Source organism: Arachis ipaensis, chromosome B9 (assembly GCF_059453495.1).
Source record: "Arachis ipaensis isolate K30076 ecotype BB chromosome B9, ASM5945349v1, whole genome shotgun sequence".
Lineage (NCBI taxonomy): Eukaryota > Viridiplantae > Streptophyta > Magnoliopsida > Fabales > Fabaceae > Arachis > Arachis ipaensis.
In genome coordinates this window covers 153,429,504-153,571,479 of record NC_142444.1, presented here as the reverse complement: position 1 = coordinate 153,571,479, position 141,976 = coordinate 153,429,504, and the positions used below count along the sequence as shown (strand labels likewise).

General features: G+C 35.9%; 11 protein-coding genes, 1 non-coding gene and 1 pseudogene across 19 annotated transcripts in view; 9 read left to right on the top strand and 4 right to left on the bottom strand.

Moving 5' to 3' along the window:
• The first annotated feature begins 2,381 nt into the window (after positions 1-2,381).
• LOC107617925 (2-isopropylmalate synthase 2, chloroplastic) lies at positions 2,382-10,300 on the top strand. Of its 5 annotated transcripts, none has more exons than XM_088498332.1 (14): positions 2,382-3,251; positions 3,498-3,711; positions 3,796-3,876; positions 4,050-4,139; positions 4,238-4,324; positions 4,978-5,078; positions 5,949-5,982; positions 6,066-6,140; positions 6,422-6,505; positions 8,014-8,148; positions 8,544-8,689; positions 8,924-9,047; positions 9,623-9,652; positions 10,091-10,300. In XM_088498332.1, the coding sequence occupies exons 1-13, from the start codon at positions 2,569-2,571 to the stop codon at positions 9,638-9,640; spliced, it is 1,872 nt and encodes a 623-aa protein (XP_088354458.1). In that variant the 5' UTR covers positions 2,382-2,568; the 3' UTR covers positions 9,641-9,652; positions 10,091-10,300. The 5 variants fall into 5 exon arrangements, with proteins under 5 accessions (XP_088354458.1, XP_088354457.1, XP_088354459.1 ...); XM_088498331.1 differs by having other exon boundaries at positions 10,045-10,300; XM_088498333.1 differs by having other exon boundaries at positions 10,037-10,300.
• Positions 10,301-11,282: 982 nt separating this feature from the next.
• Positions 11,283-16,029, top strand: LOC107618182 (uncharacterized). The gene is made up of 10 exons (XM_016320173.3): positions 11,283-11,967; positions 12,068-12,146; positions 12,289-12,383; positions 12,695-12,799; positions 12,912-12,991; positions 14,013-14,103; positions 14,196-14,303; positions 14,579-14,665; positions 15,201-15,269; positions 15,419-16,029. The coding sequence occupies exons 1-10, from the start codon at positions 11,719-11,721 to the stop codon at positions 15,548-15,550; spliced, it is 1,095 nt and encodes a 364-aa protein (XP_016175659.1). The 5' UTR covers positions 11,283-11,718; the 3' UTR covers positions 15,551-16,029.
• Positions 16,030-18,581: 2,552 nt separating this feature from the next.
• LOC107618141 (protein CYTOSOLIC ABA RECEPTOR KINASE 6) lies at positions 18,582-23,054 on the top strand. 2 transcript variants are annotated; one of them, XM_016320096.2, is made up of 9 exons: positions 18,582-18,829; positions 19,095-19,128; positions 19,798-19,981; positions 20,425-20,678; positions 20,782-20,908; positions 20,986-21,259; positions 22,271-22,403; positions 22,514-22,600; positions 22,696-23,054. In XM_016320096.2, the coding sequence occupies exons 3-9, from the start codon at positions 19,888-19,890 to the stop codon at positions 22,816-22,818; spliced, it is 1,092 nt and encodes a 363-aa protein (XP_016175582.1). In that variant the 5' UTR covers positions 18,582-18,829; positions 19,095-19,128; positions 19,798-19,887; the 3' UTR covers positions 22,819-23,054. The 2 variants fall into 2 exon arrangements, with proteins under 2 accessions (XP_016175582.1, XP_088354455.1); XM_088498329.1 differs by lacking the exon at positions 19,095-19,128 and having other exon boundaries at positions 18,613-18,829.
• A 6,263-nt stretch (positions 23,055-29,317) lies between these two features.
• LOC107617301 (uncharacterized) lies at positions 29,318-33,247 on the top strand. Its single transcript, XM_016319038.3, has 4 exons — positions 29,318-30,205; positions 31,565-31,790; positions 32,144-32,321; positions 32,485-33,247. Exons 1-4 carry the CDS (start codon positions 29,437-29,439, stop codon positions 33,049-33,051), a joined length of 1,740 nt encoding a protein of 579 aa, XP_016174524.1. The 5' UTR covers positions 29,318-29,436; the 3' UTR covers positions 33,052-33,247.
• Positions 33,248-33,833: 586 nt separating this feature from the next.
• LOC107617303 (phosphoribosylformylglycinamidine synthase) lies at positions 33,834-37,290 on the top strand. The gene is made up of 7 exons (XM_016319040.3): positions 33,834-34,757; positions 35,169-35,224; positions 35,537-35,646; positions 35,763-35,922; positions 36,284-36,376; positions 36,526-36,657; positions 37,004-37,290. Exons 1-7 carry the CDS (start codon positions 33,980-33,982, stop codon positions 37,049-37,051), a joined length of 1,377 nt encoding a protein of 458 aa, XP_016174526.1. The 5' UTR covers positions 33,834-33,979; the 3' UTR covers positions 37,052-37,290.
• A 1,248-nt stretch (positions 37,291-38,538) lies between these two features.
• LOC107617305 (CMP-sialic acid transporter 3) lies at positions 38,539-45,453 on the top strand. 2 transcript variants are annotated; one of them, XM_088498275.1, is made up of 16 exons: positions 38,539-38,884; positions 39,155-39,361; positions 39,765-39,881; positions 40,121-40,177; positions 40,531-40,608; positions 41,816-41,860; positions 42,024-42,083; positions 42,239-42,361; positions 42,821-42,898; positions 43,393-43,462; positions 43,829-43,936; positions 44,032-44,165; positions 44,297-44,373; positions 44,582-44,627; positions 44,714-44,776; positions 45,019-45,453. In XM_088498275.1, the coding sequence occupies exons 2-15, from the start codon at positions 39,194-39,196 to the stop codon at positions 44,762-44,764; spliced, it is 1,212 nt and encodes a 403-aa protein (XP_088354401.1). In that variant the 5' UTR covers positions 38,539-38,884; positions 39,155-39,193; the 3' UTR covers positions 44,765-44,776; positions 45,019-45,453. The 2 variants fall into 2 exon arrangements, with proteins under 2 accessions (XP_088354401.1, XP_088354402.1); XM_088498276.1 differs by having other exon boundaries at positions 38,575-38,884; positions 45,136-45,453.
• Positions 45,454-47,494: 2,041 nt separating this feature from the next.
• On the bottom strand, positions 47,495-48,953 carry LOC107617304 (uncharacterized). 2 transcript variants are annotated; one of them, XR_001614894.3, is made up of 3 exons: positions 48,468-48,953; positions 47,867-48,378; positions 47,495-47,773 (listed from the first exon to the last, which is right to left on the bottom strand). XR_001614894.3 is itself a non-coding variant. In XM_016319041.3 (2 exons), the coding sequence occupies exons 1-2, from the start codon at positions 48,868-48,870 to the stop codon at positions 48,299-48,301; spliced, it is 483 nt and encodes a 160-aa protein (XP_016174527.1). In that variant the 5' UTR covers positions 48,871-48,953; the 3' UTR covers positions 47,495-48,298. The 2 variants fall into 2 exon arrangements, 1 of the variants encoding a protein (XP_016174527.1); XM_016319041.3 differs by having other exon boundaries at positions 47,495-48,378.
• Positions 48,954-71,375: 22,422 nt separating this feature from the next.
• LOC107618953 (inositol transporter 1) lies at positions 71,376-74,023 on the bottom strand. Its single transcript, XM_016321147.3, has 4 exons — positions 73,175-74,023; positions 72,988-73,095; positions 72,706-72,894; positions 71,376-72,234 (listed from the first exon to the last, which is right to left on the bottom strand). Exons 1-4 carry the CDS (start codon positions 73,730-73,732, stop codon positions 71,602-71,604), a joined length of 1,488 nt encoding a protein of 495 aa, XP_016176633.1. The 5' UTR covers positions 73,733-74,023; the 3' UTR covers positions 71,376-71,601.
• A 1,178-nt stretch (positions 74,024-75,201) lies between these two features.
• Positions 75,202-77,606, bottom strand: LOC107616637 (inositol transporter 1-like). The gene is made up of 4 exons (XM_088497799.1): positions 77,103-77,606; positions 76,428-76,942; positions 76,170-76,355; positions 75,202-75,955 (listed from the first exon to the last, which is right to left on the bottom strand). Exons 1-4 carry the CDS (start codon positions 77,242-77,244, stop codon positions 75,320-75,322), a joined length of 1,479 nt encoding a protein of 492 aa, XP_088353925.1. The 5' UTR covers positions 77,245-77,606; the 3' UTR covers positions 75,202-75,319.
• Positions 77,607-79,381: 1,775 nt separating this feature from the next.
• Positions 79,382-81,722, top strand: LOC107616261 (inositol transporter 1-like; annotated as a pseudogene).
• A 38,299-nt stretch (positions 81,723-120,021) lies between these two features.
• On the bottom strand, positions 120,022-120,129 carry LOC148546846 (small nucleolar RNA R71). The gene has a single exon (XR_015901963.1). It is a non-coding gene; the product is annotated as a small nucleolar RNA R71 (small nucleolar RNA).
• A 10,913-nt stretch (positions 120,130-131,042) lies between these two features.
• On the top strand, positions 131,043-133,770 carry LOC107616264 (inositol transporter 1-like). Its single transcript, XM_088499940.1, has 5 exons — positions 131,043-131,329; positions 131,417-131,487; positions 132,095-132,430; positions 132,583-132,690; positions 132,937-133,770. The coding sequence occupies exons 1-5, from the start codon at positions 131,176-131,178 to the stop codon at positions 133,768-133,770; spliced, it is 1,503 nt and encodes a 500-aa protein (XP_088356066.1). The 5' UTR covers positions 131,043-131,175.
• Positions 133,771-141,226: 7,456 nt separating this feature from the next.
• The window catches only part of LOC148546845 (inositol transporter 1-like), a 2,703-nt gene continuing 1,953 nt past the window's right edge, over positions 141,227-141,976 (top strand). Inside the window, exons 1-2 of the mRNA XM_088499393.1 lie at positions 141,227-141,513; positions 141,601-141,671. Coding sequence (XP_088355519.1) covers positions 141,360-141,513; positions 141,601-141,671 — 225 coding nt within the window. The 5' untranslated portion in view covers positions 141,227-141,359. The remainder of the gene's footprint in view (positions 141,514-141,600; positions 141,672-141,976) is intronic.

Below are 141,976 nucleotides of genomic sequence, written 5' to 3'. Positions count from 1 at the left end.
TCTCTTCCTCTTATATGAAGATGCTGACTGAGCAGTAGAATAAGCTACTTGTCCACCATCATCCTTCTGAACTCCTACACCACTAGTATCCTTCTCCTTTTTCTTTGTCATAAAGGACTGAAGCCGATAAGGATCCAAGAGGGGAACCCGCCCACCTACAAGAGCAAACCAACAATTAGAAGATATTACAACATCAACACAAACAAATAACAAAGCAAAATGTTACCTATATACACTTTCAAGCCCTCACTGTCACCAGAATCATACAAACGCAAAAGCTCAGAAATCGATAAACACACCCCGTCAGCAAAACTTTCAACAAGAAAATCTAAAAGGGGAATCCTCCTCCTCACTTCGCTCAGCAACCTCAAGAATTTGACTCGGCTCAGAACACCAGTAAAGAGGAAACCTTTCGAAAAGCTCATCGTCTAAATAAAATGGATACTCAGCCTCAACCGATCGAACTTTAATAAAAAGAGACTTGAAGTTTTTAAAAGAAGATTTATACAGAAGAAAGAGAGAACGACCCAGAAAACTACTAAGTCAAACCCACAAACCCTTTCGAACTCCTTTGGCTTGAAACAGTGAAAAGAACAACGACAACGAGCAGGGGAACGAAAGAAAATCCATTAAATATTGAAAAGCGTGAAGAAACGCCCAAGAATTCGGGTGTAACTGCGAGGGCGCACAGTTAAGTTGAGTAAGAACATCACATTCGAATGAGGAAAAGGGAAACTTAACGCCAAGTTCAATCATACAGGGAGTATACATGTAGAAATACCCCCAATCACCTCTCCTCTCGCACACCCTATCGCTGCCAGAACAAGGAAGAAATTCAACGGCGACGTTGGAACCACTCTTCACAACATTCAGACCTCTCAAATCAGCCATGGACTTAACACTGGTAAACGATGAGGAACGAGTCCTCACATCATCATGAACCCAATGATATGGGTCATCTTCTTTAACCTCAACAGCTTTCGATTTCTCTTTTCCTTTTTCTCCCGCCATGAATAAACAACTACAGTAACAGTGAAGAATAAGGGCAGAAGTACTAACCTTTGGAGGACATAATGAAAGTAAAACTGTGAGAAGTTGAAACAGCAGAGTTCTGAGACAAGAGAAAAATTATTGCAAGCCCACTAACCTAGTAGATGACTTGACTAATGACCACTAAAAAACGTGAAAAACCCAACCGGCAAAGAAGTGCATTAAAAGCGACACGTTTCGTGAGAACGCAAAGAAAGAGTCTCCCAAAAGTCTTTTCAAAGTCCATCAACAAACAAAGTAGGCCCAAACGCTAAAGACCTACGTACAGTAAGAATCAACCGCAAGCCCATTAAAGCTCGTCTGCTCTTTTCCACACAAAACACCAGCCGAGCTTGGGGGCTATGATGTGTACCCCGTTATACTCGATAATAGGATCATAACTGACGAAACCGAACATAAAGCTCGGAAACAAACAAAGCAACAACGGAAACCTCTGACTGAGTCATCAACAAGTCTGCGCTACCTTCCAACCATTACCTACAATAACGGAGCCCACTACCCAAACACGATCACAACTCTGCAACAGTCAAAGATACCAGCAACGGCACCCACCAGACATATCGGAACACACAAATCTCAACTAACACCTTACTCGCCTATAAAACCAAGCCAAATAGCCCATGAACAGTCAGGTTACATTTACTCGCTCTAGTTTATTTTTCTTATTCTCTGATAATCCCTGTTCTTACTTGAGCGTCGGAGTGCTTATTGCAGGTGCTCCCGCCGCCGTGTTTCAAGGTGCCGAGGTTCTCCTACAACGCTACTCCCTAGACGACATATAAGCTCTTCCCAGGACGCAAGCAGCTAACTTTGGCGTCGTATACCTCGGTTCACCTAGAACGGAACAGGAAGCATTAGGAAAAAGTATTTTGCAATAAAATAATAATATTTAAATAACAAATCGTTTATAAGTAAAAACAATATTTTAAAAACTTACAATTATTATAAAAATATTATTTTTAAATTATAATGATTTTACTAATTTAATTTTAAATATTAAATATTAAACAATATAATCTATTACACTATATCCACTCTTATAATTATATCTCTCAAACTTAATTCTTTTTTAAAATTAATAATGAGACTCGAACCCGTAATCTTTAGATAAATATAAAAAAATTATGCCATTTGAACTATAATCCATTGACTTTTTAACTCCTTCCTTTATATATTTCAAATATAATAAATTATAAATCTAATAATTGGTTATTTTAAAAAATAATTAAAATATATATTCAAATAGATCATTAATAACATTTTTGTCGAACATTTTAGTTCTCAAAAAGATTTTATTACATTAAAGTGGATATACACTCAAATAGTTAAGTGTCTAGTCACGGCCAACAAAGCAATCGCCGCCATTTCACTCTGCTAGTCGTCAAGAAGAAGAGCATATCCACAGCGATCCACAGCGAACCACAGCCACCTTCTCCGCTCTTCAAACAAACACACAAACCCTCCCTCACTATACTCTCCACTACTCTATCTTCTACTCTCAGTTAGGGTTTCACTTCCATGGCCACCACTGTCTTCCGCTCCCCTATTGTCTCCCCCTGCACCTCCATTTCCACTTCCCAACCCCACCACCGCATCTTCCTCCATTTTCCTCAACGCTTCCGATTCAGCTTCACCTCACACACACCACAACATTCTCCCACCTTCGCTATTTCTTGCTCCGCCCAATCCGAATTTCCCGCTCCTCGCCGCCGCCCTCCGTACATTCCGAACCACATCCCGGACCCAAACTATGTTCGGATTTTCGACACCACCCTCCGCGACGGCGAGCAGTCCCCCGGTGCCTCCATGACCTCCAAGGAGAAGCTCGACATTGCGCGCCAGCTCGCGAAGCTCGGCGTAGACATCATCGAGGCTGGCTTCCCCGCCGCCTCCAACGAGGACTTCGAGGCCGTCAAGATGATCGCCAAGGAGGTCGGTAACGCCGTCGACGCCGACGGCTACGTTCCTGTCATTTGCGGCCTCTCCAGGTGCAACGAGAAGGACATCCGGACTGCCTGGGAGGCCGTGAAGTACGCCAAGAGGCCCAGGATCCACACGTTCATCGCCACCAGCGCCATTCACATGGAGTTCAAGCTCAGAAAAACCAAAGAACAGGTAGTTGACATTGCTCGCAATATGGTCAAGTTCGCTCGCAGCTTAGGATGCGAAGACGTCGAGTTCAGTCCCGAAGATGCTGGAAGGTCATATACTGTTACATTTGAATATAATGAATAGGACATGAACCTTTTGCTTGTTTCATAAGTTAGTTAATTATTCGCATTCTTAGGTTTTTCCGTGCCATAGTGTTGCCATTAATCTTACTGATAAAGTTAAGGGTAATTACGGTGTCTCGTACTTTTGGAATCGGAGAGTATAGAATAGCTATTTATTTATTTGTTGTCTTTCGTATTAGCTATATTTTTTATGTTTTGTCTATATGCTACCAGGTCGGATAGGGAGTTTCTTTATGAAATTTTAGGTGAAGTTATCAAGGCCGGGGCAACAACCCTAAACATACCTGATACTGTGGGCATAAATATGCCGAGCGAATTTGGAAAGTTGATTGCTGATATAAAAGCTAATACTCCTGGAATTGAAAACGTTATTATTTCGACCCACTGCCAAAATGATCTTGGACTCTCTACTGCAAACACCATTCAGGTATACTGATGACGTCTTTACTATTTAGAGCGAGCACACAGTAAAAATAGAATCTAGATTTTACCTGCATTCAGATGCTTTCAGGGTGCACATGCTGGTGCAAGGCAATTGGAAGTAACTATTAACGGGATCGGTGAAAGGGCTGGTAATGCCTCACTTGAAGAGGTGAGGATAATATTCTATTGTGTACTTGATGCATAACCATTATGGGAGCAGAGTCATGCATGGTTCCTTTTGATAGCCGCAGTTTTTGTCTTTCTATGGACCTGAATAATAATGTTTGGAAGAACTTATATTTTGGAGTATTTGGTAACTTGCTCTTTTTTTTTTCTTTGAAGGTTGTGATGGCCTTGAAATGTGGAGAACATGTCTTTGGTGGTCTTTATACTGGGATCAATGCAAAACACATCTATATGACAAGCAGGATGGTCATATATCTGAAACCAATCTTTTATTATTTCTTTTTCATTTTTAAGGCAATTACCAATTGATGATTTTTTTTAATAATAATATATATTTTTTATAGGTTGAAGAGTACACTGGTTTGCAGTTACAACCTCACAAAGCTCTTGTGGGAGCTAATGCCTTTGCTCATGAAAGTGGCATACACCAGGTTGGTTTGTTAATTACATATATGCATGTATATACCTACATAATTGGACTTGAACTCAAGCATTTACTTTTGTGAAGTTTACAACTTGGCACAAAATCCATGTTATTGCTGAATTTAATTTCACTTCTAACATAATAAGTATTCGCAAGTTAATGATATTGCCTGTTTGGCTGTTAGCTGAAGCATGTACCATATTGGCCAAAATTTAGAATTAGTTCTGTCAAGGGGTGAACACTTTATGAATGAGAATTTTATCGATTTCCTTCCCATAAAACAGCCAACATTCTATTCTTTCTTTTTCATTTTTTTTCTAGCCCTGGTTGCAGCACACTTCTTTTACCTGTTTTAGGAGGTAGTGTATTTTAATTTATTTTATGGAGAATTCCAAAAACATAACTAATTTTGCTATGAGAACAATAATTCCTTAAGAATGGTTGCACAAGCTAAAGTTGATATACAACCTCTTCTATTTATCACTTGGAGTGGTTTTTTCCCCCCTTCTTGGTATTTTTTTTTTCTACCCGAGCTCCTTATTTGAAATTGTACCTCTATTTATCTGTTTTGCCAGATTAACTAGAACTTTATGCCACCTCTGCGCTGCCCTTTGATTTCAGCCCTTCTCATTTCTATTATTACTTTTAAATTATTTGTAGGATGGGATGTTAAAACATAAAGGAACATATGAAATAATATCTCCTGAGGATATTGGGTTTGAAAGGGCCAATGAAGCTGGTATTGTACTTGGCAAGCTTAGGTATTTTTTTTACCTTTTCCATAACTCTTATTTCTGCATGGGTTTTCACACCGTAATATCAGCATATGTATTTTGTACGTATTTTTTTGAATTTATCTTCTCCCGAATCAAATATTCCGCCTCAGTAATTACTGTCTGGATGGCAAAATGAAATGAGTTGTGCTGATAGTTTTCTGAGCAGAATAGCAGCATCATGCTTTACTTTAATAAGGATGTTAAGCTAGCTTGATTGAGTTTATCAAATCTTAGGCACAGTGATGGTAACTTGAGCATATTTTGTTTACCATTATTCTTTTAAGTTTATCAATTTTTCTGCATCATTTATCTGAAGATTCTGAGCATGAGAATCCACTTTTCAGTTTTAGCTTTCTAGATCTTAGCAAGGTCAGTCCTATTTCTCAACATACTGGTTATTGCCTTGAGTTGTAGTTTGACTTTGACAGGGGGATATTTTGGGACCACACTCAATTATGATTCTAGCTTTATTGCTGGGAAGCTTTCTTCATGTCCACTGAATTGCCTCCATGCGTGAGGTTGATTGTAGTAATGTTAAAGTATTATATTTTCCATTTACTGTCTGCCAGTGCCAATGTAAGATTTAATTTATTAAGTAATTTAAGATCGAACATAGGATTTGATGCTCCATGCATAGGCTAGCCAACATATAAGGTATAAGATGCAACCTGGTAATTGTGTCATTTGTAAGTTGATCTTTTCAATTGTATTCGCTGACATGCCCCTTTGTTCTTTCTTTGATGTCTCACCGAGTTCTGTTTCATGTTCTTATGTTCTCTTGTTTTGTCAGCAACAAAAAACATGATTTCTTATTTTCTCTTTCTAACAAGCACTTACATACTTCAATTAATGCAGTGGACGCCATGCTTTGAGAAGGCGACTTGAAGAGGTATACCGATATTTGAGTTGAAAGTAAATGGTTATTTGAAGTTTTCTTCTGTTTTATGAATTATTATTTTTTTTTCACTTCAGCTTGGTTATGAGCTTAAAGACGAGCAAGTTGAGAGTTTATTTTGGCGATTCAAAGCAGTGGCCGAGCAAAAGAAGGTAACAAAAGCTAGTGATTTTCTTCCTCATCTTACTCTGCAAGTGCTACTGGTAATGAAATTCACTGGGTCTGCCTAGAATTGGCAGAGTCAACAAGTTGGGTCTAATTGTCTTGTGATGGTTGATTGTTCTGTCAAACAATTAATATGGTCGGTAATAAATGAAGCTTGTGTCTTTTATGTAGTCGATGTTTGATTGTTTTATAGTGAACAGCAGCTATTCTATATCTGTTGGATGAGTGCTGGTTAACATCCTTTTGCTTTTTAACCTTTCTGTATCAGAGAGTTACTGATGCTGACCTCCGAGCATTGGTATCCGATGAAGTTTTTCAGGCAGAGCCTATCTGGAAGCTTGGTGATTTGCAGGTATACTTTCAAATTTTAATGCAGCTGCTTTATGGAGATGTGTTTACCATGATCACTGATACAACGACCTCCTTTCTTCTCCCATTTCCAGGATGTAACATCTGTGTCCTCTTCCTGGATTAATTTATTTTTCTTTGTTGAAATACAATCTAAATTAAAGGGATTGACATATTAAGATGTGATGGGTATACTGGACTGATACATAGAACAGAGAGTAGAAGAAGCTGTATTTGAAAACCCAACATTTTTGTGTTTTCTTAAATGAGTTCCTTTTCTTTCGTCTTTCTGTCTACGATGAAACATCATTACCATTGTTCTGTATACCGACTGGTAGACAGCTAGAGTTTATCCTTCCTGAACCTGAACATAGCCTTTTGTGGGGTTGGCTACTTGGGTCCAAAGATGTCATTGCGTTGTGGCCATGCATAAGACAAAGTTTTATGTAGGCTGTTGCAAGAGGAACGTATGTTTTTAGAACTAAATGATGCTATTTTAATGCTGTGATTGTTTGTCATTTTTCCAAGTTGGTAAAAAAAACTTGTAAGTATGCACTGCAAATAATGGATAACATTGCCATACCCTTATTTTTTTGGGAGAAAAATAAAATAGAGCTATTTAGATTTTACTATTTTTGTTATTATTTTGATGATGGAGAGATTGAACAGGATGTAAATCATAGGATCCAAGCAGGTTGGTCAAAATGGCGGAGTGCATCTGGTTTTATATGCGACAAAAAAGTGCCTTTAAAACTTAAAAGTAAATTCTATCGCACCGCTATAAGACCGGCTATGCTTTATGGTACGGAGTGTTGAGCGGCTAAAGGAGAGCACGAACATAAGGTGAGTGTGACAGAGATGAAGATGTTGAGATGAATGAGTGGTCATACGTGATTGGATAAAATAAGGAACGGAGATATAAGGGAGAGAGTTGGAGTAGCACCCATTGTGGAAAAGATGGTTGAATCGCGTCTCATGTGGTTTGGACATGTGAGAAGAAGATCGATAGAACATCCAGTCAGGAGAGTGGATGAGATGGAAGATGAACAAGGGGTGAAAGGCAGAGGAAGACCTAAGAAGACCATCCATGAGGTGGTCAAACGAGATTTACATGTAAACGGTCTCTCTGTAGACATGATACATGACAGAGCATAATGGCGTCGTTTGATTCATGTAGCCGACCCCACTTAGTGGGACAAGGCTTTGTTGTTGTTGTTGTTATTATTTGATGAATAAAGCACTACAAATGTAGGAAATATAGAATAAAGTTTCACATACTATTTTCTGCTTTATCATCACGACACACACACATATTATTTCTTATATATATATATATTTAACAAATCTCGATATCACATTGTATCAGTCTTCCAATATACACTCTTTAAGCACTCACATTTTTGTTTGTTTCTTCCCCAGCTTCCTCAATATATCTGGCCATTTTATGTACAAATACAAATTATCTTATAATAACAGGACAAATATAAGCTAACCAATGTCTATCCGGTACAGGTGACTTGTGGCACTCTTGGTCTTTCAACAGCAACCGTAAAACTTATTGGTCTTGATGGTACAACACATGTTGCTTGTTCTGTGGGTACAGGACCTGTTGATTCAGCTTACAAGGCTGTTGATCTGATTGTGAAGGTTCAAAGTTGTATATATTTGTTGATTCTTTCATACTACCAGTCTATCAGATCCTTTTAATTTTAGAAGTTTATTGGACTATTATAAGTAATATATGCATTTTTTCTTGCTTGTGTGATCTAGTTTAAGGTACCTTATGGTAATTTGAAGATCACCTTTCATGCCAAAGAATGTTTAATAAACTTATGGTCTTTTACGTTGTCCCTGGAAAGTGGTTTTCATATTAAAAGGATAATAAATTTAATTAAAGCTCATTTCTTAAATTCCAAACTGGTCACCTGTTTTTTTTTTTTACCTTGTCCCTGGGATGTCCCTGGGATGTGGTTTTTATATTTGAAAGAAGTACTTTATAATGGAAGCGCTTACATCCTTTTTCTTTTTCTAAAATAATGCAGGAACCAGTAACACTTCTTGAGTACTCAATGAATGCAGTCACAGAAGGCATTGATGCAATTGCCACTACTAGAGTTGTAATTATAGGGGACAAGAGTCGTACATCTACTCATGCTTTAACTGGGGAAACTGTCCATCGAACATTTAGGTATTGTTATTCTTCTTTCTATGTGTAAATCAAACATTTAGACTGTATCTGGACACTGTCTTTGATACAGAAATACAGAGATCATAAATATCTGTCTCTGTCTCTCCATTTCAATCTCAAAGATAAATCTAATCTCAGCCTTATGCTTTCTCTGGTAAATCCTAAAGTTGATTGATTTAATTCATCTAATTCTTTCTAATTATCCATGGACACAATGCTTTATCTCTTTAATAGTGGTAGTGGAGCTGGAATGGATGTTGTTGTGTCCAGTGTGAAAGCCTATATTGCTGCAGTAAACAAGATGCTGGGTTTTAAGGATATAGCTGCACCTGCATCTGCATCTGCATCTGCTGAAAAGGTCTCAATTTCTGCGTAGATATGAGATTTTGGATTACTGCTTCGCCATAATTTCTTGTGATTTCTTGTTAACTTGGCAGAGAACAAGAGAAATCTAGTGCAGCAATCTATCTTTGTCAAGTATTGTAGCTGTACTTAATGACTTTATTTGCAATATCGTTAATCAATACCCAAGTAGCCTTTTAGCAAGCAGTGTAATTATACAAATATGCACTCCCCTCCCCTGAAAAAAAAGTTAGACTTCGGAATATTTTTCCCCGTTTCATTGTTTAGTTGGAAGATAAAAGTGTGCTATACTGATACTTTTATTTAAAAAGAAAAAAGAACTATTTATAATTTATCATTTAATCTCCAGGGCTTAGTCGTTAACTTGCAATTTCGCTGTCATGTTACTGGATCATTGTAACATATGATAAGAACAAAAAATAACTTAGAAGCAGATCAGCTGATATTATGAAGGTCAAAATCTTGGCAGTTGTATTTTGCTTATTAGATACAAAATGGAAAGAGATTTTTTGCTCAGCATTTGTGCATAAACTGTCGTAATGCAATTTAACTCGAGGCATTTTATTGCAGGACAATTGCCAAGTCTAGCCGAAATACATGGTAAGTGATGATTTAAGCCAGCGTGAATAGCATAACTTCACCGCTAATTAAAAATTTTCTCCTGCGTCATTCTTTATTTTCAATTTTGATGCCCGAGTTGACTGGGTGAGTCATATTTTTAAGGGCCAAGTCAAGGTAATACAAGTAGTAACTTATCTTTTGTCGTAGTGGTGGTAGTAATAAATTTATTCAATGCCAACGGCCATTCTTTATCAACATATCTTATGTCCTGTGAGAAGAATATCAGTACCTACTACCTAGTACGCAATTATACGAGCTAGTGTGGCTTCTACCAGCATAAAATCTGTATTGAAAGGAATTTATTACGGTAGTTGTTTTTGATTGGGCATGCTACTCTTTTTTACATCTAGTAATTTTCTATAGTTGGCCAGCAATTAGGATGATACCAGATTACCAGAGACGTTCAAATTTTGTCAGGGAAACCTATCTTTGTGTTATGACTGTGAACCCAAGATGGGATCACGTGTTCTCAGTATTTGTTGGCTGGATCTCTAAGTTAGTAGATGGGGCTCTGTTTGCTGGTATTGAAGGTATCTCTCTTTACTAGCATTTCTTAATGTGAATAAATATGTTGAATCATGTTAAGGATGTCTTTGTGGTTGATTTTGAATAAGGGGAATTTTCAAGTACATACTACTAAGATCACCAAAAGATTCAATATTCAACAAAATAGATTCAAAATAAAGAAATACTATATTGGCGACGAGCGATAATCAAACAAAGAGAGATATGCTCTAAAAAGATTCTAGAAATTAAATTTTGACACTTTTTTTTTTTCGAATTTAACTTAAAAATGAAGAAGAGAGAGATCTTTTCATTTCTTAGATTCGGTTATTTTATGACTTATGGCAAGTGAATTCTTTTAGCAATTCTCCATATATTTAAAAAAAATGTATAGAAAATCAATATTTAGTTAACCAACGTTAGTCATATTTAGTGTTGAAGTTTATAATTTAGAATTAAAAATTTATAATTTAAAATTTAGAATTTAAGATAAATAAAATAAAATATTTTTGTATATATTTTTTAAATTATTATTAAAATGTCTTAAAAATATGTTAAATACATCGGTCATTTCTCAACTATAAATACATTTTTACATTTTTTATTACAAAATTTTGTGCATAGTAACTAATTTCTTTGTTTTAAATAAGTGTTTTTTTTTTAAAGTTAATTCATCCTAAATAAATGTCTATATAAATATGAAAAAAAAACTTGTAGATAATATGAAAACATTTTTTCACTAATAACATGATCAAATGAAGGGGAGACAATAAACAAATGATAATTATCCATTTGGATTGATGGAGTGATTAGTTAACTGGTTCGGTTAAATAAGTATTGAATTTAAATTTTATTTTTTTTATATAGCAACCTATTAATTAATAAAAAATTATTAAATAAAAATTAGATTCGTAATAGTTTAATTTTTGACCTATTATACTGGAGATACGAGGAAAATAAAATAAACAAACGATAATAATAATAATAATATTTTTATAAAATTAATTTAAATTAAATTATTTATAATTATTGTTGAAACTGACGTGTAAACTCAGAAAAAGGAATTTTACCTTATATACATGAACTTTCCAAACATATCCATCCTTAGTCAGATGCGCTGTTCTGCACCAACTTAAGTGGGTGTGACTTTTGTGTATCCTTGACAGCTCTAGTTACCGGTAGAAAGACCGAACCGGAAAAGGCAAACAACAAAAAAAAATGACGAAGGTAACGAAGTTTTACACTTTTATTCGCCTAAATAAGTAAATAGTAAAAAGCAGTGAGCACAAATAATTAATAACAAAATAATGATAGGATATAAATAAGGAAATATGATATTAGATGAGACTAAAATTAAGATTAGTACGGGGGGCGTTGCTTGTAGTTTGTGGTTTGTTGTTTGTGTTGTTGAGTGAGTCATGAGTGTATGATATCATATCGGTAGTAGTGGGTGGGCCTCGCTCGCAGCTCGCAGAGACGCAAACACAACAAACAAAACCAACTGAAGCCAAGCCAAGTGAAAGAAGAGCAGAGAAAGTGTGATGGCAAGAGGAGCCATGGAAAACTCTTCTTCAGCTTCTGCGGACAAGATTGAAGAAGAGGTTGCCGCCGTCGTTGAAGAAGCCAAGGAGATATCCGACGCCGTTTCGGCTCACATCTCACGGAATCTTAGCGATGAGCAGCCCCTTCGCCAGCGCGTCCTCGCCCTCGACTCTAAAATCCATTCCCTTCGTTCCTCTCTCTATTCCCTTCTCTCCCACAAGCATCTCAATCCCAACCTCGCCGACAAGGTTCCTTCGCTTCTCTTCCTTTCTTTCCCCTAATTCTCAATTGCATCTGTATCTGCATGCATGCCCCTTACTTTCTGTGTTCTGTTCTTTCCTCCTGCAGCTCGATGAAGATTTGCAGCGAGCCAGGTGCATCCTCGTTGATGGTGATGCCTCTTCGCTCCTTCCTGGCCATGCTCAAGGTTGCAATCCAATTCCAATCGATTCCCGTACAATTTCGTTGCGATCATTTTTTAGTTTTCTTTAAGTGATTGAAATGGATCTGAATTTGAATTCAATCGCTGTGAGTGTGGCTATGCTAATTTATACCTGTTGGTCAATTAGGACGCTTTTTGAGGATGTTTTTGGGTCCTATCAATGTTCGTGCTTCTAGGAAGGATGTGCAGCTCAAGGTCAAAGAGGAATACAACAGTTACAGAGTATACTTCTTCTGCTCTATCTATTCTTATACCGTGTGTTAATCCCATTTTAATTGTGAAAATTCGGACTTAATCAATAGGTAACCATTAAGGGTTTCAAAATTCGGACTTAATCAGTATGCATGTCCTTGCACAGTATCATGTTGAAACGCCTGTTAGAAAAAGAAGGGAAAGATGTTGCCTTCAAATAAACATAGTTCATAGTTTATACGCAATATGAAATTGAGAAGCTTGTGAACCTTTACACACAAAAACACAAAGTAAAGAAAATTTTGTAAAACTGTATAACATTGAAATCTTTTTTTGTTCAGGATAGAACTGCATTGCTATTCCTGCTTTTTCCGGCAATGCTTCTTGTTTTAAGATCTTGGATCTGGGATGGATGCTTGCCAGCTTTCCCGGTTCAGGTTTATCAGGTATTTGTACTTAAACCCCTTATGTTGATGTCCTATACTCCTATTGGGAGACGTTTGATTACATGATGAAACATTTGTATACAGTCTATTATGTAGTTTGATCATTTTTCAGGCCTGGCTGCTATTCCTGTACACTGGCTTGGCATTACGAGAAAACATTTTGAGGGTTAATGGAAGTGATATTCGTCCATGGTACAGACATTAATCCTTTGCCATTTTTGTGACTGGAATTTTATTTTATGTTTTTGTAATGATCCTCGTCAAATAAGAAAAGAGTTTCTTCGTTATGTGCTTTTGTTGTTCTTTAATTGCATTATTTATTCATTTTTTTCCCTTTTATTCTTGAAGGGAAGGGAGAGAGTTAGGAAGGGGGATACTGCTAGGAAAGATCCTTTAGTGTAGTTTGAATCTGCGTAAGATTCTTAGGTTTATTCATATGGCAGAGGGAGGATTGCACTTAAGTAATGTCTGTCTAAACATGACATGAGTGGCAAAGTATTTGGGGTGATCAAAAGCTAGTGTTGCTTTACTTTTATTTCTTCTACTTACTTGAGTTGCATGAGATATGTACTTTGGATAAAAAGGGCAAACACCAAACAATGGCAAACTGGGTATTGCTGCAACAACTTGACCATTTTCCTCTTCCCATAACCAGTCGAACCAGTCAATATGATCTGAGATCTTGGACATGCCTCACACTCACCAAGGATATATCAAAATATTCCATAAAAGAGTCAGTCATTGAAGAATGAATAAACAGATGCAGACTTGATTCTGAGCTTGTACCATACATTGCACCATTACACATCAGGAGAAATACCCTTCTCTGATAATGTCACCTTCAAAAGGCAACTTTCAATATGTCTTTCTTGACGGGGCTTGTTTCCTAGCCTTTTGTGGGTATCAGGCTTTCTGCTCATGGGTATTAAGTGGTTTCCTTTGTAAGTTTTGCAAAGCGAGTAGTTCACTCCTAGTTTATGTTCTTTCTTTCATGTTTACTCTCCTTATGATGGACATTATCTAGCTGTATCAACAGTATTTAATTGACAACTTTGCCATGCATTAGATTGAGAACAAGAAAGGATGGGGCAAGTATTTTATTTAGTTGGCCTGGTAACATTTCATCTTTGCATAGCACATTGGGTTTGGGGGTGGGCAGATATTGGTTTGCATGGGACAAATCTTTTGCAAATAAACTTACTTTGTCATACAGGTGGATATATCATCATTATATTGCTATGCTAATGGCTCTCGTGAGTCTCACTTGGGAAATTAAAGGACAACCAGATTGTGCAAAAACACAGGTTTCTCTTCCATTGTTCTGTCTGAAGTTTTTCTTTTCCCTTGTGATATTTACCTGTTTCACTCGTTAAGTCTCGTTAATGCTTGCTTGCAGAGAGGTGTGCAACTTTTCCTGCAGTGGGCTATGATGCAGGGAGTTGCAATGCTTCTACAAAACAGATATCAGCGTCAGAGACTTTATACTCGAATTGCATTAGGAAAGGTGCCACTTTTAAATAGTCACACAATCTTTCATCCAGCCTAGTTCCTTTAGTGTTTGGCTCATTATATTTGTATTTGATGCTCAGTGAAGCCATATAAGTCTACAAACTTGTGTGCAATCATCTGATCTATAGCATTAGTTTTTTTGTGGTGAAGTGCAATCATCTGATCTATAGCATTATTTTTATGGTGAAATGACTGATATATCTCAAGGCATGTTGACTGAATAGAAATATACATATACAGTTTTGATACTTGTTTTTCTCTGAATTTTAGGCTAAGAGGATGGATGTTGTTTGGGGAGAAACAGCTGGTGTGGATGGCCAACTGTGGCTGTTGTGTCCTATACTTTTCATATTGCAGGTAAATTTTTCTTATGACTTATTTTTCAAGTTCATAGATGTGATTATGAGCTGGTTTTTTAATTCTTGTGAGATGTATATAATCTTATTGATGATTTGTCAGTTACTCCATCTAGTGGGATAAAGATTTGCTGTTGATGATAATGATGATGATGATTTTTTATTTAGCATGTTTTGGGTCAGGTGTGATAATGGATTAATTCAGAAGTACATATTGTATTAAACTGGGTAGCAAATATAACTGAAGCTGTTTTATGCTTAGGCACTCTCTTTTATGGAGGCAAATATAGGTGAAGGATAAGTGTTACCCTTTTAAATAGGCTTGCCCTTGAATTTATTTTGCTGGTTTTGTATGCAGTATGCTCCTCCTCCTCTCTCTCTCTCTCTCTCTCTCTCTCTCTCTCTCACACACACACACACACACACACACACACACTCTCTCTCTCTCTGAAATTATCTGCTGTATTCATGTTTTAGAAATCATTGGCTTGAACATACTTGAGAGTATGGCTTTTTGATATTCCTTCATTGTTTAGGGATTTGAGGCATATGTTGGACTATTGTTGCTCCAGACTGCATTTGTTGGGGTTATTTCTGAGTGGCAGGTAATACTATGCTTGTGCTTCCAATGTTATTTATTGTTCATTTTGTATATCAATTGATTGAACAGGATAGATAATATAAATAAATAAAAATACTCCAGTTACAATCTGTTGCATGGATTTGGCTGTATAACAATGTACTCTTGGATCAGGTAATATTTTGTGGTATCCTGTTGGTCTTGATGGCCATTGGGAACTTTACAAATACGGTACAGATTCTTATGACAAAATCAAGATTTAAGGCAAAGATGAGAAGAAGCAAGAGCAAGCAGGCATTGAATTAGCGCAGTTGTGAATTTCTTGTGCATTCATACGATCAGGATTTTTTGCAGTCGTTTCAGTTTTGACCACAATTCAAGCTAGTGATAGTTTTTGGCTGTGTTTTAGCATCAATCATCTAGCGTGTCCAAGCATAAAGCATAAATTTGGGTTAAAATCACAATGTCCTGCATACTTGTCACCGCGGATGTGATAACTGAATCTTTTGGTCACAATATAATCTATTTAGAGTTGGGAAAATTCAGTGATGTAATACCATGTCATAACTCATGTGAGAGTAGTCCAGGATTTTGACAGATGGCAAGTTAGGGTCCTCTTCAGTTTGTTTCCGTATTTCTCTTTTTCTTCTCTGGGGCTTTAGTTTATTTTAATTGAAATGCTTTTGTATGTTTACTGGTAGGGCTACGCAATTGCAAATTATGTGAAAAACTAATAATATTCATTGTTTTATCTAGTATAATTATACCTATATTAAAAGCAAAAATAGTTCTACATATTATCAAATATATATATGGCTTTACTATGATAGAGAATTAGAGATTAAAACATAGATAGAAACGGTTAAAACACCATGTAAGGAGGAAATAAAAGTGTTATTACATTATTGAATGGATATTCTCATCGTTTGTAATGGCTCAATCGGTCTTGCTGTGTCTAAAACTACTTATCTCTCTGAAAATTTAGTACGTTAAATAGCTAAGTTGTAAATGTTAGAAACACACCAAATTTTGTTCACAAAAAAAAAAAAAAAAAAAAAAAATACAAATTTTCGAAGTGAAGATAATTTGGAATAAAAGAAGTATAATGTTAAATTAATATGAATTTTTTTGAGAAACGAGTAACTAGGATTGTGCTGTACTAAACTCAAATAATGAAAACTATTCCAGTTGAATTTTATGCGTACTGTTTTGCCAGATAGGAAAATTAGACATCAATTTATTTTTCTACGGTAAAAATGCAGTTATCTTCATGAGAAGGTGCGCAAGTTGCAATTTTTGTTTTTTTCAGGACTTAAATTGATTAAACGTATCATCAAAGTTTAGAAGAACTTGAAATTGTGAACGATGTGGTATATATGGTTGGATGCCGCAACTTGCTTCTTACCTGAATTCTTTTACTATATGGGGGAATTGGCTTTAGTACTTCACCCATTTTCCTAGTTCCTACTCATATATATCCAAAAGGAAAGGTCAATTCCACTTCTTTCTACGTTAGCTTAAGGATACAATTCTAGCCGTTTGATTCCCGTTCCATTATATTTATATATAGTCATGGACATGTGCTACGAATTCTTTATCTATTATGCCTTAACGGTTGGCACTATCATCAAATAAAATTAGTTTACTTTTAGAAAGTACTAATAAACCCACAGGGGCCTCATATTTGGTATTATGGCCATAAAATAATATTGGATTAGAAGCAGTTTGCAAAAGAAAATTGGCCAACGCAGAAAGGAAAGGGTCCCAAAGAATGAGTAACACAGTTGGCCTTAAGATACCTTCTCCCATCATAACACCGCCTCCTCCTTCCTTTCCTATCAAGTAAAGAAATCAAAAGTACCTCATAAAATATAATTTGATAGTTTGATTGATTTTATTTTCACTTTATCTTTTATCTTTGTTGCATCTTTATTTTAGATAAATTGTAATGCTTGATTATGATATTTTTTTAAAAACATTATAGTTATTACATTATTCATGTTAATATATAATAATGTGAAAAGAATAAAGTGAGGGTGAGAACTCAGAAGATGATTTGTTTAAAGTTGTAGTATAAAATTATATATCATTTTTTAAGCAATAATGTAATATTTAAATAACATTTACAATTTGATAAATTATATAATTGCAATAAATGTGAGAAACAATAAAAGAATACTCAATAAATAACTAGTCATCATAAAGTCTAGATATGTAATTTTTTGAACTTTTAATATGTGATTTTTTTTTTTTAATTTTAAATGTGTGAATTTTATGGCTACTTTCTATTGTTCTCTTATACAGAGACACAAAATCGTATTTGACAGATAAGACATGAACATAAACAATGTGTTCAGGGATACTGAAATAGTATATTTTATGTCCATTCTACAGGAAGAATACGGAGACACTAACAAGGGACACAACTTATTTTTCATTTTTTCTTTCATTATTCTTGTTAATTTTTTATTATTATATTTTTCGTCTCAAATTTTTTAAATAAAAAAATGAGAATAAATTATATTTTTATAATTTATTTTAGTTAATCACCAAACAAAACATAAAATTTTGTGTCTCTATCTTTTATATCTTATTCTCAGTGTCTTGTCTTACAAACACAACCTTAATAAAATAGATATAATTATATGACCATGTTTATTTATTTTTCACTAATTTGATAATACTCCTTTCCTTTAAAAATATTAATATATGTTCCTAAATTATCATTCTAAATATCCTCTTGATTTTCAAATAAAAAACATTTATTAATCTTTTTACGTTCTTAAAGTAATAAAAGTACAAGAATTAGAAAGATTTTTTTTACTTAAATTTAAAGGATAATTATATATTCTAGCTAAAAATTAAACTCATGATGTCTTATTTAAAAATAATAAATAATTACAACTATTTTAACTAACTTTTTCATTTATTACTATTACACACATTCTTTAAATTCGGAGAAAAATTAATATAATAACTATTTATAAAGATAAATTCATATTAAAATAATAATTTAAAATATAAACATATATTATATTAAATAATTTAATTAAATATATTAAATTATTTAACTATTTTTAATTACTATTAAATAAAAATGTACATATAAATTATATATAAAATTAATATTTAAAAATTATTAAATAATTTAATAAATTTGAGTAAATCATTATCTAATAATTATTAACTTCACATCAATTTCACAACTGCACGTAAGTCTTGTCTTATGATTATCATTAATGCATTTTCATCCAAAATACTTACCAAAAAAATAAATAAAAATTAATAGGAATAATTAGTAATTAATTAATATTATGTTAACATGAACGTGAGAAGAGGACATTGGGTATATACGCGTTGCTTGGCTGGGTGGCTCTTCTCACTCTCTCTCTCTCTCTCATCACAACAAAACCATCTGTCTCCATCGCTTTTCATTATTATCCATCCATTCATGATTCATCCCTTCCTTTCGTTCTTTGCAACAATCGAAACCATTACACACTAAACAAGCCAACAAACCCTAGCAACAACATTATCAATCTTACTCTCACAACCATTTGCAACCATCTATTCAGTTTAGTTGAGGTGAGGTTAATTCCTTTTTCTCTTTTTCTTATTCCCTCTATTTTTGCTTTCTCCTAATTTTGGCTACCCCAATCTGTTATTCCCCTTTTTTTTTATTTTTATTTCGTTCCTTATTTGTTTTTCCCACCTTTCACTCTCTTCAATTCTTTGGGCAATTCGGGTGTTCTGCATTTTTTTAGTTCCGATTTGGGTTCTGCTCCAACCTTTCTCTGCATTCCTCTTTAATTAATTTTTAATTTTTTTTTTCTCTTTTGATGGACCGCAGAGATTTTAATCCTCACAGGCGTCCTGGTCATTTGGTAAGGATTCTTATGTTTCTTCATAATTAGTGAAATTTGCATGCGGGTTTGGATTCATAGTCCGATTTCGTGGTTCTTCAAACATAATTAATACAATCCGATGTCTCTTGTTGGAGTTCTTAGATTGCTTAATTAATTGGGTCAATGAAGGATTTTTGACCGTTGTTAAGTGGTGTGATCCATTATCATTTTAGGGGAAATTCCCTCTTAGTGTCCCAAATTCTGCAATTTATACAGTTGATGCAAATATGTGATTCATGACATTTTGGATTCAGAGATGATCTACCACTTTATGACATTTTCAAAAATTTGATGTTTATGTGGTTGAGGTGTTAGGGAAAGCGCTAGGTATGAATATGACATGATATTTCTTTTTGTCAACATGTCAAGCATCAAGTTCTTGAAGCATTGTTTCCCTCGGAATTCAAAAATACTATGTGCACACCAAATCACCCACATATTTACATGTGTTAATGTGTATTTAGAATTTGACTTTATTAATTATTATGATCCAATAAATGCCAACTACTAGATAGGGTTACTTTTGTTACACTGAACGCGACCATCCTTATAGCGGATGGATGTATGTTCAGTTTATCTGTTTGAAATGTTTCTGCATTGGTTTCTTTGAATTTGCTGGAAATTAAAGCTTCCTGTATCATTATATAGGCACATGCTTCTCCTCCTGGTTACTTTGTCCGCTTTGAGAATTCAAATTCCAAAGACGATTCATATTTGAGGAAGAAGACAGGGACAGGGATGCGTCGGTGGCTGTGTTGCACGTGTCAGGTAGAAGAGTCTTACCCATCGCATGAAAGTGAGCACCTGAAAAGCCCAAGGAATTATGGAGATGGTAAGTTTCTTAATTTTGGGTAAACAGCTTAATTAAGCTCCTTTTAAAAAAATAGCTTAAACAATAAATTACCATATTAAAAGTAGCTTATAAATAAGTTATTTTGTATTTGGGTTTTTAGTTCTAAAAGTGCTTATTTTATAGAAATGTGATAAAAAGTAGTAGTATTATGAAAGAAGTTTTTTTTTTAACTTCTCTATAAGCTCCTAAATAGTTTCTTAGAAAGCTGCAATTTGGTTTTGAAAATTGCACCAGACATTAATACTACTACTTTTCATAAGTCAAAAGCTAAAAAAAGTTACTTTTGAACCTTCCCAAACGAGCCCTTAATCCATTTTGCTATTTCTTCCAGCTACTAATTAGTATTTACTGCTTGAGAAAGATGCTAGTAACAATGAATGGAAAAGGAACACTCTTCATTTATCATTTTTCGTTTGTTTTAGGCAACCAAAAAGGTTCAAAGGCGTCAGCTCCCGTCAAATCAGAACCACATAAGGCACCACCGCCTATTGAGGTTCCGGCATTATCTTTAGAGGAGCTGAAGGAGAAGACTGAGAATTTTGGATCAAAGGCATTGATTGGTGAAGGATCATATGGAAGAGTGTATTATGCAACCTTAAATGATGGGAAAACAGTGGCTGTGAAAAAGCTTGATGTTTCATCTGAACCTGAAACAAATAATGAGTTTTTGACCCAGGCATGTTTCTGCAACCCATAATAGTTTATATGCTGCAAGCAAGTTGGTCAGTGTATGGTCATCGTCAATTTATTAGCTTCTCCTTCAATATTTTTCTATTCAGGTTTCTATGGTTTCAAGGCTGAAGAACGATAATTTTGTTGAGCTGCAAGGGTATTGTGTTGAAGGAAATCTTCGGTTACTTGCGTATGAGTATGCTACTATGGGCTCTCTTCATGACATATTGCACGGTATGCAATCTCATATTCTTGTCTTATATTTCACATCCAAGAACTTCCATTTATGAATTTTGTCTTTCAAAATACAGGTAGAAAGGGAGTTCAAGGGGCACAACCAGGGCCAACTCTTGATTGGATACAGCGAGTTAGAATTGCAGTTGACGCAGCAAGGGGATTAGAATATTTGCATGAGAAAGTTCAACCCGCTATTATACACAGAGATATCAGATCAAGCAATGTGCTCATCTTTGAAGATTTTAAGGCTAAGATAGCTGATTTTAACCTTTCAAATCAGGCCCCTGACATGGCTGCACGCCTTCATTCTACTCGAGTGTTGGGAACTTTTGGTTATCATGCTCCAGAGTAAGCTTCCAGAACATGCCAACTTTTTAATTATATGTCTACGTTTGCTTTGTAGAAAAAGAAATTTTATTAGAAGAGAAGGAAAGAGTGAAATAGACGTTGAGACATCCTACAAATAAACAATAAAATAAAGAATAAAGATACATCCTAAAGAGATAAATCAGACAAGAAGACGTGATTCCTTTTTGTAAGTCAGATAACAATAGTTCTCGAAAATTGATGAGTAGTAAGCCAAAAGGAAGTACTATCCCAAATTAAAGTCTATAATGTAGTAAAAAAGCAATTCTATTAAAATTTTAGTATTCCTTACCAACCAAAGACAAGTATGCTATCTTGTACTTTTGTTGTTTGATCCCTTCTTAGCAAGGAGTATTAACTATTTTTGTTGGTGTGTTACCTCTGCATTTTTATCTTTAGGCGTGCTCTGTGTATGTTGTATAACTATGTTTTCCTTCTCAATTTCTCCTTGATTGAATGCATGTAAAATTGTAAGTTCAGTTCTGAATGTGATCTTTCAGTGTTACTGAATGATAAAGCAGAAAGATCTAGTAAACCCCCATCCCTGAGAGACTGACTTTGAATATACTTGAAGCTAACGTGATAAGCTGAAAACACTGAACAGTTCCTCTTTTATCTAGCTTTCTCAGTTCAAGAACGTCCTTTAATTCACTCAAGTATTTTAGTTTGTATGTCTGCATACAATAATCTAGAGTGGTATGTGTCATTGTGTTGAAATTTAATAAATGTTCCAGCAACCTAACTCAACATTTGCCTGAACAAGAGGTCAATAAGTGTTATGTTTCTACTTGTTATTCTTGAATTTGTCTAGGTAATATGCTTTCTGGTCCAGTTACTGAGGTAAGTATATTCACAAACAAAATTAGCAATACATCATTTTTGGCCTGCTTAATAGTTGCCAATGCTCATTTCGATTCTTTATCCCTCGTCTTAAAATTTTTATGGTGTCTTATTGGTTCTTAGCTTTTCTGTTACCTTGCCAAACATATGCAGGTATGCAATGACTGGCCAGTTGACTCAAAAAAGTGATGTCTACAGTTTTGGCGTTGTTCTTCTAGAACTTCTTACTGGAAGAAAACCTGTTGATCATACCATGCCCCGCGGACAGCAAAGTCTTGTTACATGGGTCAGTGTCACAATTTTAAATACTCCACCTTCTTCCGGTTCCATTTATTTATTTATGTTTGTGTAAAGCTTATTTATTTATCTGTGATCTCATTTTTTTGGGGCGAATAGGCTACCCCAAGATTAAGTGAAGATAAAGTTAAACAATGTGTTGACCCAAAACTGAAAGGAGATTATCCCCCTAAAGGAGTTGCCAAGGTATCCCTCTCTCAAAATCAGAAACTAGTAAATTGTAATTGCACAATTTGTGGGTTTTAATTTGAGGATGACAATGTGTATCTTTGTCGATACAGCTTGCAGCCGTTGCGGCCCTGTGCGTGCAATATGAAGCCGAGTTTAGGCCAAATATGAGCATTGTTGTTAAAGCACTCCAACCACTTCTCAAGACTCCTGCTCCTGCTGCGCCTGAAAGTTGAACCAAACGAACACAAGTTTTTTTAACTCTTTGAAGTTTGATTCAATTATCCTCAGATTTCATCGAATGCTGCAAATATATAAATATTATTTATATATATATACACTTTTAATTTTTGTATGAGATTGGATGTGTAGGATTGGATTTGCTTGTTTCCTTTTCATTGTTAAACTCCGTGTATTTCTGGCATCGCACTTGTTGCTGCTGACTGCTATATAGAGCCATAAGCTTGGTTACGATGGGTTTGGGTTTGGGTTTGTGTAGTGTGGCTAAACTTCGTTGCGTAACCATAGACCTCTCATATTCCTTCTGAAAATGGCCTATGTAATTAAAATGTGTGACTGATTTTAATGCCTTATTTATTCGGTTATAGGATACATGCATGCCTATATACTATTGGGTTAGGAACTCTTAATAAAATGCGACGATGGGATCTTGTAAATGTGATTTCACACTATATAAGATTTAAGGGAGACTAAAATAAATTGTTACAGAAAGTCTTGTATGGTATAAGATATACACTTTACAAGATCAAAAGATTGAAATGGTTTATTTTCGGTCTCTTATTTGGAGTTTAGATGTTAATGAAAATTTGAAGGGAGAAGTCCATGTAAGCCCAATAAGCGTTCCATAAAAAAATAGGTAACTACTCCCATGAAGATGCCAAAAACATCCTCTCATGATTATCCTTGTTTAAAAAGTGTAACTTATTTGTTTAGCAACACTTTGAATAAAGGTAATACTTTTACTTCAAATAAAAATCAAGCCCTACAATCTATCATCCAATGGTCAAAATAAAATATCTTCATATGATGACAATCATAAAATTTTCATTGGAGTAGCCACCAAAAAAATATACTTTCTCAAAATTCACATAAATACTTCGCATAAATGCATCACAGTAGATTTTTATTATATTTTATAAAGGTAAATACTAACTCAATACCCGAAAGATTTTGGCGTTGACATTTTGGTACCTCATGATACTTAAAATAATTTTAAAAATTGACAAGCGTGTTCTTGTGCTCACCGGACCATAGCTCCGGTGAGGACGATGCTGAGCTGGCTACTGATTTTTGCTGACCAGATAAGTTTTATTTTAGTTGGAATTTTTGATTAAATAAATCATAAACCTAGCTGAAAAATCTTTAAAATTGAAATTGATTTTGTCCCAAATCAAATTGATTTGCCCTTAGTCCTAAATTAGCTAGCATTGTTACTAGTTATTGACTTACTGTGACTAAGTGTATCTCTCCATTGTTTCACTACGATTAAGACCGAAAGGTCACGTAGAGAGTGAGAGAGTGAGAGATGTTGCTGTGGAAGCTTGGCGCAAAGAAGAACGAAACGACGTGAGAGACGTTGAATTTGGAGCTTCAAGTGTAAGGGTTTGCAAGTAGCATCATCGCGTCTCCATTCTTCGCTTGGTACAACCCTACGAAGAGGTAGGTTTTGCTTCATTCCATGGTTTAATGTACGTTGCTTGTCTGAAAACCTTATGATCATTTTGATTGTTTTAGTAGTGGGCCATTTTTGTTGTTTGTTTTCTGCGCTTATCACTTCTTGTTTATTCATTGTATCTTCCCTCTACTATTTTTAGATAGATCATCTAGTTACATTTGTGTATCATCACATGGGTTCCTTGAAAAGGGGTGGAGACGGTAATGTGATATACGACGGAAATTTAGTAACTGAGATACATAGGGTGAATGTGGAGACATGCAATTTATTTTTTGTTGAGGACTTATTTCTAGACATGGGTTATCTTGGATATAATGAAGTGTATTGGCTAGAACCTGGTTTAGACTTAGCTAAGGGTCTAAGAGTGTTTAGGACGGATGCTAAAGTGATGAGGATATGTGAGAGTGCAATGAAGAATGACAATACTGTTCATCTTTATTTTGATCACTCTATTGATGCAACCCTGAAATTGTTAACGAAGATGTGGTGTCTGATGGCAGTAGTGAGAGTGTGTGTGAAATCAATCCACCTGTTGGTGAGACTAATGAGAGGGAGAGTGAAGTTGTGAAAGAGGGCACTATTGACGTTAATGAGTTAAATAAGGCTGTGATTGTTGTTGTGAACGAAACTGTGAATGAAGTTGTGAATGAGGCCACTGTTGAGGTTAATGAGTTGAATAAAAGTGTGAGTGGTGTTATGAATGAAGATGTGAATGAAGGGAATGGGGATAAAGACACTGAAGTAGCATCAATTTCAGAGAAGGGTGGTAAAAAGGTTAGAAGGAGGCATCCAAGACCACCACCAAATGGTTTAACCCAAGAAAGAAGAGCTGGTGAAACTACAAACTGAGGGTGATTTTAGATAAGGTGAGGGTGATTCTGGAAAAGCTGAGATAGTAAATGAAGCCACACATGATGCTAATGCTAACGATGCTAATGAAAGTGCTAATCTTGGAACTCCAATTGTGGATGACTTGATGCTAGAGGAAGTGGTTATAGAAAATGCAACAGGTAAACCTTTTAGTCCTATTTACTTAGAGCATATCTCAATAAATGTTGTATCATGACTTGCCTATCTTTACTGATTTTGTAACAGATAATGATACACAAACAAATAAGAAGACAAATACAAGAAGAAATCATCCAAGGTCTCGACCATTTGGATAGAGAATTGTATCTGAAAAGGATGATGAAGTACCAAGGATAGAACTAGGATGGATTTTGGATAGAATTTGGCTAAATTTAGCTGCTGTTGAGACAACTATTTTTATATGCTTATCTATCTTCTATATGGCTTGCTCACATCACAACAACAATAATTCAATCAAAGAACAAGAATAAAACAGCATCTATTGATTCATCTCAATTACAATGATTTCAACATTACAAAGCAAAAAAGTTTCATTATTAAACTCTTAAATTGTCCACTTTTTACCTACTTAACCAAATATAACATGCTCAAAGTCAGATTTAATCCAATCAGTATACAAATAAAAATCAGAAATAATTCAACTCTCTTCAAATGCTCCTTCATTTCATTCACCACCGATAGCACCATCATCATCCTATCAATTATCAGGCCATCCTTACATTTGACATTGATTTTGCTTTTCTGTTTTGGTTCTGATTTTCCCACCATGTTACTATTTTTCGAAAAAACTTCTCCTTCCACACATTGCTCTTGTATTTTATCTAACCATTGAAAATATCCGCACCGCATTTGCGTGTTCTAGCATGAAACAAAAAATTCAGGGATCAGAGAATGATTGAAAACTTAAATTGATTAACGAGAGACGATGAAACAAAGAGGTCTATTGGATTACTTCGTTACATATCCATCAACATTCCAAACTTACTTTTCACATAGGGCATCGTAGAAACCATCTATCAGGGTTGCTACTTGTCTTCAACTTCAATGGAACCACTGGAAGGGGACAAAAGCATATTTCGTCGTAGGTTTTGTTCACAATACCTGAACTACCATTCACGTCGAAGGCTTCCATCGATGACTGCTTTTTCCTGATTGCAGCTTTTCCACGAGCCCTACCTGTATGCATATTCCAATTTTGGAATCTGGAGTACGCGTGAACGAAAAGAGCTAATTTAGGACTTAGGGCAGCAAAATCAATTTCAATTTTAAGAATTTTTCAGCTAGGTTTATGATTTATTTAATTGAAAATTTCAACTAAAATAAAATTTATCTCGTCAGCAAAAATTGGTGGCTAGCTCAGCATCGTCCTTACCGGACACATTTGTCAAATTTTAAAATAATTTAAGTACCATTTTATCAATAACAATAGTAAAGTACCAAAATGTTAGCGTCAAAATCTTTCGGATACTGATTTAGTATTTACCTTTATTTTATATAACCTTAAATTGATAATAAATTCATTTTTAATTTCAATTAGAAATATTAAATTCTATTAGAAAATGATAAAATTGTATTTAGTTTTCTTTCTGTTATAATAATTTTACATAATTTTATATTTAAAGATAGAATAAGTTGTATTTGGTTTTTTGTTATAATTATTTTATATATAATTTTACATAATTCAAGAGCAAAACTGTCAGTTTCTATTATTATCTTTTTAATTTATTCCATCTTTTTTATCCAAGCAAACAAAAGCAATAAATGATAACAAAAATGTTATATATGTACTTAAAAAATAATCATCAAATTAGCCATTAATTATGTATTTGCATATAAATATATATTATTTAGTTTATTTTTAATGTATATTTTATATTTTAATATATATATTTTATATCGATAGTTGAAATTTTATGTATAAATAACAAAATTGAAACGATAATTCTTTTTTTTATTCCCTATTTCTTTCATTCAAATTCAATTCTCTCGTGTTTAAAAAAAATAAATCTTCTCAATTTTTTATTTCAATTGAGAGAGTAAAGTGTGATTTCTAATCTTTTAAATTTTTTTTTCAGTTTCATATTTTTTTATTTTTACTTATAAAAGTAATAATGAAATACACACTTTATCTGAGTTAAGCCCCACTTTGGTCCTTAAGATTGGCGAGTTGCACTGATTTAGTCCTCGAGATCCCAATTGCACTAAATTAGTCCCCCAGATTCAAAAAAGTGCACCACGTTAGTCCTTCTCCCAATTTCCGTCACCGGAGCACTAACGCCGTCAGTGACGTGGCCATTTCTTGCCACGCTGGACCCAGCAACGGTTAGATGACATGGCACTCAAATTTGATTAGCTCCAATTTAGTCCTTGTCCCCTTTTATAACCAAGTTTCTGCTCTAATTTCTTCCTCTTCTTCTTCTACCCACTTTTCCTAGTTCTTCGTCTTCTTCCTCGCTGTGCAGCTTTCCGGGTTTAGGATCATAAGTGCAAGTGGGAGCCACACTTCCATGCGGTCAAACAGAAGGATCTCCAGAAGAACCAATAGAGCATCGAGTGTTCCAGAGTGGTGTGGGTGTGGATGCCGCCCTGTTCTCCGGTGGTCCACAATAGAGGCTAACCCTAACAAGCCATTCTTTGGGTGTCCTAATTACAATGCCAGTGGAAAAAGGTGGTATGGTTTGTTTGTCTAAAAGCAATAAGAAGCTAGTAACAACAAAGAGACAATAAGAGCAATCAAAACAGCCAAGTGCCTTCCTGATGATGAATGGAGAAGTTGTGGTAACTGAACAATCAAAAACAGAAGTACAGATATAATCATAATCCTTGCTACGTAACTGGTCCAAATGTCGGTACTAACACCAGAACCTGCACATCAAGATCTTATTAGACCAAAACCTCCACATCAATCACTTTTCCCGTAAAGCTTAAGAGAAATACAAAATTCTAAACTGCTGCAGCTTAAATCTCAAAAACTTGCCTAGAAATTCTTTTTCCAAAACCCCACAATATCAAAGAAAATTGCAAGGTACACATCAGTAGTGAATTGTCCGTCACATATATATGCTTACGTGGCAATCAGAATATATGCAGAAAAATCTATATGAATCGAATCATACTCAAATCAGCAACAAGTTGAAAAAGGAACAAAACTTACACAAAATTCAATATTAAAAACACATGATCACTCATGCGAAGGTGCTGATGCTTCCACCATTGGAACAGAGCATAAAAAGAAACCCCCAAACATAGTTCCACAAAACAACAAAACAAAACCCCAACACAAAATCAGATTTAAAACTTGTGAACTGATAATATATAAAACATTTAATCATGATCAACAACCATCACAGCATTTCATTAAATTTGAAAAAAAAAATTCTGATCCTCACTAACCTCAGTGACGACACAGAAGATCTCTGAAGTGGCAAACGAACTCTTCCGATAGTTGCACAGCGAACGTTATGTTCCAATGGTCTCGACAAATCCTTTTGCAACCACTAATTGCTATTTTGGGTCACTCGTGGAAGAGAATTTTTTTTCTCTGCGTCACTCGTGGAGAAGGAGAAGACGAAGAGTAGAAACAAAAAGGGGTGCCTAACATTTTATTTTCCATTACATACAAACGACGTCGTTCAAAGGGATGTTTAACGCCAAATTAGAAACGACGTCGTTTCATTGGATCCAGCGTGGCAAGAAATGGCCACGTCACTGACGGCGTTAGTGCTCCGGTGACTGAAATTGGGAGAAGGACTAACGTGGTGCACTTTTTCGAATCTGAGGGGACTAATTTAGTGCAATTGGGATCTCGAGGACTAAATCAGTGCAACTCCCCAATCTCAGGGACCAAAGTGGGGCTTAACTCCACTTTATCTTCTCAAATAATAAGAGAGAGAGAAGATTCATTTTTGCAACTGTCTTTTTCTCTTCATTTCTTTCCACAAGCTAATTTAAGTTTTTGCCTTTGGGCCGAAGGGTACAAAAATAGTTTGATTTTTTTTATAACAGTGGGCTTTTACTTCCCGTCGCCGGGCCTGAACTATTGAACTGTAATATACGTAAGTGAAATGAAAAAAGAAAAATATATATAATTAATCGAATATATTATAAATTAGTAAATAATAAATAACCCCGCCCTAACCCTGCTATATAAAATGATGATTGAAGAGCATTAAGTCAAGTGCAGAATTTGAACCTCAACTCAGCTAAGCTAACTCATAACACACTCAATCACAGTCACCAACACAAACACCTCTCTCTCTCTCTCTCTCTGCACTTGGGTTCAGTTTTCATGGCCGACGCTTCAGATTGCGACGGTTTCAACCCAGCAGCCACACGCAAGAACGGAACTGAAAAGAAAGAGGAAAAGGATATGCCTCTTTCACAGCAAGAAGAAGAAGAAGAACGCTCCGTTCTCGATTCGGAGCAGGCTCTTGCTCCACCTGGATCCGAATTGGAAGCGAAGAAGCAACGCCTCTTGGAGGAGCTGGAATCCGCTTTGCTCCCCAAAACCAAGCTTAGAGATTCCATGAACTCCAACAACCTCCAAGACTTACCTCTCTCTTCGTCTTCTTCTTCTTTTGCAGTTCCCGTCGCCACATCCATAGGGTTAGGGTTAGGGATTCAGGTAATCGATGAAACCGCAGTGTTCGAAACCTTTGCCCTTCCTTCTGCTTCCTCAGCTTCTTCAGGAACGGCAAAAGGAACGAAAGCGAAAGCGAAAGCGAATGCGGATGTAGCACTTAAGAAGGACGGAAACAAGAAATCGAATTCAAGAAGAAAGGCCAAGAAGAATGCTGCAGCATTGAAGCAGCACAACAACATGAATGGGAGGAAGAATGCCACGGGGGCTGCAATTGCAAATGGAACTGGGAAGAAGAGACGGTACTCAAGGAAGGAGATGGAGGCCCTGAGGTTTGTGAATGAGGACAAACAGCGCTTCTTCTGGAACGAGATATACAGAGGCCTTCAACCTCACGTCGCCAATGAATATGATACCTTGTTTGCTGTGGCTTCTGTGCCATACTTTCCAAACAAGAAACCAACTCCACCGATTCTCAGTGAGTTTCTTCATTTCCATTCTGCCTATTTACCTATCTTATCTGTTTATGCCATTTTTCATGCATTATTTTCTTTGACTTGTCTTTATGCAATCTTGTGCTAACTGCTAACACATGTAGCAGCTGTAAAACCGTTCTGCTAAATTATCTTTTGCGCGATCACCAACTAACCTTGTTCCTTGTGAACTCCGGAATATCGCACTGACTGGCTTTTCTATGAAACTGAACATGCAGCGGAGAAGACACAAAATTCTTTTGATATTGACATTTACATTTTAATCCCTTGTTTGCTTCCCTTTTGCCCCGGAATCTTGAATATTGTTATTAGTTTCTCTAGAATATTGTTGCTCAAGCACTACTCTGTCAAATTTTTGTTCTTGTTTTGGGGCATTGAGTTTGATTATAACCTTCATTACTAAGTAATCTGTTCATCCACGGTAAAAAAATTTACTTCTCCATCTGCACTTTTCTTTCTGAAAAGTAGAAAAGAAAAAAAAAGGATCATCTTGCTGTTCTACTACCCTTGTATAAACTTAAACATGTATTAGTTTGAAAATATTATATCTTGAGTTACATAAATAATTCAATCTAGTGGGCAAAGCCTGACTGTTGTTGATTGTGTTAACAGATGTTTCTCTTTTCACAAAAATAATTTATTCCATTCTCATGGAGGTTACTATCATCATCCGATCTTTTATTCTGGTCGATTAGCACCTTTTGTGTGTTTTGGGTGGGTTTTGGGGGGTGTCTAAACTGTTCTCCTCTCTGAGAAAATAATTCTATTTGATGAAACTGAGTTTTATTCCTCTAATTTTTTTTGGTTTATCAAAGTGTCTACACTCTACCGGTTGTCAGCACATTTTGTGTCAATTTGATGTTTTCAATTTCTGTGTTGGGCAGGTTTGGGTGCTGCTAATGGAAGGTGGAGATATATGAATGTCTTTGTCCATTGAAGAATGAGCGAAAAGGAACCTGGAAAGATCTAACCCGCAACATTAGTTGACTATGATCTGATTTTGTATACTTAGGCACTGACTACAGTTGATTGCTACTTGTATAAAGTCATTGTACATGAAAAGTTTTGTGCAGTAGGCTTGTTTGTAAATTTGTAAAACTACTTCTCCTCATAAACTAATGGGGATGCTCTGTTGTTACATTCATACTTGACATTTCTATTGAAAGATATATTGTTGATTTTCCATAGTTCTGTTTCTTGTCTACATTGTGTTTGGATGGAAGGACGTGTGCTTCCTGATTGTTGCCGTGTTAACAAAGGCTAAATTATATATTTATTCTAACCCTCTGTAAGTATTAGCAGATTGATTGTTTTGGTGCTGAAATTTTTGAAATTGCTTTCAGGTTCTTGTGAGAACACTGATGCTGAAAATTGGAGTGCTGTTGACTCTTCTTGCAGTCATAGTGTTATCAGTGAGGATGGGTGCTCAAATCTAGAAGAACACAGTGAGGAGGATGATACTGACGATGATTATGCTAGCATACAGAGGCCTGCCTTTTTTGTCGACGGGGAACCTGATTTTGATTCTGGTCCACCAGAAGATGGGTGGGAATATCTTAGGCGTGTCAGGTATTATTTTATTTATCAGCAGTTGATTCTAATCCTGTGATGGGCTTATGCTATGAAATTTTATTTCTTTGTGATAATTTATTTCTGTTCTGCTATAGTTCCAAAATTTATGTACATCTGTGAGCTCTGTGGAATAATCATGGGGCAAGTTTCTTCAAAGGATGAAATTGGAGAATGGAGACTAGTAGATTACTAGGGCAATAGGTTAGGAAACTTAGGAGACTATAGCATATATATGACAATATATACTTAAGATTTTCTGCTAAGCATGAGAAATTTTAATGTGGCATTATAGCTTACCTGCAAGACACTTGACAGAATAGTAAGTTTCTTAATTTTTATTTCTTGCTTAGGTGGGAGGCAGATCAAATACCAAAAGTGAAGGTAGCCAAACTAGATAGAAGTAAACTCAACAAGGAACAAAGTGCTTACATGCCCAAGATCCCTGATATTGCCAAGTGTCCAGAGCATCTGTTGCCATCTAAACAGTGGGAGGATGTATTTCTTGCTGATTTTTCTGCTCTGAGGGCGGTATGTTCTTCCCTCTCCGTCTCTAAAGTTCTTCAATGTAAATGGACACACACAACAGATTCTGTTATTTATTTATTTTCAATTTAATATGATAGTCAATGTCCTTGCTAACAAAGCATTGGTCTGAGCTTGTGCTTTTTTTTTTCCCAATGACTTATTCCAGAGTATCTCAGCTCATGAATGTTTGAATGCCATGAATTCCAGTAATATGCAAACCGTTCAGACATCCCAGCTACTTGAGAACAATTCTGGAGAATCTGCTAGTGTAATGAACAAGGACAAGGATGTCCCACTTCAGAGTAATTTAAGTGATAGTAAGACAATTGATCCACCCCTTGAACTGACCTCTGAGGATAAGGATGCCACAATGCCTCTGGAAAATCCTGGATCAAAAACTTCTGTTGATGGAACTAGGAGTAGCTCTCTCAGTCCTCCTATGCTTTCTTCAGTCTTACGAATGGACCCTGTAGCTAGGGTTTCAATGTTGCTCAAACGGATTAGCTTGCTAGAGTCTGCAAGCACTATCTCAAGAAATGATTGCATATGGCTTTTTGCTCTCTGTGCCTCAGTTGATACTCCACTACATGCTGATACTTCCGCCGGTCTCAGGAGTCTGCTGCGGAAGTGTGCTAGCATACGTGCTGGAAAGGCTGAATTGGATGAGGAGGTTGTAATGTTGAACATCCTGGCTACAATTTCGGGGAAGTATTTTGGACAATCCGAAGGTTGAATTCTTGCTTGTTAACTTATTGGTTTTTGACATCTTTTGCTCTGCCCTTTATGGCCTAATTTGGATGTAAAATGAATGCACGAGAACTGTTGAAAATTGTAATGATGGTACTTAAGCTTGAATAATACTTGACGCGTTTGTTATTATTACTGAAAGGAAATTCCTTATATTGAGAGGTGCTAGTTGACTAAAGAAAGTGATGGCTAACATACCTACAGTTTTTCTTGAGCTTCTTACTTTATGCTCGCTTTGGAGGCCAGTGTACCTGCTAAAGGACAAATGTCTCACCTCTGCGTCCTGTTTCAAGTTTCAACTATACCATTAAGAGAAAACAGTTTTTTTTTTTTTTTCTTAGACAAACTGACAAAGCAAAAGGGGAAACGAATCTACCGGTTGCCACTTCAAAACTTTTCCAAATGGAACAATCAATTAATCATGTAGAGAATGCAAAGCTCTTGCAACACAATCCTTAAAATGTTTATTCTGGAAGAGTACGTCTTTTTTGGTCTATGACGTGGTGCTTCCCAAATCCCAAGTAAGGGGAAAGTCTTATAGTTGCCCCCAAAATAGGTAGAGGACCAAATAAAAAGCATATGATTAAACAGCTCATGATTGTCGAAATTCCATTCCATCAAGGTAACAAAATAAATACCATCAAAATTTAATACAGCAAAATAATGATAACTTATTTTAGAATATTAATGGAGGACTAATAGTAATATCTTAAGAATAGTAATATCATTAGCTAATTAGCTAATTCTATGAATAAAAAAGAAAAAAATGAGAAGAATCGGTTTAGGAGAAAGAGGGTAAAGGACTAAAACTTGCCGCAGGGTGGGTCATGTGTGCAATCTTTTTGTCTTGAGTGGCTGTGTGACTGACAGAGTAAGTGAGTGGCTCACTCCTCTGACTCTGACCACTCTCTCTGATGTTGTCCTCCGTCAACACTTGCGCGCTTCCTTCTTCCTGTTCCCAATTCTCACTCCCCCTTTCCTCACGATGCCTCTTCATCTCCGCCTCTTTCCGCCGCCAAACTCGCACTCGCCCTCGCACCCGCACCCGCAGGCGCCGCAACAAACTCTCCTCCCCTTCCGCCCCCACCTTCACCACCACCACCATCACCACCTCTACCTCCTTCATCTCTTCCGAACCTAAGCTCGAAACCGTTATCGACATCAACAAACTAACCTCCCAAGCCTCCTCCACTTTCCGCTCTCTTTTCCCTTCTACACTCCGCAAGTTCGTTTCCTCCGCCGCTGACGCCTACACCGATTTGCAAACCCTCGTCACACTCGACCATGACCGCAGGCTCGTCGTCTCCTGTCGCCCTTCCACGTTGCATTTCCTCGGCACCTCCGCGCTTTTCAGCTTCGTCGCCTTCTCTATCCTCAGGTTTCTGGTCAACTCGGTTTCTAGGTTTTTGTCTTGGCGCCGTAACGCCTCTGCCTATAGGCCTATGGTGCGGAGGGACCGAAGCCTTGGCGGAAAAGAGGTCGTCGTTGGTTGGGGGGAGAGTGCCGTTTCCAAGGGGCCGGCGAATCCGTTGTCGCCGGCGGACGGTGGTACTTTGAAGCGAGGCGCTAAGAAGAACAAGATTCGGTTAGAAAGGAAACTGCCGAAATGGTGGCCAGCTGTCATCAACGGTGCTGTTTTCGACCTCGACGAGCAGGACGAATTCAAGAGGCAGGCTTACAGAGTGGTTCGAGGTTTGATTTCTCTTTTCTTATTTTGTTTTCTTTGTTTATATATGTTTTAGATGAGATGGTCATTTGAGTTGGAGATAAAATGAAGTAAGATTTGTTAGTAGCTGAGGATTTTCTCTCTTAGTAGGTTATGTTGTTGATGAAAAATAGTAGTTCATATCATTGGGGGAAAGAGAGTGTTGGCCATTTCATAAGTAGCTTGTGTTCTTGTTAATTGAAATGCATGGTTTTCATATCATTGATGTGGCTTATTAACCATTATGGTTGTTGTCGGTGTTTACTGTTTACAGTGTCTGGTTGAGTTATGGTTCTGTTTGTGCACTCTTTTTGTAGGTAAAACTTACATATTTCATAGTTTCCATAGTGTTTTGCAATCCTTTAATTCAAGTTGCAACTCATCCACTTGATTTCCAGCAATTACTGACAGTAGAATGGCGGGAAACGACATCATGGAGGATGATATAATACAAGTCAGTTTTTATTTTTGTTTTTATTTTTTTCTTTTGTTTGTGTTTTTATTCCCTAATGGTGATTTACTTCATTGTCAAATGGTGTATGATAACATTATGTGATATTGAATTAAGTTACTTAACTAAATTTGGTTTTGCGGTTTTGTAACATGTTGAATCTGAGCATCTGTCTAACTGATAAGCTTTGAACAAGGAGAATAACATAGTAATGGTTTCTATTTATGTTATCGGTGTGAGCATGTTTATAAGGAAAGTAATTGGTTTTTCTCTTCTCATGACATTTGATTGTGTACTGCGCGTACAAATGAACAGTTACGTCAACTATGCAGAACTTCTGGCGTGCAAGTATCTTTTGAAACAACAAATATTCGGGATTCCTTGTATCGAGCATCTGTTAATTATGTTTTAAATGTTTGCAGCAGGTTGGTTTTTCTTAGGCCAACATTCTTGTGCTAGTTAGCAACTTTTAGTGATACAGTCTACTGTCTACCCATGTTCTAATTCTCATGTAGTTACTGGTTACTTTGGTATCATTCAGGGTACCAACTTACTCTACTTCAATTGATATTAATGGTGAGGATGCTCGGCAATTCCTTGCTGGATTTGCTGAAAACATAGGCCTTGAAAATATTCGTGCTGCAACAATTGTCTCTGCTGCTGTTGCTGCACGTACACGCTCTTGTCTTCTACAAGCTTGGGTATTTGTTCTCCCTGACTCTTATAATCTAGTAATAGTTTCGTTTTTAAAATTTATTACATGAGATCATGATTTTGTATTGGTGAAGGCAGTTTGTTGTGCTACTTGTAATAAGGCACAAATTCCAAAATTCCTTCCTGCAAAGATCTATGACACCATAGCATTAAATATGGCCATTGGATCCATTTGATGGTTACAGGAATGAAAGATTCATTTGCTGGTTTAAGTCTGACAATTATGTAAATTTGATTATGGGACTTAAGAATGAGAGCTTAACATTTGGTTTCAGTTTTCTGGATAGCTTACTGCAATAATTAAATCTCTGTTCAATTGATGCTTATTTTGGCACTCTTGGTTTATAGGCTCTGGAAATGCAAGGCAAGCATGTTGAATCTATGGCAGAACTGTCAAAAATATGCCATCTTCTGCAGATATTTCCTCCCGAGGAATCATCAGTATGTATCATCAATGAAAGTTGCTACTTTTCTCTTTATGTCCATTTAGGGCCTCTGAGAGAGAAGGATCAATATTTTTGTAACCCCATCTGCTATACCATGTGATTTACTAGCTGCTTTCTAGCACTTCTCATGGATATTTACTGCAGCCTGAAATGGAGATGGTTGGTCGAGGCCTAACAAAACACTTGAAGCTGGAGCAAAGAAAACACCTCATGTTTCTCTTTGGCAAAGTTTCCGGTGACAACAACCACAGGATTGCAAGAGAAGCCCTTGGTTTGGTGCGATCCCATCGTAGTATACTAATTCTTAGTGAAATTTAAAAGTTGAATCAAGTTATTGCTTATGCAACTATAAGTCAACGTTCTGAAGTAGTTTTCCTGAATTGGGTGTTAATGATGAGAATGTTTTCAATCCCAATGATTTTGTTCTTTGCATGCTTAGCCCTTTTTAATCTGTATTATAAATGTAAAATTTATGTTCTGCTTGTCTATGATAGTTAATAAGCCAGTGGGTAAAATGCGTAGTTCTAAAAGCAAAAATAATGCTACTCAACTGATTCTATGGGTCTGCACTTTTGTTGATTTTACAGTGTTCTCATCTAATCAATTTTTCTCCGCTGTGTAGATGCATTCTCAAAACTTACAGAGCGATCAAGTTGACAACATGGCGTGATAGATATACTAATGTACCTGCAGACCTGTTCAACATGAATAAATAAACAAATAAGTGCCTGCAGACTGCATCCATTCTTTTTAGTGGTACACATACATAGGTGATTGTTTAGCTAGCGTCTGCTTATTCAGTGATATTTATTTGAAGCTTTGGATAGTTAAGTATAGTGATGTATCAATATAAACGTCGTTTAATACTATTGAAAAATAAAGAGCTTATCATCGTTTTTCACTTGTCTATATATAAAATGGAACTGGTGTTGTGTGGTGCACCAATCTTCATCGAGGGGATGACCCTTTGACATCAACTGCTTTCCCTTTTCTTTTTTCCTTTTTATGTCAAGAATTGCATATTTAATTATTTACTGTTGACAGGGGGAAAATGGTACATTCCTCAAATTAATGTATCTAAGAATTCAAATTACTAAACTAGATAAGATCTAAGAACCAGCAATATTTTCTCCAATGATAGCAAACAATCTGAGGTTCTTTAACTAACTACTCTACAGTTTATCTTGTAGTTAAAAAATTGTAATAAAAGTTTAAGAGTATATAGTATATACTCAAATAGGAACTTAAAAAATTTCGCATTTCGCGTTGTGCATTTTTGTTTTTAAGAAAATTTTATTACATTAAGATTTCTAAATGTTATAAAAGTAAAATATATTTTTGAAGACCTATTTGTTTAAGTATTTAAGTATATACTCAAATTTTAAATATTAAATAGATAACTTTCAGTAATAATCAAAATAAGAATAGGTTGATTACAGAAATATTCACGAATTAAAATGAACTACAAATTTCAAAAGTACTATAAAACCACGAAGTTCTTAGATACAAAAATTTTAGAGAAGCACAATTACATAATATCACTGCCAACTATTAATGTGTATTAAATAGTAATTATGGGATCCAATAATAAATATGAAAGAAAAACTATTCAAGGGGAGAAGATCACACTTTGCTCTCTAGAGTGAAATTCAAACTTTAGAGGATCTAAATCCGTAATTATGGATTTAATAATGACCAACAATTTATGATTAATCTGGTACACGCAGACAAGAAAACACGCAGCGCAAGAGAACACTGCAAATTGAAGCGAAAGAAACATCCAACCCGAAAAATATAGGTACATTTTTTTTTTTCCATTTATAAATTTTGGTGTGTTTAATAATAAACTAATAATACAATAGATTAATAGAATATGCCAATATGGAGAGGGAACAGGGAAGTGATGATTCCACCCAACTTAACCGGTGAGAGTGACTCACCAAACTTACAAATCCCGCTTTGACTCCACTCATTTTCGCCATAACGCTCAAACCTGATTGGTCCGTCACGCTGCGCCCTGTGACTCACCACACAAATATCGTGTGTCTCTGTTTTTCATTTTCTTTTCTTTTCTTCCTCTCTTTGTGTGAATTGAAAGCAAAAACAGTTAATCTCTTTCATAATAATAATAATAATAATAATAATAATAAGAAAAATAAGCATAAAACGCCTATTCCATTTCCATTAACATTCACATCATAATTACTACTATCTCAAATATTACACACTACGCTTTTCTCTCTCTCTCTCTCTCTCTCTCTGATCTCTCTCACTCAACATATTCGTAGCATATCTTTAAACTCAGAATTCAATTTCAGTTTCCATTAGGACAGGAATAAAACGAAGCAGAAGAATAAACAGAAACGGAGTGAATTCGAAATCAGTTTATATTTTTCGAAAACTCTTAGCTCGTATCCGAATCGAGTCACTTCAAATTCGGTGCCCGCCAGCTGCCTAGATCAAACTCCTTCTCTCGTAAATGCTCGGTTTGGACTCGATCTAGGTTTGTCTTTGCTTCCTTCATTCCCAATTTTCCATGCTTCGTGTTTCTATTTGTCGGTGGTGCTATTGTTCATGTTCTATTTTCATGCTTTCGCAAGATCTCAGCTCCGCATATTCCTATTTCGTGATCCTTGCTGATCTGTGTTGTGTTTCGAAATTCGCATTTGTATGTTGCGTTTAGCTGGTTCTGGAGGTGCAAGATCTGGAGAATTTTTATTCCTTTTGTATTTTCGATTAGCCTTTTCGTTTGATCATGATTGACGGATTGCAGATCGAGTTCTTCATACACTGATATTGTGGGAGGATTTACATGAAGAACGGGATGATAGAATGCCATGTTTGCCATTCCAAATTGGTCTCCCCTTCTACCAAGACTATATCAAGGGCTTATGATCGCCACAAAAGTAGGCTATCACACAAGCAGCGCGCTCTCAATGTGTTTTTGGTTGTTGGTGACTGCATTCTAGTTGGATTACAGGTGAGTGGTCATCTTTTAATCCAAAATTTTACAGTTAGATGCTTATAGAAAAAGGTTAGTTCTAAATGATAACAAATCTTGCTAATTATGATCCATGGAAATCTCTTGGATTGATGCTATAATTGGGGCACAATTATGGTTCTACAATACTAGAAGAGTTTCTTCGTTGCGATATTATGAGTTCATAACACAGCATATTTGTATTTCTAGAAAACTAGAAGAGTTTCGTCATTGCGATGTTCCATTTATTGACTTGCAGCTGCTCTAAAGGCTTGCTCTGTGAGATTAGCTGTTCTGTGCTTTACTGTAGATTAGAGAGTTCATTTTTGTTGACTTAGTTTTTCATGCTAGACCTTTATGCTTATTGTAGTTACTGACACATACTATTCTACTCATTTGGCAGCCTATTCTTGTTTATATGTCCAAGGTGGATGGGAAATTCAATTTTAGCCCAATTAGCGTTAATTTTTTGACAGAGGTCGCAAAGGTTTTCTTTGCTGTTGTTATGCTTTTATTCCAGGTAAGATTCTCTTTTTGCTGTCTTTTCAGTTACTTATAATCAAAGCATGAATCAAGGGAGAAGCTTTTTTTTTTTTTTCCTAAAAAAAGAAATGATTATCAAGAGAAGGATATTGCAAAAGCATGGAGTGCTACTACTAACTCCTATATCAAGCTTAGTGCATTGAGATGATTTGATTCTTTATCCGACTTTATAATTCTTTTAGTATCCATCTCGCTAAGGTTTGGTTTGTTTTGCAGGCTAAGCATCAGAAGGTTGGGGAGAAGCCTCTTCTATCAATTTCTACATTTATGCAGGTACTATGGTGTTTCTTATCAATTTTACTTGAAATGAAAGATACCCTCTTTTCCTTCCAATATCACTTGATTTGATATGAGATTTCCTGGGTGTTTGTCTTTTGCAAAGTACCCTGCTTCTTGGGATTGAACTTGGTTACTTAGTTCAAGTCACATTATCATGTTTTATTTATGATAAGAGAAACAATAACTGCATTATCACTTTGGTGGATATATAGACATAGTATTTATTACTACTTTCCATCTTTGATGCCTGATTTTGCTTAGTGACCTCATCAGTTGTGAATTGTGACAAATTTCTCTGATAACCTTTTTATATTCATCCTATATGTGGTTATTTTATATTTTTGTAGGCGGCTCGTAACAATGTTCTTCTTGCTGTTCCTGCTCTTCTGTATGCTATAAACAACTATCTGAAGTTTATCATGCAGGTATGTAGAAATAGCACTTAAAAAATACATGTAAAAGGATTCAGGCCAGAATGCTAATAATTAGACTTCTTTAATATACATTTGTGATTTCAAGAATTAATTTTCTTTAGTTATTAGTACTATTAGTATTATGAGTTTTGTCCTAAGGAGTCAGATGTTGGTAATACATATGCAGCCACTGTGCTGTATAAATTTCATTGTCATATCAGGAGCTTGAATCTATCATAAAAGTGTAATCAGTTGTTCACTATGATACGTGTTCAGGAGAGCAATTTCGTCATTTTAGAGACAAGGTATAGAATGGTAATCTTGCCGTGTTCAAGGATCTAAATATTACATTATGCCATTCTGGACGTCAAGGACCAGCATAATATAATATTCAAATCCTTGAACATGGCAAGATTACCATTCTGCACCTTGTCTCTAAAATGACGAAATTCCTCCTGAACACGTATCACACTGCTTGTTACCATGTGCTAGCAGTCTTGCTATGTTGATAGTTTTATTGTGCTGGGATTGTACTAGTAGTACCATACAAACACATGACCTTGACTATCTTTAATAGTAAGAAGTTAGAACAAATAGGTTTTAGTTCTTTGAATTATGGCACACTGCACACATGGTATTTCTGACGAAAGAATTTTATTAAGATGAAGAGAATAAGTGTACAAGTATAGGAGCAAGAGATCCTATTTATAAGAACAAGATCAAACAAGGGGAAGAAACTATCAATGAAGCATAACTTTCCAATCTCACATATTTGAGAGAGAATTCCTCTAAAGTAGTAATTCTTTAATGCCAAATAGAGGTCAAATACCTAATTTTATCCCACAAAATTTGCTCACACCTTTAATGAACATCAATAATCAGATTAAATATAATACGTTAATACTCACTTTTTCTCCTTCTAATCCCTATAATTGCAACTGTTCCTGATGTATTCTGTTCTTGCATCACGTATATCTTATCTATTTTCAGGCTGTGTCAAATGGTTGTTGCATAAGTTGGTTTCTTATGTTTGCCAATTATTCCAGAGTTATGCGTAGAATCATTTTTCATTTCTTTAAAGTGGAAAAGTAAAAAGAATTGCATCAAGAACTCATCATGTAATGTACCTATGATTATCTGGTCATATTCTCACATTTTATGCATTTAAAGAAATTATTGCATCTAAGAAACTCACAGATTGATATCACATTTCATGCAGCTTTATTTCAACCCTGCTACTGTAAAGATGCTAAGCAATTTGAAGGTAGTTTCTTTATCACTGCTGTTTTCTTGACCGAGTTTTCACTTTATTTCTAAAAATTCTTTCTCTCTCTCTTTCCCCCCTTTTTTTGCTTCATCTGACATTTATTCTTGAGAAATTGGAGCTTTTCTTCTCTTGATTGTTCGCTTATTGAATGTGTGTTCAGGTTTTAGTAATAGCAGTTTTGTTAAAGGTGATTATGAAGCGCCGGTTTTCCATTATTCAGGTTCGTGCATTACCCTGCCTTGCCTACTGGCTAGGAAAGCCATTATGACCATTATTTGGCTCTTTGATTTTGAACCTAGCAAGTCGTGCTCCTTATGTAGATCCCAATCGGGTCTAGTCATTTAGCTGGGTGTTTAATGTATTCTTTTGATGCAGTGGGAAGCTCTTGCTCTATTGCTAATTGGTATCAGCGTTAATCAATTACGATCTTTACCCGAAGGAACCACAGCCATGGGTCTTCCTGTCACCATGGGTGCATATCTTTATACATTGATCTTTGTAAGTTTTGTTTGCTACTTATGCAGTCAGTTAAGTTCAAAGTTCAATGTTCTGTGTTTTGATTTATTCTGATAAGATCAGGAACTAGCAGAATCTCTAGGAATTTATTGATGAACATGGGATTGTAAATCACAATTCCTTAGGGTTCTTACATGGTTGGAACTACCAACTCAGAAAGAATTTCTCTCCAAACCTAACAGAACTGACAGAAGAATGCATAATGCCAAAAACTAACTACAATACAGCTATTATAGGTAGTTAGAAGCAAAGCTGACTAACCAACTGCCATCTAATCCAAGCTAAACTTGCTAACGATCAGCTAGTAAAACAGTAGAATAGAGCTATTTACCTTTTCTCTCGTAAAATAAACCAAACCTGTTACTAGGTGCCACTCTATCATATTCTGAATTTCTGATTCCTTTTAATTGTTGAACTTTTAACCTGGGAATTATTTTTCAGGTCACTGTTCCATCATTGGCCTCTGTTTATAATGAGTATGCTTTGAAGAGCCAATATGATACAAGCATTTATCTTCAGGTGATGTAGGGAAAATTGGAACTTCTTAATAATTGGACCTCCTTTTATTAGCCCCTGAAATGTTTCAATGAGTTTGAATTGAATTTCTGCAAGGACTGTGAATTACATTTGTATCTGCATATGCGGGTTATCTTGTATTACTGAATGCTGTTTTTTTTATATATATATGTTAGCATGTTTCATCTGAAATTACGTGTGTGACCACCTGTATTTAAAGTATAACTTGGCGGTTCCAGTTTTTGTGATTGGGCCAGGGTTGAATAAAGTTGAGATCTTGGAAAAGAAATTAATGTGACATAAATATAATATAACATAGAGAAACTAACAGAAATAATCAATTTCCAAACTGACTCAGTTTTATCTCAACTTTGGGGAATATAACAGGCAGGTGAAAAGATTTAATAGGTAGTTTGAAGAATGACTGTTTAGTGGTGCTGCAGTACTTTCAGTTCTTTTCATCATGCAGCTACTGATTATCTACTTTTGATTTACAGAACTTATTTTTGTATGGATACGGAGCTATATTCAATTTTCTTGGGATAATTGGTACTGCTATAATCAAAGGTAAGAAATAGTTTATTTTTCTGTTACCGGTGAACATTAAAGGATGGTCATATGCAATTGAAACATACTCAAAGAAAAGTATTTTATGGCATTTTTTTATTGCTTGTAATATAAATATAAGTTGAGGGTTTTTTATTTTTATTTTTTTGCCTAAACTCATTAAATTTGAGCTAGTTCATAACCCTAGTGTTCAAATCATGTATAAAAATGTTTGTTTTTTTTAATGGATGGATAGATTGTGGTTCAGTTCTTTTATAGAAAAGGGTAAAATAATTCATTAAAGCGTTTTACCAGTGGCTTATACTGTTAGTATTATCTGATTCTCAAACTATCGATTGTTTTTGTTTTTGTTTGTAAATATTCCAGGTCCTAGCAGCTTTGATATCCTACAAGGTCATTCAAAAGCCACTATGCTGTTGGTAGCAAACAATGCTGCCCAAGGGATTCTATCCTCTTTCTTCTTCAAATATGCAGGTTAATGTTTCTAAAATTACATTAAGTTGGCCTTATGTTGTGTAGATGGACACAAAACTTGTCCCTTATCTCAATAGCATTTTAATTTACCACAGATACAATTTTGAAGAAGTACTCATCAACAGTTGCAACAATCTTTACGGGCATAGCCTCTGCTGCACTCTTTGGACATACTTTAACAATGAACTTCATTATAGGCATTTCTATTGTATTCATCTCAATGCACCAGGTAAATTTATTTGGGGTGGTTCATTAAGACTATGGAAGCAGACAACACTTTTTCTTTTATAAAGAATTTTAAAAATGAATTATCCAATAACATTTTTGTTTTGTATCATTTTGTGCTCATATCCTCTTCAGTTCTTTTCACCACTTTCAAAAGTCAGAGATGAACAGAATGGTGTGCTGGAGCTGCATGACGTTCATGACAAACAAAGGTTCTTGCTAATAACTTTGCCAATTTAAGTTTTTTGGTGTGTTTTTTTTTTTTGGGGGGGGGGGGGGGGAAGGGGAGATAAGACAGAACAAAAGTAATGTTCATTCTGTATTACTACTTCTAGAAAGTTCAAATGTGGTCATTTTAAGAACTTTTTGAAAGACAATACATCCTTCTTCTTCAATAACAAATGTCTGTGTTCTTTACAGGTCAAAAGAATCCTTCATAAATATGGCAGCCGGAGCAAATGAAGAGGTGCTCATATGTCATCACCTTTTCTTTTTATAAAGTTTTATTAAACCAGTTTTATTTATTTATTTGTTTATTTTGAATATTTCCAGGCTAGTCATCGTGTAGGGCATGATGAGAGAAAGCCTCTTCTTCCAACCTAGATTGACCTACCTGTAAGTTTTTTATTTCCATTGTTATTGTGGTTAACTATTGAATGATTTTTGCTTTCTTCTAGTCAGCTTGTATATTTCATAGTATTTCTAACCTAAGCAATGTCTGTGTGTTGAGATAGCATGCCTTTAAATTTTATCTATTCAGATCTCTCTCTCTCTCTCTGTCTCAAGGTTTATAATGCTTTATACAATTTTATCTATTTGGTAATCATTCTTTTGCATATGGTTGTGCGAATTTTCAGATGTGGTGCACTCTTTATAAAGTCCTAAGCATAAGAATTAATTTTGACTTTTGCGATAGCTTTGCATGGAAGGGATTTTTCTACTTGGTTCATAAGGCCATGAATTCTTTACTACAGGAGTCTGCATGTTAGCAAGCTACAACTTTCAGCCGCTGAAAGCTGAAGATTTTGATAGAGAATAGAAAAAGGGCTCTTCGCATCTGGCATTTCAATGTGGATTTTACTTGTAATACATTTTTCTTTTTCTTTTTTCTTTTTTCTCATCTTGGATATTGTTTTCCCTTATTATTTTTGTTTCTTGCTATATTTACTTCAGCCCGTTTCATCTCTATTATGTTATTCTTTACATTTATTACATGTCTTAGGTATTTCACCTTTACGAGATAATGGGTGAATAATAGAAAATGAAATACATCCTCTTTCCTTGTAGAAAAATGATATTTATATGTATGCTTGCAGGGCCTGTTAATCCATTTTATATTATTTCTACATGGAGAAAATGATTGAACTATAGATCGACAAATCGAGCAGGCTTTGCTCTTTTTCATGTTAGGCCGGTGATCAATAATTAAGTTATTAAAAGTTTTTGGGAAAAAAATTAAGCCTCTAATGTCATTTGAAAATTTAAAAACTTACTTTTTTTTCTATATAAAAAAAAGTCATGTTACATAATTAACATAAGAAAATTAATTTATTAATTATATTTTCTTTCTTTCTTTCTTTCTTATGAAGAAGAGAGTATGAAAATGAGTCTTTAACTTGAACATTTTTAATTATTTAAACTCTAATAAAGAACTTCTTTTGTGTACTATTAACAATTAACAGAATGGTTAAAAAATTGACATTCTCAAATCATTATATTAGTGCAGCGAACTTAAACTTATTGGGAAGAAATTTTCCGTTCACGGCGGATATTAATTGGGTATTGGTGCACCATCATAGCTGGGTCATTCATCTGGAAGGTGCTTCCGGGTGCTGCCTTGGTAGTTGAATCACCTAATCTTATTAAAGTTGTTTGACTAATCTGGTTGTAGATCTCGTAATGGAGATCTTCGAGTTTGAAACCATTAATCTTTACTCTTTTTTGTTTCAAAATATTTGTCGTTTTCTATCGAGGTATTTTAAGTTTTTAATATTTCAAAATTCTAAAGCGAAATATTTTGGAACAGGTTAAATATTTCAAAATGAGGGTGTGTGCGCCGCAGTTGGCAGTTGGCAGTGGCAGGGTGGCAGCCATGAAGAAGTCATCCGAGTGTTCACACCTGAGCCGGCCTCAGCTGCTCTCCAAACGCTACAAAGGCCTCTATTGAAACCTATGCCCCTCACCACCTTCTGCCACCTCCATAAACCCTTTTTTTTTTTTGGTCAAGGCCACCTCCATAAACCTTGAACTTACATCATTAAAAGGTTCCCTGTAACATTCGGAAACCCAAATCGAGATCCACTGTTCCATCACTCGGCCTTGTCCACTTTCATAATGCTCATAAGCATCCCGCTAGGACCCTCAAGCGTACCGGTCTCAATAGTGTTCCCTCGGCAGTTCGGCATATAAAATGGCTCCAAAATTCATGTCGTAGCCACACAATATGTTATCACATTCCAACTCAGACAAAGAACGTAACTCACGCTAAACAGAACTCATGTTGTTCACAAGAGAAATGATACTAGTTGAGCTGGGCATCATTCAATTGATGTGTTTCTAAAAATCAAAGAGCATTATTCCGTCACGTAAATGTATTCTCTGGTCTTGGGGATTTGCTGTTCGGTGCTCATTTAATATTATGTTATCATTCTAATCATAAATCATTTATTGCATCTATGTAAATTTCGGTATACAGCACATAGTCCTAATGATGTATGGTAGTGTTAAATTAGCATCAAACTTCTTCAAAGAGACGGCTACCCTTGATGAGATCAGTTCACGAGACGAGAATTTAAACGTGCAAACTTAGTATGCCCCATAATATCGAGGCTGGAATGTTTCCTAGGCCTTTAGCTTTTGTAAATTGTTGTTCACATGCGTCGCAGTTTTTGTCGTATAGCAATGGATTGTGCTTATAATGGCCAAGCATATGCGGCTGCACCTACCTGTATCCCACTAATTTTCTTCTCCAATATGTGCTCGTGATTTGCTGATCAGAAGGGGACAATACTTTGCCTATACCAGTTTTTTCTGATTCGCTCGGAAAGGAGATTTTGTTAAAGTCGATTCAATATTAACAATGCTTGCTCCTAGAATAATCATTGCATTGCTACCCTAAAGATTTCGATCATTTCGATGGTATCCATTAGTTTCCATCTTTTCACGCACGGTTTTGCTTGTTAGCTCCAATTTTTTCAGTTTTAGAGAGTGATACGCAATCTGCATCAGCAACTAATGCAACTACCGCAAGTCATGTTCCTTGTAAACCAAAAGTCAAATAACCTAGAATACAGGGTTATAGACCAACGATGCAAACAAAACTGGAACCAAACATTAAACATAAATCTTTCCAAGCTCTATTAGTCAGAGGATTCAATGTTCTCCGGGATAACAATCCCAAACGGGCCCTCTAATGACATAGACAAATTTGAGGAAAAGCATTCGTATTGATTGGATAATTCATTCAAGGATGAATCACAGTTCATGACCCTATAATGACAACAGCATAGTAATAAGAACAAAAAAATGAGTTAGGCAAACATTTCTTGGGGTAGCATCTTCACATTCTTGCCCTTGACCCACTCCCTCCAAGTTTGAGCAGAATGGAATCATCTATGTCAGCACACACAAGTTAGCACAATTATCCAGAGCTGAAGGGTTATGTTTGGAAGAGGTCAAAAATGTGTGTGCAGTTAGATTAGTTACCTCTAGCAGATTTGCAGAGGTGATGAAAGTAGTAACATTCGGTGAAGCTCTCACCTCAGAGCTGCAGCTAGGGTCGGAAACAAAAAGGGTTTTATTCTAATGATAAAGTTGCTTATAAGAATGATACAAATACACTAACAATATTAGGATCCAGAAGATTAAACTGAAGCCAGGTTCAGGAATCAGATGTGGAGGGTATTCTCAAACCTGAAACCACCCTCTGCTTCTGCTTATTCCCTCTTCCCTTTTCCGTGCAGTTAGGTCCACCTATCATTGATAGAGTAGCTTGACACGTTGAATTCCCCATCTCCAGGTTTAAATAATAATATTAATTAATACTAACAACAATAACTTCCAAAATTCATCTCCAGGTTCTCCATCATTCTGCTGCCACGTCATCACTCAAATCACGTTGAGATTCGTCGGTGCGGCTTAGCTGCAGAGTTTAACCGTACATGCAACAGCTTGCGCCCAAAACTTGAGCCTCGCTTTCACGTCTTCGGGATGGTCACCTGCGTGAAATCGAGAGCATTAGAAACCCTAAATCGAGTTGAAAATGAAGGATTGGGAAAAATCAAACAGGGAATGAGGGAGTGCTAACCAGGACTGGAGATCCTCCAGTTGGCGATGGAAGAGGACAAGGAATCCGGTGAGGAATCGGCGTCGGAGGAGGAGTGATCGGTGAACTTCTGCGACATGGAATAGCAGAGTTCGAGTGCAGGCAAGGTGTTGCAGAGCTCAGGAATCTCGTCGTAGCTGAAACCGAATCCGAGATCCAAACATCCCTTAAGCTCATCGAGATCGTCGTCCGTCAAGCTCTTGGTTCTTGGAAGATCGTCGACGTAGCCTTCCAACAACACCTGACTCTTCTTCTTCTTGTTCTTGCTCTTACTCCTTCCGCCGAAGCTCTTGCTCCTTCTCACCGTCCAAGTTTCATTTTCACTTTCCCTCTCCTCCTCTTCTTCGGTTGCTGACGTGGCAGTACTCCATGATTCAGGTCTCATTCTCAAATTTGTTTCTGTTTGGAAGGATGAACGACGAAGGAGAAGGAGTATTTATTTATGTTGGGGGTCCTGCTCTCTGATCTCTGCTCTCTGATCTCTGCTCTCGTGACTCATCTCATCAATCATCATCATATGCATGCATGTATGTATGTATTATATGACATGATGATGCCATCTACCCATTCATTCATCCATCCATCCCTTATCTTTTACCAACTTAACTGACAACTGTGTGGATCTCATCATTTTCATTTCCTCTTATTATTTTCCCAACTTACAAAATAAGACTTATTTTATTATTTTTTAAAAAATATTTATAATTGAAGAATAATCATTTTGGAGTAAAAATTCCAGGTCATATTGTAATCCAAAATTAATAATTCTAAGTTAAAAAATAATTAATAAGTGAAAGTAATATTTTGAAATTTATAGTTATAAGTAAATATTATTATTAAATTGTAAATAATTTTAACAACTTGATTTCTAGTATTAAATAATAAATAATATAATAATTATTTTATGCTTAATTTTATAATTATATCACTTAAAAATAGTCTCTTTAAATATTTTAAATGCAATAAATTATTTTAAAATCATTTTTCAACTAAAATATTTGAACACAAATTAATTATTAGATAATTGATTTTTTAAAAATAATTATACAGGTAATAATTATTAAAATAATTTTACTTTTTCATCATTTTCAAATATATCCTTCCTTACTTCCATATCTACCTTCAATTATTTAATATAGTTTTCTCAAATCTCAAATATGATAATACGCTTATGCTTATAAAAACAATGCACGATCTATTCATAAGTGTCTTTTAGGAGTGTTTTACTCGATTTTTGGTACTTTTCGATAAGATATCGAGTCAAATTTATATTAAGATCTCAAGTTTAGAGAGTATATACGATTCCTTTAAAAAAAAATGAGCTCGATCCGAAAATGACTTAATATTAATGTCGAAATGACCTGCGTTAAAATTAGGGTTAAGTACTGAAATCGTTCCTAAGGTAAGGGGCGAAAATCAAATTCGTCCCCGACCTTTTTTCGTTATTAAAATCATCCTCAACGTTCAAAAACGCTTTAAAATCATCCTTCCCCGAATTCTTGGACCAAAATACCCTCATCATCATCATTCTTCTCTTCACCTTTCTCACCCCACCACTTCCACTGCCACCAACATTACCACCACCACCACCACCACCACCACCAACACTAACCAACACCAACACCAAAAACATCAAGCAACAGCAACAACATAACTCAGAAAATCAAAACTCAAAACTCAGCAACAACAGTAATCAAAACTCAACAAAACTCAGCAAAACTCAGCAATAACAAATTCAGTAACAACAATAATAAAAACTCAACAAAACTCAGCAATAAACAATAATCAAAACTCAGCAACAATTCACAAAAAATTCAGAAATTCTACCACAAAAATCTAATTTAAAGAAGAAGAAGAAGAGTGGCGGATCACAGGCGGCAGGGCGGCGGTGCAGCGGTGGCGGCGGCAGCGAAGATCGGCGGCGTCCGTGAAGACCGGTGGCGGCGGCGAGTAGTCTTTCTCTTCCCCCTCTTCTTCCCGAAACCCCCCTCTCCCCTCTTCTCCCTTCGCGTTCCCTTCCCCCTTTCCCCGAGGAGCAGAGCGGCAGCGGCGACAACAAAGAGCGGCAGCGGTAATGAAGACCGATGGCAGCGGCGAGGAGAGAAGATGGCGGAGGCGGAGGCGGCGAGGCGACGAAGGCGCGACGGTGACTGGCGCGATGGCGGCAACGAAGGCGCGGTGGTGACTGGCGCGATGGCGGCGATCCCCTCCCCCCTTTCCCCTTCCCACTCCTCCTCCCCCACACCCCTTCCCCCACCCCACCCCACGTCCTTTCCCCTTCCCCCCACCCCCACCCCGCGTTCTTTTCCCTTTCCCCCCTTCGCCGGCGCCGTCCCCCCTCCCCCCTTCCCCTTCCCCTCTTCCTTTTTCCCCCACCCCCTCTCTTTCTCGCCCCCCTTTCTCCCTTCCCCCGATTCTCTTTCTCCCTTAGCCTTTCTTTTCTTTTTTATTTTATTTTATTTTATAATCTTTGAATAAAGGGTAATTTGGTAATAAAAAAAATAAAATTGGTAAAAAGGACGATTTTATAACGTTTTATAACGTTGAGGATGATTTTAATAACAAAAAAAGGTCGGGGACGAATTTGATTTTTGCCCCTTACCTTAGAGACGATTTCAATACTTAACCCTTAAAATTACTAGTGGCAAAACTTATAATGAAAAATGTAAAATGAATAAATAAATAAATAAAGTTTTAAATAGATGAATATAAACTTGATTTACAAAGAAAATAGAATAACAACGAAATATAAAAAAAAATGAGAGAAAATTGTTTTATATATAAAACAAAGAAAAATAAGTCAGCTGACTTCTAACACTCATATGCAATTGCATTTCATATTTTTCTTTTTCATCACTGAGACTGAGAAGTTTTGTGAATTTGAATGATGATCTAGTGTTGTTGATTGAAGTCCCCAAATCCTTCTGAATTCTTCCTATTTATAGATCACAAGGATAGACTTGCTCCTAAATAATCTTGACCATGACTTGGTTTCTCCCTTTTTCATAGGCCACGACCTTGCTTTGACCCTGAAGCATATCGTGATACCCCCACGTTCCATCTTGCCTTGTTTTTCAAGCTCCACGTTCTCGCATTGCACCCGTATTTACCACGTGATGCATTTCTGGTTTTGACCTTGTTCTTCGACCTTTCTTAAGTCACTAAGCCTTCGACCTTGATCACCCTTTTATTCTTGTTATAGTCAAAAGAAATTTTTTCTCTGGCCATCTGCTCCATGTTTCGACTTTCTATACACTATAGTCGAATCTCTTCATGAGTCGAAATCTGTGCTAACAGATTACCCCTTAAAACTTATTGTTTCAAAGTATGAAATGATAGGTTTTATCTAATCCCTTGCTCTTCACGTGTAATTTTAGGGTTTTTAATTTCAAAAAATGGTTACAAGAAATATTAAAACGATTTGCGCATTTATGGGAATGTGTAACGTTTCCAGTGGTCTTTAATGGGCCTTTATTGATTCAAAACCCTTTTGTATTCTCCAAATTTCATTATTTTCTATTTTCAGAGAATCCTTTTCTAGAAAATCCTTCATATTCTTTGCAAAACTCTTCTCACTTTCTTGCAAATTACTCCCACATGACCTCTGTGGACTCTCAATTTGGTCTTCATTCAAGCAGCACACCAGCTATTACTGCTGTATCATCATCATCCACCACCATTGCTGCAACCATCACTACTTCTACTCCTGTCGCTACTGCTGGAGCCGCCATTTCATCTTCTTTACCCACCTCTGTCTCCGCCATTGTAGCTGCTCCTTCTGCTTCGGGTGTAACTTCTATTGCTCCTGCTTCTCCTACTTAGGAGGAAGATGATGACGTTCATGTCGTGGCTCCTCCACTACTGGTGACCAATGTGTCACAGTTTTATAATGATGATGGGACCTTAAGAGTCCCCAATCCTGATGTAGAAATCACTGTTTTATGGCGTAACCAAGTACTACTTCCATTTAAAGTTTCCAATCTCCTATATTCATTACTAGGGCCGATTTCTACCTTAGAACAAGTTGAGTCGAGCTCTTCATTTTTTTCTTCCCCTCCTGAACATCTTCCTTTGATTTTTTGTAACCATGTCAAAGCTACTTATTTTGCTAGTCGAGTCTATAGGATAGCACCCCTAAAAGAATCTAACTCTCGATTTTTGACCTGGATGTCGAGGTTATCTCCGACCTACAAGTCGGTGTGAAGATCCTTAGGTATTGTTTCGGCTCTTCAACTAGCCACTCATGACCTGTCTTATACTGCCCCCTTTTTAGGGCTAGCCTGTACTTTTGGTGTTCGGCTACCAATAACTTTCATTTCCCATATGGAATAACGGGTCTGAACTTAATGGAGATCTCAGCTTTGACTGGACTTTCTCCTGATGGGAAGATGTTTATTGCTGGACGACCACATGTCCTTATGATGTTTTCGGCATCAACTTTGATTCGACTTCTGTATCAAATTTTATTCAAAATAACATGGGTTCTGAAAGTGACCCTGTTAATAATAGTAAGCTTGTAGCTTTCCTTCTCTTATGGCTCAATGCTTTTGTTTTTTGTCCAAAGTCGATCCAAATCCAGAAAAGCAAGTACCTTCCATTAGCTATCATGCTTCATCAGAATAATTACACCAATCTTCCCTCACTTATCTTTGGTTAATTATATGAGATTCTTTCTTAGGTAGTTAGTGAAATTCAATGGGGATAACCGTCAATAAACCCTTTTGGTCCACTTTGGATTGTTAACCTATGGTTGAAGTCTGTGTTCGTACATCAATTTACTACCCCTTCTGAATTTTCAGAAACTCCTCTTCAAGGTATTCGACTGTCTTCTCTTTCTTGGTCGAAACCAAAAGGAATGTCATCCATCGATACTTTTTGTCATTTCATCAAACTTTTTCTTACGATAAAAAACAATGATGATTCTGCTTACTACCCAAATCCTTTGGCATGTCGAAAAAGTAATGTGGGATACCTACATTCCCTAACAAGCCTCAAACTTGAAAATCAAGAGTCTCTTGATCAACTGTAGTCGAAACGTTACCTCCCCACTCCCCAGATCCTTCCTGTATGGCTTTCTCATGAGTCGACCATGGCTCTAAAAAAGAAACTCGTCTCCTATTCTCCACAATATGTGTCAAGGCAATTTATCCTTGTACAAGCATTACCTTCACCTCTTTTATTTGAAGCTGGGCCAAATGATCCATTACAAAGTGTTGAATTTGAAGGAATTTGACCAAATCCTTGATTTGAACCATCAACAAATGACTTCCCAGTACCATATATATGATATCAAATTTTGTTTTCTTTTGACACTTTCATCTCACAAATGGTGGTCGACTTACTACCAATTTCATTGCCATTCGACAAAGCGAGCACTCTCTTGCGTTGAAGAAAACCAAAGGTGAGCACATCAATGGAATTAATTTCTTTGAAAAATGTTATAAGATAAAATGGCACTTCAAGAATGTAAGTTACGTCTTCATCGATGTCTTAGAGGTGTGGAAAAAAGAAAAAAAAAACACATTTTCATAGATATCCTGATTGTTACTTTAAAACTTTATCTCAAGACCCTTTTGTTCAAAAAGAACATTTTATGAAAACGTTTTATTGCTTTTTTTTCCAATGCCTCTTTTGGTCTTGCTGATCGACTACCTAACCCTCCTTAAGGAGCCTTGGATGTAGATTATTGACTCTGCAAGAAGGATCCTTGTACCTTAGGCATAAACACGACTGGTGTCATCTATTACCCAGGCGGCAGGGATAAAATTCATGGTCGGACGAAGATTGCTGGATATCCTCCAGGTACCATGTTTTCCTAGATGCTCAAAATTCTTTTAAGTCCTCACTCCCCTTATACTTTCTTTATGTTCCAGCTGTTCGACTAATGACTCTGGCGGGCGTTGCTCCTGACCCTAAAACGGTCAAAGAAAACTGGGAGTCAAACGAAGAAGCCGCTCCTAAGAAAACAAAATCAAAGAGGGGTCGAGGTAGAGGACGGTCGAGCGAGGCTACCCTTCCTTCAAAGAAGCGCAGAGCTGTCGACATCCTCATGGAGGATAAACCCAAGAAGGTACAAAAATCTAATCCAGTCCCTCCTGTCAAGGTATCTTTCGAACACTTCTCCTATAATGGTCGACTTATACTTTATACATATTTTATGATCTGTTTTTCTTTTAGTCGAAACCTGCCAAGTGTAGATCTAAATCTCAAACTACAATGCAAAGCTACCTCGAGTCAGACGTCGACCCATCAGGTGTCGAGGCTGAGGTTACCCAACCTCCTCCGATGGTTACTGTTTTCCTTCCATTTTTATGTTTAATTCAACCTACACCATCGACTGCAGCTTCCCAGGCTTCCACTGACTCCCTAATGGTAACCGTACTCGCCTTTTCCTTTCCTTTCTTTTATTACATTCACATTTTTCTTTATGAAACATATATATATATATATTATTTTTCAAGCAAGTTATATGCCTCGAGTCTTGAGTGATTTGAAATCTTCAATAATTGAATCAGAACTAAACCTTTCAGCAATTTCTTTCTCAATATAAATAACCAAACTATCTACCAGAAAATCATCCTCCATCTTGTTTCTTAACATTGTCTTCATTATTTTCATTACTGAAAATGATCGCTCCGTAGTAGCTATAAAAACTGAAAGAGTTAATATAAGACGAATCAATCTATCAATCAAGTAATATATTTTTGACTTTTTTGTTTCTACTAAACATCTCCACAATTCATGAATAATTGATAGATTCTTCATTTCTGAATGTTGACAAGCATCAAGAATAAAATGTTGAAGCTGAAAAGGTAAATTAATCTTCTCTTATTCAATAAAGTCTTCGGGATAACAATTATCAACAAGAGTAGAAATCTTAGCAATGTCAAAATTTTTGTAAGCATCTTTAAACATAAGAGTAGAGCTCAGATTTAGTAGATCTATTGCTTGATCATTTAATCTGCTATTCAACTCATGTAATTGCTTATCAAATGTGACTAAAAATATCTCCACTCTAAATAATGCTCAATTATAATATGATCTTTTGGTGACGTGAGCTAGTTGCACAACATTAACTATGTCTTGAGATTGCTTTTGTAAAGCTTGACAAAGAACATCAATTATTCCCATAATATCTTTCATCAAATGAAAGATCAATACAAACTCAAATAAGATTAGGGTATTGTAAGCACTATCTGCATTATCACGCTGAGAATAAGTTGATCCATTAACAATAACCTTTTGTAAAGCAGTCAATGTTGCACCATACATATTTATCAAAATGCAAATAAAAGAGAAATGAGAACTCCATCGAGTATCACCTACTCATTTTAAAGTACCAATTTGATTTGCCTCTTTACCAGTTTCAAGTTCATAAATCTCTAATAAATGGGCAATTTCATATGTCTTGGCATTATGTAACTCATCATGTCGTTTATTAGAAGAATAAATGATGTTGACAGTGAAAGTCAATTTAAAAAAAAAAAAACTGATGCACAAAAATAATTTCTCTAGATGCTGCAACTAATACAAGTTATAATCGATGAACAAAACAGTAAATATAATAAGTATCAGGATAATCCTTTAAGAAAAATGTTTATAGGTAAAATTTGAATTGAGATACTTCACGTTAAAATTAAGATGTTAAGCCAATCGAACTATAATTTTTTTTTTTGATAAAAATATTACTAACTTTTTTTATAAAAAAAAATTAGAGAGATACACCCAATTATCTATTATAAACTCCGCCTCAAATTGTATAATTTAATTTCTTGTGTCAATATACTTAATCGGATTTAATGAAATTTATCGAAATCTTTTAAATTCTTGTAATCTTCTATCTAGGTTAAAATATTTCTTATTTTTAAAATTAATGTATTTTATCACAGTAAATTATAAATGTACCAAACTTTTTTAAAAAATAACCAAAATTTGTATTATTAATAATCGACCGAAACTCAATTGAAAAAAGAAAAGTCGTTTTCTTATGTGTTCTGTTTTTGTAATTCCCAAAATATATGGGAAAGAAAAAAAAAAGGTTCTATTTTGAGAAAATGGACACGTGGTGGTGGACATGGTCACGAAAGACAAGAGGAGATGAGGGTGGGTCCTACAAAATTTGTTTGTTGTGCATGCTGGCTGCTGGATGCTGGATTTGATGGTTGCATGATTCAAGGTTGGAGAATGCGTATGTCATGTCACATGTATGTGTTTATTTGCGTCCAAGAAACCCTAAATTATTGTGATAGATCCATCCATATAAAACTTACTTTAATAAAATTATATAATCTAGCTTAATCTTATTCTTAGTTTGCTCTTCCTTCGGATCTTGGTTACATATGAACAAGATTACGCCTCTTCGATTTTATTTATTTTTTATACCATAAATATTATTTAATGGATGCCCATCAGTAGATCTATATATAGCTCAAAAGTTAATGAAAAAGAAAAGGATAACAAATTAACAATAAATTACAATTGAACTTTTTCCAATATAGTAGTAAATAGTAGTTTAAATTTTTGCGACAAATACAGTTGACAGGACTAGGTATATGCTTAATCTAATTTATGTATCACTTTTAGTGAAAATAATTTAAAATTAAACTACCAATTCTCTTCCCTGATTCAATGCATCTGCCATCTTTTTTTTTCTACCCATTTAATCTATTACATATTATATATTAAAAATATAATTATTTATATTTATCTAATTTTATCGGTTTAAACTTTTAAAATGAATAATTTTATAATATCATTTTTATATTAAAAAAATTTAAAATTTGATTTCATAAACTTTAAAATAAAAAATAGCATAAAATAAATTAAAAAAATTTATGTAAAAATCAAACAAACTAAAAAAGAGCTATTGTTTAAAAAAAGTCAATATAATCATTTATATTATCTCCTTCTATTAATTAAAATTTTTGAAATAAAAGATTTCATGACATTATTACACAATATTCAACTCAAGCACCCATCAAATGAAAACAAAAAAAACCAAGAAATAAATTAAACCACCTAATAATAATAATGTCTTTTTCTTCTTTTCATAACCAGAGGTAACCCATGGCACCACAGGAATCTACATACACATATATAGTTCTTAGAAAGAGAGCACATAATATATATTATATTGAATAATTATTGTAACAGAAAACGGGTGGTGTGCATAAAAATTAAATAATATAGAGTGATGAGTGGCTATGGCTATAGTAATATGTAACAGATTGTGTGTACACATTCACGACCAAACCTTGAAGAATAGGCAACAGCATATATCGTATATTTATTGGAAAGCAACAAAAGCTTTTGCAATTTGCATTGTGTTTCATATTCCTGATGAGAGGGAGAATCAAATATAATCACCCTTTCTATGTCTTATTGGCATGTGGGGTCTTCTAATGTTTCAAATTCATAATAATAATGATAACACCAACAAGACAATTTGTGCAAGAATCAAATCAAACTTAAATGAAGTGAAGATTATTTGTTCTCTTTTTGGTTCCATGAGGCACCACTTCCACTTTTCACAAACATGCATGCATTATACGATGATAAATGAGATTGAGATATGGCTAAGATCTTCATCCACCAAATTCAAGAGCCACGGATAAGGCTCCCCTAATCTGAATCGGATACCGTAAAATGCGCACATCAAATTATTCATCATACATATCTTTGTATTATTTAGCATGTGATGGCTAATGGAAATATATCATCACTTTTTCAATTTCAATAACTATACATGTGAAATGCAGTTTACTTCTCAATGGGAGAAATTAATTAAAAGGTGTAGAGATGAGTTAATAATTAAAATAGTTTCTGAAAAATAAGTGTAAGTCCGGATCATATGTTTTAACTTGATATTTTTTGAAAGATATAATTATAAATTACATTAATTTTTTCGTCGATTAGATGATAACATAATGTAACGTAATTATTTTATAATATATCATCATTTAATTAATAAAAAATTAATTTAAAGTATTTGATCTTTTAATTTAAAAGCTAAAATAATGAACATATAATTTTTTTATTTTAATTATTAATCCATATAAATATATAATAGATCCTGTATTAAGTTTTCCTTCATTTGTTTATTCTTGTCAACATTAATTTATTTATTTTATATTTATTAATTACTACTGAAATAATTAGATAATATTAAATGTAATAAATATATATTATATAACTAAAATTATAAAAATTAAACTAAATAAAATAATTTTAAATTATTATGTACCTAACATTACCCAAATTAATAATAGCTGGCCTCGCACTGTCGTGTATATTTGTTTAGATACATTTAGAAGGTAAACTACTCACCAACAAAGCGCATGTATATTTATAGTCAATGTAAAGTATATCTCTTAAAACGAGCATAGGAGAAACATTGAATTAAATATTGACAATATTAGATTTGATGTAACTAATAAAAATGCAATGATTGGCGTTAAGTAGAAAACTGAGCTGGCTGGCAATAACAACTGATTAGCGTGAGCAACGAGCAGTGCGCTGGCTACTTTACATTATTTTAGTTAATTATATTCGCATCTAACTTTAATTACGTGTCTATAATTACTTATTTCCTCAGGTTAGGTTGGTGAGAAAGCTAAGGACTTTTATTTTGGAGATCATAAAGCAAGTTATCTTTAACTTTCAATAATAATAATAATAATAAAATAATATATAAAAAAATTTAGAACTCATAATAATGTTTTAAAATAACAATAATGCATGGTGACTAAAAATATATTTTCTATTAATAAAATTAATTTTATGTTATTACCAATAGTATATATATTACTATATGTGTTTTCAAATAATGATCAAATTGATCATAAAAGTTAAATAATTTTAATTTACAATCATTATTAATATATTATATTTTATGCATTTGTATGTATCATTTAAACTTACTCGTAAATAAAAAAATTATCCTAAAAAAAATTATCAAATATGGAATTAAATAATTGGATATTATATTATTTGTATTCAATAGTTCCATTTGAACAATAAATCAATCAATAGAATTAATAGTTGGTGGTAGACTGGTAGTAACAAATTATATTCTCAATTTCTGATAGATAATCTAGATTTATTTCAAATTATTTAATAAAAAATATTATATAATCAATGAAATTTATCTTTATAGCTTATAAATTGAATTTTAAATTCTAATAATACAAAAATAAATTATTGACCTAAAATATTGATAAATATTATTAAAAAATATTGATCTCCAAATATTTCTCTTATCTAATATTTATAATAGACATTGAGATCGATTTGATATATAAATTCTTACTGTTAAAATATTTTCTACCATTCATATTTTCCGAACAAAAAGTTGTATTATTTTATTTATGTTTCTAAAATCATAAACTTTCAATTAAAATATAAAAATATTTACTATCTTGACTAATTTTGTATTTAATATTATTATACATATTTAATATAATTATTCTCCACATACAAACTATTTTACCATACAAGTCATTTTTTCTTAAGTCACCCTCACGCCGCGTCTTACGCACGCACATTTCACGCGCCTCTTAATTTAACAGATTTCAATCAACGTGTGCATGTTCTTCTCTTTCGTTATCGTCGTCATCAACACCTCTTCCTCCTCTTCTTCCTTTTTTTTTTATTGGAATTTCTTCTCCTCTTTTCTTTTCCTCCTTCTCTTTCTTATCTCATTGTTGAAGATAATAAATAATTCAAGTTTAGATTGTCAATTGAACCAGAACGAACAAAATTAATTATTGTTTTGAATTATTCAATGAAGTGGCTGAGGTATAGTTCGATTCTAGCTAATTGTTTCGTTAGTAGTTTATGATTTTGTAGGTGAATAATGTTTCATAGTTAATTGTTTGAATTGAATGTAATATAAAAGTTCTGCATTAAAGAAAATATGTTTTTGTATTTGCAGCAAATTTAGGTGTAACACGAAGATATTTAAGTGTAACACAAAGATATTTGAGTGTATTGTTTAAGAATTTTCGGTGTATGTGTGCTGATAAGTTCTGTGTAATTCAAAACTCTTCTTCTCCCTCCTCCTCATCTTCTGCTGCTTCTTCTTCTTTTTCTTCTTCTTTTTCATCATCATCATCTTCTTCTTCTTCTTCTTTTTCTTCTTTTTTTCTTATTCATCTTTTTTTCTTGTTTTATCTTCTCAAGTTTCTTCTTGTTTTACTCTTTTAACAAGAATAAAAATAAAAAAATCAAACAAAGAAGAAGAAGAAACACATAATGGTACAAAATTACTTGAAAGATGATGAACTTATTCAACTAAAAGAAAGAAAGAAATAAGGAAAAAAATAAGAAGAAAAAAATGTATCATTAAAGAAAACACTTTTATGTATTTGTAGAAAATTTGGATGTAACACGAAGATATTTGGGTGTATTATTTAAGAATTTTCGGTGTATGTGTGTGCTAATAAGTTCTGCATAATTCAAAAATTTTTCTCTTCCTTATTGTCATCTTTTGCTGCTTCTTCTTCTTCTTTCATCATCATCACCATCTTCTTCTTCTTTTTTTCTTATTCATCTTTTCCTTTTTATTTTACATTCTCAAGTTTCTTCTTATTTTACTCTCTCAACACCACATCCTCCTCCTCCTCCTCTTCTTCCTCCTTTTTTTTTCATTGAAATTCTTTCTCCTCCTTCCTTTTTCTCCTTTTCCTCCATCATCAGTTATCTCGTTGTTGAAGATAATGAATAATTCAAGTTTAGATTGTCAATTGAACTAGAACAAAATTGATTATTTTGAATCAAATCAAGTGACTAAGGTGTGGTTCGATTCTAGTTAATGTTTTCGTTAGTAGTTTAATGATTCTATAGGTGAATAATGTTGTTTTTGTCTGTGAAAATTGTTGTTCATCGTTGATGGTTTGAATTGAATGTAATATAAAACTTCTGTATTAAAGAAAATATTTTTCTGTATTTGAGTGAAACACGAAAATATTTGGGTATAGCACGAAAATATTTGGGTGTATTGTTTAAGAATTTTCGGTGTATGTGTGCTGATAAGTTCTGCATAATTCAAAACTCTTCTTCTCCCTCTTCTTCATCTTCTAATGCTTCTTATTCTTCTTTTTCATCATCATCATCATCATCATCATCTTTTTTTTTTTATTCATCTTTTTTTTTTCTTATTTTATCTTCTCAAGTTTCTTCTTGTTTTACTCTTTTAACAAGAATAAAAGTAAAAAAAATCAGACAAAGAAAAAGAAGAAGAAATACGTAATGGTACAAAATTACTTGGAAGAGAATGAACTTACATTCATTCAACTAAAAGAAAGAAAGAAATAAGAAAAAAAGAAGAAAAAAATATAGTATTAGAGGAAATATTTTTCTGTATTTATAGCAAATTCGGGTGTAACACAAAGATATTTGGGTGTATTCTTTAAAAATTTTTGGTATATGTGTGCTGATAAGTTCTACATAATTCAAAACTCTTCCACTTCCTCCACCTCATCTTCTGCTACTTCTTCTTCTTCTTCTTATTTCATATTCTCATAATTCTTCTTGGGAGGAAAAAACAAATAAAGAAAAAAAATACATCATGTTGTAAAATTAATAGAAAGAGAAGGAGAAAAAAAATGCAGCAACAAAAACAGTAATAAAAAAAAGACGACGAAGATGAAAAATGCGAAGAAAAATGAGGAGAAACGCAAAAAGGAAGGAGAAGAAGAAGGAAGAGGAGGAGGAACGCGAAGAAAAAACAACGGTTATGATTTTAATCGAGGAAGAAGAAGAAGCCTCTTTCATAATGGTGAGTGAGCGCGCTATAGAAACCGTTGAGTAGCACGTGTGTTAACACGCTCGTATAGGTGAGCGTTTTTTTGTTGAATTTGGCCCAATCTGTATAACTTGTAAGACAAAAAGGCTTATATGTATAACAGGTTTGTATTTAATAATTAAATAAAAAACGACACATAAATAGATTACTTATTAAAACACTAGGATAAATTACACAAATAAAATCATTTCAACTCAAAATTATATAGATATCTTAAATTATAATACATTATATCCTGAACACTTTTATATAAATAAAATCAAATCATTACAGCACATTCTTTTATTCAATTTACATGTGAATAATATTTGATTCGATTTATATAAAGATATTTATAACATAATATGTAACTAATTATGATTTAATATATCTGAATAATTTTGAGCTGAAGTCATTTTATTTATGTGATTTATCCTAAAACACTATTAATAATGATAATGAGGGTAAAAATAAAGGCAAGTTACTCAAATAAAACGATTAGAACCACTACAATAATATAGATTATTTTTTAGGGTTATAATGTGTAAAAGAAAATTAAAATTTGTCAAAAAAATAAATTTTGACATTATTTTAACTATGAAAATATGTTAATAAAAATTTTGTCAAAAATAGTATTTTTAATATATAAGTGATTGTGAAAAAAATTTAAATCTTATTTTGATAAATATTGGCTGTCAAAAATAATTTGTCAGAAAATTTTGAGAACATATTTTCAGTAATACTTATTAATTGTCAAAAATACTATTTATTTTGACACTTATTGACTATAAAATATTTTCAACAAAAAATTTTAACAAAGAATAAAATGAGATCTTGAAACTAAAGAATAAATTGAGATTTTGAAGATAAAGAATGAGTAGTATAATTCTAAACTGAGAGCAGTGTGATGTCAAAATTAACAGAGCCCAAAGAAGAAGAAAAATAGTGGAGTAAATTGAAAACAAATGAATATCAAAATTGAGAAGTAATTTTCTACGGTCAAATTATTCATCAAGAAAACATAGAAAATTTGATATTTGTGATATTTGTCAAAAATATATATTAATTTTGACATTTAATTATGGTGTTAAAAAATAAAGTGTTAAAATAACTCTATTTTCTTGTAGTGAACTCAAATTTACCATATTGCAATTTTCTAAAATTGCAAACATTTTTGTAACTTCTTTATTCTATGTAGGTATAGCGGTTTTTAAGTTGAACGTAATTTGCTATAAAGTAATACATATTACGTAAAAAAAAGTGCAAATAAAAAATTGTTAGAGGGTGTAGCAGTTTTTAAATGAAAGAGATAATGCATAAACTGCTGTAGGCTCTAGCGGTTTATGAAAAATCAACGGCCACCCTAATCCACCCTCTAACAGATTAAGGTGCCCGTTGATTTTTCATAAATTACCAGAGTTTATAACTGTTTATGCGTTGTCTCATTCTTTCAAAAAATCACTACAACATCCTCTAGCAATTTTTTATTTGCACTTTTTTTATATAATTTATACTATCTTTTAGTAGATTATGTTCAACTTAAAAATTACTACACTTTATAGCGATTTACATAAAATAAAAAAATTATAAAAATATCTATAATTTTAAAAAGTTACAATATGATAAATTTAAATTTTAATTATTTTATTTGGGTAACTCTTATAAATAACTAGAATAATATCATGCATGAGACTAGCATGTGATGGATGGCATGGGGATCATGCATGGATGCATGCAATGGTAATTAGCAAGTGGATGTGGAATTGTATTATTGGTGGCAATCAATAGGACAAGAATTGGCCAACAACCCACGTGGCCAGTCCTTATCACTCAATAACACCATGGAAAAAGCGAGTACTCCTTTTTATTATTTTATTAATATATTATATCTTAATGATTGGTAATCAATACTTTTCTAGTTTTCTTTTTCTACTTTTCTTTCTCATATTCTCAAACTATACTATTTTAGGGACGATATGATGATGTAGTAACAATTAAAAGTTTAAAACGGATATAATTAACAAATCCTAAAATATACACCAGATGTGTAAAATTTGAACTTTAACAAAAAGCTTCTAAAATCACTTTATATAAAGATGTAACTTTTTTTTTGGACAAGAAATATGTGATAATTTATTTTATATATTTTTATTTGGTTACAGATGAATGGGCCCGGGCCTGTGTGGAGTTATCATGATAACTGCGCTGCCCTATCGTTTGTCCCATATTCTGGAGTCTTTGTGGCTCTACCCTCTATTCTTCAATTTTATTTGACGATAAATAATTTAGAGTTGTTCATGATTCTAGAACACTCGATTGAATATACATTATTGACTACTTATAAAATAATATTTCATAGTTTATTTTGAGTCATCTTAACACTTGATAAAACCAAAATAATTATCAACATTGTGTTTTCTTATTTTTTTATCTTGTCTACCTCTGGATTCTTCTTTTGATTGATTGGGCAGGCATGCCAGCTTCTTCAGACATCTAATTTTAATTACAAAAGTGAACTTTTAATTCTTATTCTTGCATCATTTTAGCTGTTTTCAATCTAATAATTTAACTAAACTAATTCTAAAATTATATTATGATCATTCTTATAACTCATGTGGCTGGTCTACATACAGCAAGTAGCTAACTTGATTGATTGGGTAAGTATGATAATCTTTTATAGAAAAGTTACGGCTCAATTTAAAATTGAGCTGCTTAATTAGTTGGTTAGCATATTAAAATTTATTATAAATATAAATAAAAATATTAAATCATTGTATTGAGTCTAAAAGAATTATTGAAGTGGTGAATTTTTTAAAATTTTTTAAAGTTTGATCATTATTCTTGAATAAAGTTATAATATTGGTGTTTTAATTGAAAATCTTTTATGGTAGAAAAAACTCAAGTCATTGGAGATATTCTCTCTATATTCGATGGAATCAAAAGTTACGGATGATCTATTTTAGCGAAATTCAAAAAAAAAAGGCAGAAATAGAAGCAAATTCAGATTCAATAAGCAATTCAGCAATAAATTTAACAATAGATTACAAATTTAAATTTATAAGATCAGTTCACAAATTAACAAGTCCAGAATATGAAATTGATGAAGAAGAAGAATTAAATTTTAAATTTCAACCATAATAACAACAACAAGAAAATCTGAATCTCAATGAGTTACTGTCAACTTAAGAGCTGCCTACTAGAGGAGAACCATAGAAGGATATTTGTCAACTATAAATTATGAATCAACTTCTGAAGGATAAGATGATTGCTGGCTTGTCCATGGAGGTTGGTGATGGGCGTCGAACTCGATTTTGGGAGGATGTATGGTTGCTCGGTAGATCTCCGAAGGATCGCTTCCCGAGGCTTTTCTCTGTTTCAAACTAATGTGAATCTGTTATAGGGGAGTGCGGTTTTTGGGATGGGTTTGAGTGGATTTGGAACTTCCAATGGAGGCGAGAGTTATTCCAATGGGAGTTGGAACTTCTGAGTGAGTTGCATGTGACTTTGAGACCTGTGAAATTAGAACATAACAGAGAAGACAGAGTGGTGTGAAAATATGATAGGCGATGTGTTTTTACCACTAACTCATTTGTGCAGGTGATGCAGGAGGAACTGACCCCAGAGGAGGTAAATAGTTACAGCTTCACCAGGTCTGTGTGGAAAGGGTTGGTCCCTCCTAGAGTGGAGCTGTTTGTCTGATTTGTTCTGATAGGAAGAGTGAATACAAAGGACAGGTTGAGCTGGTTTGGAATCATCAGTCAGGAAGATATCAATTGTGTTCCTTGTAATAATGATGTGAAACATGTACATCATTTGTTTCTAGGATGTGTATTTGCTTGGCAGGTGTGGAGTGCTTGGATTTCAGCGTTTGGCCAACGATGGTTTTACCCGGGATCGATGAAAGAGCATTTTCTTAGCTAGACAGAAGAACCGAGGAGGATGGAGGAGCGTAATCAACGGTTGAGGTGCTTCTGTGCGATCGTCTGGAACCTTTGGTTGGAAAGGAATAGGAGAATTTTCCAGCACACAAGCAAAGGAGAAGAAATCATCATGTCTTCGAATAGTGTTAACGAGTGGAGTGGTGGAGATCCCTTTAGTTATTGATGGCTATGCCGGAGATAACAAGAGAACCGTTTAGTGTTGTTGTGGTTCTTGTTACATTAGTTTTTTAATTTGTGTGGTTCTGATTGCTCCACTCTATTGTGTTGAGCTATCTGCTTTTCAAAAAAAAAAAACAACAAAAAAATCAACAAAAATAGTAGATAGCAGGATTTTAAAATTCAAATCCAAAAATTCAATAAAAAATAACTTTAAACTCAAAAAATTACATATGCTAAAAAGAATTACAAAAAAAGTAACAGATAATAATAATAAATTAATAATAGAGAAATCAGAATAACTTCAAAAATTCAAGCAGAACCACTTTTATTATGGAGTTTTTAGTAGCGGCATTATACATTTCAAAAATAAATATACATTTCAATTATAGTAAATTAAATCTAAATCTAAAAAAAAAAAAAAGAAATAATCTTTATGTTAAACTATATACTAAAAATAGATACACATTTCGATAACAATAAATCTTAAAACATAGAAACAAAAATAGTCCGATGAATCTCTTTAGTAGTTTTTCTATCTACATAAAAAGTGTTACAATAATATGAGATATTCTTTTTTATTCTTCGACTAAATCTAAAACTTTTTCCAAAAGAAATTCCATGAAAAAAACACACTATAAATATCACGTTAAGGTCTCATCCTTTTTAAAAAACACACTAGAAATTCCATTCTATTTGAAAAGTATTTATTACATGAAATAATCTTTCTCTTTGAGAAGTATAGAGACTAACTGATCATTGAAGTTTGAATTAATGTAACCATAAAAGTTTTGCTATTATTTATCATATATTAGGAAAAACTCAAATATATATTTACTACTTATTAGGTGTAATAATTTATGACAACTAATATAATTTTTCAACGCAAGAATCTAATTTTGCAACTACAGGAGGATTTCTGCACGTTGTTACAAAGAAAAATAATTCAATTAAACTGTCATTTCATCAGTGGACGTAGTTAAGAAGACTGCATGTGTTATTTACATATTTTGATGGCTATATTATACTGAAATTTATTCTTATACATGCATGGCACAAGATGGGTACGACTTCTTTAAGTTGTGCAAGTATAACAATTTTATTGATCGATAAATTAGGGGTGCATATGATCCGGTCCGGTCCGGTTTCGAATATTTTAGGGGTTAATTTGGTATGATTTTATCAGGTTTAGGGTTGGATAAGTGTCTTAAAAATAAACCCGGTCATTATTTTGGATCGGGTCCGGGCCATAGCTTGGGTCACCCGAAGTTGGCCCGGTGGCCCGGTCATCATACACAATTAATATTCTGTGTTATTAGTGATGGATCATGACTATTCTTATGTGGAATTTAAGTATTGTAAACCTTAATATTTTGTGTTATTAGTCATTATAAAACTATAAGTTAATGTTTTATGTTTAGAATGCATAAGACTTTAGACTAATGCATAATATTATGTTATTTGTATTGATTTAAATATTTGGTATTATTAGACAATATTAGTATTGATTATGGTTATGCTTTAGTATTGATTGTGGTTATGCTTTAATTTTGAAGAAGGGTTGGTTCTTGTTATATTTTTCTAAGTGAATTTTACCATGTTAAATAATGGTTGGAGTCTAAAAAAATTGGATATTTTTACATGTTAGTTTACAAGAAAGTATCAACGTAATGTAATGTTAACGACTCGATTTTTACCCGGTATAATTGTGACCCGAAAGTGTATTAGTTTCATCGGGTCTAAGACCAGATTCGAGTCTAATAAATAGACATAATGTATATTTCGAATCAAGTCTGGGTCACAACAAATCCGACTTCACCCGGCCCCATGTACACCCCTATGATAAATAATCAAAGATCAAGATTGCTTACAGCAGAAATATACATGCATATATGATACAACGAAGTTTATTATGTATCTCCAGCCAATTAATCTACATCAGATTATAAATGATTTTATTTCATCATACGATAGATAAACAAAAAACTTTAGTGAATCCATCATATAAGGCCAGAAGTAAATCAAGATAACTCTTGAGTCAGTTTAAATTGGAGTTGTTAATAGTTTGATAAACTAAATTTATGAGTTTTGTGAACCAAATTAGATGTAAAATTATACTGGATATTTTATTTATTTTAATTATTTATAATAATATATCATAAAGGAGGTTATGAAAGAAGGAGAAAAAGGTATATATAGAATCGCAAAGAGTCGGGAAAGAAGAACGAGAGATTTGGATTAGGTTAAGTGCATAAAGGATAAGGATGGAGAGGTGTTGGCTTAAGAGGAGAAGATTAATGAAAGGTGGAAGAGCTACTTCTACGAGTTATTTAATGAGGGACAGAAGACTCTTCCGAGCCTTGGTCGTTTATGCACAAGGGAAGAAGATCAAAACTTTGACTACTATCGAAGGATTCGAGACTTCGAGGTAAAAGAGGCTCTAAAGCAGATGAAAAATGGCAGGGCAGTAGGACCTGATAATATCCCGATTGAGGTTTGGAAGGGTCTTGGAGAAAAAGGCATCAACTGGTTAACCATGCTTTTTAATGAGATTTTAAGGTCTAAGAAGATGCCTGATGAGTGGAGAAAGAGCACCTTGGTACCTATCTACAAGAATAAGGGGGATATACAAAGCTGCGGAAACTATAGAGGGATTAAGCTTATGAGTCATACTATGAAGTTGTGGGAAAGGGTGATAGAACGGAGGTTGAGAAAAGAGACACAAGTAACAGAGAACCAATTTGGATTTATGCCAGGCAGATCTACCACTGAAGCGATATACCTATTAAGAAGGATGATGGAGAGGTATCGTAGTAATAAAAGGGATCTACATATGGTGTTTATTGATTTGGAAAAAGCGTACGATAGAGTACCAAGGGATGTCTTATGGAAGGTTTTAGAAAAGAGGAGAGTAAGGATCGCATATATTCGGGCAATTAAAGATATGTATGATGGGGCCACAACTAGTGTGAAGACTCAAGGTGGTCTGACAGAGGAATTTCCTATTGGTATAGGATTACACCAGGGATCATCCTTAAGTCCATACCTTTTCACATTAGTCTTGGAAGTACTCACAGAGCACATCCAAGAGCCTGTGCCATGGTGCATGCTTTTTGCCGATGATATCGTCCTTATGGGAGAGTCAAGGGAAGACCTAAATAAGAAGTTGGAGTTATGGAGAGAAGCTTTAGAAGTGTATGGTCTGCGCATAAGCCGTAGCAAGACGGAATATATGGAATATAAGTTCAGTCTGAGAAGGGAAAATCCCAATATAGAGGTGAAGATTGGAGAAAACACTCTACGAAAAGTTAAAAGTTTTAAGTATCTTGGGTGCATCATACAGGACAATGGAGAGATTGAATAGGATGTAAATCATAGGATCCAAGCAGGTTGGTCAAAATGGCGGAGTGCATCTGGTTTTATATGCGACAAAAAAGTGCCTTTAAAACTTAAAGGTAAATTCTATCGCACCGCTATAAGACCGGCTATGCTGTATGGTACGGAGTGTTGGGCGGCTAAAGGGGAGCACGAACATAAGCTGAGTGTGGCAGAGATGAAAATGTTGAGATGGATGAGTGGTCATACGCGATTGGATAAAATAAGGAATGAAGATATAAGGGAGAAAGTTGGAGTTGCACCAATTGTAGAAAAGATGGTTGAATCGTGTCTCAGGTGGTTTGGACATGTGAGAAGAAGACCGATAGAACATCCAGTTAGGAGGGTGGATGAGATGGAAGATGAACAAAGGGCGAAAGGCAGAGGAAGACCTAAGAAGACCATCCATGAGGTGGTCAAACGAGACCTACATGTAAACGGTCTCTCTGTAGACATGATACATGACAGAGCACAATGGCGTCGTTTGATTCATGTAGCCGACTCCATTTAGTGGGACAAGACTTTGTTGTTGTTTGTTGTATAATAATATATCATTTTAAATAAACATATATAACATAATTTTATACACATATAAATTTTAAATATAAATATAATTATGATAAAAAAATATTATAAATAAATTTGATTGTTATTGAATCACATTATGATCCAATTCAATTTTTGTGAATCAAACTTTAACTGACTCATCTCAACTCAAACTCACAGCAAGCCCTAAATATGAATCTTAATACAACCTTTTTAGTGAATTTTATAAGGATTTGAATGACAAAAAATTGAGGTTCCTAGCTGTTATTGAAAAGGATAGAAAAGAAAAATGTTTTGAGAGCAAATTAAAGGCACCAACGGCATGGTAGAGACAAGTCACAATAGAGTGGGCAACGTGTTTTATTCCCTACCAATACACACAGCAGGAGAGCACCACGTGCTTTAATTTCAGTCTTTCAATTGCAAAATAATTCACTTCATTACATCATGGATGATGCACAAATGAAAGAGTAACCCAAACATTAAACTTTGGACTATGGACCAATACACAAAGGCAATGCAATCCTCTATCTTGGAAAATCGGATAAATACACCTATATTATTAGCTGACGTTATGAGATGTAGTTAAATAGTACATTTTATTAACATTTTTTGTTTTATTAAAAGTATGAACAATAACAGTTTTTCAATTTTTAATATTTTATTGGTAAAAGGTTTAGGGTGTCTTTTATAATGATCCAATGACATTTCTCTAAAATTAACTTGATCAAGATATATATTAAAGAAATTTAAATCTTCTAATATAAAAAAATTAGTAAAATAATAAAATGAGAGATTAATTATTATTAAATATATAATTTTTTATTTTTTATTATATATGAGTTTTAGTATCCTAATTTAAAGAGTGATTAACTACTTATTTTATTATTTTACTAATTTTTTCATTTTAAAAAATTTTGATAGATATTAAAGCAGGTTGAGTTAATTTAACCGAACTTAGTCTAAATTCATGACTAATCCTTTGTTCACACTAATTCCATAGTAATGAATAGATGAGGTTAATATAAACGGATCTATAATTGAAAAATGTGTTATCTTCTATACAAATATTTCATCAGTCACAGATTCTCAGAAGTTGAGATTGAGTATTTCCCTTCATATATAACAACTCATGAACTGAATTGAATGCTTCAATACTACTACTGATATTGAATGTTGACTCGAACATTATTCAAAACGAATGGAATAAGGAACATGAATATATTACAACATATAACAAATTGATTGCTAATGCATTGTGCAAAAAAGGTTGCATGCATTCTAATCATAGTAGAACTAGGATCCATTTGCATGCTCAAGATTCAAGAAGGCTCTGAGTGCGAGGATTCTTGCCCCAAGCTCTATCCTTCCACAAAATCTCCACTTCATCAAACGTCAACCCTTTGGTTTCAGGAACAAACACAAGCACAAACAGAAACGCAAGCACAGCTATGCCTGCAATGATCAAGAAAGTAGGACCAGTTCCTGCACCTTGAGCAACTGATAGAAATGACTCTGCTACAATCAAATTGGAAACCCAATTGACAGTTGCTGACATGCCGCCGCAAATTCCTCGATATTGTTCCGGATATATCTCTGAGTTTACTGTCCAAGGCACAGTCCCCATCCCCGGTGAGAAGAATGCAATATACAGGGCCAATCCTAGAACCGCAAGCCATCCATACAAAGCATTTTCAGATGATTGCTTGAAAAATGAAATGGACAGGATGATCAGTGATACTATTACTCCTGCTAAGCTATAGAGGGACAGTTTTCTTCGCCCTGCGTGGTCGATAAGGTAAATGCCAAGAATGGTGCCGCAAGCATTCAAGCCGGCAACTATGAGGGATAGAAGAAGAGCTAACTCATTGGAGCGGAAGCCAGCCATTTGCACAATCGTTGGGCTGTAGTACATTACTGTGTTAATGCCTGTAAACTGCTGAAAAGCCTGCACAATCAACCATCATATGCTTGGTTAAGAATAATTAGTTTATTTGAGAAACACACATATATTTAAATAGTACATAGAATAAAGAAGAGGGATCTGTTCATTTTTCTTTTTATATATCTGCACACTTGCAATATGTGTGAGGATAAGCACCTTAAGCATTTTGTTCTCAAATAATACACCTTGTTTGCTTACTTCTATTCACTGCAAATATGAAGTGTTTACATCAAAAAGGAAAAAATAAATGTTTAAGTTTTATTAAAACCATTACTCCTAAAAACTTAAAAGTTGATAGGAGAAGGTATGAATGAATATATCTCTAACTAAATGTCATCAGAATTGTCATGGTTTCATATCTACAAGCCTAACTCAAGCATATTTCACAGTGATCATAGTTTCCTATAAGCTCAACATTAGCCTTGTATTTGAAGAAAAATGAATAGGTTTATTAACTTGCTCAGCTCTTATTACCTGAAGTCCACCTCCGGCAAGGAATGCTAATCGGATCTCTTTAGACTTAAAAACATCCCAGAATCTGATATCCTTCCTTTTGTGAAGGTCCTCCTCCTCCGATTGAACAGAAAGCGAAGCAATTTCGTCCTCCAACCGAGCAACATCGTAGATATTTGCAAGCACATCAATGGCTTCCTTTTCCCTGTTCTGCACACACACATGAGAACCAACTCAAAAAGCTTAAAAACGTCAACCAAGAGCTTATTATGAAGTCAAAATGTAAGAAAATTATTCCGAGACCTTGATAAATAGCCATCTTGGGGATTCAGGCAGGAAGAGCATGAGGCAAAACTGAATCACAGCTGGCACACCTGAAACTCCGAGCATCCAGCGCCACGTGCCAGGAACCTTTTCTATATTTTGATCAGTGAAAACAATAGAGCAAAGAAAGAAATGAAAGGATAAAGAATGAAATTAAAGTAGGTACCTGTGTGAAAGCAAGGTTTATGAGGTAAGAAAGGAACTGTCCACCAGTTATCATAAGCACATTTGTGCTTACAAGACTTCCTCTTATTTCCGAAGGCGACAATTCTGCGATGTAAACGGGAGCGGTTACAGAGGCGACGCCGACGCCGAGACCGACGAGAAGGCGTCCGATTATGAGAATGTAAGGATCTGGTGCGAAGGCCATGACAACTGCTCCAACTGTAAAGATAACATCTGCTGTCAGAGTTGCTCTCTTTCGTCCGTACGCATCGTTGATCCAACCGCCTGCTGCTGCGCCAAGAATCGCACCTGCAACTGCCATGCTGACGATTGTTTCTTGTAGGAAGTTACTTTGTTTGACCTGTTCAAAATCGTCTTTGATGTACAGAAGGGCGCCGGAAATGACGCCGGTGTCGTAGCCGAAGAGGAGGCCGCCAATGCTGGCGACGGCGGTGAGGCCGAGAATATATGGATTCTTGAAGGCGGAGACCTTCCTTTCAGGGTACATATCTAGATAACCGGAGCTTCCCGGTCCGGGAGTGGAGATGGATATGGTCATGGTGTTTGGTTAGAAAGGAAAACAGAAATGAATGTTTAGCGCATACCAGAGGTGACACACTGACACTAGTGTATGTGTACGATGGGAACAACTAAAATGCTGACTCAGCGCCATCCTTCCTTCCTTTCGTTCTAATCTCAATTATATTATCATAACCGTCAACTTGATTTTGTCACTATAACTAACCATTCAACATTTCACCGCTTACAATAAAAAAGTGGTGGGACTGCGACTATGAGTCTATGACTGGAACCTTCAAACTGGATAAGAGTGAAAGAATTTCTCCTTCTATGCTTACTTTTTGCCACACAATATGAGAAACAACAAATATTTAGGCCACGACTCAATTTAGAATAATCTAGATCATGTGTGATTTATAAGTTAATGAATAAGAATGATCGAAACACTACATTTCAGTCTCTAAGTTTTCTTTATTTTCTTGTAACAATTAACCAACTGGTCAAACTCATGAAAATTAATTAAATTGAATGTCCTCATTTCCAATCAAAATTACTCCATATATAAATATGGCAAAAAGTATATCAAAATAAAATAATAATTATATTAAGTGTATATTAAAATTAATTATTAATATAAATTAAAATATAAAATATATACTACAAATAAATTAAATTATATATATATATTTTTATATATATATTTAATTATTTATACATAAATACATAATAACTGATTTAATTTGTAAATAATATTCTTGATAAAATAAAGTAACAAAGATATGTTTAGTGGTTTTGAATGGGTTTACTCATTCTCATAATAGCGTCATCTGTTTGTTTTCAATACAATATTTTGTATTAAGTTATTGTTACATGAAACTGAAAATGCCATAAACATGTTTATTGTTTATAATTTTTCATGTGTAATTTGAATGTTTCAACATGTTTAGTTGTTTATTATTAGAAAAGTGGGTTTTGTTATTTCTGAATTAATAATATTCTTAAATTAGATTTTTTTTTCTAAATTTAAGAGTGTGATTCAAATTTAAGACCTGTAAGTAAAGATGAAAAGACTATACCAATTGGTTGGCCTTAAATTGAATATATTACTCTTAATACAAATTATATTATAATAAAATATTAAAATTATATCAAATTGGAGTGACATTATCCTTTATCCTTTTCCTCTTTTACTAGACTTTGTCTATCATAATAGATTTAGTGGATTCACAAAATGAGTAGTTATTAATCCCGGAGTTAAATTGTGTTTTGCATGCAATTTGGACTGGACATTCAGTAATCATACATAATCAGGTGTGCATGTAGTGAAAATCTATAGCACCTAGCTAGCTACCTCTAGCAAAAGCAATGCAAGCCTGGTACACTATTGCAGGGGAAGTAAACTACATTATTATATTTTCATCCATCTATATACTCAAACAAGAAAATTTTACTCGGACACTTCATTATTTTCGACATGCAAATTTACACACATAAATACAATACACCATATACCAATAGAACCTAATGATATATAAAAAAAAAAAACGCATGTATATGTAAATACAGTAATAGTGAAGATATATAATAAGATACACCCGGTTGCATTAGTACATGATGAAATTAAGTACTAAGTACTACTAAGAAGGTTTCTTGTATCTTGATTCTTGCCCCAAGCTCTCTCCTTCCATATGACTTCCACTTCGTCAAAAGTCAACCCTTTAGTCTCGGGAACACACGTAGCCACAAACACAAAGGCAAGCACGCATATACCTGCAAGGATCAAGAAGGTGGGACCAGTTCCCAAGACTTCAGCGATGGAGAGAAAGCTCTGAGAAACTATCAAGTTTGAAACCCAGCAGACGGTGGCGGACATTCCCCCACAAATGCCTCTGTATTCTTCCGGGTATATCTCTGAGTTCACGGTCCACGGGACGGGCCCCATCCCGGGCGAAAAGAAGGCGATGTAGAGGGTTAAGCCCAAGACTGCGAGCCATCCGTACAACTGGTTGTCGGATGATTGGTTCGTGAAGGCGAAGGCCAGGATGAGGAGGGAGGTGAAGACTCCTCCTAAGCTGGAGAGTGCCAGTATCTTCCTTCCGGCGTGGTCAATCAGATATATGCCGAGAATGGTGCCTGCCGCATTCATGCCCGCAACAAGCAGTGAGATCGTTAGAGCCAACTCATTCGACTCGAATCCTGCCATTTGTACGATCGTTGGGCTGTAGTACATCACTGTGTTGATGCCCGTAAATTGCTGGAAAGCCTGCACCCAAATTCAGAACTCCATAAATGTTATATGCATTTCTTTTGTATACTACTCATTCTTCATGTGAGACTCGTAACATACATGTTAAATATATACTAAAATCAATCGTTAATATAAATAATATATTAAAAATAAGTTAAATATTACGTATATTTATTTATTTATTTAAAAATTTTTAATTATGAACTTTGCATGTTGAAAATGTATTTACCTGGAGTCCAGCTCCGACAAGGAAGGCGAGTTTGATTTCCTTTGATTTGAAGACATCAGTGAATCTGATATTCTTCCTCCTCTGGCGCTCTTGCTCTGACTGAGCAGTAAGGAAGTCAACTTCATCTTCTAGGCGAGCAAAGTCGTAGATCTTGGAAAGAACATCAACAGCTTCGTTTTTCCTATTCTGCAAGCAAGATCAAGGGAGTATTGAGTTAGTTGAATGAATGAATGAATGAATGAAGATATAGATAGATACCTTGGTGAAGAGCCATCTAGGGGATTCAGGTAGAAAGAGCATGAGGGTGAACTGAACAAGTGCAGGGACAGCAGAAACGCCAAGCATCCACCGCCACGTGCCGGGAACCCTGGTAAAAGCAAGGTTGACGATGTAGGAAAGAAACTGGCCACCGGTAATCATGAGGACGTTGGTGCTGACCAAAGAGCCCCTGATTTCGGAGGGGGATGCCTCCGCGATGTAGACGGGGGCCGTGACAGAGGCCACGCCCACTCCCAAGCCAACAAGAAACCGCCCCAATATCAGAACGTAGTGATTGGGGGCGGCTGCCATCCCGATGGCACCCGACCCGAATATGACGTCAGCAATGAGCGTGGCCTTCTTCCTCCCGTATGCGTCGTTGATCCAACCTCCCGCCGCCGCTCCAAGAATGGCTCCGGCAATGGCCATGCTCACTATTGTCTCCTGCAGAAAATTGCTATTCCTAACTTCCTCAAAATCATCTTTTATGTATAGAAGTGCTCCTGATATCACTCCTGCATTTAATTATTTGTTTAATTTCAGTATTTAATTATATATATATATATATATATATATATATATATTGAACAATGGGACTAGAGAAAAGATAGAGAAATACAACAATAAAATTTGTAGCTAGAGAATCAACACGCAAGTTAGAACTGAAATTGGTACCTGTGTCGTAGCCAAAGAGCATGCCACCAATGCCAGCAACGGCGGTGAGTCCGAGAATATAAGGATTCTTGAAAAATGACATCTTCCTATCAGGATACAAATCCAGGTACCCTGAGCTTCCTGGGGTTGATTGCATAGTCATCTTAGAAAATGCAACCTAACCACCAATCCAAATCTAATATATGAAATCACTTAATGAATTTAGGCAATCGACAATATGACGATTCTGATGGGATTAAGGATCATTTGCTTAAACCATGCATGGAGCCATGAATTATAAATAGTACAATATATAATGGAGAGAACTAAATTGATTTGCTGGGATAATAGCCTAATTAACAGAATTGGGAAATTTTAAATTTCAAAAAGGCTAGCTTAGGAGCGAGGCCAGATCGGATTTTGTTACTTCCTTGTTGTATTTTCGTTTGGCTAAGAAAGGGAGATGCAAATTGGGTACAATAATTTGGACAATATATCATAACCATTAATTTAAAGAGAGGTTGTATATATGTATGTATGTATGTACCTCTTCAAACTCCCCATCTTCATTATTTTTCCTCCTGCATGCAATTTTATTTTATTTTCTTTTCTTTTTTTCTTTTTTTTTTATTTTGTTTTTTCAGTTGCAATTTCTTATTTTCCCTCCTAATTACCAGCCATCCATCCCAATAAAACAGATCCTCCGTCCTAATAATTGCATAGATCACGTATAATTATATACCTTAAAAATGAAATCACTAATCGTCTTTGTTAAACACCCAATATGGTGTTCGCCAGCCATCTGTTAATTAACTAAATTACTAAAATAATATTAGTTCACAAGAATTGAAAAATTAGTTATGTTCAACTAAGTGTTGAACTGTATTTTGTGTATTAAAAAAATAAATATAGTACTGTTATCAGATAAGAAAAATAAAAAAAAGATTATCTATATTCAGTCCTATTTTATAATACATACTTTGTTTTATAATATTTATCACTTTTTATATTTTAGATAAATTTATAATGTAATTTAAATAACATAGTCTTTCCATCTTCATTTAGAAGTGTTCGAATCTCACTCCTAATTTTAAGAAAAAAAAAAAAATCACATTATGAATACAGGAACCCTATTGTATGGATTCATTCAATGTGAATGAAAGAAATTAGAATGAATTTAGATTCTTTCAAACAGGAACCGCAAACTCGAAGATTTGACTGTACTTTATGGAACACCTTGTCCGCATCCAGAGGAGGCAATGATAAGGAATACTACATAATTATTTGGTGGTCGTTTTCTCAAAAAAAAAAAAAAAAAATGGTTGCTTGGGATTTGCTCCTTTCACTTCAAGTTCATCATAAAATATATTTTTCTATACACTTTTTATTTTTTAATTTTTTTGCCATTATTGTGAAATTAAATGAGTAATTTACAATATGATCGTAAATTTAAAAATCATTGTTCTCTGAATTTTTAAATAAAAAAAATATTTAACACCAAAAAAAATATATCCAGTTGTACACATCAAATATTAATTATAATAAATTAGTATACGTGGAAATTTTAAGGAATAAAAGAGAATAATAATAATAATCAATAATTACTTTTTGTACATTTAATGTGTTTATACTATTTGTCAATAATTATTTTTTGTACATATTATAAATTATTAAAAATAATACAGTATATCATTTAAGCATGAAAATGAGAAGACACAGTTGATTTTGATTTTTGGCTGAGCTGCAATACAACTAGCACTAGCACCAATACGAGTGTGATACTTCAAGTGAGAGAAAAAGAAGTCAAAAACTGATGAAACGAAAGCTCGTGCATTCTTATTATTTATTTAAATACTTTCTTTTTTAGTATATAATAACTAAAATACAAATGTAAAACAATCTTAAATTAAGGTAAGGGAATGAAAAAACAAGGTAAGAGCATATGTGTTTGAAATTTTGAATACACCTGTGTTGAGTTGGAGAGAGGAGGGAAAGGGGTTGGTCAGAGGTGAACCAAAAATAAAAATGCCAAATAATTCAGGTGTAATTTTGTGGCAACATGAAAACAAATTTTCTCATAAAAGCTGAAAATGTTTGTTAAGTTGTTCTAAATACAATAAACAAAAAGTTTCCATAATCACTAAATTTAATAACTATCAATTCTCATATAAATTATAAAGTGCTAATCAATACTCAATTGTTTTTTCGTTTATTATCTCAAACTGCACAAATAGAACACTTGCAATTACATGATTAAGCAAGTAATGCAACAATGGTGGCTGATATGGATATATCCATAAATGCAGGAACTTCTGAAGTATCCAGAACGTAAAATATCATTTTTTCAAAGCTGTTACATTCTTAGAGTTTCTTTTACGATTTGCATTGGTGGTCTTCTCTTTGGTTATGATATTGGTATATACATACCCAGATGTGTATATATTATAAATGCAAACATTTAATTAATAATATTTGATAATAAATATCCAAATTGATTTAATTTGTAGATGTAATATCTGGAGCTCTCTAGTATATAAATGAAGAGTTTGAATATGTCAAGAAGAGCTATTTACTTCAAGTAACATATAGAAACAGAATATCTTTAATTTAATTACTATCAATTTTAGTATGTGTATACTCAAATCAATTACCAAGCTATTATATAGAGAGTGCTTAGTATTTAAAAAACAATATTATCCTATTCTAAAAATATTTAATGTTTGATAATTAATTTTATGTTAAATTATTCTATTAGTCCATATAATTTGATTGAATTTGTAATTAAATTTCTATATTTAAAAAATTTTAACTAGGTCCTTATACTAATTTTAAATTTGTAATCACATTCTTACTATTCTAAAAATGTTTAACTTAACAGAATATAATCAAGTATATTCACCACTAGTAAGATGGATAAAAATATCTTTTTAACATTTACGATTAATAATTATCTGATTACAAGTTTAAAATTGGTGCGGGACCTAATTGAAAACTTTTAAAATATCGGAGGAACTTAATTACAAATTTTAAAAAAATTATAAAGACTAGTAGCGTAATTTAAAATTTTTTTTAGCTGAAAAAAATCAATAAATGGGGCTTACTTTTTGTGTCTAAGCAGCATTTTTGAATTAATATAATACATGGTTATCATATTGTATTATTTTGTATATTCTGTCTCACAAAAGATAATTATTAACATGGCCTTGGTGGAGCAATTTTTGGCGCCGCTATAGGTGGTTACATTAACGATGTATTCGGACATAGGATTGCTACAATCATAGCAGATATTAGTTTTATTATTGGATCAGTGATAATGGCTCTGGCACCAAATTCTATGCTTATCATAGTGGGCCGTTTTTTAGTTGGCTTGGGTGTTGGTTTTGCCTCCATTACTACTCCTTCATATATTGCGGAAGTATCACCATCTGAAGAGGATTAGTTAGTGACAATTATCTTATGATTACTGGTGGCCAATTTATTTCTTATGTCATCATATATATATATTCAATTATAATTTATAAACATCGACTTATGTATGCATATGCAGGTTCTAGGGACTTGGCGTTGGATGCTTGGACTTGCAGTTACACCGGCTCTTGTTCAATTGGTTCTCATGATGTTTCTCTCTGAGTCTCCTAGATGGCTCTACCATAAGGTCTATTATATATAACAGTTATTGGTTTCTTTTAATTCAAAATATTATCGGTGTAAAATAATTTTATACATAAATATTACGTTAGCAAAAATAATTATTCTTTACATTGATAACATGAATGTTTATCCAAAAAAACATATTTGATTAGAAAATTATATAAAATATTTTATACTATCAATATATAAATATTAAACTCATATGTATATGTGTGTATATAACACTTTGATTCATTTGAACTTGCAGAATAGGAAAGAGAAAGCTACCACTGTGCTTTTCAAAATTTACCCATCACCTCGGTTGGAGGACGAAATAGCAATTCTTGAAGATCACTTGGAGCAAGAAAGCAAGAACAAGGTCAAGGTTAAATTTAGTGTGATGTGTTCAAATTAAAAGAAATCAGATTAGCATTCATCTGTGGAGCTGGACTTCAAGCATTCCAACAATTTGTTGGAATTAGCGTTATAATGTACTATAGTCCAATAATAATCTAGATGGCGGGCTTCAAGTCCAATGAATCATCATTGTTCTTGTCACTTGTTGTTTCAGCCTTAAATGCCGCTGGCACAATTTTGGGCATTTACCTAATTGACATTGCTAGGAGGAAAAGTTTTGGATGGCTTGCTATTGTAGGTTTGGGTGTGTATATTTTATTATTTGCACTTGGAATGGGACCTGTTCCTTGGACTATGAACTCAGAGATATACCCTGAAGAGTATAGAGGGTTATGTGCTGGCATGTCAGTTACAGTAAACTGGATTAGCAGTGTGATAATGTCAACTAGCTTCCTTTCAATGGCGGAAGGAATTGGACTTGGCCAAAGTTTCTTGATTCTTCTGGGAGTAGCTGTTCTTGCAATAGTATTCGTAATCATTTATATGCCAGAAATAAAAGGATTAACTTTTGAAGAAGTGGCAGACATTTGGAACTAAAGAGCCTACGAAAAGGATAAAAATATAGAAAGCATCGTTGAGAAAGCAAGTGCATGATTTTTTAAAATGCACAAATCATTAGGTAAAGATTATTTGCGGGATCTTCTAACTTCTAGAGGCCAATGTTGTGATGCATGCTCCAAGTCTCCAAAATTTTTCTTGAGCCTTGGAATTTTTTTCAAAAATTGTTTATACAGGGAATAAATCCTCTTAATTATTTTTTTTAATTGTTTTGTCAAATGTGATATTTACCATTCAACATGTGAGTTATATATTAAAAACAGTCAACATGATCAAAGTATAATGGATGCATTAAATTTTAGTTTTGATACCTTTTTCAATTGCAATTTTAAGTGTGTGACTCGCAAAATAAAAATTTTCTTAATTCTAAACAGAATTTTATATATAAAAAGGGAGAAGGTTGAATTAATTAGAAAATACACACTAATTTTTAAAAACTAAGGTTGAGATTTCTAAAATTTGGATTAAAAAAAATTGCCAGCCCCGTTTGCACAAAAACTTAACATATAATTTTATGGATGAATTCGAAAGTGAAGGTGACTTGGAAAGAACAACAAAATGGAAGATGACGCTGCGATGAATCATAGCTTTTAATTTTTAAGTTACGATAATCAAGTGTGAACCAAAAATCTCAATATACCCTGTGGTATTCTCCTGAAAATGCATCTAGAAGTAAAAGCATTTGGAGTTAAGCTATAGAAGGAACAAGGAATAAATTTAAAGGGACAATCTAAATTTACATCTTGAAAGCATAAAAATTAAATGTGCCTACTATTATAGGAAATCCAATTATTAGTTCTTTTTCCTGCTTCAAAGTAGAAAACCAAAATTAAGAGGAAAAAGGTACATATAAAAATATCAGACGCTAGTAGTATCTCACATTATTGGCACTTAAAATAGAAAATTGGCCAGGATCTCCAATGGCTGGAGAGCTCTTTCATAGCCAGCAGCATAACCACCTCTTGCACCACGGCCCCGGCCACGGCCACGCCCACCTTGGTTATAGTAAGTCTCACCTTGGTTGTTATTGTTGTTATTGTTATTGTTATTAGGGTAAAATATATTTTTTGTCCTTAACATTTTCAAAATTTTTCAAAATGATCCTTAAAGTTTAATTTGATTCAATTTAATCCCTAACGACGTTTGAAATTGTTTCAATTTTATCCCTACTATTAAATTTTTATGGTCAATAGTTAGTCAAATTTTCTGTTTCCAAATTTATCCGATTTTTTTTATCTAACTCTAATCCTAATTAATACACTAAATTCCTAACTCATCTTTAATTTCAATCCTACCTAATTTCAAATCATCCAAAATCCAACCTTTCCAATCCTTCGTCTCACTACCACCATTGCCGCCATTATCGTCGCACGTAGCACTGCCATCATATCACCATTCTTTGCTCACTACTAGACTCACCACTATCAGTCCATCACAAAAGCTTTCTGCCCAAATCTCCACCCTCAATCCATTAATCAACAATAACAATTCATCCCACCCTAATCTTCACCACCAGACTTACCTCCATAACAGTAGAAACTACCCAAATCTCCACCCCCTTCCATTAATCAACAATAACAATAACCTACCAACCCAAATTTTCACCTTCACCCATAACAGCAAAAATATTTTTTTATTTTAAAAAATAAACAAGCTTAACAGGGAGAAAGATAAAGAGTGGAAGGATGAGGCAAGGTCATTGAGAGAGGGTGAACCAAAGGCGACGACAGAAGGGAGGACGAGGGCCGGAGAGTGAAAGGAGGTAGCGACGGTGACAGAGGAAAGCTGAGTAAAGGTAGAGACGATGGAAAAAGGTGCGACAGTGCGACACATATGTAGTGTGAAATCTTCTCTGCTTCACCAGTGATAGTGATAGGATGATGATGACGGCAAGTGGTGACAAGAAAAAGCGGCAGCGATGAGAGAGACGCTAAGAAAGGTGGCAGCGGTATGCATATGGCAAGAGGAAAAGGAGGAGGGGTGGGGTTGGTGATGGAGGTGGTGGGATATCTGGTGCACAAATTGTGAATCACACTTTTCACAACTCGTACAACTAACCAGCAAGTGCACTGGGTCGTCCAAGTAATACCTCACGTGAGTAAGGGTCGAATCCCACGGAGATTATTGGTTTGAAGCAATCTATGGTTATCTTGTAAATCTTAGTCAGGAAGTCAATTATGTTTATCAGTTGAATTTCAAATAAACAATAGAGCATGGATTAAAGGTTACTTGTTATGCAGTAATGGAGAATATGTTGGAGTTTTGGAGATGCTTTGTCTTCTGAATCTCTGCTTTCCTCTGTCTTCTTGTTCACGCACGCACGTCCTCCTATGGCAAGCTGTATGTTGGTGGATCACCGTTGTCAATGGCTACCTTCCATCCTTCCAGTGAAAACTACGCTCACGCGCTCTGTCACAGCACGGCCAATCACCAGTTGGTTCTCGATCCGGTTGGAATAGGATTTACTATCCTTTTGCGTCTGTCACTAACGCCCAGCCTTCAGGAGTTTGAAGCTCGTCACAGTAATTCAATCCTCGAATCCTACTCGGAATACCACAGACAAGGTTTAGACTTTCCAGATTCTCATGAATGCCGCCATCAGTTCTAGCTTATACCACGGAGATTCTGATTAAAGAATCTAAGATATACTCATTCAATCGTATATAGAACGGAGGTGGTTGTCAGGCACTCGTTCATGATTTGAGGAAGGTGATGAGTGTCACAGATCATCACCTCCATCACAGTTAAGCGCGAATGAACATCTTAGATAGGAACAAGCGTGTTTGAATGGAAAACAGAAATACTTGCATTAATTCATCGAGACACAGCAGAGCTCCTCACCCCCAACAATGGGGTTTAGAGACTCATGCCGTCAGAGAATACAAAGTTTAGATCTAAAATGTCATGAGGTCCAAAATAAGTCTCTAAAAGTTGTTTAAATACTAAACTAGTAGCCTAGGGTTACAAAATATGAGTAGACTATGATGGATGATGCAGAGATCCACTTCTGGGGTCCACTTGGTGTGTGCTGGACTGAGACTTAAGCAATTCACGTGCAGAGGCCATTTGTGGAGTTGAACGCCAGTTTTTATGCCAGTTGGGCGTTCAACTCCAGCTTTTGATCCTTTTCTGGCGCTGGACGCCAGAATTGGGCAGAGAACTGGCGTTGAATGCCAGTTTACGTCATCTATCCTTGTGCAAAGTATGAACTATTATATATTGCTGGAAAGCCCTGGATGTCTACTTTCCAACGCAATTGGAAGCATGCCATTTCGAGTTCTGTAGCTCCAGAAAATCCACTTTGAGTGCAGGGAGGTCAGAATCCAACAGCATCAGCAGTCCTTTTTCAGCCTGAATCAGATTTTTGCTCAGCTCCTTCAATTTCAGCCAGAAAAATACCTGAAATTACAGAAAAACACACAACTCATAGTAAAGTCCAGAAATATGAATTTTTCCTAAAAACTAATAAAAATAGACTAAAAACTAACTAAAACATACTCAAAACTATATGAAATTATCCCCAAAAAGCGTATAAAATATCCGCTCATCACAACACCAAACTTAAACTGTTGCTTGTCCTCAAGCAACTAGACAAATAAAATAGAAGACTAATAGGTTGAGAAGCAATAATATCTCAGAGTTTTTTGCATGAAGCTCAGATTCTAATTAGATGAGCGGGGCTAGTAGCTTTTTGCTTCCGAACAGTTTTGGCATCTCACTTTATCCATTGAAGCTCAGAGTGATTGGCATCTATAGGAACTCAGAATTCAGATAGTGCTATTGATTCTTCTAGTTCAGTGTGATGATTCTTGAACACAACTTCTTTATGAGTCTTGGCTGTGGCCCTAAGCACTTTGTTTTCCAGTATTACCACCGGATACATAAATGCCACAAACACATAACTGGTGAACCTTTTCAGATTGTGACTCAGCTTTGCTAAAGTCCCCAATTAGAGGTGTCCAGAGTTCTTAAGCACACTCTTCTTTTTGCTTTGGACCTTGACTTTAACCGCTCAGTCTCAAGTTTTCACTTGACACCTTCACGCCACAAGCACATGGTTAGGGACAGCTTGGTTTAGCCGCTTAGACCAGGATTTTATTCCTTTAGGCCCTCCTATCCACTGATGCTCAAAGCCTTGGGATCCTTTTTATTTGCCCTTGCCTTTTGGTTTTAAGGGTTATTGGCTGTTTGCTCTTGCCTCTTGGTTTTAAGAGCTTTTGGCTTTTTCTGCTTGCTTTTTCTTTTTCTTTCTATTTTTTTTTCTGCAAGCTTTGTTCTTTGCTGCTTTTTCTTGCTTCAAGAATCATTTTTATGATTTTTCAGATTATCAATAACATGTCTCATGTTCATCATTCTTTCAAGAGCCAACATATTTAACAGTCTTAAACAACAAATTCAAAAGGCATATGCACTGTTCAAGCATTCATTCAGAAGACAGAAAGCGTTGCCACCACATGTTACTAATTAGAATTTTTCTTATTAAAAACTCGAAATTTTATTGCCTCTTATTCAAAAGATCTACTATTTTATTCATGTTTGCTGATGATGGGAAAAATAGACTATAACTTAATTGGGGATAAAATCAAACTAGACACTTATTACTACTAATGATCATGTAATGAAGACACAAACATAGATAAGCACTTAACATAGAGAAAACGAAAAACAGAGAAAGTAAGAACAAGGAACGAGTCCACCTTAGTGATGATGGCATTTCCTTCTTGAGGCACCAATGATGTTCTTGAGCTCTTTTATGTCTCTTCCTTGCCTTTGTGGCTTGATTCCTAGTGATTTTTGGTATTTCTATCCTCAGTTGCTTCCAATAATTATGTGGAGGGAAGTGCATCCCCTGAGGTATCTCTTGATTTGCAGCCACATGTTCTACCACTGAGCTATAGATCCTTCACATAATTGTTTTACCACACCAAACTTAGAATGTTGCTCGCCCTCGAGCAAAGAAGAGGGAATGGATGAAGAAGAAGATGTGGAAAGAAAAAACTAGGATTATGAGGAGGGAAGGTGGGGATCCTGTGGGGTCCACAGATCTTGAAATGATCCTGTGAGGTCCACAGATCTTGAGGTGTCAAGGCATTTACATCCCTGCACCAATTTGGGCATGCAAAATGGCCTTGCACACAACTCTGGGCGTTCAGCGCCAGGTTGGTGCCCATTTTGGGCGTTCAACGCCCATTTACTAGCCATTTCTGGCGTTGAACGCCAGAACCATGCTTGTTCTGGGCATTCAGCGCCAGGATGTTGCCCATTTTGGGCGTTCAGCGCCAGAACCATGCTCTGTTTTGGCGTTGAACGCCAGACAGGTGCTTCCTCCAGGGTGTGATTTTTCTTCTGCTGTTTTTGATTCCGTTTTCAATTTTTAATATTTTATTTTGTGACTCCACATGATCATGAACCTAATAAAACATGAAAAACCATGAAAGCAAATAAAAATTGGGTTGCCTCCCAACAAGCGCTTCTTTAATGTCCTTAGCTGGACCTTGCTGAGCTTTTAATCTAGCTTCAGCCTTGAGCATTCTTGCTCAATGTTGCCTTCTAGATAATGCTTGATTCTCTGTCCATTGACAATGAACTTCTTATCAGAATCAATATCTTGAAGCTCCACATAACCATATGGTGATACACTTGTAATCACGTATGGTCCCCTCCACCGGGATTTCAGTTTCCCGGGGAATAGCCTGAGTCTAGAGTTAAACAACAGAACCTTCTGTCCTGGTTCAAAGATTCTAGATGACAGCTTTCTGTCATGCCACTTTTTTTATTTTTCTTTATATAGCTTGGCATTTTCGAAAGCTGTGAATCTGAACTCCTCTAGCTCATTTAGCTAGAGCAATCTTTTTTCTCCTGCTAATTTGGCATCAAAGTTTAGGAATCTGGTTGCCCAGTAGGCCTTATGTTCCAGTTCCACGGGCAGGTGACATGCCTTACCATACACCAGTTGGTATGGAGAGGTCCCTATAGGGGGTCTTGAATGCTGTTCTGTAAGCCCACAGAGCATCATCCAAGCTCCTTGCCCAATCCTTTCTACGGGTATTTACTGTCCGTTCCAGGATTCTCTTTAATTCTCTGTTAGAGACTTCAGCCTGCCCATTGGTTTGTGGATGATATGGAGTGGCCACCTTGTGGCGAATTCCATACCGAACCATGGCAGAGTAAAGCTGTTTATTGCAGAAGTGAGTGCCCCCATCACTGATTAGTACTCTAGGGACACCAAACCTGCTAAAAATATGTTTCTGAAGGAACTTCAGCACTGTTTTAGTATCATTGGTGGGTGTGGCAATAGCCTCAACCCATTTTGATACATAGTCAACTGCCACCAGAATATAAGTGTTTGAGTATGATGGTGGGAAAGGTCCCATGAAGTCAATTCCCCATACGTCAAACAACTCAATTTCCAAGATTCCTTGTTGAGGCATGGCGTAACCATGAGGCAGATTACCAGCTCTTTGGCAACTGTCACAATTACGTACAAACTCTCGGGAATCTTTATAGAGTGTGGGCCAATAGAAGCCACATTGGAGGACCTTGGTGGCTGTTCGCTCACCTCTGAAATGGCCTCCATATTGAGATCCGTGGCAATGCCACAGGATCCTCTGTGCTTCTTCTCTAGGCACACACCTACGGATAATTCCGTCTGCACATCTCTTAAAGAGATAAGGTTCATCCCACAAGTAGTACTTTGCATCAGTAATTAATTTCTTCTTTTGTGTCCTGTTGTACTCCTTGGGTATGAACCTTGCAGCTTTATAGTTTGCAATATCGGCAAACCATGGTGCTTCCTGAATGGCGAATAAATGCTCATTAGGAAACGTTTCAGAGATCTCAAGAGAAGGGAGGGGCGTCCCTTCCACTGGCTCTATCCAGGACAGATGATCAGCCACTTGGTTCTCTGTCCCTTTTCTGTCTCTTATTTCTATATCAAACTCTTGCAGAAGCAATACCCATCTGATGAGCCTGGGTTTTGAATCCTGCTTTGTGAGTAGATATTTAAGAGCAGCATGGTCAGTATACACAATCACTTTTGATCCTACTAAGTATGATCTGAACTTGTCAATGGCGTAAACCACTGCAAGTAGTTCTTTTTATGTGGTTGTGTAATTTTTCTGGGCATCATTTAGAACGCGACTGGCATAATAAATGACATGCAGAAGCTTGTCATGCCTCTGTCCCAATACTGCACCAATGGCATGATCACTGGCATCACACATTAGCTCAAATGGTAATGTCCAGTCTGGTGCAGAAATGACTGGTGCTGTGACCAGCTTGGCTTTCAGCGTTTCAAACGCCTGCAGGCACTTTGTGTCAAACACAAATGGCGTGTCAGCAGCTAGCAGATTGCTTAGAGGTTTTGCGATTTTTGAAAAATCCTTTATAAACCTCCTATAGAATCCTGCATGCCCCAGAAAGCTTCTGATTGCCTTAACATTGGCAGGTGGTGGTAATTTTTCAATTACCTCTATTTTTGCTTGATCCACCTCTATTCCCTTGTTTGAGATTTTATGCCCAAGAACAATTCCTTCAGTCACCATGAAGTGACACTTTTCCCAGTTTAAAACTAGGTTGGTCTCTTGGCATCTTTTCAGAACAAGTTTCAGGTGATCAAGACAGGAGCTGAATGAGTCTCCATATACTGAGAAGTCATCCATGAAGACTTCCAGAAATTTTTCCACCATGTCAGAGAAAATAGAGAGCATGCATCTCTGGAAGGTTGCAGGCGCATTACATAGCCCAAATGGCATCCTTCTATAAGCAAACACTCCAGATGGACATGTGAATGCTGTTTTCTCTTGATCCTGGGGATCCACTGCAATCTGGTTGTAGCCTGAGTAGCCATCCAGAAAGCAGTAATAATCATGACCTGCTAGTCTTTCTAGCATCTGGTCTATGAATGGTAAAGGAAAATGATCCTTTCTGGTGGCTGTATTGAGCCTTCTGTAGTCAATACACATGCGCCACCCTGTAACTGTTCTTGTAGGAACCAGTTCATTTTTTTCATTATGAATCACTGTCATGCCTCCCTTTTTTGGGACGACTTGAACAGGGCTCACCCAGGGGCTATCAGAAATAGGATAAATAATCCCAGCCTCTAGTAACTTGGTGACCTCTTTCTGCACCACTTCCTTCATGGCTGGATTTAGCCGCCTCTGTGGTTGAACCACTGGTTTGGCATTGTCCTCCAATAGGATTTTGTGCATGCATCTAGCTGGGCTTATGCCCTTAAGGTCACCTATGGACCACCCAAGAGCTGTCTTGTGTGTCCTTAGCACTTGAATAAGTGCTTCCTCTTCCTGTGAATTTAAAGCAGAGCTTATGATCACTGGAAAAGTGTCACCTTCTCCCAGAAATGCATATTTCAAGGATGGTGGTAGTGGCTTGAGCTCGGGTTTAGGGGGTTTTTCCTCTTTCAGAAGAAAGTTCAGAGGCTCTTTCATGTCCCCTGAATCCTCCAAATCAGGCTGAACATCTTTAAAGATGTCTTCCAACTCTGATTCGAGACTCTCAGCCATGTTGATCTCTTCTACCAAAGAGTCAATGAGATCAACTTTCATGCAGTCTGTTGATGTGTCTGGATGCTGCATGGCTTTGACAGCGTTCAACTTGAACTCATCATCGTTGACTCTCAGGGTTATTTCCCCCTGTTGGACGTCAATGAGGGATCGTCCAGTTGCTAGGAAGGGTCTTCCTAGAATGAGAGTAGCACTCTTGTGCTCCTCCATCTCCAGCACAACAAAGTCAGTGGGAAAGGCGAATGGCCCAACTCTGACAATCATGTCCTCAATCACGCCTGATGGGTATTTAGTGGAACCATCAGCAAGTTGGAGACATATCCGGGTTGGTTTAACTTCTTCAGTTAAGCCAAGCTTCCTAATAGTGGATGCAGGTATTAGGTTGATGCTTGCCCCAAGATCGCATAAAGCTGTCTTGGTGCAATTACCTTCTAATATGCATGGTATCAGAAAACTCCCAGGGTCTTTAAGCTTTTCAGGAAAGCTCTCTAGAATGACTGCACTGCATTCTTCAGTGAGGAGAACTCTTTCTATTTCTCTCCAATCCTTTTTATGACTCAAGATCTCTTTCATGAACTTGGCATAAGAAGGTATTTGCTCAAATGCCTCTGCAAATGGAATCTTTATTTCAAGATTCCTGAGGTAATCTGCAAAGCGAGCAAATTGCTTATCCTGCTCCTCTTTCCGGAGTTTTTGAGGATAAGGTATCTTGGCTTTATATTCTTCAACCTTAGTGGTTAAAGAAGCCTTTTTAGAGGGGTTGTTATCAGCACTTGTGTGTGTCTGATCCCTCACTGACAATTGAGTGCCAGAGTCAGAAGCTGGAGTGAAACTGGACGCCAGCTCCTTGTCTGCTTCTGGCGTCTGAACTCCAGAACTGTGCCCATTTTGGGCGTTCAACGCTGGATTCTGCCCTATTTGGGCATTCAACGCCAGATTCTTGCCCATTTCTGGCGTTGAACGCCAATCCTGCTTTGTTTCTGGCGTTGAACGCCAGTTTTGGGCATGGTCTGGGCGTTCAGCGCCAGCCTTCCACCAATTCTCTGTCATTTTAGCGCCAGACTTATTTTTCCCTGGGCTCTTACTGTCCTCAGGTGAATCTTTGGTGGGTTGCTCATTTCTTGACTTTTTGATGCCTTGAGGTGGGGTATTAAATTTTTTCCCACTTCTTAATTGAACTGCTTGGCATTCTTCTGTTATTTGCCTTGACAGCTGCTGCTTTGTTTGCTTAAACTGTTCTTCCATATGTATATTAGCCATCCTTGTCTCTTGTAATCTATCTTTGAATTCGGCTAACTGCCTTGTTAGGAAGTCCAATTGCTGATTGAATTCAGCAGCTTGTTCTACAGGACTGAGTTCAGCAGTTGCTGTTTTAACCTCTTCATTCATGGAAGGGTTGCTGCTTAGATACAGATGCTGATTCCTGGCAACTGTATCAATGAGCTCTTGAGCCTCTTCAATTGTCTTTCTCATGTGGATAGATCCACCAGCTGAGTAATCTAGAGACATCTGAGCTCCTTCTGCAAGCCCATAGTAGAAGATGTCTAACTGAACCCACTCTGAAAACATTTCAGAGGGGCATTTTCGTAGCATCTCTCTGTATCTCTCCCAGGCATCATAAAGGGATTCATTATCTCCCTGTTTAAAGCCTTGGATGTCCAACCTTAGCTGTGTCATCCTTTTTGGAGGGAAATATTGATTCAGGAATTTTTCTGTCAGCTGTTTCCATGTCCTTATGCTGGCCTTAGGTTGGTTATTCAACCACCTCTTAGCTTGATCTTTTACAGCAAATGGAAACAGCAATAGTCTGTAGACATCCTGATCTATTTCTTTATCATGTACTGTATCAGCAATCTGTAGAAACTGTGCCAGAAACTCTGTAGGTTCTTCCTGTGGAAGACCGGAATACTGGCAACTTTGCTGCACCATGATAATGAGCTGAGGATTCAACTCAAAGCTACTGACTCCAATGGAGGGTATGCAGATACTACTCCCATATGAAGTAGTAGAGGGGTTAGAATATGACCCCAGAGTCCTCCTGGACTGTTCATTTCCGCTTAGGTCCATGATGGAGAAAGGGAGATGATGTAAAATAAAAAAAATATTATTTATTTATTTATTTATTAATTTATTTCGAAAATAAAATAAATCAAAATAAAATAAATAAAAATGAGTAAAAGATTTTCGAAAAAGTGGTTAGGAGATTTTGAAAAAGATATGATTTGGAAAAGATTTTAAAATTTTTTTTTTAAAAAAAAAATCTGAATTTTTTTTTTATAATTTTCGAAAATTTGTTTTAAAAATAGAGAGAAAAGATAATTTTGAATTTAGTGAGGAAAGAGAAAAACAATAAGATAGCACAAGATTTAAAATTTTTAGATCTAATGCTCCTTGTTTTTGAAAATTTTGGAGGGAAAACACCAAGGTGTCCAAACTTAAAATTTTTAGAAAACCACCAAAATTTTCGAAAACCAAAGGGAAATCAACAAGAAAACACCAAACTTAAAGTTTGGCACAAAATTTTATAGAGAAAATATTATTTATGAAAAAGAAGGTTTTGAAAAGAATATAAAAGACTCTAACCCAATTACCAAGAACACAGATTAACGCTCTAGCCAAATGAGTTATGGAAATTTTCGAAAACCAAAGAAAAATCAACAAGAAAACACCAAACTTAAAGTTTGGCAGAGGATTTAATAGAAAAATTATTTTTGAAAAAGGTTTTAAAAAATATGATAGCCAATTACCATGAACATAAACACCACGTTCTAACTAACTGAGCTATAAATTTAAAGTGTTTTAACAAGGGATGAATAATAAAAGACTCTAAACCAAAAAAAAAAGAGAAATTTTTCCTAATCTAAGCAACAAAATAAACCGTTAGTTGTCCAAACACGAACAATCCCCGGCAATGGCGCCAAAAACTTGGTGCACAAATTGTGAATCACACTTTTCACGACTCGTACAACTAACCAGCAAGTGCACTGGGTCGTCCAAGTAATACCTCACGTGAGTAAGGGTCGAATCCCACGGAGATTATTGGTTTGAAGCAATCTATGGTTATCTTGTAAATCTTAGTCAGGAAGTCAATTATGTTTATCAGTTGAATTTCAAATAAACAATAGAGCATGGATTAAAGGTTACTTGTTATGCAGTAATGGAGAATATGTTGGAGTTTTGGAGATGCTTTGTCTTCTGAATCTCTGCTTTCCTCTGTCTTCTTGTTCACGCACGCACGTCCTCCTATGGCAAGCTGTATGTTGGTGGATCACCGTTGTCAATGGCTACCTTCCATCCTTCCAGTGAAAACTACGCTCACGCGCTCTGTCACAGCACGGCCAATCACCGGTTGGTTCTCGATCCGGTTGGAATAGGATTTACTATCCTTTTGCGTCTGTCACTGTAAATCATGTTGCTTGTATGCGAAGTTTGTATTCGTAGGTTTTGATGAATGACAAACCAACAAACGACATGAAAGACAAACCAACAAACAACTTGAATGAACAAGCATGTTGAAAGATCAACCAACATTCAACGTTGAGGAATGAAGAGTTGAAAGCAACACAACAACAACAAGAAACTCAAGTCCACAACATTTGAAGACAAGTATAGTGTCTTAGGACTTAGGTAACTTCTTGTTAAGAACCAATTGCTAAATCTCTCAACACACACTCACAAAATGTTTTGATGCACATCTTGCAATTCGATGCTAGCCAAATGGTTTAAAACTTGTTTTCAAAGGTACAAAAGCATAGGAATTGACTCCAACAAGTTTGAGATCAATCCTAAGCATTTTGAAGTGATTTTAAGCCATTCTTTAAGGTTTGCATCGATGCACACTCATCTTGCATCGATGCAAAGCATGCGACGACTTGTTGCATCGATGCAAAGATGTTTGCATCGATGCAACCTAGCTGAAAATTCAAATTTCAGCTTCAAAGACACATTTGCATCGATGCAAAGTGTTATGCATCGATGCAAATGATTCAAAAACATAAAAAACGGCTAGTTTTGACAAAACGGCTCCATCCCATTAACTCCCCAACGTTTCTAAGGTTTGGGGAATCTATAAATAGATGGATTGAAGCCTTATTTCATACATGTGAGTATTTGCAAACTATCTTGTTCATATTCTTTCATTCTACACATTTTTAAGGTGTTATAATACACAATTTGAGAGAGCAATATCAATTGGTTCAATAGTGCTAAACTTGTAATCATACACTCTTCTAGAGAGTACTCATTTCATCTCAACAATTCTTTGAGAATTGTTTTCTTGTAACACTTTGTAAATTGGAGTGTGATCTCCAAGGTTGAGTCAAGAGTTATAAACACTATAGTCGGTGAGGATACCAAAGAAGTATACTAAGTACTCAAGGCAAATCTTAGAGAAGGTATCTCTAAGTGGAGTGGGTTAGTCTACGAGTGGTGATCATATACCGTGAGGTGTTAGAAACTAAGGACTCGGATTGTAAAAGGTTTTGCGCAAGCACCTTGAAGCTTGGCAATAGTGGAACTTCTCAATAGCGATTGAGAAAGAAAGTGGACGTAGGACAAGGATTGTGCCGAACCACTCTAAACAGCGTTTGCATCTCTCCAAACTCATCTCTTCAATATTATTGTCTTTTACCTTTGAGCAAATAAATTGTGATCGAAAAGTAGCTTCGTAAGTACTTAAGGAATAGCTTAAGTCCGATTGGTGAAAAGCTTGATCAATTTATTTGAGTTGGTGTCTATTGAAAAGTAAAAGCTCCTTATAAATGCTTAGCAATTGAGTTAAGCTCTTGGAAAAATACTAGTACAATAACACTTTTGTATATTGTCTTTAACTTTTGCAAAAAGATTCATTGTTGTTGCAATACTCAATTCACCCCCCTCTTGAGTAATTGTGCATAGGTTCTACAGTCACTAACGCCTAGCCTTCAGGAGTTTGAAGCTCGTCACAGTCATTCAATCCTCGAATCCTACTCGGAATACCACAGACAAGGTTTAGACTTTCCAGATTCTCATGAATGCCGCCATCAGTTCTAGCTTATACCACGGAGATTCTGATTAAAGAATCTAAGAGATACTCATTCAATCGTATATAGAACGGAGGTGGTTGTCAGGCACTCGTTCATGATTTGAGGAAGGTGATGAGTGTCACAGATCATCACCTCCATCACAATTAAGCGCGAATGAACATCTTAGATAGGAACAAATGTGTTTGAATGGAAAACAGAAATACTTGCATTAATTCATCGAGACACAGCAGAGCTCCTCACCCCCAACAATGGGGTTTAGAGACTCATGCCGTCAGAGAATACAAAGTTTAGATCTAAAATGTCATGAGGTCCAAAATAAGTCTCTAAAAGTTGTTTAAATACTAAACTAGTAGCCTAGGGTTACAAAATATGAGTAGACTATGATGGATGATGCAGAGATCCACTTCTGGGGCCCACTTGGTGTGTGCTGGGCTGAGACTTAAGCAATTCACGTGCAGAGGCCATTTGTGGAGTTGAACGTCAGTTTTTATGCCAGTTTGGGCGTTCAACTCCAGCTTTTGATCCTTTTCTGGCGCTGGACGCCAGAATTGGGCAGAGAACTGGCGTTGAACACCAGTTTACGTCGTCTATCCTTGTGCAAAGTATGGACTATTATATATTGCTGGAAAGTCCTGGATGTCTACTTTCCAACGCAATTGGAATCATGCCATTTCGAGTTTTGTAGCTCCAGAAAATCCACTTTGAGTGCAGGGAGGTCAGAATCCAACAGCATCAGCAGTCCTTTTTCAGCCTGAATCAGATTTTTGCTCAACTCCTTCAATTTCAGCCAGAAAAATACCTGAAATTACAGAAAAACACACAACTCATAGTAAAGTCCAGAAATATGAATTTTTCCTAAAAACTAATAAAAATAGACTAAAAACTAACTAAAACATACTCAAAACTATATGAAATTATCCCCAAAAAGCGTATAAAATATCCGCTCATCAATATCTAAGGTTGAAGTGAGTTGGAATAGGTCAGATATTAGGGTTAGATTAAAAAAAAAAAAGAGGATAAAGTTGAAAAAAGAAAATTTGACTAATTCTTAACCATAAAAAATTTGACGATAAGGGTAAAATTGAATTAAATTAAATATTAAGAGTAATTTTAAAAATGTTAGGGACAAAAAATATACTTTTATTATAATAATAATAATAATAATAATAATAATAATAATAATAATAATAATAATAATAATATAGATGCTAATTGTAATTAATCGTTATTTTGTAATTAAAATGCTTAACATAGTAAATTCAATTAATTAAGAGTATTGATTAATGGAATACCTTTTTTTCGAAAAAAAAAATTATAGTACAATAGAATTTTTTAATCAATGCCACCTATTTAAAATGGGTGACATGAACACCTATTCAAAATAATTGACATGACACAATTGAAAGTAATTATATAATATAAGCTCATCTCTCAATAATTTAGTATTAACTTTTATATAATAAAAATAGATGGTGCTTATACATAAAAAATAAGTATAAATTGCATCATATATTCTCTTTATCTATCTTAAAATAGAAAAATATTAGAAATTACTTTTAATCAATAAATCTATCAATGTTGTCACAAGATATTTTGTAGTTAATTGTAAATTATTCATCTTATCTTTAGTAGTTTTTAAACTAATAAAAAAATATGAAACCGTTTCTAGATACAAATACAATTATTTTAACTAAAAAATAGAAAAAATATCTAGATAAATTTAAACAGATAATAACGTTTGTCATATTATTTTGATTTCGAAATTGAATATGAAAGTAGAATATAAAATAGTTTTAGGTAGATTTTAACAAATACAGTTTTTCATAATAGGATTTTTGCTATGATAATAAAAAAGGTAATTCAAGGGTAAATGTTGTCTCTTGTTAAATGGTACTTGCTCAAATCGGTTTTAACATAAGAGTAAAAGAGCTTGAAAGTTTTATTCATAAATCATTAAACATGTCTACAAATTCAACCATTCATATTATTTAAAAAAAAATATTTAAAAGGATAAGATTTTAATATAAATATATTAATTTTTTTTGGTGACTATATAAATATATTAATTTAATTACAAATTATATATTACTATTAATGAGTAACTGTTCTACTTGAAAATAAATATAATTATTACTCATTGATTTCCTTATTTTTAACATTGAAAACAGTTAAACTTTATATTTAATTAACTTTATAAATTTTTATAACAAAATTAATGTATGTTTTATTTAAAATTTTAAAAAAATATTTCATATATTTTTGTATATGTGCATGACACAGGTATATATACTAGTAACTAAAAATAATAAAGTATAGAGTAACTGCCCATTCCGTTTCCTAACCATTTGGGTTATGGACAAAGTGCACCCCCATGATTTGAAATTACAAACCGGCCCTCAACCTCTATTGGAAATACCCATCACGACCCCTGCAACTGGAAGAGAAACGGTAGGGTTTTGATGCGTCAGTGGCTAGTCCACGTGTATATTGTGTGTCCATATTCGGGACTGATCGACCCCTGCACTGTAGCCAAAACGGTGTTGTTCTTCTCCTTCAAATTACAAGTTGTCCTAACACATTAAAACTCTTCGTATGCATTTCCTCCAAAAAGTGTCTGGAACATTAACAACGTGCGACGGTGGGCCTGTGATCAGTGTTTGTCGATGACAATTACACAACAAGGTGATTCTGTTGCAACGGTGAGTGATGGTTCCTCCTCTTCTTGTTATTTTTTCATTTTTTATTTTACACCAATTCAAGGATGTAGATCACTTGAGTTTCGAATAATAGTAGTTTATAGTAGCATGATGTTAATATTTACATGTAATGAATTGTGGTTCGTTGGTAAAGGAGTTTTTTACATCGAGCATTGGAGATTAGGGAAAATGTAGAGTTGGTAGTGGGTTAAAATATGATTTTAGTTTCTATTTAATAGTTAGTGAAATTCATGTGTCTTTGATTGCAAAATGTGTTTGAAAACATACTGTGAAATTTTTTGGATTGAAAAGGTTTTACAAAATTGTTAATAAGCATTGTAAATGTGATGCTGATGTCTATTTTCATTGTACCTGTGTTTCATCATGGTGGCCGATTTGTGAGAGATGTGAGTGGAGTACTGAGTTACATAGGTGGGAAGGTGCATAAGTTTCCACCCATGGATGTAGATTTTGTGAACAAGAAGGACTTAGAAGATCTGTTTAAAGGGTTGGGATATTAGGAGTACAAGACCATGTATTGGTTGGATCCAACTGTTAGAGTAATGGAGTTTGGATTGCATATACTAAAAGGTGATGAGGAGATTAATGAGATGTATGAGTGCACCTTGAATAATGAAGGTTGTTATGAGTTTAATATCTATTTTGAGCATCCGATTTAAAAACCAATAGAAGAACCTGAACCTGTGCCTGTGACAGAATCTTCTTCTTCTTCATATGATAGCTACGAGAGTGTCGAGGATGTGGCATATAAGCCTCATCCACCTGAATATGAGAGTGAGAGCAATGAGTCAGAATCCTCAAGGGAGAAAAAGAAAAAAAAGAAAAAGTTTGTGTCACCAAAGAAGAAAACTGTGTCACCGAAAATGATTGCAAAGAAATTATCTAAGAGGTATGTTGGGAAGAGGAGAACTAGACATGTCTTGAGTGGTTCAGCTGAAGTTGGGTCTGGGTCAAGTTTTGGAGCCAGTGGAGTTGCTAGCAGGTCGGGGATAGGAATTAGGCCTTATAATGCACACAATGCTAACGAATCGGGTCAAGGTGGAAGTGAGCCTACAAGGGCTGATCCAATAAGCCTAACTGGTAGTAGTAAGTCTGAAGAGGACATCATGTATGACTATGCACGCATCTGAAGATATGCACACTCCTGTTTCATTAGAGGATGAGAAGGGTGTAGTGGGTTCTAATTTCAATGAAGAGAATGACTAGGAAGAGGTAAGGTTTGAACTTGGAATGCGTTTTGCTACCATGGAAAGTTTTAAGATGGCTCTAAAGGATGTCTTTGTATGGGAAGACAGGGATTGTATGTATCTGAAGAATGAAAAGGAGAGAGTGAGGGATAGATGTGCAGATCCAACTTGTCCCTGGTTGATTTATGTTGCCAGGAACTCTGTAACCATTACATATGAGGTGAAGACATTTCTCAATGAACACACATGGGAGTAACCTGGCTGACAGGAGTTGGGTTACAGATAAGTTGGTGAAGGGATTGGCAACTCAACCAAAATTGACTCTGAGGAAAGTATTAGAGAATCTGAAAGTTGATTACAATGTGCAAATCCATCCAAAGATGATTAGTAGTGCCATGAAGGTTGCAAGGGAGACTGTGTTGGGTAATGAGAAGGCCCAGTTTGGGAAGCTTCGGGAGTATTTAATGAAATTGCACCGGAGCAATCCAGGGAGCACTGCTGACATGGATGTGAATCCACAACCACAAGGACCACTTTTATTTGAGAGACTCTATATTTGTTTATATGCATGCAGAAAGGGTTTTAAAGCTGGTTGTAGGCCCTTGAGAGACCTGGATGGATGTCATCTTAAGGGTATTATGGGGGGCCATCTTCTTTGTGCTGTTGCGCAAGATGCCAACAACCATTCACTTGTTATTGCCTATGTTGTGGCAAGAGCTGAAAATATTGATAAATGGAGATGGTTCTTGTCACGACTTGTATGCATGCTGTTGTTGCCATATCAAGATTAAGAGTGAGAGATGCTGAGGTCTTTGTGAGTCTCTTTCTAATAATTAGAGTATGTTTTAGTTAGTTTTTAGTCTATTTCTAGTAGTTTTTAGGAAAAATTCATATTTCTGGACTTTACTATGAGTTGTGTGTTTTTCTGTAATTTTAGGTATTTTTCTGGCTGAAATTGAAGGAGCTGAGCAAAAATCTGATTCAGGCTGAAAAAGGACTGCTAATGCTGTTGGATTCTGACCTCCCTGCACTCAAATTGGATTTTCTGGAGCTACAGAACTCGAAATGGCATGCTTTCAATTGCATTGGAAAGTAGACATCCAGGGCTTTCCAGCAATATATAATAATCTATACTTTGCACAAGGATAGACGACGTAAACTGGCGTTCAACGCCAGTTCTCTGCCCAATTCTGGCGTCCAGCGCCAGAAAAGGATAAAAAACTGGAGTTGAACGCCCAAACTGGCATAAAAACTGGCGTTCAACTCCACAAATGGCCTCTGCACGTGACTCACTTAAATCTCAGCCCCAGCACACACCAAGTGGGCCCCAGAAGTGGACCTCTGCATCATCCATCATAGTCCACTCATATTTTGTAACCCTAGGCTACTAGTTTAATATTTAAACAACTTTTAGAGACTTATTTTGTATCTCATGACATTTCAGATCTAAACTTTGTATTCTCTGACGGCATGAGTCTCTAAACCCCATTGTTGGGGGTGAGGAGCTCTGCTGTGTCTCGATGAATTAATGCAAGTATTTCTGTTTTCCATTCAAACACGCTTGTTCCTATCTAAGATGTTCATTCGCGCTTAACTGTGATGGAGGTGATGAGCTGTGACACTCATCACCTTCCTCAAATCATGAACGTGTGCCTGACAACCACCTCCGTTCTATATACGATTGAATGAGTATCTCTTAGATTCCTTAATCAGAATCTCCGTGGTATAAGCTAGAACTGATGGCAGCATTCATGAGAATCCGGAAAGTCTAAACCTTGTCTGTGGTATTCCGAGTAGGATTCAAGGATTGAATGGCTGTGACGAGCTTCAAACTCTTGAAGGCTGGGCGTTAGTGACAGACGCAAAAGGATAGTAAATCCTATTCCAACCGGATCGAGAACCAACCGGTGATTAGCCGTGCTGTGACAGAGCGCGTGAGCGTAGTTTTCACTGGGAGGACGGAAGGTAGCCATTGACAACGGTGATCCACCAACACACAGCTTGCCATAGGAGGACGTGCGTGCGTGAATCAGAAGACAGAGGAAAGCAGAGATTCAGAGAACAAAGCATCTCCAAAACTCCAACATATTCTCCATTACTGCACAACAAGTAACTTTTAATTTATGCTCTACCGGTTATTCACAATTCAACTGATAAACATAATTGACTTCCTGACTAAGATTTACAGGATAACCATAGATTGCTTCAAACCAACAATCTCCGTGGGATTCGACCCTTACTCACGTAAGGTATTACTTGGACGACCCAGTGCACTTGCTGGTTAGTGGTACGCGTTGTGAAAAGTGTGATTCACAATTCGTGCACCAAGTTTTTGGCGCCGTTGCCGGGGATTGTTCGTGTTTGAACAACTGACGGATTATTTTGTTGCTTAGATTAGGAAAAATTTTCTCTTTTTTTTGGTTTAGAGTCTTTTACTATTTATCCCTTGTTAAAACACTTTAAATTTATAGCTCAGTTAATTAGAACGTGGTGTTTATGTTCATGGTAATTGGCTATCATATTTTTCAAAACCTTTTTCAAAAATAATTTTTTTTTATTAAATCCTGTGCCAAACTTTAAGTTTGGTGTTTTCAAAAATAATCTTTCTTAAAATTTCTTATTAAGGTCCCATAACTCATTTGGCTAGAGCGTTAATCTGTGTTCTTGGTAATTGGGTTAGAATCTTTTATACTCTTTTCAAAACCTTCTTTTTCAAAAATATTTTTTTTCTCTATTAAATCTTGTGCCAAACTTTAAGTTTGGTGTTTTCTTGTTGATTTCCCTTTGATTTTCGAAAATTTTGGTTTGGTTTTCTAAAAATTTTAAGTTTGGTATTCTTCCTTCATGTTCTTGTGTTCTTGTGAGTCTTCAAAGTGTTCTTGAGTTTTCCTTGTGTCTTGATCTTAAAATTTTTAAGTTTGGTGTTCCTTGGTGTTTTCTCTCCAAATTTTTCGAAAAACAAGGAGCATTAGATCTAAAAATTTTAAATCTTGTACTATCTTATTGTTTTTCTCTCTCCTCACTAAATTCAAAAAAAAAAAAAATATCTTTTCAAAATATCTCTTCTAACTTCCTAACTTCTTATCCTTTCAAAATTTGTTGCAACTAACTAACTAACTTCTTGTTTGTTTCTTAACTTTTTCAAAACTACCTAACTAACTCTCTATCTCTCTAATTTTCGAAAATATCCTCCCTCTTTTTCAAAAATTTCTGTTTTTTTTTTAACTAATTAATTTTAATTTTTTTTATACGAAAAAAAAATTTTTTTTTTTCAAAATTCAAATTCTTTTTAGTTATTTTATTTTATTTAAATATTTACTTCTTATAAAATAAAATAAATAAAAAGATAAATCAGTCCAAGTTATATCCATAGATCCATCATGGACATAAGTGGAAATGAACAGTCCAGGAGGACTCTGGGGTCATATTCTAACCCCTCTACTGCTTCATATGGGAGTAGCATATGCATACCCTCCATTGGAGTTAGTAGCTTTGAGTTGAATCCTCAGCTCATTATCATGGTGCAGCAAAGTTGCCAGTATTCCGGTCTTCCACAGGAAGAACCTACAGAGTTTCTGGCACAATTTTTACAAATTGCTGACACAGTACATGATAAGGAAATAGATCAGGATGTCTACAGACTATTACTGTTTCCATTTGCTGTAAAAGATCAAGCCAAGAGGTGGTTAAATAACCAACCTAAGGCCAGCATAAGAACATGGAAACAGCTGACAGAAAAATTTCTGAATCAATATTTCCCTCCAAAAAGGATGACACAGCTAAGGCTGGACATCCAAGGCTTTAAACAAGGAGATAATGAATCTCTTTATGATGCCTGGGAGAGATACAGAGAGATGCTATGAAAATGCCCCTCTGAAATGTTTTCAGAGTGGGTTCAGTTAGACATCTTCTACTATGGGCTTGCAGAAGGAGCTCAGATGTCTTTAGATTACTCAGCCGGTGGATCTATCCATATGAGAAAGACAATTGAAGAAGCTCAAGAGCTCATTGATACAGTTGCCAGGAATCAGCATCTGTATCTAAGCAGCAACCCTTCCATGAATGAAGAGGTTAAAACAGTAACTGCTGAATTCAGTACTGTAAAACAAGCTGCTGAATTGAATCAGCAATTAGATTTTCTAACAAAACAGCTAGCTGAATTCAAAGACAGGTTACAGGAGACAAGGATAGCTAATATACATATGGACGAACAGTTTAAGCAAATAAAGCAGCAGCTATCAAAGCAAATAGCAGAAGAATGCCAAGCAGTTCAATTAAGAAGTGGGAAAACATTAAATACCCCACCTCAAGGCATCAAAAATTCAAGAAATGAGCGACCCACCAAAGATTCCCCTGAGGACAGTAAGAGCCCAGGGAAAAATAATTCTGGCACTAAAACGCCAGAAAATGGGTGGAAGGCTGGCACTGAACGCCCAGACCATGCCCAAAACTGGCGTTCAGCGCCAGAAACAAGGCAGGATTGGCGTTCAATGCCAGAAACAGGCAAGAATATGGCGTTGAACGCCCAACAGGGGCACATTTCTGGCGTTCAGGCGCCAGGAACAGACAGTGAGCTGGCGTCTAACGTCACTCCAGCTTCTGACTCTGGCATTCAATTGCCAGTGAGGGATCAGACACACACAAGTGCTGATAACAACCCCTCTAAAAAGGCTTCTTTAACCACTAAGGTTGAGGAATATAAAGCCAAGATACCTTATCCTCAAAAACTCCGGAAAGAGGAGCAGGATAAGCAATTTGCTCGCTTTGCAGATTATCTAAGGACTCTTGAAATAAAGATTCCATTTGCAGAGGCACTTGAGCAAATACCTTCTTATGCCAAGTTCATGAAAGAGATCTTGAGTCATAAGAAGGAGTGGAGAGAAACAGAAAGAGTTCTCCTCACTGAAGAATGCAGTGCAGTCATTCTGAAAAGCTTTCCTGAAAAGCTTAAAGACCCTGGGAGTTTTCTGATACCATGCATACTAGAAGGTGATTGCACCAAGACAGCTTTATGCGATCTTGGAGCAAGCATCAACCTAATACCTGCATCCACTATCAGGAAGCTTGGCTTAACCGAGGAAGTTAAACCAACCCGGATATGTCTCCAACTTGCTGATGGTTCCACTAAATACCCATCAGGCGTGATTGAGGACATGATTGTCAGAGTTGGGCCATTCGCCTTTCCCACTGACTTTGTTGTGCTGGAAATGGAGGAGCACAAGAGTGCTACTCTCATTCTAGGAAGACCCTTCCTAGCAACTGGACGATCCCTCATTGACGTCCAGCAGGGGGAAATAACCCTGAGAGTCAATGATGACGAGTTCAAGTTGAACGCTGTCAAAGCCATGCAGCATCCAGACACTTCAACAGACTGCATGAAAGTTGACCTTATTGACTCTTTGGTAGAAGAGATCAACATGGCTGAGAGTCTCGAATCAGAGTTGGAAAACATCTTTAAAGATGTTCAGCCTGATTTGGAGGATTCAGGGGACATGAAAGAGCCTCTGAACTTTCTTCTGAAAGAGGAAAAACCTCCTAAACCAGAGCTCAAGCCGCTGCCACCATCCTTGAAATATGCATTTCTAGGAGAAGGTGACACTTTTCCAGTGATCATAAGCTCTGCTTTAAATTCACAGGAAGAGGAAGCACTTATTCAAGTGCTAAGGACACACAAGACAGCTCTTGGGTGGTCCATAGGTGACCTTAAGGGCATAAGCCCAGCTAGATGCATGCATAAAATCCTATTGGAGGATAATGCCAAACCAGTGGTTCAACCACAGAGGCGGCTAAATCCAGCCATGAAGGAAGTGGTGCAGAAAGAGGTCACCAAATTACTAGAGGCTGGGATTATTTATCCCATTTCTGATAGCCCCTGGGTGAGCCCTGTTCAAGTCGTCCCAAAAAAGGGAGGCATGACAGTGATTCATAATGAAAAAAATGAACTGGTTCCTACAAGAACAGTTACAGGGTGGCGCATGTGTATTGACTACAGAAGGCTCAATACAGCCACCAGAAAGGATCATTTTCCTTTACCATTCATAGACCAGATGCTAGAGAGACTAGCAGGTCATGATTATTACTGCTTTTTGGATGGCTACTCAGGCTATAACCAGATTGCAGTAGATCCCCAGGATCAAGAGAAAACAGCATTCACATGTCCATCTGGAGTGTTTGCTTATAGAAGGATGCCATTTGGGCTATGTAATGCGCCTGCAACCTTCCAGAGATGCATGCTCTCTATTTTCTCTGACATGGTGGAAAAATTTCTGGAAGTCTTCATGGATGACTTCTCAGTATATGGAGACTCATTCAGCTCCTGTCTTGATCACCTGAAACTTGTTCTGAAAAGATGCCAAGAAACCAACCTAGTTTTAAACTGGGAAAAGTGTCACTTCATGGTGACTGAAGGAATTGTTCTTGGGCATAAAATCTCAAACAAGGGAATAGAGGTAGATCAAGCAAAAATAGAGGTAATTGAAAAATTACCACCACCTGCCAATGTTAAGGCAATCAGAAGCTTTCTGGGGCATGCAGGATTCTATAGGAGGTTTATAAAGGATTTTTCAAAAATTGAAAAACCTCTAAGCAATCTGCTAGCTGCTGACACGCCATTTGTGTTTGACACAGCATGCCTACAGGCGTTTGAAATGCTGAAAGCTAAGCTGGTCACAGCACCAGTCATTTCTGCACCAGACTGGACATTGCCATTTGAGTTAATGTGTGATGCCAGTGATCATGCCATTGGTGCAGTACTGGGACAGAGGCATGACAAGCTTCTGCATGTCATTTATTATGCCAGTCGCGTTTTAAATGATGCCCAGAAAAATTACACAACCACAGAAAAGGAATTACTTGCAGTGGTTTACGCCATTGACAAGTTCAGATCCTACTTAGTAGGATCAAAGGTGATTGTGTACACTGACCATGCTGCTCTTAAGTATCTACTCACAAAGCAGGATTCAAAACCCAGGCTCATCAGATGGGTATTGCTTCTGCAAGAGTTTGATATAGAAATAAGAGACAGAAAAGGGACAGAGAACCAAGTAGCTGATCATCTGTCCCGGATAGAGCCAGTGGAAGGGACGTCCCTCCCCTTCCTTGAGATCTCTGAGACATTCCCTGATGAGCATCTATTTGCCATTCAGGAAGCACCATGGTTTGCCGATATTGCAAACTATAAAGCTGCAAGGTTCATACCCAAGGAGTACAATAGAATACAAAAAAAGAAACTAATTACTGATGCAAAGTACTACTTGTGGGATGAGCCCTATCTCTTTAAGAGATGTGCAGACGGAATTATCCGTAGGTGTGTCCCCAGAGAGGAAGCACAGAGAATCTTATGGCATTGCCATGGATCTCAATATGGAGGTCATTTCGGAGGTGAGCGAACAGCCACCAAGGTCCTCCAATGTGGCTTCTATTGGCCCACACTCTATAAAGATTCCCGAGAGTTTGTACGTAATTGTGACAGTTGCCAAAGAGCTGGTAATCTGCCTCATGGTTACGCCATGCCTCAACAAGGAATCTTGGAAATAGAGTTGTTTGATGTATGGGGAATTGACTTCATGGGACCTTTCCCACCATCATACTCAAACACTTATATTCTGGTGGCAGTTGACTATGTATCAAAATGGGTTGAGGCTATTGCCACACCCACCAATGATACTAAAACAGTGCTGAAGTTCCTCCAGAAACATATCTTTAGCAGGTTTGGTGTCCCTAGAGTGTTAATCAGTGATGGGGGCACTCACTTCTGCAATAAACAGCTTTACTCTGCCATGGTTCGGTATGGAATTCGCCACAAAGTGGCCACTCCATATCATCCACAAACCAACGGGCAAGCTGAAGTCTCTAACAGAGAATTAAAGAGAATCCTGGAACGGACAGTAAATACCCGTAGAAAGGATTGGGCAAGGAGCTTGGATGATGCTCTGTGGGCTTACAGAACAGCATTCAAGACCCCTATAGGGACCTCTCCATACCAACTCGTGTATGGTAAGGCATGCCACTTGCCCGTGGAACTGGAACATAAGGCCTACTGGGCAACCAGATTCCTAAACTTAGATGCCAAATTAGCAGGAGAAAAATGATTGCTCCAGCTAAATGAGCTAGAGGAATTCAGATTCACAGCTTTCGAAAATGCCAAGCTTTATAAAGAAAAATAAAAAAATGGCATGACAGAAAGCTGTCATCTAGAATCTTTGAACCAGGACAGAAGGTCCTGTTGTTTAACTCTAGACTCAGGCTATTCCCCGGGAAACTGAAATCCCGGTGGAGGGGACCATACGTGATTACAAGTGTGTCACCATATGGTTATGTGGAGCTTCAAGATATTGATTCTGATAAGAAGTTCATTGTCAATGGACAGAGAATCAAGCATTATCTTGAAGGCAACACTGAGCAAGAATGCTCAAGGCTGAAGCTAGATTAAAAGCTCAGCAAAGTCCAGCTAAAGATAATAAAGAAGCGCTTGTTGGGAGGCAACCCAGCCATGGGGCATCAATCCTCTAAGCATTTTTACCCTATTTTTATTTTTATTTGTTTATATAAAGTTCACTGACACTAAGGTACAAAATCATTTGTATAAATTTACAGGGTAACAAAAGGAATCAGCACACAAAACAGAGTAAAAGAGCTCAATGGCAAGAAAACGCCAGTAAAGGGGCATTTTGGGCGTTCAGCGCCCAAAATGGGCATCCACTGGGCGCTGAACGCCAGTAATGGCAGCATTTGGGCGTTCAACGCCAGAAATGGCCACCCACTGGGCGTTGAACGCCAGGAATGGCAGCAACTGGGCGCTGAACGCCCAGGAGATCAGCATTTGGGCGCTGAACGCCCAAAACAGGCAGTGTTTGGGCGTTCAAACGTCAGGAGGACAGGGAGGAGCCAAATCCAGTAAACCCACACGTATTTCCATTTTAATTTCAAATTTTATGCTTCAATGCATGATTTTTACATGAACATATCAAGAACCCTGATTTCTAAAATCCCTAATTTCTAAAAATCCATCTTTCCAAATTCAATCCAACTCTTTTCAAAATCTTTTCTGAAAACAAATCTATCTTTTTCACTCAAAAATCTTTTCAACTAATCCATATCTTTTTCAAATATCCATATTATCTTTTTCAAAATTCAGAGTTATCTTTTTCAAAAATCTATCATATCTTTTCAAAATTAAACTCTATCTTCTATCTTATCTTTTTCAACTCAATCTTTTTATCTTATCTCCTCCAATTTTTCGAAAACCCACCCCCACCCCTTTAAATTGGGTTCGGCCTCCCCCCTCCTTCATCATCAAGTGCTACTCAATCTCCTTCTATCCCTCTCCTTTCTTTTCTTTTGCTTGAGGACAAGCAAACCTCTAAGTTTGGTGTGTTTATCCGAGATCACTACTGAGATTATGGCTCTCAAAGGGAAACAATACACTCCTAGAGGCAAGAAAGAGAGCGTTCCAAAACCACTTTGGAATCAAGGGAAGTTCTTATCTAAAGAACATTCAGACCATTATCTTAAAGTAATGGGTCTGAGATCAGTGATCCCGGAAGTTAGATTCGATCTGAAAGAAGACGAATATCCGGAGATCCAGGAGCAAATTCGAATCAGGAACTGGGAAGTCCTAGCTAATCCTGAAACGAAAGTAGGAAGGAACATGGTCCAGGAGTTCTATGCTAATATGTGGCAGACTGACAAGCAAAGACTATCTGGAACTGCCTGCTACGAATTTCGGACCATGGTCAGGGGAAAAATTGTTCATACCACCCCTGACAAGATCAGAGAGATACTAAAGCTACCTCAGCTGAAGGATGATCCAGACTCCTTCAACATGAGGATGATGAGAGCAGACATTGGCCTGGATAAGATTCTAGAGGACATCTGTATCCCTGGAGCCAGGTGGACCACCAACACAAAGGGCGTCCCAAATCAACTCAAGAGGGAGGATCTCAAACCAGTTGCCAGAGGATGGCTGGACTTCATTGGGCGTTCTCTGTTGCCCACCAGCAACCGTTCTGAAGTTACAGTTAAAAGAGCAGTGATGATTCATTGCATCATGATGGGAAAGGAAGTGGAGGTTCATCAGCTGATTTCAACAGAGCTCTATAAGATTGCTAACAAAAATTCAAGAGAGGCCAGATTGGCTTATTCAAGCGTGATTTCTCTGCTCTGCAAGGACGCTGGAGTCAAGATGGGAATAACTGAATATATCCTAATTGAAAAGTCAATCACCAAAGCATCAATGGAGAGACAACAAGCACAGGAGGATCATATCAAGAAGAGAGCACAGGAATTACTCCCAGAGATTCCTCAAGCAGAATATTGGGAATATCTTGAGACGTCTGTCACCAAGATGCAGGAAGCTATGGAGCAGATAATAAAACAACAGAAGGAACACAGTCAAATGCTGACCCATATGCTTAAAGAACAAGAGGAGCAGGGACGTGACTTAAGGGAACTGAAGCGCCAAAAGTCTTCTGTGATACCAAGCCTCCCAAGGATCAGAGGAACCCCCATATCCCCAGAATAAAGGTTGTTAATTTCCAATTTCTGCCTTAACTCTGTGACAGTGTCCTTATAAAAAGTACCTTAGAAGTCATATAGTAGTAATTAGTATCTATTTTGATTCTATCTCCAATCAAGCTATAGTTTATTTTTCTCATCATCATTAAACATGAATAAAGTAGTAGATCTTTTGAATAAAAAGCAATAAAATTTCGAGTTTAAATAAAACAAATTCTAATTGGTTAAATGTGGTGACAATGCTTTCTGTCTTCTGAATGAATGCTTGAACAGTGCATATGTCTTTTGAATTTGTTGTTTAAGACTGTTAAATATGTTGGCTCTTGAAAGAATGATGAACATGAGACATGTTATTGAGAATCTGAAAAATCATAAAAATGATTCTTGAAGCAAGAAAAAGCAGCAAAGAACAAAGCTTGCAGAAAAAAAAAAAGAGAAAGAAAAAAGAGAAAGCAAGCAGAAAAAGCCAAAGCTCTTAAAACCAAAAGGCAAGAGCAAAAAGCCAAAGCCCTTAAAACCAAAAGGCAAGGGTAATAAAAAGGATCCCAAGGCTTTGAGCATCAGTGGATAGGAGGGCCAAAAAGGAATAAAATCCTGGCCTAAGCGGCTAAATCAAGCTGTCCCTAACCATGTGCTTGTGGCGTGAAGGTGTCAAGTGAAAACTTGAGACTGAGCGGTTAAAGTCAAGGTCCAAAGCAAAAAGAAGAGTGTGCTTAAGAACTCTGGACACCTCTAATTGGGGACTTTAGCAAAGCTGAGTCACAATCTAAAAGGTTCACCCAATTATGTGTCTGTGGCATTTATGTATCCGGTAGTAATACTGGAAAACAAAGTGCTTAGGGCCACGGCCAAGACTCATAAAGAAGCTGTGTTCAAGAATCATCACACTGAACTAAGAGAATCAATAACACTATCTGAATTCTGAGTTCCTATAGATGCCAATCACTCTGAGCTTCAATGGATAAAGTGAGACGCCAAAACTGTTCAGAAGCAAAAAGCTACTAGTCCCGCTCATCTAATTAGGATCTGAGCTTCAATCAAAAGCTCTGAGATATTATTGCTTCTCAACCTATTAGTCTTCTATTTTATTTGTCTAGTTGCTTGAGGACAAGCAACAGTTTAAGTTTGGTGTTGTGATGAGCGGATATTTTATACGCTTTTTGGGGATAATTTCATATAGTTTAGAGTATGTTTTAGTTAGTTTTTAGTCTATTTCTAGTAGTTTTTAGGAAAAATTTATATTTCTGGACTTTACTATGAGTTGTGTGTTTTTCTGTAATTTCAGGTATTTTTCTGGCTGAAATTGAAGGAGCTGAGCAAAAATCTGATTCAGGCTGAAAAAGGACTGCTAATGCTGTTGGATTCTGACCTCCCTGCACTCAAATTGGATTTTCTGGAGCTACAGAACTCGAAATGGCATGCTTCCAATTGCATTGGAAAGTAGACATCCAGGGCTTTCCAGAAATATATAATATTCCATACTTTGCACAAGGATAGACGACGTAAACTGGCGTTCAACGCCAGTTCTCTGCCCAATTCTGGCGTCCAGCGCCAGAAAAGGATCAAAAACTGGAGTTGAACGCCCAAACTAGCATAAAAACTGGCGTTCAACTCCACAAATGGCCTCTGCACGTGACTCACTTAAATCTCAGCCCCAGCACACACCAAGTGGGCCCCAGAAGTGGACCTCTGCATCATCCATCATAGTCCACTCATATTTTGTAACCCTAGGCTACTAGTTTAGTATTTAAACAACTTTTAGAGACTTATTTTGTATCTCATGACATTTCAGATCTAAACTTTGTATTCTCTGACGGCATGAGTCTCTAAACCCCATTGTTGGGGGTGAGGAGCTCTGCTGTGTCTCGATGAATTAATGCAAGTATTTCTGTTTTCCATTCAAACACGCTTGTTCCTATCTAAGATGTTCATTCGCGCTTAACTGTGATGGAGGTGATGAGCTGTGACACTCATCACCTTCCTCAAATCATGAACGTGTGCCTGACAACCACCTCCGTTCTATATACGATTGAATGAGTATCTCTTAGATTCCTTAATCAGAATCTCCGTGGTATAAGCTAGAACTGATGGCAGCATTCATGAGAATCCGGAAAGTCTAAACCTTGTCTGTGGTATTCCGAGTAGGATTCAAGGATTGAATGGCTGTGACGAGCTTCAAACTCTTGAAGGCTGGGCGTTAGTGACAGACGCAAAAGGATAGTAAATCCTATTCCAACCGGATCGAGAACCAACCGGTGATTAGCCGTGCTGTGACAGAGCGCGTGAGCGTAGTTTTCACTGGGAGGACGGAAGGTAGCCATTGACAACGGTGATCCACCAACACACAGCTTGCCATAGGAGGACGTGCGTGTGTGAATCAGAAGACAGAGGAAAGCAGAGATTCAGAGAACAAAGCATCTCCAAAACTCCAACATATTCTCTATTACTGCACAACAAGTAACTTTTAATTTATGCTCTACCGGTTATTCACAATTCAACTGATAAACATAATTGACTTCCTGACTAAGATTTACAGGATAACCATAGATTGCTTCAAACCAACAATCTCCGTGGGATTCGACCCTTACTCACGTAAGGTATTACTTGGACGACCCAGTGCACTTGCTGGTTAGTGGTACGCGTTGTGAAAAGTGTGATTCACAATTCGTGCACCATCAAGCCAGTCAATAGTGAAGAATATTGGGAACCCATTGATGCTCTAAATCCTGACCCTCCTAGAATTGTGAAACCAACGTGACGTCCTAGGAAATGCAAAACTGAAGCACCTCAACCACCCCCGCCAGTTAGTGGTGATAAGGTGAGAAGAACTTTTCAAGTCACTTATAGCAAATGTGGAGAGAAGGGACACTACTATAAAACGTGTGAGGGAGCACCACGTAGACCAAATTGGCAGCCTAAGAAGAAAAAGGCCAAGTCTGTCACCAACGAGTTGGTAATGCACAATAATTCTGAGGTTCCCCCGTTAGCTGTTGCAGACCAGAATGCTCAAGAATAGGTACATGTGTGTATCTGTTAACAAATATTTGGATTTATAAGTCCTATTATAAAAATTGTTTGATGTCGATTAGGACTGATTATAACTTGGTTAGGTATTTATGTGTGCTAAATATTAATTGTTAGGGGTCGATTTTGACTAAACTAGAAATAGTTTGGCGTTATAGTGTTAAACACCCCCCAAATGTTTCTTGACCATTGTAATTCTGTATTAGACTGCAGCCAGTGTTGAGCCTAATAACCAGCGTGTGAAAGGGATTCAGGCTTCTGTGGAAGACATAGTGGTAAGGCTCCTTGAATTACTTGTATGAAATTTGTTAGGATTGAGCAATGAGTTAACCTAAGTCATCAATTACAGAACAAGGCAAGAAAGAACAAGAAAAATATGTCAAAGAGACACAATGTTGAGCCTGATGAGGTTAATGTCTCACAATCAGCTCCAGAGACATAGGTGACACTATATATCTTTGTGTGCTGCAAAAAAGGCTTATTTCATACCAAATTCGTATGTTCTAATTTATTATAGTACATGCATTTTATTCTGATTATTGTTTTCTTGTTCTGTTTGGCCAAAAGCCCATGAATGCACATGCTGGTGAGACTGCTCCGAACGATTCCTCTTCAGCAGTAGCTTCAAACACCCCAAACCCAGTTGCAAGATCCAACATTACAATACCATTAGCACTAACTCTTTCTTAAACAAGGCCTGCACATCCCAAGTTTAGGCCCAAACAAAAGATTTTTAGGCCCCCTGTTCAAATCCCAAGGGATATTGCTAATAACGCTCCCAAAACAACCTCAACCTGGTGAAGGAGCACTTAACCCACATGGGCCACCAACAAACAATCCTAAAGCAATTTTAAGTGAGACTATGGCAGCAGCTAGTAGTGAAACTTTCTCAAGGATGTTTAAATTCATTCCAACTCCAGACACCTTTAAGGGAAAGAAGAATTAAGGATGTTGTTGTGCTCAACATCTTATTTGTCTTTGGGTTAATATATTACATTTTGAAAGTTGCTTGTCTTTTACATAGTATGTAATATTTTGGTTTATGCTCAATGGGTATTATTAGGATACAATCACAATGGTTTGGTTTACCATTGGCAAGTACTCTATGATTGGCTACAGACCAGATTGCCTTTTTTTTTGTGAAATTGAAAAATACTTACTGTGTTATTTTGATATTTCTATTTAAAATGATGTCTTCAGTTTCAAATGCAATTTCTTGTGATTATTGCTTTCTCATATATGTATTATAATGTAGTTAGTCAACAATGGATAATTACATCGTCACAACTTCCAAGCTAAACATAGGTCTTTCATTCATTAAAACTAAACTTAGTCATTTAAATTACAAAAGCCACTACTCATAGGTTTACTAATGTTGTAGTAATTTCAATTTTAAATTACAACACAATATCTCAACCATACAAAGCACTAAAGAGGAAAGAACATGAAAATGTCACTATAATTCCAAGCAACAATGTTGAAATGACCTTGCATTTACTGTTATTTGAAGCTGTGCTTAATGTACTCCTTTGTCCCATCGACATCTCTAACAATACCAGTCTCTCTTCCATCCTTTTCATTTGTTGTATCAGTTTATTAGAACTTGAAACATCTATAACATCTTTGCCATCAAAAGATGCCACATATTCGTTTAGCCACGCGAAGAAATTGTAGTCAGGAGCTTTCGTCTGGAAAACAAATACCCTTTGAGAATGTGAAAAGAAAACAACTCACTTATTTTAGCAACAATGACAACTAATTACCTTAAAACGGGAATAGAAAAAAAAAGCCTGCTTGGGTTGTCCTTGGTGTAAGAATCAAACAAGATGGCATATGTTCAACAATTACAAGTAGGTGTTGTGAATTTCTTCTTCTTCTTAGTGGTCACCCTCCTAAAGCTCCCAGTAGAACCCAGCATTGCACTTAGACTCTCGCTGTGCCTTTGGTCTTCCATTTGAAGTCTGCTTCGTGATGAAGAACCTATGTCTTCACCAACCGTGAAATGGAGAACTGAATATGCCCAAATGACTACAAAGAACAAAAACCCTAACATCTTAAACGTTGGAATTTTCCACCCTGAACCACACGACGCTGTTATGGCTACTGTGCAGGGTCAATCAGTCCCAAATATGGATGCACAATATACACGTGGACTAGCCACTAACACGTCAACACCCCGCCATTTCTCTTCTGGTTGTAGGAGTCGCATTGGGTATTTCCAATAGAGGTTGAGGGTTGGTTTGTCACTTTCAAATTCTGGGGGTTGTAAACCCCATTAAATTAGCAAATAATTAACTAATAAATTAAATTTTTATAAAATAATTTAGAAATATAAATTTTATATTAAAATAGGATAGAGCTCATTAAAATAAGAATTTTGACACTAATTTCAAAGAATTTGGCCCAAGATCGGGCCAAACGGGCTGAACTGGACGAACTGGGCCCAAAATGGGTCCAAGGCCCAAACCACCCTAACCCATTAATGACCTTCAGCTCATCACATCTCCCTTCATTTCCTCATTCACGTTCCAAGGCTGAAGGAGGAAGAAGGTGAGGAACAAACCCTTGCCTTTATTTCAAACTACCATAACTTCTTGCTCCAAGCTCCAATTGCCGCACCGTTTGCGTCCACGCATCCACTGCGTCGAGCTCTACGATTCCATCAGAACAATTTTATAGGTAAGTCTCATCTCTCATCTCAGCCTCTCATTCTCTTGAATTTTCAAAAATTTGGGGCTTTGGTTATTGAAATTCAATATCTTGACGTTTAGGCTCAAATTAACTTTAGAAAAATATTCACTCTTGCTTGTGTGATGCTTGGTTAAGGTGAGGATCACTAACCCTAGTCAATTCCTTGATTTAGTATGTTAGATATTGAATTTGGGTGTATATGTGTCATATATATATGAATTAGGTTGTGTATATGTAATTGGAGCTTGAATTGTGGACATTGGTGATTGGTGGAAGCTTAGGTTAGTGCTAGAGCTGGAATTGTGGTGAGAGGACTTGCTTCTCGTCTTGTGGGTTACCTTGGGTAAATACGTAGAAATCGACCAAGGTATGGTTTAAGTTTCGTGTATTTAATATATAATGTCGTGTGAAAACTTAGGTTAGAGAACCATAGGATAGGTTGGAATGATTATATAGGTTGGATGCTTAGCATTAATGATATTGATTTATGATATAAGTTATGTATGTGTTGGTAACCATAATCCTTTGGTGTGTGGATATTGTTGGCAAAATGATGATATTGATTGAACATGTGTGTATGGTAAAATGCAAATGATTATGTTGATGGAGGTAAGAAACTTAGGGTGTGGATTGGCAAGAAAATTGAAGTTTGATGGTTTGTGATTTGGTAAGTGGATAGTAGGGTTGTTTGGAGATGTTATGGCATGTGTTGTGTTGAATATATGCATAGGAAGTAGATATTGAACTTGATTTTGATGAAAGTGAGGTTTGGACTTTTGAGAAACTTGGTTTTTAGCCAAACTTCGGCGAGCCATAACTTGGCTTCCGGACCCCCTAATGGTTTCAAACTTGTCTTATACAAAAATTGGATCCGTGAAATTTACGCCGTTCGAAGAACGGATGAAAAATATTTAAAAAAGAAAAACGTTATGCGCATCGGAAGTTTATGATCCAAAATGGAATTCTGCAGCTTTTTGAATAGCAAAATTTTTGGAAAAACGTACGCTCACGCATACGGGTACCGGCATATGCGTACGCGTCCAGCTGCTCGCGACCCAACTAACCCTTTCGGGTTGGGATCCACGCGTACGCGAGCAAGAAGCTTGCGTACGCGAGTAAGGACTTTTCCACGCCGACGCGTACGCGTGGCCAAGCATACGCGTGGCCAGGGATTTGCATACGCGTTCAGTCGCTCGCAACGCGACCAACCTTTTCGGGCTGGGATCCACGCGTACGTGAGCAGGGAGTATGCGTATGTGAACAAGCCTTTTTACACGCCCACACGTATGCGTGGCCCCTGTTCCAACAAAAATAAATTTTGTTTTTAAGTCAAATTTTAAACTTCTAAACCTCTATTTTCATCCTTTTAGTCTCAAATCATAGTATGAGTTCTAGTAATAAGATGGAGATAGGAAATTGAGATAGCTTGGGGGTGAAGTAAAGTAGGAAAAATGGTGAAGTAAATATGAAAATGAGTATAATTGGAGTATATATGATATTATGGCATGTATGATATGATTTTGTAAGGATTACAATGATTATGAATATTATTTCGGCATTATATACTCAATTGATCTGAGATACAAGTTTCCCTGAGTAAAGTACTGTGGCTTGCCACCACGTGTTCCAGATTGACACTTGATACTCTATTGACCCTATGACGTAAGATGTGACCGGGCACTCTAAATTCCTGGGAAGGTTGACCCCCATTGAGCAATTTTATATATATTTGAGAAAAAGCTATGCATAGACTCTTGGGGATGCGCGTCGGGGGACAGTCCATGGTTTAGCAAACCGGACTTGTTGGATTGGCTTGATAACTGACAGATGAGCCTCATTAGCCATAGGAAAGGCATGCATCATATGCATATTGCTTGAAATTACTTGTTTGTGCATTAACTGGGTGTGCCTAAATGTACTTGCTACGCTAAATGTATAATTTTTAACTGCAGAACTTGTACTCTACTTGTGCTTGTCTTTATCTGCTTGACTGTCTGTGAAATATTATTAGAGTTGGAGGAACGGAGAAAAGGTGGACAGGTTTAGTGTTAAGGCTAAGTTTAAGTTAAGTTTAGAATTTCCTAGACACCTACTGATGCGTGAGCATCTTTCCTATATTTTCCTAATAAATTTGCATTTAAATTGTCGAGTTTAATCAAGAATTAGTTATCTTTTAGCCACTATAGATGCTACTTTGAGTCGTGTATAATTCTGTTTATTTTAGGTAGCATTTGGATGGATTTGATGGAGTTTCTGTAGAAAAAGAGAAGAAAGCGAATGATGCTGTCAACTATGACCTCTCTACACTATAACTTGAATAACTCGAGCTATAGAGGTTCAATTGACGTGCTTCTAATGGTGTTGGAAAGCTAACTTTCATAGCTTTCCAACGATATATAATAGTTAATACTTCTTCTCCGTCAATTTAGCAAGGGTGGCGCCTAACTTGAGGTTTCTCAAGTTAGGCGCCAAGATGAGCAATATCCATTGAACCAAAGCAGCCAAGGTGGCGCCTAACTTGAGAAATCTCAAGTTAGGCGCCAGGACAAAGGGAAATCTTAAAGGGAGTTTTGCCAAGGTGGCGCCTAACTTGAGATTTCTCAAGTTAGGCGCCAGACACGATAACAACACGCATAATTGGTTCGGCCTTCATCAAGTTAGGCGCACTCCCTCACCAAGTTAGGCGCCACAACACACGCACCAAGTGCCCAAACCATTCTGCCTCCTCCAAGTTAGGTGCCCCAATTGCCAACTTAGGCGCCAACATTAATGAGCAAAATGGTCCCCACGCCTAAACTGCAAAGCCACGAAGATCTCTTTTAATTCTGATTTAAACTTTAATTCATTTAAAAATAGGAAAAGATATTATTTTAGTTTTAGAAAATATATTTTACATTAATTAGGATTAGATATGAAAGGGAAAAGAATCAGCCCTTCAGGCTCTTCTTCTCTTCTCTTCTTTCTCATTCTGCAATTTACAGTTTTTCAGAATCCTGATTTTCTCTCTGAACCTTGAGCAACTAAACCTCCACTGTTAAGGTTAGGAGCTTTGTCTATTGTATGGATTGATACTATAAGTTTTCTATTTTAATTCATGTATTGATTTCTATTTCAAGAATTGTTTTCGTTCTTTATCTTATGAATTTGGGTGGAACAGAAGTATGACCCTTGTTCTAATTGAGTTCTTGTATAACTTGGAAAAGCTCTTTATTTGAACAACAACTTGAAAATAATTTCTCCTAAATTTCTAATTATCTGGACTTAACAGGATACGTGACATATAATCCTCTTATATTTGGGTAATTAGGGTTTCTGTGGCATATAAACTAGAATTGATGAAGGTTAGAGGAGACTAAAAAGGTCTAAGGAATTAGGGTTTAGTCACATATAGTTTGCCATGAATTGAATCTTGCATGATTAAAATAGTTAGTAAGAAAAGTTAATCCGGAAGATAGATATCTCTGAAACCTTAACTGTTTTTCCCATATATTTCACAAACTATTTATTGCTTGCTTTTTGATTTCCTGAATTTACTGGTTAATGTTTTTTTGAACACTCAACATTCTTTTCTGCTTGTCTAACTAAGTAAATCACTAAACCATTGTTGCTTAATCCATCAATCCTCGTGGGATCGACCATCATTCACTTGAGGTACTACTTGGTACGACCTGGTGCACTTGCCGATTAGTTTGGGGATTGTAAATTCTACACCAAGTTTTTAGCGCCGTTACCGGAGATTGACTATGATTGACAACTATTAGTTGTTTGATTACTTAGATTAGGCACTTTAGTTTTAATTTTATTTAATTTTACTTAGCAATTTTTGAAAATTGGTGCTATTATTTGTCCGTAATTTCTTAAATTAAGTTTCGTGTTACCTAGTTAATTTTATTTTAATTTTCTTGTTTAATTTTCTCTATAAATTTCAAATTTCCTGGCTTTAGTAGTTTATATAATTTTCGAAAATCCCTCTGTTGATTGTTTAGTGTTTTATTTTATTTCTTTACACATGTTACCTCACTGGGGATTCTCTGCACTCTAACATAGAGAATTCCATTTTTCTTGTTTTCTGTCTGTTTTTGAGCAAGAACAGGGACAAGGAACCTCTTGTAGATTTTGATCTTGAGCCTGAAAGGAATTTGAGGCGGCGTTTGCAACAATCTAGACTTTACAAAGCTAGTGAAAATCTGAGTGGAACTCTTGAACGGGAAGCTGCAGAGTCCACCATGGATCAAAATCATGCTGCGAATGCCAATATGGCAAATCCGAATGACAATGAGCAACCTAGAAGAGTACTTGGCTCATACACTGCTCCCAATGCAGATCTTTATGGCAAAAGCATTATGGTGCCAGCTATAGCTGCAAACAATTTTGAACTGAAGCATCAGCTAATCACTTTTGTGCAACAAAATTGTCAGTATCACGGACTTCCTCATGAAGGCCCAAATCAATTTATTTCTAATTTCCTGTAGATTTGTGATACTGTGAAGACCAATGGAGTGAATCCTGAGGTATACAAACTCATGCTCTTCCCATTTGCTGTGAGGGATAGAGCAAGGCTGTGGTTAGATTCTCAACCCAAGGAGAGTCTAGATACTTAGGACAAGGTGGTCACTGAATTTCTGACTAAATTTTTCCCACCACAAAAGCTGACTAAGCTAAGCGTGGAGGTTCAGACCTTTAGACAGAAGGATGGTGAGACCCTTTATGAAGCCTGGGAGAGATTCAAGTTACTGACTAGACAATGCCCTCCGGACATGTTTTCTAAATGGACTCAGCTAGATATCTTTTATGAGGGCTTGTGTAAAATGTCCAAAATATGTTTGGATAATTCTACAGGTAGTTCACTGTACATGAAGAAGACACCAGAGGAGACCGCTGAGCTTATTGAATTAGTTGCTAATAACCAATATTTATACTCATCTAACAGGAATCTTGTGACCTCTGGGACTCCTCAGAAGAAAGGTATCATGGAAGTAGAAGCTTTTGATACTCTTCTTGCTCAGAATAAAATTTTGTCTCAGCAGATGAATTTACATACTCAACAATTGAGTGGGATGCATGTTTCAGCTGTCAACACTCAAAATGCACCTCAAGAGACCCCTTATGACATGATTGGTAGCTCTATACAAGGTGAGAATTATGATTATGCTCAATCTTCTACTGAACAGGTCAATTACATGGGGAATGCTCCTAGAAACCCCAATAATGATCCGTACTCTAAGACCTATAATCAGGGGTGGAGAAATCACCCAAATTTTGGGTGGAGAGAGCAACCTTAGAGATCCCAGAATTTTAACAATAATTCTCAGGGCGGTTTTCAGCAGAACAATCAAAATAACCGCCAATTTTAGTCTCATCAACAACAACCACCTCATCAGGCAAACTCTCAGCCCCAGCAGAACACTAATTAGAAAACACTACTAAATAGTTTTATACAGAAAACTAGAGCTTCCATCAGAAACTTGGAGGTGCAAGTAGGCCAGTTGAGCAAGCAAATACCTGAGAGGCCTCCAAGTACATTTCCTGGTGATACAATGGTGAACCCAAGAGAAGACTACAAGGCCGTTTAATTGAGAAGTAGTAAAGTGGCTGGTTCTGAGATTAAGGTCAATGAAGAGTTAGTTGAAAAAGAAGCCCCACAGGAGAAGAAAGAAGAGGAGGAGCAAGTCCTTCCTAGGCGTGCAGATAACCCATTCCTAGTCTCTCTTGACACTCATCCTACATTGCCAAAGGCTCCTGAGTACAAGCCTAAAATGCCATATCCTCAGAGACTTCAGAAGGCTTCCAAGGACAAGCAATTTTCTAGATTTTTAGAAGTCTTCAAGAAGCTACAGATCAATATTCCTTTTGCTGAGGCCCTTGAGCAAATGCCTCTCTATGCTAAATTCATGAAAGAACTGTTGACTAACAAGAGGAATTGGAAGGAACAGGAGACAGTGGTGTTAACAAAGGAGTGTAGTGTTATTATTCAACATAACCTTCTTGAGAAGATGCAGGACCCAGGGAGCTTTGTAATTCCTTGCACCATTGAAGATGTCACTATTCAGAGAGCCTTGTGTGATCTTGGAGCTAGCATCAATATCATGCCACTTTTAGTGATGAAAAAGATCCAAATTGAGGAGGTAAAACCCACTCGTATTTCTCTTCAACTTGCTGATCTTTCTATTAAATTTTCTGTGGGTGTTGTTGAGAATTTACTTTTGAAAGTAGGGCCATTTATTTTTCCTGCTGATTTTGTTATATTGGACATGGAAAAGGATAGAAAGTCCTCTATTATTCTTGGAAGACCCTTTTTAGGTACAGGTAGAGCTCTGATTGAAGTGTAAAAGGGTGAATTAACCCTGAGGGTCAATGAAGAACAGGTGGTGCTTAATGTATTTGAAGCCCTCAAACACCTTAATGATTCTGAAGGGTGTATGAGAGTTGATGTTGTTAAACCACTTGTTCAAGAGGTACTAGAAGCTGGGGTACTTGATGATATTCTAGATCCTCTTTATGAATATGAATTACTTGAGATTGATGATTAACCACCCCAGAAGAACTTGGTGAACACGCCTAAAGTGGAGAAAGAAGTCTCCAAGCTTGAGCTAAAGCCTTTGCCCCCTTCTCTGAAATATGTGTTCTTAGGTGAAAATGATTTATATCTAGTGATTATTAGCTCTTCCTTGAAGCCTAGAGAGGAAGAGGTGCTTATTACAGTGCTCAGGAGCCACAAAACAGCTCTTGGGTGGACCATTGGTAATTTAAAAGGGATTAGTCCAACCAAGTGTATGCGCAAAATCCTTCTTGAAGATGATGCTAAAACGGTTGTGCAACCACAAAGGAGACTTAATCCAACTATGAAAGAGGTGGTCCAAAAAGAGGTAATGAAACTATGGGAAGCCGGCATTATATACCCTATTTCTGACAACCCTTGGGTGAGTCCTGTGCAGGTAGTTCCCAAGAAAGGAGGGATGACAGTGATCAAGAATGATAAGAATGAGCTGATTCCTACAAGGACAGTCACAGAATGGAGAATGTGCATAGACTATAGGAGGCTCAACACTGCTACAAGGAAGGATCACTTCCCCCTGCCTTTCATTGATTAAATGCTTGAGAGGTTAGCTGGTCATGACTTTTATTGTTTTCTAGATGGATATCCTGGATATAACCAAATTGCAGTGGACCCTCAAGATCAAGAAAAGCAGTGGACCCTCAAGATCAAGAAAAGAAACCATTCACATGTCCTTTTGGAGTATTTTCTTACAGGAGAATGCCATTTGGACTCTGTAATGTTCCAGCAACTTTTCAGAGGTATATGCTTTCAATTTTTTCTGATATGGTTGAAAAGTTTATTGAGGTATTTATGGATGATTTTTCTATTTTTGGTAATTCTTTTGAATCCTGCCTTAAGCATTTATCTCTGGTCTTGAAACGGTGTCAAGAATCAAACCTTGTTTTAAATTGGGAAAAATGTCATTTTATGGTTACAGAAGGCATTGTTCTTGGACATTGAATTTCAAGCAAAGGGATTGAAGTTGATAGAGCCAATGTGGAGGTAATTGAAAAATTACCACCACCATCTAATATTAAGGCAGTCCGGAGTTTCTTAGGTCATGCAGGATTTTACAGAAGATTTATAAAGGATTTTTCAAAAATTGCTAAACCATTGAGCAACCTCTTAGTCGCTGATGTTCCTTTTGTATTTGACTCTGAATGTCTGCATGCTTTTGAAACTCTAAAAGCAAATCTTACCTCTGCTCCCATCATAGCTCCCTCTGACTGGGATTTGTCATTTGAATTAATGTGTGATACTAGTGATTTGCTATAGGAGCTGTTTTAGGACAGAGGCATGGAAAGCTTATACATGTCATTTACTATGCTAGCCGTGTGCTAAATGATGCTCAAAAGAATTACACAACTATAGAAAAATAATTATTATCTATTGTGTATGCTGTTGATAAGTTTATGTCCTATTTAATTGGTTCTAAGGTTATTGTTTATATTGATCATGCTGCTTTGAAGTACCTTCTAACCAAGCAGGATTCTAAACCAAGATTAATCAGATGGATGCTACTCCTTTAGGAGTTTGATATTAAGATCAAAGACAGAAAAGGGTCAGAAAATCAAGTAGCTGACCACCTTTCCAGAATTGAACCTGAAACAGGCGTGCAACCACCCACAGCTGTAACTGAGACATTTTCGAATGAGCAACTGTACCTCATTCAGCAGGCTCCATCGTTTGCGGACATTGCAAATTACAAATCCATGAATTTCATTCCAAAAGAGTACAGTAAACAACAAGTGAAGAAGCTACTGACTGATGCAAAGTACTACTTTTGGGCGGAGCCATACCTTTTTAAAAGATGCTCAGATGGTATAATCTGGAGATGTGTCCTAGATGAGGAAACACAGTAGATTCTTTGGCACTGTCATGGTTCTGACTATAGAGGCCACTTTGGTGGTGAAAGAACAGCTACAAAGGTCCTTTAGAGCGATTTTTACTGGCCAACTCTCTTCTGGGATTCAAGAGCATTTGTGAAGAACTGTGACAGATATGAAAGAGCTAAGACTCTCCCTACCAACCATGAGATGCCACAGCAGGGGATTCTTGAGATTGAGTTATTTGATGTGTGTGGTATTGACTTCATGGGACCTTTTCCACCCTCATATTCCAACAACTATATCTTGGTGGTAGTTGATTATGTGTCAAAGTGGGTGGAAGCTGTGGCTCTACCCACCAATGATGCCAAAGTGGTGATGATCTTTCTTCAGAGATATATTTTCAGCCGGTTTGGTGTTCCAAGGACACTCATTAGTGATGGTGGAAGTCACTTCTGTAACAGACAGTTGGACTCACTTCTGCAGAGGTATGGAGTCCGTCATAAAGTGGCAACCCCCTATTACCCTTAGACAAGTGGACAGGTTGAGGTCTCTAATAGAGAACTTAAGCGGATTTTGGAGAAGACCGTCAGTGTCTCAAGGAAAGACTGGTCTAAGAAGCTTGATAATGCTCTCTGGGCATACCGAACTGCTTACAAGACTCCTATTGGCATATCCCCTTATCAGTTGGTCTTTGGTAAAGCCTGTCACTTGCTAGTAGAGCTGGAGCATAAAGCTTACTAGGCAATTAAGTTTCTAAACTTTGATGCTCAGGCTGTAGGAATAAAGAGAATGCTTCAGTTGAATGAGCTTGATGAATTCAAATAATTAGCCTATGAGAATGTCAAGCTCTATAAGGAGAGAACTAAGATATCCCGGTGGTCAGGACCGTTTGTGGTTACCAGAGCCTCACCATATAGTCATATGGAGATTCAGGAAGAGAATTCTAACAGAAATTTTACAGTTAATGGCCAGAGGTTGAAGCACTTCTTGGAGGCTAGATTGATCGCCAAAGGTCTGCTTATCTGCTGAACTAGCAAAACTAACCGCCAAGCTAGTGATGTTAAAGAAGCGCTTGTCAGGAGGCAACCCGATATTTTCGTATCCTTAGTTGATTTCTATTGTTTTGATTTTGTTATTTATTTGATTTTCGTGGAATTTCTAATGTTTTCCTTTGTTTTACGTGTGTTTAAATCTTGCACCATATTTGGAACAGGAACAGGAATCTAAAACCAGAGTTTCGACACCCTGGAGCGTTTTGATTCAGGAAGGGTGGCGCCTAACTTGGCTCCATCAAGTTAGGCGCCACACCATGCGTTGGAAGTGCATTCGTTTCGGGAGCCTTGGAGTTAGGTGCACCATAACTTGAAGTTAGGCGTGGAGATGGTTGTGGCATTTGGGAGCCCTCAAGTTAGGCGCCAAACTGAGGAGACAAATCCCATTACATTCGGGAGCTCCCAAGTTAGGTGCCCCAATGTCCAAGTTAGGCACCATGAGTGAGGGAATGGCATAAAGTTAGGTGCCATAATCCTCAAGTTGGGTGCCCGGTCAAGGGTCTTCAATCCAAGTTAGGCACCATAAGGAGTGGGGGCATGAAGTTAGGCGCTGTGAAGATTGAAGGCATCAAGTTAGGCGCCGTGGATTGTAAGGAACATGGAGTTAGGCGCCAGCATCCCTACACCAAGTGAAGTTAGGTGCAACTCTCCCTTAAGTTAGGTGCGGTCCCCAAAATCCCCCCTCCCTTACTAATTACTCCACTACTTGCTCACCAAATCTAAACCAAATCACCCTATTTGGTCAAGGAGATCCCCTTCAATCTGGTCCCCACTCCCATCAAACCCATTCCAATCAATTACCAAATCCTCTCTTTATTTTCAAGCCACCTGTGACAACCTCACCCCCTGACCACGCCCTTGTCTCCTTCTCTCGAACACCCTAACCCCTCCTCCTAGCCCCAAGACATATCCGTGACACTCCCCTTCCCCAAAAGCTGACCCGTGACAAGCCCCTCGTCCCAAGAACACCCCATGACCCAACCTTACCCCCAACGAACCCTACCCATCCCCTCTATAAAACCCCCTTTCCTTCCCTCTTCCAACCACAACTCTTCACTCTTCTTTCCCCCCTATACGCATCACACATACCACCGTCCCCTCTTCTTCGAACCACCTTAAACCCATCCACCAACCTGACCCCAACAAACCCCAATTCCCTTTACAACCACCACAACAAACATAAACCCGTCCCTCAAAACCACAAAACCCCAACTACCCTACCCCATTCTGATCCTCTTTTACTCCACTTCTTCTATCTTTCTGTTTTCACTCAGTTTCGCAAAAAAAAAAAAGGAACAAAAAAGAAAAATTTTAGCATTGAATTTTATTTTCTACTTTTCTTTTGCACTTTCTTATTTCACCATCTCCTTCTTCCCCTTTGTATTTCTATAATTTGCTTGAGGACAAGCAAAAGTTTTAATTTTGGTGTTATCGCTTTGTTTCTTTGTTTTTTCTATTTTCTGTGATGGCACCCAAAGCTAGTACACCTTCGAAAAAAAAGGAAAGGTAAAGAACCGGCCACCAGTTCTCATGATACACACATGTTCAGATCCAAGCTCCATGAAAAACATTTTTATGATTATACTTGCAAGAGGGCTATGACTCCAGAAGTGAGATTTACACTAAAACCAGATGAATATCCGAAAATTCGATTTCAAATTGATAGCAGAGTGTGGAATTTTTTGTGCAACCCACACACAGAGGTTGGACAATTAATGGTCCAAGAGTTTTATGGAAACCTCTGGGCCACATACAAGGACGTTGAGGGAGTCAATGAGAAGAATTATCAAAGTTATGTGAGAGGCAAGGTCATTGACTTCAGCCCAAGAAGCGTCCGACAAGCCCTCCGTCTGCTACCTCCACCTCAACTAACTCCCAATTACAGTAGGAGAATGGATAAAGACCCAGAACTGTATCTAGTTATTGAAGCATTATGCATACCGGATTCTCAGTGGAGGATAGGTGCAGAGGGGAAGTTAAACCACTTGAAGAGCACTGAGCTCACTCCTTTAGCTAGGGGATGGTTGGACTTCATCCGAAGGTCCATCATGCCTACTAGCAACCGGTCCGAATGCATTGTAGGCCGAGCTGTCATGATTTACAGCATCATGAAGAGCGAAGTGGTGGATGTAGAGGAAATTTTTCCAAAGCAGATATACAACATTGCCTCTAATCCACTCAAGAAGGCTAGACTCGGATTCCCACATCTTGATTTACTGCCTGTGTGAAGCAGCAGGGGTAAAGGTGGAGAATGATTTTTCCATTCCTATTGAGAGACCAATCACAAAGAAGACCATGGAGACTCACAGGGAATAGCATAGGGTCCATAGAGAAGAACAGGTTGAGGAGGAAGATCAGCAGGATCAGCCACCACTGCCTCAGAGACACTACTTCCCACCTTAGGAATACTGGCAGCAGCTCACCTCCTCCATTAAGCAGATGAGAATCACGCAGGACAGTCGTTGGCAGCAGTACACTGCATCCATTGAGGAGATGAGGGTGACACAGAACAGCCGCTGGGAGTATCTCACTACCACCCTTGATCATATGAAAGAGGCTTAAGACTTTCAGCGCCAGGAGATCTCTCAGCTGAGACAGGATTATATTCGCCTGAGAGGACCATACGAATCATAGCCAGAGGAGAGAGATCCCTACCATGGAGATTGAGGTGGCTTAGTTCCTTTCACTTCCTATATTATTTTGCCATTACTATGTTATATTCCTATTTTCTACTGTTTTGTCTTAGTTATTGCATGATCCTTTGTTATTTCAATTCCTAGGTTCTAGTTTAATTTGCTATTTCTATTATGTTATTTGTTTTAATTCTGAAAAGTGTCTCATGTATTGCTCACTAAGCTTGAATTCAAAAAGAAAAGGAAGAAGAAAAAGATGTATTGCATGAGAAATAGAGTTTATAACAAAGAGTAGTCTTAATTACTTAATTGTGGTGGTATTCTTTGTGATTCTGAATGCATGACATGAACCGTGCATATTTGAATTTGAATCAAGGGATGTTGATGTATAAGGAACAGGAATTTAGAGAACTATTATGAATTCTCTGAAGTTAGTGAGAGCTTAATCCTTGAAGCAACAGAAACAACATATATAAAAAAAATTAAAGATCAAGGTCCAAGGCTCTGAACATCAATGACTAGGGAGGTCAGACATGATTAAAAGCTCAAAGAGTTGTTTCCCTAGTCATATGCTTGTGGTGCAATTGTGTCAAGTAATACTTGATACAGAACACTAAGAGTCGAGATCAAATGTAATTAACAGAGTATGCCAAAGGCTTTGAGCACCACTGTCTGGAAGTAATTGAAAAAAAAATCAGAACTTAAAGAGAGTTCCCCAGTTAAGTGCTTGTGGTGTTTCTGTGTCAAGTAAAACTTGAGACAGAACATTTAAAGTCACGGCTAGGCTCAAGGTGCACAGCACCAAAGAAAAGATAATTAAAGGATATCTGCTGTGTTCAAGGATTAAACTGAAGTATAAAAGATTAGAGAATTCATAATATTATCCATATTCTAATTCCGAATGACAGTAACATTCCTCTGATTCAAAGGATAGGGAGATGCCAAAATTATTCAAGATTGCATTGTATAAACCCCACTTTAAGAAGAGATAGTAGCTTAATTGAACACTGACTTCTCATGCAAATTCACATCCTAAGCTTATATTAGTTTTGGTTGCTTGAGGACAAGCAACAATTCAAGTTTGGTGTTGTGATGCGTGGACATCTTTCCTATCTTTTTCTAGTGAATTTGCATTCAAATTGTTGAGTTTAATCAAGAATTAATTATCTTTTAGCCACTATAGATGCTACTTTGAGTCGTGTGCAATTCTGTTTATTTCAGGTAGCATTTGGATAGATTTGATGGAGTTTCTGTAGAAAAAGAGAGGAAAGCGAATGATGCTGTCAACCCTGACCTCTCTGCACTCTAACCTAAATAACTCGAGGTACAAAGGTCCAATTAATGTGCTTTTAGTGGAGTTGGAAAGCTAACTTCCAGAGCTTTTCAACGATATATAATAGTCTATACTTCTTCTCTAGCAATTTAGCAAGGGTGGCGCCTAACTTGAAGTTTCTCAAGTTAGGGGCCAGGATGAGCAATATCCATTGAACCAAAGCAGCCAAGGTGGCGCCTAACTTGAGAAATCTCAAGTTAGGCGCCAGGAAAAAGGGATAAAGGGAGTTCTGCCAAGGTTAGGAGCTTTGTCTATTGTATGGATTGATACTATAATTTTTCTATTTTAATTCATGTACTGATTTCTATTTCAAGAATTGTTTTCGTTCTTTATCTTATGAATTTGGGTGGAACGGAAGTATGACCCTTATTCTAATTGAGTTCTTGTATAACTTAGAAAAGCTCTTTATTTGAACAACAACTTGAAAATAATTTCTCCTAAATTTCTAATTATCTGGACTTAACGAGATTCGTGACATATAATCCTCTTATATTTGGGTAATTAGGGTTTCTGTGCCATATAAACTAGAATTGAACTTAACCCTCTAATTGGAATTAAGTGACCAAGGAATTGGCGGTTGATGAAGGTTAGAGGAGACTAAAAAGGTCTAAGGAATTAGGGTTTAGTCACATATAGTTTGCCATGAATTGAATCTTGAATGATTAAAATAGTTGGTAAGAAAATTCAATCCGAAAGATAGATATCTCTAAAACCTTAACTGCTTTCCCCATATATTTCACAAAACGTTAATTGCTTGCTTTCTAATTTCCTGAATTTACTAGTTAATGTTTTTTTTTTTGAACACTCAACATTATTTTTTGCTTGTCTAACTAAGTAAATTACTTAACCATTGTTGCTTAATCCATCAATCCTCGTGGGATCGACCCTCATTCACTTGAGGTACTACTTGGTACGACCCAGTGCACTTGTCAGTTAGTTTGTGGATTGTAAATTCCGTACCACTTACCCTTTTGTGGTTTCTGTTTAGTAAAATAAGTTTTATAATCTGAGTGTCAGCCTTCTAGGATTGCCTCTAGCATTCTCAGGACCCTATATATTATATGCATGGCACCTTTACCATGCTGAGAACCTTCGGTTCTCACCCCATACTGTGGTGTTGTTTTCAGATGCAGGTCAAGAGGCTCCTCGGTAGGCGTCTAGACTTATGAAGTGGAGTAGTCTCTGGGTTTATTTTGATGTATAGCTTATGTATATGTATATGTACCTAACTTTCTCTGAACAACCTGTTCATTTTGATCCTCCTAGAGGATTATGGAGAACTAGGACTTCTGGCTATGTATTTTGGACTTTGGGGCATGTATATATGTATGTAAATACTCTCCGGCCAGCCTTGGCTTCGCAGGCTGAGTCAGAAGCTTGATATTCTGTACTCTTGACCCTCTACTCTTATCCTTGGTTTATATATGTTACAGAACTTTAGTTTTCTTCTCACACAAGTAATCTCATTTTTTGAGCGTTGCGCTTTATATTTTGCAATTTTGTTTTACCTGTTCTTTAAGGCTTCTAGTATATATCTCCTTTTCATTGTTGTTGTTATTATTATTATTATTATTATTATTATTATTATTATTATTATTATTATTATTATTATTATTATTATTATTATTATTATTATTATTATTATTATTATTATTATTATTATTATAGAGGTCGTAATACCACACCACATATGTTTTACGGCTTAAGCGTAAAGCTCTGAGTTGTAGGGTGTTACAGGGGTGTGGTTTGTCTATAACCCAAATGATTAAGGACCGAAATGAGCATTTACTCTAAAATATATCATTAAGGATGAAAATGACAACACCCACATCTTATATGTTAGGGTGACATCATATTTTGATTTTCTTTTTTTGGCTAAGCTGCAATCTACCTAACACTAAGCAGTAATACCTGTGTAAATGTGTAACACTTCAAGTGAGAAAAAAAAGTCAAAAATAGATGGAATGAAAGCTCATGCATTCTTATTATTTTATATAAATACTTTCTTTTTTAGTTTATAATAACTAAACTACAAATGCAAAATAATCTAAATTAAGGTAAGGGAATGAAAAAACAAGGTAAGGGGTTCACATATGTGTTCGAAATTTTGAATACACCTATGTTGAGCTGTAGAGGAACGAGGGAAAGGGGATGGTCAGAGGTGGGACAAAAATAGAAATGATAAATAATTCAGGTGTAATTTTGTGGCAACATGAAAACAAATTTTCTCATAAAAGCCGAAAATGTTTGTTAAGTTGTTACAAATACAACAAACAAGAAGTTTCCATAAGCACTAAATTTAATAACTATCAGTTCTCATATAAACTATAAAGTGCTGATCGATACTCATTGCTTTTTCATTTATTATTTCAATCTGCACAAATAGAACACTTGCAATTACATGATTAAGCAAGTAATGCAACAATGGTGGCTGATATGGGCATGTCCATGAATGCAGGAACTTCTGACTATTTGAAGAAGTATCCAGAACGTAGAATATCATTTTTTCAAAGCTCTTACATTGTTGGAGTTTCTTTTGCTGCTGGCATTGGTGGTCTTCTCTTTGGTTATGATACTGGTATATACATACCCGTATATATTATAAATGCATGCATTTAAATTAATAACATTTCATACTAAATATCCAAATTGATTTAATTTGTAGGTGTGATATCTGGTGCTCTCTTGTATATAAATGAGGAGTTTGAATATGTCAAGAAGAGCTATTTACTTCAGGTAACATATAGAAACAAAATATCTTTGATTTAATTACTATCAATTTTATTATGTGTATATTCAAATCAATTACTATGCTATTATATAGAGAGTACATAGTATTCTTTAAAAAAAATATTATCCTATTCTAAAAAAGATTTAGTGTTTGATAATTAATTTTATGTTAGATTATTCTATTAGTCCATATAATTTGATTGAATTTGTAATTAAATTTTTTTATTCAAAAAAACTAACTAGGTCCTTATACTAATTTTAAATTTGTAATCATATTCTTACTATTCTAAAAATGTTTAACTTAGCAGAATAAGATCAGGTATATTCACTACTAGTAAGATGCATGAAAATATTTTTTTAACATTTATGGTTAATAATGATCTGATTACAAGTTTAAAATTAGTGTGGGACCCATTTGAAAAATTTTAAAATATGTGAAGAACCTAATTAGAAAATTAAAAAAATTATAAACACTAGTAGTTAATTTAAAATTTTACTATTTAGTTGAAAAAAACCAACAAATGCGGCTTACTTTTTGTGTCTATGCAGTATTTTTGAATTACTATAATACATGGTTATCATATTGTATTATTTTGTATATTCTGTCTTACAGGAGATAATTGTTAGCATGGCCTTGGTTGGAGCAATTTTTGGCGCCGCCATAGGTGGTTACATTAACGATGTCTTCGGACGTAGGATTGCTACAATCATAGCAGATCTTAGTTTTATCATTGGATCAGTGATAATGGCTCTGGCACCAAATCCTATGCTTATCATAGTGGGCCGTTTTTTAGTTGGCTTGGGTGTTGGTTTTGCCTCTATTACTGCTCCTTTATATATTGCGGAAGTATCACCGTCAGAAATAAGAGGAGGATTAGTTAGTGCCAATTGTCTTATGATTACTGGTGGTCAATTTCTTTCCTATGTCATCAATTACGGCTTGACAAGAGTAAGCTTCACTAACTTGCTAATTAACTAATATATATATATATATATATATATATATATATATATATATATATATATATATATATATATATATATATATATATATATCTTCAATTATAATTTATAAACATCGACTTATGTATGCGTATGCAGGTTCCAGGGACTTGGCGTTGGATGCTTGGACTTGCAGCTACACCGGCTCTTATTCAATTGGTTCTCATGATATTTCTCCCCGAGTCTCCTAGATGGCTCTACCATAAGGTCTATTATATATAACAGTTATTAGTTTCTTTTAATTCAAAATATTATCAGTGTAAAATAATTTTATACATAAACATCACGTCAGAAAAAATAATTATTCTTTACATTGATAACATGAATGTTTATCCAAAAAAACATATTTGATTAGAAAATTATATAAAATATTTTATACTACCAATATATAAATATTAAACTCATATTATGTATATGTGTGTATATAACACTTTGATTCATTTGAACTTGCAGAATAGGAAGGAGGAAGCTACCACTGTGCTTTCCAAAATTTACCCATCACCTCGGTTGGAGGACGAAATAGCAATTCTTGAAGATCACTTGGAGCAAGAAAGCAAGAACAAGGTCAAGGTTAAATTTAGTGATGTGTTCAAATTGAAAGAAATCAGATTAGCATTCATCTGTGGAGCTGGACTTCAAGCATTCCAACAATTTGTTGGAATTAGCGTTATAATGTACTATAGTCCAATAATAATCCAGATGGCGGGCTTCAAGTCCAATGAATCAGCATTGTTCTTGTCACTTGTTGTTTCAGCCTTAAATGCCGCTGGCACAATTTTGGGCATTTACCTAATTGACATCGCTGGGAGGAAAAAGCTTGTTATTGGAAGCTTGTCGGGTGTGGTTGGAGCCTTGATCCTCCTCTCTGTGTCTTGTATTATTATAGGAAATGGGAACAAAAGACAAGTTTTTGGATGGCTTGCTATTGCAGGTTTGGGTGTGTATATTTTATTCTTTGCACCTGGAATGGGACCTGTTCCTTGGACTATGAACTCAGAGATATACCCTGAAGAGTATAGAGGGTTATGTGCTGGCATGTCAGCCACAGTAAATTGGATAAGCAGTGTGATAATGTCAACTAGCTTCCTTTCAATGGCGGAAGGAATTGGACTTGGCCAAAGTTTCTTGATTCTTTTGGGAGTAGCTGTTCTTGCAATAGTATTCGTAATCATTTATATGCCAGAAACAAAAGGATTAACTTTTGAAGAAGTAGCAGACATTTGGAACCAAAGAGCCTACGAAAAGGATAAAAATATAGAAAGCATCGTTGAGAAAGCAAGTGCATGATTTTTTAAAATGCACAAATCATTAGGTAAAGATTATTTGCGGGATCTTCTAACTTCTAAGAGGCCAATGTTGTGATGCATGCTCCAAGTCTCCAAAATTTTTCTTGAGCCTTGGAATTTTTTTCAAAAGTTGTTTATATGGGGAATAGATCCTCTTAATTATTTTTTTCAATTGTTTTGTCAAATGTGATATTTACTATTCAACATGTGAGTTATATATTAAAAACAGTCAACATGATCAAAGTATATTGGATGCATTAAATTTTAGTTTTGATAGCTTTTCCAATTGCAATTTTGAGTTGTGACTCGCAAAATAAAAATTTTCTTAATTGTAAATAGAATTTTATATATAAAAAGGGAGAAGGTAGAATTAATTAGAAAATGTACACTAATTTTTAAAAACTAAGATTGAGATTTCTAAAATTTGGATTAAAAAAAATTGTCAGCGCAGTTTGCACAAAAACTTAACATATAATTTTATGGATGGATTCGAAAGTGAAGGTGACTTGGAAAGAATAACAAAATGGAAGATGACGTTGCGATGAATCATAGCTTTTAATTTTTAAGTTATGATAAATAAGTGTGAACCAAAAATCTCAATATACCCCGTGGTATTCAACTGAAAATGCATCTAGAAGTAAAAGCATTTGGAGTTAAGCTATAGAAGGAACAAGGAATCAATTTAAAGGGACAATCTAAATTTACATCTTAAAAGTATAAAAATTAAATATGCCTACTGTTATAGGAAATCCAATTATTTGTTCTTTTTCCTGCTTCAAAGCAAAAAACCAAAATTAAGGGGGAAAAGGTACATATAAAAATGTCAGACGCTAGTAGTGTCTCACATTATTGGCACTTAAAATAGGAAACTGGACAAGATCTTCAATAGCTAGAGAGCTCTTTCATAGCCAGCAGCATAACCACCTCTTGCACCACGGCCACGCCCACCTTGGTTATAGTAAGTCTAACTTTGGTTGTTATTGTTGTTGTTGTTGTTGTTGTTATTGTTGTCGTTAGGGTAAAATATGTTTTTTGTCCTTAACATTTTCAAAATTTTTCAAAATAATCCTTAACGTTTAATTTGATTCAATTTTATCCCTAACGTTTGAAATTATTTCAATTTTATCCCTACTACAAATTTTTATGGTCAATAGTTAGTCAAATTTTCTTTTTCCAAATTTATCCAGTTTTTTATCTAACTCTAATCCTAATTAACACACTAAATTCATAACTCATCTTTAATTTCAATCCTACCTTATTTCAAATCACCCAAAATCCAACCCTTCCAACCCTTCATCTCACTACCACCATTGCCGCCATCATCGTCGCACGTAGCACTGCCATCATATCACCATTCTTTGCTCACTACTAGACTCACCACTATCGGTCTATCACAAAAGCTTTTTGCCCAAATCTCCAACCTCGATCCATTAATCAACAACAATTCATCCCACCCAAATCTTCACCACCATAGACTTACCTCCATAACAATAGCAACTACCCAAATCTCCACCCCCTTCCATTAATCAACAATAATAACAACCCACCAACCCAAATTTTCACCTTCACCCATAATAGCAAAAACATTTTTTTTATTTTAAAAAATAAACTAGCTTAACAGGGAGAGAGATAAAGAGTAGAAGGATGAGACAAGGTCATTGAGAGAGGGTGAACCAAAGGCGACGACAGAAGGGAGGACGAGGGCCGGAGAGTGAAAGAAGGTAGCGATTGTGACAGAGAAAAGCTGAGTAAAGGTAGAAACGATGGAAAAAGGTGCGACGGTGCAACACATATGTGTGAAATCTTTTCTGCTTCACCAGTGATAGTGATAGGATGATGATGACAGCAAGTGGTGACGAGAAAAGGCGCCAGCGATGAGAGAGACGCTAAGAGAAGTGGCAGCGGTATGCATATGGCAAGAGGAAAAAGAGGAGGGGTGGGGTTGGTGATGGAGGTGGTGGGATATCTAAGGTTGAGAAGTGGCAGCGGTATGCATATGGCAAGAGGAAAAAGAGGAGGGGTGGGGTTGGTGATGGAGGTGGTGGGATATCTAAGGTTGAAGTGAGTTGGAATAGGTTAGATATTAGGGTTAGATTTAAAAACAGGAGGGTAAAGTTGGAAAAAGAAAATTTGACTAATTCTTAACCGTAAAAAATTTGACAATAAGGATAAAATTGAATTAAATTAAATATTAAGAGTCATTTTGAAATTTTTTGAAAATTTTAAGGACAAAAAACATACTTTACCCTTATTATTATTATTATTATTATTATTATTATTATTATTATTATTATTATTATTATTATTATTATTATTATTATTATTATTATTATTATTATTATTATTATTATTATTATTATTATTATGCTAATTGTAATTAATCGTTATTTTGTAATTAAAATGCTTAACATAGTAAATTCAATTAATTAAGGTATTGATTAATGGAATACCTTTTTCGAAAAAAAAATTATAGTACAATAGAATTTTTTAATTAATGCCACCTATTTAAAATGGGTGACATGGCACCTATTCAAAATAGTTGACATGACACAACCGAAAGTAATTATATAATATAAGCTCATCTCACAATAATTTAGTATCAACTTTTATATAATAAAAATAAATGGTGCTTATACATAAAAAATAAGTATAAATTGCATCATATGTTCTCTTTATCTATCTTAAAATAGAAAAATATTATAAATTACTTTTAATCAATAAGTCTATCAATGTTATCACAAAATATTGTGTAGTCAATTGTGAATTATTCATCTTATCTTTAGTAGTTTTTAAACTAAAAAAAACATGAAACCGTTTTTAGATACAAATACAACTATTTCAACTAAAAAATAGACAAAATATCTAGATAAATTTAAACAGATAATAACGTTTGTCATATTATTTTGATTTCAAAATTGAATATGAATGTAGAATATAAGATAGTTTTAGATAGATTTTAATAAATACAGTTTTTCATAATTGTTTTTTTGCTATGATAATGAAAAAGGTAATTCAAGGGTAAATGTTGTCTCTTGTTAAATAATACTTGCTCAAATCGATTTTAACATAAGAGTAAGAGAGCTTGAAAGTTTTATTCATAAATCATTAAATATGTCTACAAATTCAACCATTCATATTATTTAAAGAAAAATCGTTAAAAGGATAAGATTTTAATATAAATATGTTAATTTAATTACAAACTATATATAACTATTAATGAGTAACTGTTATACTTGAAAATAAATATAATTATTACTCATTGATTTCCTTATTTTTAACATTGAAAATAGTTAAACTTTATATTTAATTAACTTTATAAATTTTTATAACAAAAATTAATGTATGTTTTATTTAAAAATTCAAAAAAATATTTTATATATTTTTGTATATGTCCATGACACAGGTATATATACTAGTAACTAAAAATAATAAAGTATAGAGTAAATAGCCATTCCGTTCCCTAACCATTTTGGTTATGGACAAAGCACACCCCAAGGATTTGAAATAAACAAACCGGCCCTCAACCTCTATTGGAAATACCCATCACGATCCCTGCAACCGGAAGAGAAACGGTAGAGTTTTGATGAGTCAGTGGCTGGTCCACGTGTACATTGTGCGTCCATATTCGGGACAGATCGACCCCTGCACAGTAGCCAAAACGGCGTCATGGGATTTAGGGTGTGTTTCCATAAAAACCCTTGTTCTTCTCCTTCAAATTACAAGTTGTCCTAACACATTAAAAATCTTCGCAGGCATTCCCTCCAAAGAGTGTCTGGAACATTAACAACGCGCGACGGTGGGCCTGTGATCAGTGTTTGTCGACGACAATTACACGACAAGGTGATTCTGTTGCAACGGTGATTGATGGTTCCTCCTCTTGTTATTTTTTCATTTTTTATTTTAAACCAATTCAAGGACGTAGATCACTTGCGTTTCGAATAATTGTAGTTTATAGTAGCATGATGTTAATATTTACATGTAATGTATTGTGGTTCGTTGGTAAAGAAGTTTTTTACATCGAGCATTGGGGATTAGGGAAAATGTAGAGTTGGTAGTGGGTTAAAATATGATATTGGTTTCTATTTAATAGTTAGTGAAATGCATGTGTCTTTGATTGCAAAATGTGTTTGAAAACATACTGTGAAATTTTTTGGATTGAAAAGGTTTTACAAAATTGTTAATAAGCATTGTAAATGTGATGCCGATGTCTATTTTCACTGTACCTGTGTTTCAACATGGTGGCCGATTTGTGAGAGATGTGAGTGGAGTACTGAGTTACATAGGTGGGAAGGTGCATAAGTTTCCCCTTGGATGTAGATTTTGTGAACAAGAAGGACTTAGAAGAACTGTTTAAAAGGTTGGGATATCAGGAGTACAAGACCATGTATTGGTTGGATCCAACTGTTAGAGTGATGGAGTTTGGATTGCATATATTGAAAGGTGATAAGAAGATTAATGAGATGTGTGAGTGCACCTCGAAAAATGAAGGTTGTTATGAGTTCTATCTCTATTTTGAGCATCCGATTTAATAACCAATAGAAGAACCTGAACCTGAACCTGTACCTGTGAGAGAATCTTCTTCTTCTTCGTATGATAGCTACGAGAGTGTCGAGGACAAGGCATATAAGCCTCATCCACCTGGTTATGAGAGTGAGAGCAATGAGTCAGAATCCTCAAGGGAGAAAAAGAAAAAAAAAAGAAAAAGTTTGTGTCACCAAAGAAGAAAACTGTGTCACCAAAAACAATTGCAAAAAAATCATCTAAGAGGTATGCTGGGAAGAGGAGAACTAGACATGTCTTGAGTGGTTCAGCTGAAGTTGGGTCTGGGTCAAGTTTTGGAGCCAGTGAAGTTGCTAGCAGGTCGGGGATACGAATTAGGCCTCATAATGCACAAAATGATGACGAATCGGGTCAAGGTGGAAGTGGGCCTACAAGGGCTGATCCAATAAGCCTAACTGGTAGTAAGTTGGTGCACGAAATTGCGATCATCAACAATGGCGCCAAAGACTTGGTGCTCTCAAACGTGAATCACACTTTGTCACAACTTCGCACAACTAACCAGCAAGTGCACTGGGTCATCCAAGTAATAAACCTTACGTGAGTAAGGGTCGATCCCATGGAGATTGTCGGCCTAAAGCAAGCTATGGTCACCTTGTAAATCTCAGTCAGGCGGATTCAATTATGGTGAATTGATAATAAAAATATAAATAAAACATAAACTAGGATAGAGATACTTATGTAATTCATTGGTGAGAATTTCAGATAAGCATATAGAGATGCTTTCGTTCCTCCTGAACCTCTGCTTTCCTGCTGTCTTCATCCAATCATTCCTATTCCCTTCCATGGCAAGCTGTATGTAGGGCATCACCGTTGTCAATGGCTACATCCCATCCTCTCTGTGAAAATGGTCCAATGCGCTGTCACTGCATGGCTAATCATCTGTCGGCTCTCGATCATACTGGAATAGGATTTACTATCCTTTTGCGTCTGTCACTATGCCCAGCACTCGCTTGTTTGAAGCTCGTCACAGCCATCCCTTCCCAGATCCTACTCGGAATACCACAGACAAGGTTTAGACTTTCCGGATCTCAGGAATGGCCATCCATGGGTTCTAACTTATACCACGAAGATTCTAATATCTCGGACTCGGTCCTCTGTATTAGATATCTAAGAGATATTCATTCTATCTCATCTTCATGTAGAACGGAAGTGGTTGTCAGGCATGCGTTCATAGGTGAGAATGGTGATGAGCGTCACATAATCATCACATTCATCATGTTCTTGGGTGCGAATGAATATCTTAGAATAGGAATAAGCTTGAATTGAAAAGAAAAATAATAGTACTTTGCATTGATTCATGAGGAACAGCAGAGCTCCACACCTTAATCTATGGTGTGTAGAAACTCTACCGTTGAAAATACATAAGAGTAAGGTCCAGGCATGGCCGAGAGGCCAGCCCTCATGATGTAAGAACTAAACGTCCCAAGATTAACAAAACCTATCTAAATACAATAGTAAAAAGTTCTATTTATACTAAACTAGTTACTAGGGTTACAGAAATAAGTAAATGATGCAGAAATCCACTTCTGGGGCCCACTTGGTGTGTGCTTGGGCTGAGCATTGAGCTTTACACGTGTAGAGGCTTCTCTTGGAGTTGAACGCCAGTTTGTAACCTGTTTCTGGCGTTTAACTCCAGAATGCAGCATGGAACTGGCGTTGAACGCCAGTTTGCGTCATCTAAACTCGAGCAAAGTATGGACTATTATATATTGATGGAAATCCTTGGATGTCTACTTTCCAACGCAATTGAGATCGCGCCATTTGAAGTTCTGTACCTCCAGAAAATCCACTTTGAGTGCAGGGAGGTCAGAATCCAAGAGCATCTGCAGTCCTTCCTCAACCTCTAAATCTGATTTTTGCTCAAGTCCTTCAATTTCAGCCAGAAAATACCTGAAATCACAGAAAAATATACAAACTCATAGTAAAGTCCAGAAATGTGATTTTTATTTAAAAACTAATAAAAATATACTAAAAACTAACTAAATCATACTAAAAACTATGTAAAAACAATGCCAAAAAACGTATAAATTATCCGCTCATCATAAGTCTGAAGAGGACATCATGTATGACTATGCAACTGAAGATATGCACACTCCTGTTTCATTAGAGGATGAGAAGGGTGTATTGGGTTCTAATTTCAATGAAGAAAATGACTAGGAAGAGGTAAGGTTTGAACTTGGAATGCGGTTTGCTACCCTAGAAAGTTTTAAGATGGCTCTAAAGGATGTCTTTGTTTGGGAAGACAGGGATTGTATGTATCTGAAGAATGAAAAGGAGAGAGTGAGGGCTAGATGTGCAGATCCAACTTGTCTCTGGTTGATTTATGTTGCCAGGAACTCTGCAACCATTGTCCATAACCCAAATGGTTATGGACGACCAAAATGGGCATTTACTCTAAAATATATCATTAAGGATAAAAATGACCAACACCCACATCTTATATGTTAGGGTGACATCATATTTTGATTTTCTTTTTTTGGCTAAGCTGCAATCTACCTAACACTAAGCAGTAATACCTGTGTAAATGTGTAACACTTCAAGTGAGAAAAAAAAAGTCAAAAATAGATGGAATGAAAGCTCATGCATTCTTATTATTTTATATAAATACTTTCTTTTTTAGTTTATAATAACTAAAATACAAATGCAAAATAATCTAAATTAAGGTAAGGGAATGAAAAAACAAGGTAAGGGGTTCACATATGTGTTCGAAATTTTGAATACACCTGTGTTGAGCTGTAGAGGAACGAGGGAAAGGGGATGGTCAGAGGTGGGACAAAAATAGAAATGATAAATAATTCAGGTGTAATTTTGTGGCAACATGAAAACAAATTTTCTCATAAAAGCCGAAAATGTTTGTTAAGTTGTTACAAATACAACAAACAAGAAGTTTCCATAAGCACTAAATTTAATAACTATCAGTTCTCATATAAACTATAAAGTGCTGATCGATACTCATTGCTTTTTCATTTATTATTTCAATCTGCACAAATAGAACACTTGCAATTACATGATTAAGCAAGTAATGCAACAATGGTGGCTGATATGGGCATGTCCATGAATGCAGGAACTTCTGACTATTTGAAGAAGTATCCAGAACGTAGAATATCATTTTTTCAAAGCTCTTACATTGTTGGAGTTTCTTTTGCTGCTGGCATTGGTGGTCTTCTCTTTGGTTATGATACTGGTATATACATACCCGTATATATTATAAATGCATGCATTTAAATTAATAACATTTCATACTAAATATCCAAATTGATTTAATTTGTAGGTGTGATATCTGGTGCTCTCTTGTATATAAATGAGGAGTTTGAATATGTCAAGAAGAGCTATTTACTTCAGGTAACATATAGAAACAAAATATCTTTGATTTAATTACTATCAATTTTATTATGTGTATATTCAAATCAATTACTATGCTATTATATAGAGAGTACTTAGTATTCTTTAAAAAAAATATTATCCTATTCTAAAAAAGATTTAGTGTTTGATAATTAATTTTATGTTAGATTATTCTATTAGTCCATATAATTTGATTGAATTTGTAATTAAATTTTTTTATTCAAAAAAACTAACTAGGTCCTTATACTAATTTTAAATTTGTAATCATATTCTTACTATTCTAAAAAATGTTTAACTTAACAGAA

Excerpts from the sequence above, each read along its gene's own strand:
- LOC107617925 (XM_088498332.1), top strand. The coding sequence starts at position 2,569 with ATGGCCACCACTGTCTTCCGCTCCCCTATTGTCTCCCCCTGCACCTCC. Across the intron at positions 3,877-4,049 it reads GTAATGCCTCACTTGAAGAG|GTTGTGATGGCCTTGAAATG; the intron begins GTGAGGATAATA and ends TTTTCTTTGAAG. Across the intron at positions 4,325-4,977 it reads ATGAAAGTGGCATACACCAG|GATGGGATGTTAAAACATAA; the intron begins GTTGGTTTGTTA and ends AATTATTTGTAG.
- LOC107618182 (XM_016320173.3), top strand. The coding sequence starts at position 11,719 with ATGGCAAGAGGAGCCATGGAAAACTCTTCTTCAGCTTCTGCGGACAAG. Across the intron at positions 12,147-12,288 it reads CCTTCCTGGCCATGCTCAAG|GACGCTTTTTGAGGATGTTT; the intron begins GTTGCAATCCAA and ends TTGGTCAATTAG. Across the intron at positions 14,304-14,578 it reads CTCGAATTGCATTAGGAAAG|GCTAAGAGGATGGATGTTGT; the intron begins GTGCCACTTTTA and ends TCTGAATTTTAG.
- LOC107618141 (XM_016320096.2), top strand. The coding sequence starts at position 19,888 with ATGCGTCGGTGGCTGTGTTGCACGTGTCAGGTAGAAGAGTCTTACCCA. Across the intron at positions 20,679-20,781 it reads ATAATGAGTTTTTGACCCAG|GTTTCTATGGTTTCAAGGCT; the intron begins GCATGTTTCTGC and ends TTTTCTATTCAG. Across the intron at positions 20,909-20,985 it reads TCTTCATGACATATTGCACG|GTAGAAAGGGAGTTCAAGGG; the intron begins GTATGCAATCTC and ends TTCAAAATACAG.
- LOC107617301 (XM_016319038.3), top strand. The coding sequence starts at position 29,437 with ATGGCCGACGCTTCAGATTGCGACGGTTTCAACCCAGCAGCCACACGC. Across the intron at positions 30,206-31,564 it reads ACCAACTCCACCGATTCTCA|GTTCTTGTGAGAACACTGAT; the intron begins GTGAGTTTCTTC and ends AATTGCTTTCAG. Across the intron at positions 31,791-32,143 it reads GAATATCTTAGGCGTGTCAG|GTGGGAGGCAGATCAAATAC; the intron begins GTATTATTTTAT and ends TTTCTTGCTTAG.
- LOC107617303 (XM_016319040.3), top strand. The coding sequence starts at position 33,980 with ATGTTGTCCTCCGTCAACACTTGCGCGCTTCCTTCTTCCTGTTCCCAA. Across the intron at positions 35,923-36,283 it reads CTTGTCTTCTACAAGCTTGG|GCTCTGGAAATGCAAGGCAA; the intron begins GTATTTGTTCTC and ends CTTGGTTTATAG. Across the intron at positions 36,658-37,003 it reads CAAGAGAAGCCCTTGGTTTG|ATGCATTCTCAAAACTTACA; the intron begins GTGCGATCCCAT and ends TCCGCTGTGTAG.
- LOC107617305 (XM_088498275.1), top strand. The coding sequence starts at position 39,194 with ATGAAGAACGGGATGATAGAATGCCATGTTTGCCATTCCAAATTGGTC. Across the intron at positions 42,899-43,392 it reads ATACAAGCATTTATCTTCAG|AACTTATTTTTGTATGGATA; the intron begins GTGATGTAGGGA and ends TTTGATTTACAG. Across the intron at positions 44,374-44,581 it reads GACGTTCATGACAAACAAAG|GTCAAAAGAATCCTTCATAA; the intron begins GTTCTTGCTAAT and ends TGTTCTTTACAG.
- LOC107617304 (XM_016319041.3), bottom strand. The coding sequence starts at position 48,870 with ATGAGACCTGAATCATGGAGTACTGCCACGTCAGCAACCGAAGAAGAG. Across the intron at positions 48,379-48,467 it reads CTGGAGGATCTCCAGTCCTG|GTGACCATCCCGAAGACGTG; the intron begins GTTAGCACTCCC and ends GATTTCACGCAG.
- LOC107618953 (XM_016321147.3), bottom strand. The coding sequence starts at position 73,732 with ATGACCATATCCATCTCCACTCCCGGACCGGGAAGCTCCGGTTATCTA. Across the intron at positions 72,895-72,987 it reads CAAGATGGCTATTTATCAAG|AACAGGGAAAAGGAAGCCAT; the intron begins GTCTCGGAATAA and ends GTGTGTGTGCAG. Across the intron at positions 72,235-72,705 it reads TTGCCGGAGGTGGACTTCAG|GCTTTTCAGCAGTTTACAGG; the intron begins GTAATAAGAGCT and ends TTGATTGTGCAG.
- LOC107616637 (XM_088497799.1), bottom strand. The coding sequence starts at position 77,244 with ATGACTATGCAATCAACCCCAGGAAGCTCAGGGTACCTGGATTTGTAT. Across the intron at positions 76,356-76,427 it reads CTAGATGGCTCTTCACCAAG|AATAGGAAAAACGAAGCTGT; the intron begins GTATCTATCTAT and ends TCTTGCTTGCAG. Across the intron at positions 75,956-76,169 it reads TTGTCGGAGCTGGACTCCAG|GCTTTCCAGCAATTTACGGG; the intron begins GTAAATACATTT and ends ATTTGGGTGCAG.
- LOC107616264 (XM_088499940.1), top strand. The coding sequence starts at position 131,176 with ATGGTGGCTGATATGGGCATGTCCATGAATGCAGGAACTTCTGACTAT. Across the intron at positions 131,488-132,094 it reads AGAAGAGCTATTTACTTCAG|GAGATAATTGTTAGCATGGC; the intron begins GTAACATATAGA and ends TCTGTCTTACAG. Across the intron at positions 132,691-132,936 it reads CTAGATGGCTCTACCATAAG|AATAGGAAGGAGGAAGCTAC; the intron begins GTCTATTATATA and ends TTGAACTTGCAG.